The following is a 141,808-nucleotide window of genomic DNA, read 5'->3' on the forward strand; positions in this document are numbered from 1 at the left end:
TGCAAGAAAACAGGCTACATACCTGTCTACCTCAAGGCTGTGGGCTCCACAATACTCAGCAGTTATCCTCAGACATAACTGCTTTCCATGGTGAGCTTCTTTCTGTCTGCTGGGTTAAGCACTATGATTCCAGGCTCTCTCATGGTCATTAACAATACCATGCTATCTTCAAGAATTTAAAACAATGATACAGGTCTGGTTTAATCCTTCCTTTTGCACTTAGATAAGACTGTTGTTTCCCATACCAGGTTTTTGTTTTTTTGGTTTTGTTTTGTTAAATATATTTTTATTGATTTCAAGGAGAAAAAGAGACAGAAACATCAATGATGAGTCACTGATCAGCTGCCTCCTGCACACCCCCTACTGGGGATCAAGCCCCACAACCTGGGCATGTGCCCTGACCAGGAACTGAACCTTGATCTCCTGGATCATAAGTCGATGCTCAACCGCTGACCCACACCAGCTGGGCTCCCATACCAGTTTTACATGTTCTAGTACAGTTTCAAAAACTATAAACACACTGAAATCAAAACATGAAATACTAGGAATAAAAAATAACACAGGGGTCAAAAACCATGGTATGAGGCAGTCAACAGCATAGTTTATATGCACATCACCCCACCTCACCCTTTCCAGAGGCAAGTTTATGAAGCCACAAGGAGTCGCTGCAAGGCCTCTCCAAGATTACACGGTTATCATGATCTAACTGTCAAGTCTGACATAGCAACTCAAACCAAGACCAAGCTGGGTTGTTGTATCCAAAAGAAGTCCCAGTGTCTTCTATGATCCTGGGAGACAGTAGTGCCATCCTGGGACATGACTCCCTCAGCAGCAGAGTGATGTTAGAGATTAATACTGAAAGCTGCGCTTGGTCTGGATATCATCAAGAATCTGCTGCAGTTCCTCATCTTCAAATCGCCCCTCCAAGCTACAAAAAAAAAAAACCAAGAAACGAGTGTCTCAGCAACAGACAATGTTTCCCACACTCATCTTTAACGTATGCCAATATTTGAGCACAGCTGCCCAGCTCTCCATTTATCCCTAAACACAGACACTTTTTTTTACCTTTCAATATTACCTACCATTCCTTTCAAAAACATTATGAAGTATTTCAAACATACAAAGGTATAGAAAATAAGTTAACCTTAATAGTTACCCTTATTTGATTCAGATTTCTTAATAAACATAACAGGAACAAATTGATGACTGTGCATACTCCCCCATCCCAACACCTTCACCTCCCCCCTTCACCAGAAGTAACCATTATCCTAAATTTGGTATTTATCATCCCTATAAATATTTTTCTACTTAATATATGTACATGTAAAGATATCTATAAGTAATATACAGCACTGTTTTTAAACTTTATAAGAAACAACATCAACCAGCCTGTGTGGCTCAGTGGCTGAGTGTTGACCCACACACCAGGAAGGAGGTTGCCGGTTTGATTCCTGGTCTGGGCACATGCCCAGGTTGTGGGCTCAATCCCCAGTGGAGGGGGGGTGCCAGAGGCAACTGATCTGTTTTTCTCTCCCTCTCCCTTCCTCTCTCTGAAATCAATAAAAACATTTTTTAAAAATTTTTAAAAAGAAATGGCATCATACTGTATCTTTCCGCACTTTTTTGGCTCAAAATTCATTCTGCATGTGTTGACATTATTCCACGTTGTTCTAGCTCATTGATTTTTTCACTGCTATATAATAAACACTGTCTGATCATATAATGACTTATTTTTCCAGTCTCTTGTTGATGGTCATGTTTCTGCTATCACTAACAATGCAGCAATGGACACTGAGATACATATCTACTTTCAGACTGTAAGAGTGGCATGTATCCAGGAATAAATTTGGGGGTAATGAGGAATATCCATCTTTAACTTTACTAGATGTAGCCAAAGTAACTGCACTGATTTGCAGCCTACCACCAGAGTATGAGAATTTCAGCTATTCTACATTTATACTAACAGTTGGTGTGCTACAAAATCATCCTCACACTGTTAAGAAAGGCCCTCTCATTCAATGTTTATATCTATCCAGATTTTAAATGCACTCACTTTTTAGACACAGCAATTCTATATGTAGTAATATGTCCAAAACACATAGAATTTACCATCCCCAGCACTAACCTTGGGATCAGAGCCTTGGACTCCTCAGCAGTCTCTGGACAAAGGTTGGCCAAACAGGCCAACTCAAACTTATGAAGCTTCTTCTGAAGCAACAAGCTGATCATAAGGAAGAAAATCAAAACAAAACAAAACATAATTAAAGAAGGATGAATAGGGAAAGGGGATCAATTGCAGCACGGAAGAGGAAAGGAAAGCACTGCAGTCTTTCCACAATGGTCAGGGTGGCTACAAAATCTCACCTTCAAATCACTTCTTCCCCTATTCCCAGAGAACAGGAAGTTACAACAAAATCAGGCAGGCAATGAACCTTAAGAGAGTACATTCAGCCCGGCCAGGCATGGCTCAGCAGTTGAGCATCAACCTAGGATCCAGGAGATTTCAGTTCGATTCCCAGCCAGGGCACAAGCCCGGGATGTGGGCTAGATCCCCAGTTGGGGATGGTGCAGGAGGCAGCAGACCAATGACTCTCTCTCACTGATGTTTCAAATCTCTCTCCCTCTCTCTGAAATCAATAAAGATAAATTTGGGGGGTAAAAAAAACGAGCACACACTCAGGCAGAGAAGCCCTACTATAACAACTTTTAAGAAACTACAGTATTCCTCAAGGACCACACCACCTTTCCCCGGGAATTTATTTTGTTGCCCTCTGCTCTTCCCACCACACTTCCTTGCTTCCTTTGTTATTAATTTTATGTTAAACTCATGATGTTAGATGTCCCCAATCTATTAGGTATTTGACTTGGAGGAAAGTCTTTTAAATTTATCAAAAAAAAAAAAATACAGGCATATCTTACTTTGGACAAATATATAGGTAAACTGCATCTTATTTTAAATGTCAAACTGTATAAAAGAACAGCCAATGCCCTGGCCGGTGACTCTCACTGGCTAGAGTAGAGGGTTGGCCCACATACCAAAGGATCAAGGGTTTGATTCCGGGTCAAGGACAGCTACCTGGGTTGCAGGTTCAATCCCTGGCCCCGGTCGGGTTGAGGCAACCAATCGATGTGTCTCTTTAACATCAATGTTTCTCTCTCTCTCTCCCCCTCCTCTCTAAAAAAAAAAATCAATGAAAAAAATATCCCTGTGTGACAATTAACAACAAAAAAAGAACAGCCAACGCAAATCATATCTACCTCTTAAAATAGAGCTCACTGCCCTGTCTGGTGTGGCATGGTTCACTGGGCATCATACATGTACTAAAAGGTTGCTGGTTCAATTCCTGGTCTGGGCACATGTCCCAGTTGTGGGCTCAGTCCCCAGTGAGGAGTGTTCAGGAGGCAGCTGATCAATGTTTCACTCTCATATCGATGTTTCTCTCTCTCTCTCTAAAAACCAATTAAAAAAACCTTTAAAAATATATAAATAAATAAAAAATAAAAGAGCTCATCAATGGTAAATGTGGTTTCAGAGAAAACTTATTTAGAAAGAAAACACACCATCTTAGTATATCATTCTAAACAATTTTCTGTTTGAGAATATAAACTCACACATTCTGTTTTGTAACTCTTTGTCACTTAAAGCTATTTTCATTTTGTAAAGAAAATACAGTTAACTTAGCCATTTTTCTTTTGTTTTTTTTTTGGTTAATCCGCACCAGATTATATTTTTTTCCACTGCTTTTCAGAGAGAATGGAAGGGAGGGAAAGAAGAAGGGGTAGTGGGAGAGGGGAAAAGATGGATGTGAGACACATCTATTGGTTGCCTCTCTCATGTGACCCCACCGGGGCCGGTGATTGAACCTGCAACCCAGGGATGTGCACTTGATAAGAATCCAAACCCGTGACCCTTAGGTATAAAGGCCAACACTCTAACCACTGAGTCACACCAGCCAGGGAATGCAACTGGCCATTTTTCACTCCATAACACAGTAACTTTTTTTAGGATAACTACCTTGAACAGTAGATTCCACTGAAAAGTTGTGCTATAATTTATACATCAAATTTCCTCTTGTTAAACATTTCAGTTGTTTCCAGTGCTTTTTGAATATCATTAGAAATGCATAGTTCTTTGTGCATTTGATTACTGTGTGTTTTAAAAATAAATTAAAGCCCTAGCTAGTTACAGCCTCGGATAGCAGACTGAAGGATCCTGGGTTTGATTCTAGTCAAGGGCACATACCTCGGTCTCAAGTTTGATCCTCAGCCCTGGATCAGGAAGTGTGCAGGAGGCAACCAACTGATGTGTCTCTCTTACATGGATGTTTCTCTCTTTCTGTCTCTCCTCCTCCTTTCTACTCTCCCTCCCACCCCACCCCCCCCAAAAAAATGAAAAAAATATCCCTCAGTGAGGATTAACAAAAAATAAATTATTTATTTTTTTTTTAATTAAGTAGAATTGTTCAAAGGATATGACTGTCTAGAAGGCTTCTGAGAGACAGTCCCCTACAAGAGCTTTACCAATATAAACTTCCAGCAGCAATAAATGACAATGTCCATTTCCCCTACATGTTACACTACATTATCCATTCTTTTTCATCTTTTTAAGTCTACTTAGCTATTTTACCACCTCTTTGATTTCTTGAAGATGAACATTATTTCATGTGAAATAATCATTTAAAGTTCTGATATAAATCAAGCAATTTTTATAAACTGGGTGTCATCTAAGGATATCAATCCTCCCCTAGTTTGTTGATACTTACATTTTACACATGGCATTTTATTTGATATAGGAAAGTTTAAATATATTTATGCAAATTCATTTACTTAATCAATTAATTATTTAGTGTCTATAATGATACTGACACAGTGATGAATACGACCACATCCCTGCTTTCACAAAAGCTTACATTCAACTAGAATCAATCAAGTTTTCCACATTTAAAATCTTGCTGGAACTTAAAGATGGTGGTGGACTGAGTGGAAGCTACATTGACACTCTCCCGGGAACAACCTGGAATTACAACTAAAATATAGAAAACCATCCTGAATAATCAACTGCAACTAAAGACTGGCTGTAGAACACCCTCATAACCAAGGAGGGAAAGGGGAGACCACATAGAGAGGTGTAGGAAGTGCAGAGAAATGAGAGGGCTGGCTGGGCTCCCACAGGCAGCAGCTGAAGGTCTGAGGGATATCTCAGCTGTGGGGGGTTCCCACTGAGGACTCTGGGGCCTAAACCCCAGGCTGGGCTTCCCAGCCAAGAGCACAGAACTGAGAAAGGTGCCCACATAACATCTGGCTATGAAAAGCAGCAGGGCTTCTGTCTGCCAAGGAGAAACGCCTGGAAATGCAGGCACCCGCTTAAAGAGCCAACACACAGAGCTTTGTGTGTAGCCACTCACCTTGGGCTCCAGCAGAGGGAGGACAGAGTGGACTAGAGCTGTGTGAGGAGAACCTAGGGCTGTGGGCCCTGGACATGGAGCTCAAAGGGAAGCATCTGAATTCCTGTGCCAAGTCATTCCCCTATACTGCAGAGGACATCTTTCTTAGGCAGACATTTTGCTGCTTTCGCCTGAAGGGAAGCAATTGCTCCATCCTGCTGGAAAACCTCTCGCCATACCCAGTGGAGTTTCTACAGCCTGAGGATCATTAAGACTGATAACAACCAGCTGCCACACCCTGTGGAGTTTCTACACCCTGAGGCTCATTAAGAGAATCAGATTTATTAGCCTGCAGGTGGAGGCAGACCTCAGAGTGCTTTAAGTCTTTGCCTGACTTGCTTCTGGACCCGGACATTGGAAAAGCACACTTTGGTGTGCATCTTGGTCCTATCCAACTGCACCCAGCCCCAGCAGAGGAGACCTCAAGCCAAGGATTGTTGATAACTCCAGAAAGGGTACTCAGGGCCAGTCACAAATTGCATCTGACATAGGCCTGTACCAGAGGCTGTCCAAAAAGACTGAGAGTCCTAGCAGGCCTACCTAATGCACAGAAACAAACTCAAAGAGGCAGCCAAAATGGGGAGACCAAAAAACAAGCCCCAAATGAAAGAACAAGAAAAGTCTCCAGAAAAAGTTAAATGAAATAGAGATAAGCAATCTATTAGATATAGAGTTCAGAATTCTGATTGTAAGGATGCTCAACAGCATGAAGAAAGATATGGAGACTATGAAGGAAATTAGGTTATGACATAGCAGAAATAAAGAATACACTGGAAGGAATAAACAGCAGATTAGGGGAAGCTGAGGATCAAATCAGCGAAAGAGAAGACAAGGTAGAAAAAAATTACTCAATCAGAGATCCAAAAAGAAAAAACAATTAAACAGGACAGTTTAAGAGAGCTGTGGGACAACATGAAACAACAATATTCATATCATAGCATCGCCAGAAGGTGAACAAAGTGACCAAGGGATAAAGAACCTGTCTGAAGAAATAATGGCAGAAAACTTCCCTAACCTGGTGAAGGAGAAAGTCACACAAGTTCAGGAGACACAGAGAGTCCCAAGCAAGGAGAATCCAAAGAGGCCCACACTCAGACACATCATAATTAAAATTCCAAGAATTCAAGACAAAGAGAGAATATTAAAGGCAGCTAGAGAAAAGCAATCTGTTACCTACAAAGGAGCTCCCATAGGTTGTGAGCTGACTTCTCATCAGAAACTCTACAGGCCAGAAGGGAATGGCATGAAGTATTCAAGGTAATGCAAGACAAGGATCTGAAACCAAGACTACTCTATCCAGCAAGGCTATCATTCAAAATAGATGGTGAAATAAAGAGCTTTCCAGACAAAAAAAGGCTAAAGGAGTTTATCACCATCAAACCAGCATTGCAGGAAATGTTAAAGGAACTGCTGTAGTTAGTAGAAATATATAGAAAGAGAAACATAGGCATAGAGAATTAAAATGGCAATAGATAAGTATCAATAACAGCCTTAAATGTAAAATAAGTCTCTAAAAGCTCAAGAAGACTGAAATCTTATCAAGCATCTCAGATCACTATGGCATGAAATTAGAAATCAACTACAGTAAAAATACTCAAAAACATTCAAACACATGGAGGCTAAATACCACGTGATTAAATAATGAATGAGTTACCAATAAGGTCAAGAAAGAAATCAAAAACTTCCGGGAGACAAGTGAAAATGAACACACAACAACCCAAAACCTATGGGAAACAGAGAAAGCAGTCCTGAGAGGGAAGTTCATAGCACTACCTCAAAAAGCAAGAAATATTTTTAGTAAACTAACCCTACAACTTAAAGAATTAGAAAGCTCCCCTGTGAAGCCATCCAGACTGGGTTTCTGGGAGTTTTTTTTTAATTACTATTTCAATTTCATCAGTTGTTATTAGCCTTTTAAGGTTGTCTGATTCTTTCTGATTCAGTTTTATATGATCTCACTCAAATGTGGAATCTAATAAACAAAATAGACTGAGGAACAAAATAGATCCAGAGACACAGAAGCATGAAACAGACTGAGGAATCTCAGTGGGAAGGTGGAAGTGGGGAAGTGGGTGGGGAGAGATTAATCAGAGAACTTATATGAATATATGCATAATCCATGGACTCAGACAATAGTGTGGTGAAGGCCTTGGGGGGGGGGCAGGGTGGAGGAGATCAATGGGGGAAGAAAAGAGGGGATATCTGTAATACTTTGAACAATAAAGATAAATTTAAAATAAAGTCTTACTAAACCACAGCCAAGATAATATATACATTCACTCATGTTGTTACATGGTACTTTTATGTCTCAGTTTACATTTAAATTCTTAATTTCTTAGGAATTTATTTTGGTGTAATATACAGTTCAAGTTTTGTTGCAAAATATTTCCCCACTAATTTAGTGCCATTTTTACCATATATTGAACTCATATAAAATATAATAAATTTGTATTTTAATATTTCTGACTTTTCTATTCTGTTTCAATGATCTATTTCATGGCAAAGTGTCACTGTATTATTTTAATTGCTGTCACTTTTTAATGTATTTTGACTTCCCATAAGGAAAATTCCCTTTCATTTTTCTTTTTTAAAAATTTTGACAATTCTTACAAATTTAAGGTTATTTCATTCAGCTCCCCCTCTCAATTCTCTTGAGGATTTAGAATGGCAAATGTATACATTAATTTGGGGAGAACTGACATTTTTACAATATAAAGACTTTTCACTGATGAATGTGTAAGTCCACCTTCATTTATTCAAGTCATCTTTTAGGCCCAACAGTTTGGAGTTTTGTATGGAAGCTCTACATAGTTCCTTTCTCTCTCTTCTCCATGCATACATCCACACTTGTCAGAACAGACTCTACTTCACATAAGGTTTACCACCTTCATTTTCTGCACACTTAACATATGTGAACATCTTTCCATTTCATTTTCTACCACTATGACACCATAGTAGCCCATCAAATGGATTTACCACAATGTATTTAATTACTGCTGAATGTTTAGGTTGCTTTAGCTTTGACTATTATAAAGAGCTCCCTGAAAACTATCTATGATATACATCTTTTTCCGTCTGCTTTTCCTTAGGACAATACTTCCCAACATTTTCACTAGCACAGAGCAAACAAGTACCTGTAGGCAACCTGGGGGCAGAGGCTCCAATGACTTTCTGCAACTGCAAGGCTTTAACTCTCATGAGTTAATTCAAGAATTCATATAGCCCAGCTGGTATGGCTCAGGGGTTGAGCATCAACCTATGATCCAGGAGATTGAGGTTCAATTCCCCATCGGGGCATATGCCTAGGTTGTGGGCTCAACCCCCAGTATGGGGTGTGCAGGAGGAAGCTGATCAATGACGCTCTCATCACTGATGTTTCTATCTCTCTCTCTCCCTCTCTCTGAAACCAACAAAGATATATTTAAAAAAAAAGAATTCATATGTATTTTTTTGTTTTAGTCCATAACATGCTGGTATCTGTTTGCTTTAATGTAAAATGTTTTAAATCACCTACCATCCAGTAAAACTGACATTTCAGGAAGGTGTGCTGCTCTACCTGTGGCTCCAATGCCCACAGCACATCAGTTTCCCAGGGGCACATCCAACCCAATTTGAGAAGCAATGTCTTAGGAAAAAGTGCTGAAAGCTGGCCATCTTGATTTTGAAAGGTAAAATGAAGACCCAGAAAGAATGTATTAACTTACAAAGACCTCTAAGACATTCCAGATTAGTAATAAATAAGCCCACTTCATTAAAAAAACACACAGAAAACAATGCCATTTTGTATTTTTATAGGCATATATATACGAATGCATGAAAAAAGATCTGAAGGGCTAACAACCGGCTAACAATAGTTACTTTGCAAGGTAACTGGGATTCGGGGTATAGGAGAAGATGGCAAAAGAGAAATTTAGCCTTATAAGCAATTTTTAAATTTTGACAATTTTACATACATTAAACCTACAGATTGGGGGGGGTAGTATTCTACCTGCAGATGTCCCATAGTTTCTGGATTAATAAAAACTTTCTTTCAGCACTCACCTACGGACACTGGCAATGGTCTCTCTGTTTTTGAAACGACTGAAACGAGCTGTGTAGTTTAAAGTTTTCATGAAGACCTCAGAAAGTTCCTGTTCATCCTCTGCACTCTCATTCTGTTGCTTTCGATGTTCCAGAAGCATGTGAACTTCTGAATTTAGAAGTGTCTCAGCTGTTTCAAACTCTATTTGTGAGAAGCATAAATGTCAGCTAAAAATATTCCTTCAAAAGTCAGCTTCTAAATGTTGATTTTTGTCTTTGAGACTAACAGCAAGTCTCCGTCCCTGTAGAAATCCAGAGGCTTCATAACCTACAACTTTACCTTCACCCAGACTTGTGTACCACAAGGCACAGTGGAGTTCATAAGATACTAAAAAGCTCATTTGGGCTAGTTTCTGATATCAAAGAACCTGACCTAGACATGCTATTAAATGACACAACGTTTTCCTAAATTAGGCCAGTTATTGGTTTCAAAATGGGACCTAACCAACAATTACTTCCCTCTAACTTGCATAAGCTCATAATCTACTTCATAATATTATACTCTCAATTTTTTTGACTTAAAAAATTTAAGTATAGTTGGTATACAATATTATATTGGTTATATTAGTTTTAGGTATACAATACAGTGATTAGACATCTTTATACCTTACAGTGTGATCACTCATCCTACTAATTCTAGTAATCATCTGTCACTGTGTGAACCTCCCACAATATTATTGACTATATTCCCCTTCCACTTTTCACCCATTCCCTCATCCCCCTCCACTGTGGCAACCAACCCTTTGGTCTCTGTTTCTGGAGTCTGGTTTTGTTGTTTGTTCATTTATTTTTTTTAAGATTCCACATATAAGTGAAACTGTACAGTATTTTTTTCTCTAACTTATATTCACTTAGCATAATACCCTCTAGGTCTATCCATGTTGTCCGAAATGGCAATTATTTTTTGGTATTGCTCACCCAAGGATATTTTTAACACTGATGAGAGTGGAAGGGAGGGAGGGAAATATCGATAAACATTGATTGGTTGCCTCCTGCAGGAGCCCTGACTGGGACTGAGAATCGAGCCTGCAACGCAGGTACATGCACTTGACTGGGAATCTAACCCATGACCCTTGGGTTCACAGGCCAACATTCTATCCATTCAGTCACACTGGCCAGGGCTAGATTTCATTACTTTTATGACTTAGTAATATTCTATTGTATCACTTTTTTTGATCCATTTATCTAATGATGGGCATTTGGGTTGCTCCCATAGCTTGACTATTGTAAATAATGCTGCAGTGAACACAAGGGTATATATATATTTCTGAATGTTTTGCTTTCTTTGGGTAAATACCCAGAAGTGGAATTGCTGGATGTATTTTTAGTTCTTTGAGGGATCTCCACACTGTTTTCCACAGTGGCTGCACCAATCTGCATTCCCAACAGTGTATGAGGATTCCCTTTTCTCCCCATTTCTGCCAACACTTGTTTGTTGATTTACTGAGGACAGCCATTCTGACAGGTGCAGTGATATCTCATTGTGGTTTTGATTTGCATTTCTCTGATGATTTATGATGTTGAGCATCTTTTCATGTTTGTTGGCCATTTGTATGTGTTCTCTGGAGAAATGTCTTTCTGCCTTTTTTTTTCTTCAGTATATTCACTGTCTGCCCATTTTTTATAGGATTATTTTTTGTTACTGAACTGTATGTGTTCCTTAGATATTTTGGTTATTGATCCTTTATCCGATGTCATTTGAAAATATACTCTCATTTTAAGAACTATTATGTTTGGAAAGGACAAGTGTTTGGAAGTACACATTAATAATATAGCCCAAATTCTATTTTTGTACCTGCACTAATCTATTCACCCAGGTCACCTATTATATAATAGAATTTGAGCTTGCAGATAAAAATGCCAATTCCCTCTGCATTTTATAGTCAAAGTAGTCTATCAACTAAACATAGTTTTACTATTTACCGTAACACCCATTTAAAATAATTCTCTTGACCAGTGAGAATACCTATATAAGCAATCTTTAAAAACTAAGTTTAAAAGAGAAAAAGAAACCTTTGGCTCCTTTCCATAATATACGGCAATCTTTTCCTCTATTTCCAGGTTGACATTGTTTTTTTTGAATATATCTTTATTGATTTCAGAGAGAGGAAACGAGAGGGAGAGAGAGAGATAGAAACATCAATGATGACAGAGTCATTGATCGGCTGCAGCCCGCAACCCAGGCATGTGCCCTGACTAGGAATCGAACCCTGATCGCCTGGATCCTAGGTCAATGCTTAACTGCTGAGCCACGCCCAGCCGGGCAGTATGACATTGTTAAAATGCTGCTATCTCCTTAGGAATATCATTATCTCCCTCACATTCCCAAAGGAGCATATGTTCCTAATACTTATTACAAAGTATTACAGCTGGTTTTTAACTGCCTGTCCCTCCCTTATCAGTGAGTTCCCCCAAAGTAGAAATCATCCATGAACATGAGATCATGTTTATAATGCCACACTGATGAAGAGGAAGCAACAGTGAGAAAATTCCAGTTACTTGCAATTCGGCATTTACACGTGATACTGGGGAAATCATGAACACTTCTATCAGATTAATGCCTTCCATTTCTTGGGCCAGGTGACAAGAGCTTCATTCTCCTTTCACAACTGTATTTGTGGGGCCGGGGGGGGGGCGGGGGTGTCAAAGGAAACTTTTTACTTGAAAGGTTCTCATTGCTACAGAATATAATAGGCACCCAAAGCTATTATCTGAGGGCAGCATAGTTTGAAGAAGAGGACCTTAAGAGCTAATTCCAGTCAAACCTTCTTGAGGTTGTACACAAGTGAAGAAACTATTGCCTCAGAACAGCAAGTAGAGAATGCACTAAATATCAGAAAGCATGAGCCCAAATCTCTGAAGTGAGAGTAACAAGTGACATAATTGGGGGAAAAAGGTAGTAGCAGCTAAACAGGGGTCAGTCTCAGCTTCTGAGGCTGCGGCATTAACATAGCCTTAGAAAATGAAAATTAAGATGCTATACAAGTACTAATAATCACCTACCAGTTTGTCACAGCTGGTCATGTGTTTGTTTATGTTTTTATTGATTTGAGAGAGAGGGAGAAACACTGATGAGAGAGAACCATGGATAGGCTGGCTCCTGCACACCCCCTACTGGGGATCGAATCAGCAACCCGGGCATGTGCCCTGACTGGGAATAGAACTAGTAACCTTTTGGTGCATGGGACCATGCTCAATCAACTGCGCCACACCTGCCAGAGCAGCTGTTGATGTTTTTAAGGATTCTGGAAAATCGCCCAAAGTTAGAGGTGCCTACCTTTCCACACTAAACAAATTTACCTGTGAAATGTAATGAATAAACTTAGGAAACCAGCAGACTAGTCACCTGTCACTACTCCTCACAGAGGGCAATGCTCAAGTACTATTTATACATCACCCTCACTCTTTTCAACCAATGAAAGGGTAAGGCAGCCAAGTTATGACTTGGAGGACCTAGGAGACAGGTGCCTGAGACCTACACAGGCATTTCCGGGATTTAAAATCAATAAATGGGGGGGAAGCCCTGCTGGATATTGCTCAGTTGTCGGAGCGCTGGCCTGCATACCGAAAGGTTTCAGGTTTGATTCCCAGTCAAGGGCACGTACCTGGGTTGCAGGTTCGATCCCCAGCCCTGGTTGAAGCATGTCTCTCTCACATCATGCTTCTCCCTGCCAACTTCCACTCTCTCTAAAAATCAATGGAAAAAATATCCCAAGGATTAACACCACCACCACCAATAACAAAATCAATAAAAACATGTCCTTGGGTAAGGATTAAAATAAATAATAATAAATGGGGAACAAAGAGGTGGTTCATACACTTTTTCATAACTATGGAGAGTTAGGACACAAGGCTAACCACAACAACCATTTTTAGGTGAAATCTCTCACACTCACACTCACACTATACATAATTTATCTGGAAAACTAAAGGAAATAGATCAGGGGACCTACAAGTTATTAACCGCCTGTGCAGATATTTTAAGAGCAATAGCCACAATTCACTAATCCCTGTTCCTATAACAAGGAAAAAAATTCCTTGCCAGTAACTCATCTGGAAATTTCCTTGAGGATCCTCCATTGCAACCATTGATGTTTTATGACAAGGGTGGCAATTTCAGATGGTATTCTTACACCATACATTTTCCTCTCTAGTACAAAATGGTCAAGGGGATTTCTTTAGTTGAGGGAGGGAGTGACTGGGATTATATAATCCTTTTTAGAAAAATGGCTTTCTTTCTAATTTCTTCAATAGAATTGTTAATTACATTACATAGATGAAGAATAAATTTTATTTGTGGGCAAATATGCTTGTGAAAAATGCCACTAAAAGTACACAGCTTTCAGTCGTCTCCTTCAGTCTTTCAGTCCTACAATTAATTTCACACATTTGTTTACTTTCCATCCCATAGCAAAGGCTTTCCTTATCTTTTAAGTACTTACTGTTGTTTCTATATATCTACATATATTCTAAAATACGTAACACTTTATATGCCTATATCAGCTGAGAAGTTAAAGATAACAGATTGATAGGATATATGATCTAATTATACCAGATTCAATAAAAATTTTTATGTGTACGAGATGCTACTTGATTTTATTAAAACAAGTATTTTTAGAGTGTAAAAAACAACACTAAATTAAAAGTATCTAGAGAAAACCCAGATACAAAAAAGTGGCTTAATTTAAGTGGCTTAAATTAAGTTTCTTAATTTATCATGAAATTAAGAAACCCACCTCCTTCTTAGTTATTACACTTTTAAAAAGAAACAAATGTTGCCATTATGCAAAAAACTTCTATGGAGCTATCCTATGGAAATATTTGCACTTGAGGCTATGAAATAGAAAACTGGAAGCAACCTATCAACAGATAAACAATATTATAGTATAACCATTAAGTACTACGTAGCCTTTTAAAAGGACAGTTCTATTCAATAAACCATCAAAATTTTTAAAAGCTGTATGCTTTCTATAGCATAATTCCATTTTGCAAAGAAAAAAGTGTATATTTATGAATAAACATAAAATTAATTTGGAAGAATAAGCAGTAAACTGTTTATAGTAGTTTCCTCTGGGAGAAAGGGTGAGGAGTTTCACTTTTTATTGTGAAAAATTATACAAGCCCTGGCTGGTGTGGCTCAGTGGTTAAAATGTCAGTGGGCACCTAGCACTTAAGGGATTTCCGGTCAAGGGCATGTACCTGGGTTGCAGGTTTGATCCCTGGTCCTGGTTATCAGGTGTGGGAGACAACCAATCCATGTCTCTCTCACACGGAAGTTTTTCTCTGGCAGCACCCCCCACTCTCTAAAAAAATCAATGGAAAAATGCCCTTAGGTGAGGATTAACAACAAAAATAAGAGCAATTTTAAATTTTAATTATATAACTATGATTTTAAATTATATAATTTATACAATAGATTATATAAATTTTCACAATATAATTATATAATAAAATTACATGATTTTTAAAACAGAAGGGTATTGTTAAGGTTTCCTCCATGTACTTTGTTTTTCAGTACCTACACGACATGGTATTCTAAAATCTTAAGCTTCCTCATTTTTGGTTTCATCACACTGAAGGGACAAAGTTCTCTGATAGCAAAATTTGCTGTACATGCTGCCACGTGACAAACATTGTCTCCTTGGCCAACCCCTAGCCAGGGTCCTCTGAACACTCTTCCCGACTAGGCCTCAACTTTAAGCCCACAAAGGCTTAAATAAAACACTAACACCATTTCTAACAATTCAGGGCTGCATCCCAAGGGTGGCCCTACCTTCTTCAAAGCGCTTGCCCATGAGAACTAAGAGCTGCCAAAATAATTTACTGTTTGTTCCAGCCAACACAGGACGGGCTGTGGGAGGCTTGGAATTTAACTCCCATAAGCGCCAGGCGACAAACCCAAACGTATTTCAAACGCACCAACGCCCTTCCCAGTTTTTGTAATTTTCATCTCCGGCCGACTGAGCCGCCCCGCACCGTCCCTCCCTCTGCTCCCTCACTCGGCCGGCAAAACGCGCGGTCGCCTCTGCACCAAAGGAAGTTGAGTTCAGCCCCGCTGGACTCTTCTAACAGCGTTACGACCGACGACGGCCTGTCCGGACCCCTCGGCCTAGCGTCGGCTCTGTCCGCCTCTGACCCGTCTCAGGGACCACGAACCACGAGCAGGCAGCCGAGCCGCCCCGCCGGGGGGAGGGCGCCGGGGGGCCCGGGCCGTAGGGGGGACGCCGGGGGGCCCGGGCCGTGGGGGGGGCGCCACGGGGCCCGGGCGCCTCCCTCCGGACGCCGTGCCGAGCGGCCCGCGCCCTCGCGGGGTTGCAGGCCCCGCCTCGCCGCGCCGGGACCCGCTGTGTCTGGACCAAGCGGGGCCAACACCAGGCCTGCGGCGACCACGCGAAACGGCGGGACGGCCGGGCAGCCCCGGGCCCCACCTTTGGGAAAGATGAGCTGCGAGGCGTCCTCCTCCACATCGCCGCCCCGCGGGTCGCTGCCGCCGGCCGCCATCACCGCGCCGCTCACACATCGCCACCGCCACCGCCGGAAGCAAAAGCGCTGGGGCGCCAGCTCGGGGCACGGAAGGGGCGGGGTCACGGAGGGGCGGGGCCACGGAAGGGGCGGGGCCGGGCGGGCCGGAAGGCCCCCCCTCTTCTCCACCCGCGCGGTGCGGGGAGTCCCGGGGCTGGTCCCCGGCCTTTCCGCGCCCTGCCTTCTCCCCTCGCGAAGTGCGGTCCTGCGGACAGGAGAGGCGGGAATGCGCTGACCGACCCAGGGCAGCCCCATGGATGGAAAGCTGGGTAGGTGACTGCAAAAACATACAATGGAATTTGTTTCAATGCCTTAAGCATTTAAAATTTTTTGATTTTCAGTGGATTTTTAAATTTTTATTAATTTAAATCAAACTGGCGTCATGCTGGGAAGCAAGACCTCAAAATTCTCCCTGTAGTGAATTATTCATACTTCTGAGCACGTGGACAATGATATTGAAGGGCCTTTAACATCTCTTGAAACTTTTGGATGACACATAAAAAAGCAAATGAAATTTGCTGTTTTCAACTTCAGAGAAAACAAGGCTGTAAAATAAAGGACATAATTATAGTCACCCTTCAGCTCAGTATTGAGCAATGTTTAGGTATCATGTAAACTCTATTAAACAAAAAATGAATTAACAGACAAGAATATGTACCTTGTATTACTTTGTTTTATAAATATACTTGTTACAAAATTAATTTGCTTTTTCTCTCTTTTTCCAGAAGAAATGTATTGGGTATGTTGACAAAAGAACTTCCAGCCTAAGAAAAAGTCTTATAAGACTTTATTTGAGCCAAGCTGACAATTGTCAGGAAGCAAAATCTCCATAGACTGAGAAAATGCTCCAGAGAATGGCAGTTTTGCAGCTTATTTTACACATTAGAATCAAAGGAGGAGACAAAAGGAGGGTTACATGAAATCCATTGATCGAAGATTAAGGGGGTGGGACTGGATAAAAAATAAAACGGAGAGACGCATACTTCTTTTACATTGGTGGGTAGAGGGTAAGTTAACATTTACAGTCCATAGCGATGGTATGTGGGCCACAAGATAATAATGAGGGGTTCTATGGTCCCCAGCTCTGGTTCTGGCGGTGTGCCTTGAAGGGTCTGGAAAAGAAAATTAATTTGACATTTCAAAGGTATGTTATCTTAGATGCACAAAGACAATAGACAATTTCAAAGGTAAAAATTGACCTTTGTTAAGGCCTAGGACATGACTACGCACCAGGACCTGCTTTTAGTTAGGAATTTTTATCTTCAGGCTATCCTTTCTGGTTACTTTCAGTCTCGGAGTTTATAAGGCCTGCTATGCAGGCCTCCCCCAAATCCGTCGGGTTTATTTAGTATGTGGCCCCTTTTTAGTCCTCAGGTTGTACAGTACTGGCAGAGTTTATTACAGTTTTGAAGTGCTTTCCTACACAATTTATTACAACTGTGAACAGATGTACTGATGAGGAGTCCCAGGACATGCAGCAGCTGGGTGTGGGAAATGGGCCTGAAACTCAGTGTAGGTCTCTTTCTTCCATCTATCCATCAACTGGCCTTTACAGAGCAACTACTACTTACTGTACCTTACTATGTGCTGGTCCAAGGGCTAGCTGGATACCCAACACTTGGTGTCTTCTGCGCACACAGCAGTGGAGAAGACAACAGATGAAGAGAGGAGAATAACAAATAATACATACAGTGATGATCACAGCTTGGTTTGTCCACATTTTCATTCAGGAAACCATTGTAAACATTTATATGCAACACTCTGGGGTTAAAAAGACAGTCATCAATCCGTCCTCACAGAGCGCTCACCAAGAGTAGCTGGTGCAAGATCTGGACTTATTTTCCATAATAAAAGACAGAAAGTGGCAAGCGGTATGAAAGTCAAAGACAGTGCTATAGAAGAATACAGAGCAAGAGGTCACTTCTGGTTAGGGATAGGTCAGTCACAAGAGGATCTGGGAGCCAGGGCTGGCACGGGCAATGCTCCCCAACATGTAATCAGAAACGGGGGAAGGGGGAAGATGAACAAAACCATCAGGTACATAGCAGAATATTCATTCTTTAAGGCAAACTCATATTCCACTTCCTTAAATGTCACAGTAATTCTACAAACATGGAGCAATGTTATAACAACATTCTTCATTAATGTTGCTGTATCATTCAATCGAAAGAATAACTTCCCTCTTCTATATAACCTTCTGGAGTACCTCTCAAAGAATCCCTTGTGGAATGAACCACTCGTCTTCTACTTGGACTCGAGTTCTACCTCTAAAGCAGAATGCTACCGTTTCCCAGTTCTCCACTTACTCAAGGTTAATGTACAGAATCTCCCAATTTCCCTCATAAATTAAAGAAATCTTTGGCATCTGCTGGTGCTACAAAAGCAGCCAAATTAATAGACTCTAGAGATACAAAGGCATTGGGTATATGGGGAGGGAATGGTGGTTGTGTGATTCCGCAAACAGTCCTTTACTTCAGGTATAAAAACCTCCAGAAGGCTGTCCCTGGAGTCCTGGACTTGGATTCTAAGTCCTGTCTGCCTGTGGCAATGTGGTTTAACTCTACCTGAGAAACCCTCTTCCTGAGGTCAAGCTGGGCTTACTTCAGTACCCATGCCTCTCAGAAAGCCTGGCCTGACTTAATGGGCTGTGCACACCAATTATACCCATTAGTAGCTTACAGTTCTGGAGGGTTCACACTGGCCCAGTTCCCACCTACACCTAGCACTGGAGGACAATCTGGATAGTCACAGCCATCTAGTCATTTCAGCTTATGCTGGGGCCTGGGCAAAGCAATTTGAACAGGCTGCCTTAGAGATTCACATTCCTGTCACAAAGCAGGAGATTCAGCTGCCTGGCTCCTAAATGGCAGGGCCAAGATTCAATCTCAAGCCTGTGAAGGTTCCAGTGTCAGCACTCTGGGTTACTTCTTTGGTTGGGGACCAGAATGACCATATTGGGGCTGGGGGTTTGACAGGCAACAGCAACTTGAGTGACTGACAGGGTGAACTTGAGAACTCTGATTTAGTTCCGCAAATCAATAGTGAAGTTTTGAAATTGGAGGCATCACTCGTTTTTCAGTTTGCTGTAGCCTACAGAACCTACATAGAAACAGAGGGAGTAAGCAGCAGAAAGGCAGCGATCCTAGAATCTTTGTCAGAGCTTCATTTTAGAATAAGGAAAAATATTTGTTCCTCAGGATGCTACTACTGGTTCCTTGTACAGCACTGGTTTAGAGTCAAGTCCTTCAGACAGCTCAGTGAATAAATAGTATTTCAAAGCCAAATATTGAAGCCAAGGCCATAGACCTTGTATTAATCTGGAAACAGCTTTACAGCACCTCCCCCACCCCACCAGAATTAGCACTACTGCTCTCTAACCAGGTGACTTAGTTCACATTTCAGACAGTAGGAATAGCTAATAATACAGTCTTTTTTTTAAAATCCTCAACCAAGGATATGTTTATTGATTTGAGAGAGAGGGAGACAAACATTGATGTGAGAAACATCAATCAGTTGCACTTTTGGTGTATGGGATGAAACTTCAACCGAGCCGCCAGTCAGGGCGGCATTTTTGTTGTAGTGTCACCACCACCACCACGCCCCACCCAGAACACAATGATGTGGAATTCGATGCTGTTTGTGTTATAGGTAATGTGGAATCATCTCTAGAGTCATTTCTCTTGAAGAAAAAAATCCTCACACACCTGAGTTGTAACCAAACTGTTTAATCAGTTGCTCAGTTTATTTCCAAAATTATCATATATCCCTGACATCTATTATGTGGCCTTATGCTTATGACTTCTGCCAAGTTTAAGGGCCTCAGAACTGAATATTTTAGCAGAATGTGTTTGTGTTTGAAAAACGTGTCATTTTCCTCCAAACATGTCTCATATTTCTGGGCTATGCAAGAATAAACATTTTCCTTTGGATCAGAATATATCAATGTCTCAGGGCTGTTGTTTGGATTAATGTCACCAAATGGTATCTTAAATTTGAGTATTTTTTGCCCCTCTTCAGTTTTTAACTTTATGGAGAAGGTCAGTTTCATTGGGAAAGCTAATGAGACCTGTGAACCTTCTTTCCAAAGTCTAAACTTGAAAGGGTTCATGAACCGTGGTTCAGGAAACTTTGCTCTAAAAAAATCAGTGGTATTGCTTACAAACACAAAAAAAGATACAAGTGCAATGCTATTGGAGGTCATGAACACCACAAGAATATACAGCCTCACTGGTTGGCTGTCTTTAAAAATAGGACTGTTACTATTTAAAATTTTTAAAAATTAAAAAAAGGCGCCCTGGCAGGTGTGGCTTGGTTGGGCATCGACCCAAGCACCAGGTTGCAGGTTCAATTCAGTTAGGGCACATTCCTGGGTTGCAGGGTTGTAGGGGGCATGTAGGAGGCAGCCAATCGGTGTTATGCTCTCACATCAATGTTTCTCTCTCTCCCCCTTTCCCTTCCTCTCCCTCTAAAAAATTATTTTGTAAAAAAAGAAGAAGAGGCAGGACAAAGAACAATTTTTACCCATTATGATTTATTCTCTACAATGATTTGCACTCAGAAGTTATATAGCCAAGAGGCAACCAAGTGTAATACGAAGAATTGGTCTGAAGTCCTTGCACTTGAAGGCCATACAAAGTCTCTTGCTTCAGGGAAATAGGGATGAAAATTAACAAAAAACAGCCTACAAGCTCCTTAGGCTCCAGAATCTCAACAGAAAATAACAGTTAGTGATTGTAGGTGTAACATGGAAAACAGATCTTGTGCAAATATTAACACCCAGGACTTCTGTATAGATGATTTTCACTATAAACAATAAAATGTCTCAATGACAAAGCTTTCATGTTGAAAGGGTCTCTAATGTGAATTGCTTTAATATTTATTATGAAGCAAAAACATTTAAGAGCCTCACAGTAGAAACAATCCAACACCGACAAACTCTAGTGATCAGACATTCTCTTTTAATGTAAAACAAACACAATTCATAATTACACAGAGAATGTCCTAGCTGTGGGTATTATGAAACAAGCTAACTTTCCAGACCAAAAGGCACTCACAGCTAGGGATTAAACAAACTCTCAACCAAACCAGCCACATTGGGTTGGTTCCTTGAAAACAGTGGTCACCTACTGTTCAGCTTGAGCAGCCCAAGGACAAACAAAACACCAAGCAAAAAACATCCCTTTCTCCTCACACCTGCCACTCACACATGTACCACCACCCTCATCACCGTGTTGGTTAAGCGTGTGGAAAGCAGTTCAGTTCTAGTTCAGAGCTGTCTTCCCCCTATGCAAAGCTGCCACATGGATGATCCAGACCTAGTATTTTTTCCTGAGAGCCACCTGCCACACATCTTTATGAGGTGACCATGACTGAATACTTCCAGACTGCTTCCTGACTAGGCCCCGTTTAAGATGGACACGTATAGTGCCATTCTTGACAGGGCCAAATAATTTTCCTTGGTCGACTCCTGAGTCCCCTTGACAAGCAAGAGGACCTCCAGCATCTCCACTGCTGGCCCTATATGGAGCGTGAGGCAATGTGCAGGGAGTAAGGCTTCTCCAAGACCACTGAGCCCAATGCAGTGTGGTGGGTTTAACCAGCCAGATTCTGGTGCACTGATTCCCCACCCTCCCATTTTGTGGGTTCAAAAATTTCTGTTCATTTTTTTAAATGGCAGGTATCCTACCCCACCCCTAATAAAATAAAATAACACACTATACATTGGGGAAGACAAATAGGGCAACATTTCTACAAGAAAAAATAGGTTTGAAGAGCATGGCACTGTAAAAGCTTGCATGACCAGTTTCACTGAACATGCTCAGGGATAAAATTTTAGCACCAATTTTTTGTTTTTAACCTTTAGAAATGAAACAACTTTTAACATAGAACACTTGAACAGTAATGAAGTGTAGCCCTATATATCAATACTGTTGTACAAATTGAAGGTGGGTGGTTTAATCCCGAACTGACCACCCTGACATCAATCCATGGCACCTAAAAGGAACTGTCATCATATTTGTAACAAGACATTTATTATTCTCAGCAGCAGGAAATCATGAAACAATCCCTTCATCTTCAATAGCTTTTTTTCATTACCTCTGCAAGGGACAAGTGGCAGGAAGCGAGAATGCAGCCCAGCTTGGGCATCCTGATGTCAGCCCATTGCCCCTGCACACTCCATGGCCTCATGAACAGAGGATGATGCCAAGCAAGTGTGCCCACCTTTATTCATCTCTCCCAAGAAATGAGACAGCTATGCCTGAAATAGCATGTGTCATTTCTTAGACTGTGTCCCTGCCCAGCCCCCACCCACAATTCCTGGCAGAAGAAAACTCAAAAGATCTTTTGGCTTGACTACTTGCCCATTCTGGAAAGCCACACCATCTCCACATAAACTTTTAAAAATAAATTAAAAAACATTGTGTCCACCAGGTTGACATCCAATCCACTTCACGAGTTCTCTAAGCATGTTGTTGAAAAACAGTATATTGCCCTTAGGGTCTTTTCTTCCAACTGGCCACCTCTCCCAGTGCAGTGCCTCTGTTACAATGTTTCCAAAGCATCTTCTAAGTCTTTAGCTTCTATAAACTCTGCCACCAAATGAGTGAAGAGTAGGCAAGAGGGAAGAGAAACTTGCCGACAGCTATTTAGAGTCAGCAGCAATGGGAAAGGGAAATATGCCACATGAAACACTGCATGACCTAGAATAAAATGAGCTATTTGGAACTCTGCCCTGTGGGGTGAAGATTCCCAGTATATCAGGCAAGATAACGATTCACCTTCTTTAATTACACAGCTTTGTTCTAAAATCCTGTAAAGGACTAAATCATCAACTGTCTTCTCACTTCTACAGGGAAACTAGAAAGAGGAACTTCTCTGCTTTCAAGTCCCTCAAAGATGTTTGCCTGAAAAGAAAAAACAGCTTGGAGACCCTGGATTCTCTCCTGTGACAATGTGTCTTTCTAAAGCCCAACCCAGATGCTTGTTTGAACATCCGTCTTCTAGATGCAGCTATAGGCACTGCTACCAGTAGGAGTGAGGTAGCCGGGTGTAAGGAAGAGGTCTCTCCTTTCACACTGCATGCAGCAATGATGTCAGGACCTCCCGCAGGCATCCCAGTTCATTCCTCAGCAGGTGACACCACAGAGCTCTCTGTTCAGTACCAGGAGACGCAATGCAAGAAGAGTGCCAGAAAATCCAACTGATAGTAGGGTTAGAATTAAAACCTTCGAGGTTGATTGAGCAATGAGATCTGCCACGCCATCCAAAGGGCTTTCGATCTTGATGTGGGTCTCTGTCCAGGAGCCTCAAAGGACTCACAGTCCCCACGTTCAACCCCCACATGGCGTCCACTTATGAAGCATGGAGGTTGTAATCAACTGTTGGTATGCAATAAATGGGAGTTTAAAAAAAGGAATTTAAAATAACCTAAAAATGTTTCTTGTTGGTCTCCGTTGCCCAGACTGCCAAGGGAATACATCTACTTGATCTGGGGAAGCTATAAGGGAGCATGTGGGGTAAGCCTTCAGGAATCATGAATTCCAGCTTCCACTGTGTAGCCAAAAAACAGACAGCCATGTGCATGCCGAGGGTCTTCTGAACCCACACAGCAATTCTCACTAGTCATGGAGGAGCCCCAATCAAACAGAACCCCATAATGAGGAAAGGCTAAGATAAGGCTTGGGCCCCTCAAGTTCTGTTTCATTCAATATAACCCCGCCCTCCCGCCCCACCCCCGAGTCAGCTGGAGGCAGACTTGGCAACGGAAGCTAGCATCATAAAATGGTGCAGTAATAGAAGTAACTGGACCAGGAAGAGGAGGCATCTGCTCCAATGATGTCATAGCCATTGGTGGCCACAGGGGGGTTGGACTGGTCATGCAGCCTTGTGTCAGGAGTAATGATTGTAGAGGGGCGGGGCATGAAGAGTGCCATTCTGGAAACAGTGCTGTCGAGAAGCAATATATTCTGCATAACTGATTGTCACCTTCTCACTTCGGTACCTGTGTAAGGAAACAGGCAAGGGTATTATGAACCCCAAACACTTCATTCAGTCAATTCACTCAGCAGAGAAAACCAAAAGCTTATTCCACATTTTGAAAGAATAAAATGGAAGACCAAGAGCAACCTTATTTACAGAAAATGAAAGACAGCACAAGAAAACAATGTTGTTATTACAAATGAACAAGATGAAAAAGCACAATCACAATACCCCTGAGAATGTGTTTTCTGCACATCCCACTTTTAAACACTATATATGCTGATAAGGCTGCTCTTAAGCAATCTGCTACTGGGGTCTGAAGGAAGAATTTCAAGTCAAATTACATGGGTGGCAGACTGGAAGATGACTGCAACCAATGCCCAGTGTAAACTGCAAATCTTTCAGGTTAAAATGTGATAAATTGACAGAAATGCAACCTCAATTTGCAAAAAGCAACAAACAAGTTATTTATAACCAAAAGGGCACAGATACCTAATTCTGGGTCAAATTCTCATGAAGCAGGTTAAAGGATCCTGGGGCTATACAGGACAAGTCTCAATTCTTGGATGAATATGCCATATATCACAGGGTCATCAGGACAGAATTCATAGCACTGTGGCTTTGCTCTGGAAAGAGCCATGAGTCAGGATGCGAAGCATGGGGTGTTACAAACCTATGGAGCCTACTACAGACCACAGGAGCTGGGTGTGACAATCCTTACCCAGAGCCATCTCTTTCCCACTGTAATCACTCCTCCACTGCAAGGTGATTATTCCTGAATTTTGACAGGGAAATGGCTGTTCAAATAAATTATAATAATAATAAAATAATAATAATGCTTTGTATTTGAAGCTTTTTGTTTTTTGTTTTTGGAATCCAAAGCATTTCAAAAACACTGGGTTATCTTCCAAATAGACCTGTGAGGTCTATATGATTATTCTGCATTTTACAGATCAGGGGACCAGAGGCCCACAGAAGCCCACAGAAGCTAAACCTCTCTTGTTTTTTATTTCAGTAGGGATGGGAAGAGAACTGACATCTACTGCCTGGCCCTGGTCTAGAAATTCCTCATATATTACCTTACCACAACCTGAAAAAAAGGCCTAAGGCATTATCACTCACTTTTTATAGACAGGAAAGTTTTTTACACTCAAGAGGCAGAATAAGTGACCCAGGTCACATGGCTAAGTGGTGGAGCTGAGCTTCAGACCCCAACTCTATGTACATTCTACCACACTAGGCAGCCTCCCCAAAAAAGCATTCTCCCCAAACAGGCAGAGGTGTTTCCTTTTAACTCTTCATAAAAAGCATTTCTGACTACTCCTTTAACATGCCACCTGACTGCGTCAGCCTCCCCCAGTGGGTCTGGCACAGACACCCACCACTTGCTCAGTGGCCTCGCCCTGCTTCCACCTGCACTCAGCTTAGCTGTAGGGACACTCAGGAGGCTGGGGAATCTTTGCCTTTGCTGCCAGAGCCTCAACCTCACCAAGAGACAGCAGAGACATTTTTTTCTTCCCCTTTCCATCAGAAGTACCCTCCATCCAAGCTCAACTAAATTAAAACGACAAGGAAAATGAGACGGGTTTACCTGGTAAGTTTGATCGTTTTTCTGAATTCACTGGTAATCGGCGCCTTAAAGCCACCTTTCCTGAGCAAGGAGTCTATTGTCTGGATCTGATCCCAGTCTGAGGAGAGGAGACACACACTGAGGTCGTGAACAATGACAGAGTGGGGCATCTCTAACACAGGGAGAGGGGAGAAGTGGCCACACCTGCTGGGGAGGGGCAGAGGAAGCCCTGGGCCCTGAGTTGTCTGACAGTTCAAGGAAAATCCTGGAGACGTGAGATTATGGCCTGATACAGCCATACGGCTACCTCCAAGCCCCTGCTCCTGCACCTTTCCTGTCAGAGGTTATCCCAGTGTAAGTACCTAGGAACAAACAAGGTCCCAACTTAGACTGGCTTGTTGACCTAGTGCTGGTAATCAGGGCTGTTCTGTGGAAAAGAGAATTCGAATTCTGCAGCTTCCACTCCTTTGTGTGGCTGGCCTTCCTTCATTCTGATGATTTCTAGGAGTCCAGTTTTCTATTATAGAGACTTGACAGTAGGAAAGAAGCTACTCCTTTAAAAAGGATGGGAAAGTTGTTCACATATAGCTGTTGTGTTGTTCTTGCATATTTTTAACAGGTAAAACTAAATATATCAAATTAAAAACCAAATAAAACTCCCTAAATTATTGCAGTATGTACCACTTTTTAATTTTTCCAATCATTATTCAAATGCCAAAAGTAATCTGATTATTTACCTAAGTTATCATCACATCTCAGTATTAGAAAATAGTTATGGGGTGCCCCCCTGTAGAGAAATGTGAGATTTATGATTCCAAATAGGTGGATAAAAGGTTTCCATTTTATGTCACATCCTCACTGCTTTTGAAAAAGTTTAAACACAACCCAATAAAAACCAACAAGGCAGCTCGCTTTCCACATAGTTCATTGACATGTTGAGCTGGACATTTCTATTTCAGGTTCCCATCTAACAAATATAGTGTGCGTTAATTTACAGAGTAATTTAAAAACAGAATTCCAAGAAAGAAAGAAAATGAGGCTGCACACCACAGAATGCATAAGCAACATTTAAAGGTATTGTTTTAAAGAGAAAACCTGTCCAACCTATTTCCGACCTCCAATGTCGCAATTTAAGAACTTACTAACTACCAAGTTCTTTTTTCCCCACACCCCCAATACTACAGGAGAAATTATGTTTTGCCTTTTTCCAAGTATAATACTGTTGTTTTTTTGTTTTTTGTTTTAAATATATCTTTATTGATTTCAGAGAGAGGAAAGGAGAGGGGGAGAGAGAGAGATGGAAACATCAATGATGAGTCACTAATCAGCTGCCTCCTGCACGCCCCTGACTGGGGATCAAGCCCGCAACTCGGGAATGTGCCCTGACCGGGAATCGAACCCCGACTGCCTGGATCCTAGGTAGACGCTCAATCGCTGAGCCACGCCCGGCTGGGCTATAATACTGTTTAATAATTCATGACCAAGAGTCCATGAGCTGAGATGGGCAGCTTCCCTTTACATTGAATTCCACAATGTGTCAAGTTGATTGGTAGAATTTTGCTACAATTACCAATCTTGGGAGATAAGAAAAAAAGCTATTCACTAAAAGTCAAACAAGCAAGTAAGTAGAACACTTTACCCCTTTTCTTTTCCCAGCTTCCGTATCTTTTAATGTTTACTGCCCCTTCCATAGGAATTGGACAGATATTAAAAGGGTGCTCATTCTTAGCAGCAGCTGGGCTGAAATACCACACACCACTTTTCTGCCCATTAGTCAGCAACACTATGTACAGTAACTTTCACCGAAATTCCATTTGTCCAACTCACCTTGTTCCTTAGCAACCTCAGGTAAATATGTGGCTGTACGTTTGACACCTTTTTCATTGATGAATTCAATTCGAATCCCATGAACCCCTACCTACAGAAAAAACACACACAACCAAATAAATGGCACTTATTTATTCTAAAGGAACTTCAGCCATACACATATAAACTGACACTGTCTCCTGACCAGCTTGACCCAGGTCTGAGAAAAGGAGAACCTCTTGATTTTCATCACTAATGAATGCTCTCTCAAATACAGAAGCCAAAAAAAATAGCTTGAGGTGTGATTCCACATGTAGTCACCTGAGAGTATAACGTTTATAGAAATAAATTCTTTCAATAGCTCATCTGATAATCTTGAATATTCTACCTTCAATCTATCCCATTAAATGAACATGCCACAGGGTTTTGATCTGGGCTCACGACTCTTCACAAGTGACTCTAAATAACAACTTTCACTCATGGGCTCACCACGAGGGATCTGGAACGCTGTGCTTTACCCTCACTGCTACTTGGCAGGCACAGGAGAAGGATGTGAACCAGAATGGACTGGGAAGAAGGCAGAGCAGCCTTCATAATTCTTTCTGCTTCTACTACTGTAGAACCTTTTCTGTCACCTATGTTGCCCATAACTGCTTCCAAACTCAGGTTTCACATTCTTATACCCTCTCAGTCAAGGAGATACATCACCATGTACTAACCCGAACCCAAATGCAACGAGAGATGCAGAGTTCCAAATGCAGCTGTTCTCACCTCCCAGTCCAGGTAATCACTGGCATCCTCAAAGTTAGTAAGGAGGGAGACAGAGCAGGAAAGTTTAGGCAGCTCCTCTCGGGTCAGGGGGGGGAATCGGCTGTCCTTAAGTGCACTGCAAGGGGACAAAAAACGTAAGTGAGGCTACTCTGGAGGTGGGAGCATGTGACTAAATATTTATGACTTGAGCTATGCAGAGAACTTCTATCATCCATTAATGCTAATGTGCTAAAAAACAACTTGATGCTATTAACTGTTTATACTGGAACTGGTAAGTGACTCACCAGATTAGAGCCTCCACATTTCCTGATTACCAAACAGAGAACACTCATTCTTTATTATTTTGAAGACATAAAGTCAGGCAGTTGTTTTTGATTCTGTAGATAAATTTGATCGTGAATGTTTCCACCGATTTTATGCCTCGTGTAATTACCTGGTTAACGTGTATTCCCTGAGTCCTGAATGAAGATTCATGGCTGAGAAGGTCCCAATGCAGCCACGAAGCCGCTTGTCCCGCCCTGTCTTCCATGTCACAAAGAGTGGACTAAAAAAGCAAAACACAAAACACTCTCCAGCCCCAAATCAATCATGGATAAGAACAAAACCTTGGCTTTATTCCTGTTCATTTGTTATTCCCCAAAAGGATTGTTTTCTGAATTGCCAGCTATCTGAAGGACTCCTCCTTTCTGGGAGTCACGAAGTCCCTTGCGGGAAATGGAGAGGACAGCTCTCTGGGCAGCCTTTCCCATGTGCCTCGCTGACACATGTATGTGCTATGCTCCTCTTCCTCTGTCCAGTACTTTTTTTTCTTCTAATTCTCCATGTATTTCTCCTCTTCATGAAGACACACTAGGCCTGTACACCACCTCCTCATCTGCAAGCACTCCCTGCAACCCCACACTGTTTCCATAATTATTTCTGCTGCTGGTAACCACAAATATCTCCTGCTCATAAATGTTCAGAAAAGAAAAAGTGTTTCCTGGAGAGCTTAGTATTAGCAGAAGTTGCCATTTTCTGTTTCCAGGCAAAAGTCATGCTTCATTAGGATGCATCAGATTGACAGTGACAGGTTTTTAGAGGTCACAGGTCTGTCCCTCTTCCTGAGATTCCTCCATGCTCCTATGCCTTCACCTCCTTGATTCTTGATTAAACTTATAAAAAAATAACTTAAAATTTTAAAGTTACCTACTTCTTTGATCACTGTTACAAAGCAGGTCTCCCACCTACACGTCTTTCCCCTGCACTAAAACACTTGAACAGCAACCAGCCAGAGTTACTGTCTTAAAACCTACTCAAAAACTCCAAGTATTCCACTGTCTGCAGGAGGGAAATATGAGTTCCCAAAAATAATAACCCATACCCTGCAACGCTACTCCTAATCTCCCAAACCTGTGTCCCTCTCCTTTATAGAATACTCCTAATCCCATTCAGACCAAGTCTAAGCATCTCCACCTGCTCGATAGAGCTTTTTTGACCACGATAACCTACCGCAATACTGCCCTGGACAGTTAGGAATTTTTCTCTTCATCTCTTCTCCTCTGACACACACAGGACAGCCTTCCCCTCTACTCTGCACAGTGTGTCACACACTATTTAACTTTGGGCTTGTGGTCTACCTACTCAACGAGTCACCCAAGAACAAGGATCTTTCTTCATGCCCCTCCATTCCCTACCCAGTAGGCTGTGCAATGCCTTAGTACACCAAGGAGTGATCTCAGATCAATGAGTGCTCCAAAAGCATCTCAAAAAAAACAAAACTCAAAAAGCTTTTTCAAGGCAGCTCAGAGCTGCTTCCAATTCTGAGAAAGGAGCAAACGCTGGCATGAGCTTCTTCACTTTACACTTTATACACGTACTGTTTACATCACTGGCACATGAGAGGGCTAGAGACAAACAACAATCTTGAATTAAAAACAATATAGCAGATTCTGACATTCTGGGTGGGGTGCCAGAAGTCCACCATGAGATTACCATGGGATCGCCAATAAAGTGAGGGGACCCTTGTTAAAAGCCTCACAGCTCCCACTAAATAAGCTCCTAGTCTCATTGGACTTCAACACTACCAGGGTCCACAATGATGTGATGGTGTGGCCTCTACTTGAGAGATAAGTGACCTACCCAGAGCCATTTGAAGCAACAGAAGAGCCAAGAACATTACTGATTTCCAGAACATTACTTTAACAAGCCCACACCCCCTCCAAATATAACCCAGTCCCTTCTGTGAACACCCTAGATATTGCTGGATGTTCCTCATCGTCCTACTTCTATCACCCTTTGCCCAAATCATGTTAAAGCTTTTTTAAGTAGTAGAAAGATGTCACCCTGCCTTTCTCACTGTCCCCTGCCCTGGTGGATTTACTCACTAGGGGTCATTGGTGAATCTAGGAAGTCGTGGCTGTGGAAAGCCATAGAGGTGACAGTAGAGGACGTCAAAGCAGTAGCAGCACATCTCTGCAGTCACCACCAGATTCTTGGTGGTATTGGCAGTTCCATTGGGTCGGGGAAGAGGGCTCAGAGCTCCCGATGCGGGATTCATTCGTGTAATGGGAGAGTTTCCAGGTCCCAGAGTTAAGTCCGACACATTCTCCCGACCACTGCTGCCATCCACATGCTGGTGGTTTTGAAGAGGTCCTGAACTAGAGCCGGGGACAATTGTGGACTGATTCCCGTGAGTGTGCGTTCCACTTCCAGATAACTTGGGCTTCTTGACCCCACAACAACCTGCTGCCAACTTGGGCTCGAGTGGAGGAACACAACGTCTTTTTCCCATCCTGATTCAGTGCTCGAGGTCCGGAATGCTACAGAACCCTAACCAAAGAGAATAGGTAAGCATTAACTCAAATGATTAGCTAAAAAGAGAAAAACCAAAAGAAAGAGTCTCCACAGAGACGCAAGAGTCATCAACTCTCTCTCTCACCAGGTCACATGGTCACAAAGGGTCAAAGACCAGCAGGGCTACAAGAAACCCTGAGTTCCAGGGCAGGAACTCCCAATCCTTTTCCTAAAGAAGAACGTTTTATTTTCCATAAAGCTATGATCACCACGGGCGGAGGCAGACAGCAAGGTTCTCTCTTGCTCAGGACTCTCCTGGGCAAAAGGAAGGGTGGGGTGGCAGCCACTGTGAAGCTAGATGATGGAGGACATTTCAAGACTGGCTAGAAGATTGCATTTGACCCACCAGACTCTCCACCAGGTTGCTTTCTCTATCACTTTAGAGGATCCCAGAGGAACTTTCATGGTTTTCCTTGTTGGCCACATCCTTTCAGCATTTTCCTCATCACTAACCTAAATATACATGTAACTTCAGCCCCAGATTTTAGTGAAGGTGGAAAGCAGTTAACTGCCACTCTGGAAAGAACCCACTTCTAACACAAGGCTCCCATCTTTCTGCCCTCACAGATATCATTCTTCAATGACACTCATTTTCTTTGGTTCTCAGAACTCACTCCAATTTTTACACATCTCTCTATCTTTTTAAGACCTCATTCAAGAAACGCTACAACCCAGTATAAAACCTTTATTCATACAAATGACCCAAGCTTCACAGTCCTTTTGTGAGGTAGCCATTCTGCCCTGTCATAGCAAAGCAAACATAGGCAATGCCACTCAGCCTAACACAATGTGGCATCAGATGAATCGGCCAGAAAACCACAGTGTGTCATCTGGTGGGAGGATCTTCTTACTAAATTTTTTTCTTAAAAAGGCTAAGGTAAAAATGTATAGCTATAACATGACTGAGATCCTCTTTCTGTTGTGTCCATAATCAACACAATCAGGAAAAAGAGATCCTAGTTATTTCAATATTGATTATATCAAAGTTTATAAAACATTCTGTTAACTTGAGAAAAGTATACTGTTTTTTCTCAAGTCATTACATTTTAGTTTTAGCCTTCCCCCAAATAATATATGTATTACTTTACCTAAAATTTTTTTCTGACTTGAACACAGGGCACATAACTGTCTTTTTAGGCATTGCTCTACAACATAGTGTTTTGGTTATAAATTCTACAGCCTTTTAAGTCAAATTAGATATTTACCTATTTGCAATGCCATTATTTCTATAAAAACAGCCTATCACTTTAAGTTGAATGAGATACAAAAGTTCACAAATACTACTTGTTTATGTTTGTGATATATGCTGATCCATAATAAAATACACATTTTTGTGTCTAGGCCAATTCTTACTGAGATGAAAGTTGTTGTTGAGGAATAATACCTTGTACACTTCGATGTCTGGCTTGAAACAGGTTTCTTTTTAAGAAAGCCTTATGCACTCGATCCATTAAAACTTCCAAAAACTATACTGCTTCTGAGCATGGACTTCATTGTCTTGTTCAGACAATTAAGAGAGGGAGCAGAATGTCTTGGTTGAATAATACTGACTCCAGAGCCAACTGGCCTGGGTACAAATCCTAATCTCTTCAGGATTACCTCTTTGACTCAAGTTTCCTCACCATGGAATTAACAGTACTTGCCTTGTGGGGTTGTCAGGAGAATGAGTTTAATATGTGTGAAGTGCTTAATACAGTGTCTGGCATGTGGTGTCAAGTTTATTCAGCTGCTCTCACCACCTGGGCTTTGTTTAACTGCTCCAACCAGTATGGAACTCCTGGAAGGCCAGGACTTCACTGTGTAGTGCTTGCACCGAAAAGGTGCTCTCTAAACAGGGTTTCACAGAGCCCCCAAATCACTCAGCAAGGCAGACAATGTGACCATCATTTTACATAGGTGGGACCTCAAGCTTAATAAGCCAGACTACCTGCTCAAAGCTAGACTGCGACTAAGTGGCAGAGTTAGAACTAGGACCACAATCTATCTGTTAGACTCCAATGCCTCAGTTTTCCCATCAAGTCACAAAGTGTGAGGCCTGCCAATACCAGCCATCGGATCCAGTCCCTTTACTAAGGGCATGATGAAAAACAAATTACATCAAGGGTATATTAAAAACTAGCCTAATAGTTTGCAGAATCTTGCCAACAAAAATGGAGCAAGAAAAAATATTCAAAACCAACACCTCAGCCATCACTTGGACAATTACCAATTCTCCTGACACTGTCCTTTGAGTTCACAATGGATGTCACTGGCCTCTGAGCTCTCATTTAACTTTCTACCTTGTATGTAACAGTACAGAGGGGGTTTAGGATATGTGTTGAATGAAGCAGCAGAAGAATCTCTAGAGAGCTGGAGTTTTAACATGCCAACAGGGCCGGGAAGCTATGTCTCCAGAGAGCCCCTAAATTCAAAGAAACAAAGAAAAGCGATGAAACACAAAGGTTAAAAAAAAGAAATCTTTCCTGATTCTCATCACGTCAAAGCACACCTGAAGGAAGAGCTAAATGTTATGAGATTGTAGCAACTCCGGTGCTTCTTAGCAGGTGTGATGAGCTACCCGACGAGTGAAACAACCTAGAACAGCACAATAGAAGAGATTTTCACACCATGCCAGGGCAAAAGACCTGAAGTCTGGGAATATTCTGCCTATACACAATGTACAACCAGTGATCTGCAGTGGGAATGATCACAACAGATTAAATTTAACAATCCCCCCCCCATCTATAATTTGAAATCAATAGAACCAACCTAAATCTTGTGGCTCTTTAAACCCAAGCAAATCTCAGGAGGCCACTAAACAATTCAATTCATCTTCTCAAGTAGTAACCAAAGGCACTGCTATAGACTCTCTGCATCAAAGATATATTAAAGGCACTGCTTTAAAATTTTATCCTATAAAATTAAGTCTATGAAAACTTCTGGTCAAGATGGCAGAGTAGGTAAATGCAGTACTTACATTATCCCACAACCACACAAAAATTACAACTAAACCACAGAACAACCATCATTCAGAACCACCTGAAATCTGGCTGAATGAAATTTTAACAACTAGAGAAATAAAGAAGCCACCCTGAGCCCTACATGGTTTTGCTCAGTGGTTAGAGAGCACATCGGCCCACCGACTGAAGGGTCTTGGATTCGATTTCGGTCAAGGGCACCGTACCCAAGTTGCAGGCACCATCCACAACCCAGGTTTGGGTGCTGCAGCAGGCAACCAATGGATGTGTGTCGCTCACATTGATGTTTCTCTCTCTCCCCTCCTTCCACTCTCTATGAAAAGCAATGGAAAAAATATCCTCGGGTGAGGATTAAAAAAAGAAAGAAAAAAAAAGAAGCCACATTGAGATGGGTAGCGTGCAGTGGTTTAAAACAGGGCTGGATATCTTGGCTCTGGAGGTTTCCCTGAAGAACGAGAGGTCCAAGCCTGACACCAGGACCCCCCAACCCAGGGTTCCAGAGCTGGGAAGAGAAGTTCTCACAACTTCTGGCTGTAAAAATCAGCCAGGATTGTGGCTGAGTGACACAGAGGCTGCTAGAGCCCCAGACAGTTACTCTTAAAAGGCCCATGCAAGACTTACACAGACTCACTCCCACTAAGCTCTAGCATTGGAGCAGCAGCTTGAAAAGTTCGAGGGATATACAGGGAGGAATTAAATTGTCTGGCATCAGGGTAAGAACTGGGGGGAAGTTTTCTCCCAGACAAAAGTGCTGGCAGAGGTCTTTGTACATTTGCTGAGAACTCCCCACCACAGTGCTGACAGATAGTCACCATATTTGAACATCAACCTGGCTTACACTGTTCGCCCAGCCCTGGTGAGTACCTGAGATCCTGCCCCACCCAATTCACAGCCTCATCCAAGCTGTTTGCAGTGGCTTTTCCATATGAATGGCCTGTCCTAGCTCAGTCTTCAGACTCCCCTAAAACCTATCAAACAAGCAACAGCTGGCGTCAGCATGTCCCATACTTTTCAATAAGGGGCCCCAGGCCCAGCACTAGCAGCAGCCTGCCTTGGTTCACAGCTTGGCCTCTCCTGGGAACCTCCAAGCCTAACACAAACAGCAGGCATCTGAAGATTACTCTGTAGCTTGTGCCGGGTGGCACCAAGCAGCCCACAGGCAGTAGCTGACTTTGCAATTCCCAGGAGGCCCCAGAGACAGTGTACCTAGTGGTCAGTTTCAGACAACACCAGATTATCATCCTACCACTCCCATGAGTGACACACTCAAGGGGCAGACTTGGTGAGGACCAAAGCCCCACTGAAGCAAATCCTGCTTCATAGAAGTTTCTCCTGCACAGCAGCAATTCCGTTGTAGTTACAGCCAGTAAGCACAGTCAGTTGGCCTGGGGGTTAATTTCTCCCAGTGACACCAACAGCAATCAAGGCTCAACTACAACAGGGCAGTGCACACAGGCCACACAGGAGAGCACCTAGAAGGCCTAGCTCAGGTGACTGGGGAGGCTGAGCCACTGGGCCCTAGAGGACACCTACTACACAAAGCCACTCTACCAATTCTATGAAACAGAAGCTCCGCCTAATACATAGAAAGAAACACAGGGAAGCAGCCAAAATGTGAAGATAAAGAAACCTGTCACAGCCCGGCCAGGCATGGCTCAGCGGTTGAGCATCGACCTGGGATCCAGGTGGTCGGGGTTCGATTCCCGGTCAGGGCACATGCCCAGGTTGTGGGCTGTATCCCTGGTAGGGGGCGTGCAGGAGGCAGCCGATCAATGACTCTTTCATCACTGATGTTTCTCTCTCTCTCCCTCCCTCTCATTTCCTCTCTCTGAAATCAATAAAGATATATTTAAAAAACAACAACAAAACAAACAAACAAAAAGAAACGTGTCACAAATGAAAGAACAGAAGGAATCTCCAAAAACAGAGCTAAATGAAACGGAAGCAAGCAAACTACAAGATACAGAGTTCAAAACAATGGTTATAAGGATGCTCAGGAACTTAACGAGAATTGAAAGAAACTTAATGAGAACCTCAAGGTACTTAGTGATAATTTCAAGAAACTTAGAACATCAACCACATAAAAAAGGACCAGTCAGAAATGAAGAAATGGATACATTAACTGAAATAAAGAATAATTTACAGGGAATCAACAGTAGATTAGAGGACACCAAGAATCAAATCAGCAATTTGGACTATGAGGAAGCAAAAAACACCCAATCAGAACAGCAAAAGGGAAAAAGAACCCAGAAATATGAAGATAGTGCAAGGAGTCTCTGGGACAACTTCAAGCAGCCCAGTATTTGCATCATGGGGATACTAGAAGAAGAAGAGAGGGAGCAAAAAACCCCCCTGAAAACCTATTTGCAAAAAATGATTACAGAAAACTTCCTCACCTTGTGCAAAAACCAGGCATACAAGTCCAGGAAGCACAGAGAGTCCCAAACAAGAGGAACCCAAAGAGGCCCACACCAAGACACATCATAATGAAAATGCCAAAGGTTAAAGACAAAGAGAGAATCTTAAAAGCAGCAAGAGAAAAGCAGTTAGTAACCCCACAAGGGTAACTAACCCATATGACTGTCAGCTGATTTCTCAACAGAAACTTTGCAGGCCAAAGGGAGTGGCAAGAAATACTCAAAGTGATGAAAAGCAAGGACCTACAACCAAGATTACCCAGCAAAGCTATCATTTAGAATTGAAGGTCAGATAAAGAGCTTTCCAGGCAAGAAAAAGCTAAAGGAGTTCGTCATCACCAAACCAGTACTGTAAGAAATGTTAAAGAAACTTCTTCAAGAGGAGGAGAAAAAAATAAACAAACAATAAATCCAAATTTATCAACAACTGACTCTAAACATCAAAATAAATGAACAAGGAATCTAATGAACAAAATAAACTGATGAATAAAATAGAACTTAAGGCACAGAAACATGGAACAGACTGATGAATCTCAGAGGGAAAGGGAGCGGGAAGAGATCAACCAAAGAACTTATATGCATATATGCACTACCCATGGACACTAACAATAGGGTTGTCAAGTCCTGAGGTGGGATCCGGATTGGGGGGGGGGCAATGGGGGGGAAAAGGAAGGATATCTGTAACACTCAACAATAAAGATTTAAAATAAAATGAAAAAACTTAAAGTTATGGGAAATTCAAAACTTAAAATTAAAAAGCATAATGAACCCAATATCCAGCCTTAATAATTTTAACATATGGTCAATTTTTTTATGTTTTTATAGATTTCAGAGAGAGGAAGGGAGAGGGAGAAGGAGGGAGGAAGACACAAACATCAATGAGAGAGAAACATTGATTGGCTGCCTCCTGCACACCCCCTACTGGAGACTGAGCCCAAAACCTGAAACTCAGGGATGTGCTCTGACAGGCAAATGAACTGGAGACCTGGTGCACTGGTGCATGGAATGACGCGCAACCAACTGGGCCTCACTAGCCAGAGCATATAGCCAATCTTATTTCATCTACATTCTACCTACTCACTCCATCTCCCCTCCTCCACTGAATTATTTTGAAGGCATGTTTTTAAGGGGCCAATATTTTATTTACCTGCCAGTATAAAGCAAATATTAAGTGAACTATAATGAAGAAGTGTCAACCTATGAACCAGGTGGTCATGGTTCAATTCCTGGTCAGGGCACATGCCCAGGTTTCCGCTTGATCCCCAGTAGGGGGCATGCAGGAGCCAGCCAATCAATGACTCTCTCATCATCAATATTTCTATTTTTCTCTCCCTCTCTCTGAAATCAATAAAAACATATTAAAAAATAAAAACAAAAAAGAGTATTAAGTAGCCCTGGTCAGGTGGCTCAGTTGGCTGGAGAGTTGTCTCGTTTCTCCAAAGTTGTGGGTTCGATCTCTAGTCAGGGCATATGTCAGAAAGTAACCAGTGAATGCGTGGATAAGTGGAACAACAAATCCACATTTCTCTAAAAATTTAAAAAAAGAAAAAAGGATGTTAGGTAAAACAGGGTGCTGGTAGCAAATATTTCCTATTTACAACATTAGCCACTACACACTAATTTCATACAAACCTTCTCTTTGTCAGCTGGCACGGCTCAGTGGTTGAGCGTCCACCTATGAACGAGGAGGTCACAGTTTGATTCCTAGTCGGGGTACATGCCAGGATTTCCAACTCCAGCCCCAGTAGGGGGTGTGAAGGAGGCAGCCTATCAATGGCTCTCTCATCACTGATGTTTCTATCTCTTTTTCCCTCTCCCTTCCTCTCTCAGAAATCAAAAATAAATAAGTAAATAAATAACAAAAAAACTTTCTCTTTAGGTTGGAAACTCTTCTAACCCTACTCCAACACAGCAGGCATCTCACCACAACCCAGACTGAGTCCCAGACTCAGCTTCCAGGACCACCCTACAATGAGTGGAGACACTCATTTTTCCAAGAGCTTCGCATCTAAGAGTACAGTGTAAGATACCTCAGAATAACAGAATTTCAACACAATAGACTAACCTGCTGTCTGACCAGTTTAAAAAACAAAAAAAAAACACACCTCTAAAGACATATTCAACATCTCTTCTAAAAGACGATATGGAAATTTCTTACTCTTCCTCAAAATGTCATAAAAACTACAACTTTGATCATAGTAGGAGTTAACTGAATGGCTACTATAAAGTCAGTTCATCTGAAATAACTGGAATTAAGTGTAAAACCCTTGCTTTACAGACACATATGTCACTGAGACCCTCTCAAGCCTTCAGATGGTTACTTTCAAAGCTAAACTCACCTGGCCAAGAGGTCCCAAGTTCAATTCCCTGTCAGGCCACACGCTTGGGTTGCTGGCTCAATTCCCAGTAGGGGATCGAGCAAGAGACAGATAATGGATGTTTCTATATCTCCCTCTCTCTTTCTCTTAAAAATAACTAAACTCAAGGGCCACTCTGACAGCCAGTAGTAGTGATCTCATTTTCCTCTGTTCACTTGAGATCAACAAGAATGAGCTAGGTAAAATGAATTTCTACCAGATGGAGACAAAGTCAAACTTCCACAAAAAGCTGGAGAAAATAAAAGGAATTACTGTTTTACCTCTGCACTTCAGACCTCCTAACCTAGTAAGTGTCTAAGTATGCTCAGTGTTGAAAAGTTACCATAACTTTACTTGACATGCAACACTGAAGTGTCCTGCCCTTCCTTAGGGTACACAACAAAGGCCAGATGGCAACTTTTCCTCCCTTTCTGCAGAGAGACCAAGCAGGGTTTTACACCCACTTCAATTCCAGCCAGTACTGAAATCATCCTCACCTTTAGTCTCAGAGGCTAGGTGGCCTTTGTTTTATCTTTCATAAAACCTAACACGGTGCCCTGCATATAGTATACACACCAGCAACCTTATCTACAAATCTCCTAGTAATTTCATTTAAGTTTGTCTTTTTTATAAAAAGAATGTTTATGGCAAAACCTAATCTTTAGACACTTGATACCATTGTGATGCTAACTGGAGAGTGTATCAGAAACGGAAGCTAAATTCTAAGTATCTATTCTTATCAACAACGTCAACTCTACTCAGCCCAAACCTAGGAATGGTTCAATTCATAGGAAAATGGATAGTCAATGTCGACAATTAATTAAAAAATTAGGCCAAATATCCCCTACATTAACTTTGTTTGATTTATGCTGGTAGCTGTCTTCTTTGCTAAAACACATCAGTAACTGGTCAGTCCTGAAACTGGTCTCAAGTGATATTCAGGTTGCTCAAGGCTTTCCTTGGACAGGCCATACCTACTTTCTAAACTGCACTTGAGAAGAATTTTCTTTCTTTTTGAATTGATGGGGCACTTTAATTTGCCTGGAGGGCAATTTATGATTTCAAGAGTTAATACAAATGATGTCTTAAAAATTGCTGATGTTTACAGACAAGGTATAAAGACCAGTATTCAGGGGAGGACACCCTGACTAAAGTGGCTGGCTGGGTGGAGGACCTTCCTCCTTTGATGGGGGGGGTGTCTCTTCCAAGACTCCTAAGTCATTGTAAACAACAAGGTGACATGCTCCCAGAGCAGTTCCCATCTTGAGAGGACAAAACCTAGGCTTTGGTGTTACAGTCTAGGCTCAAATTCCAACTATGACTTGCCACATACTAAGCTAGGCAAACTCAGGCAGGCTGTCACATCTGTATAGACAGGGTTATTTGTGAGCAGTCAATGAACAACACATGAAGAGCATCTAGTAGTTCTTTGGCTTATAACTACTATTTATTAAAGTATCTGCTATAATCAATACTACCACTACCTTTACTAATAAAAGTAGGGTCCATTCCAAAAACAACATAGCTCTGAGTTCTTACCATTTCTACACAAATAAGTGCCTTCATAATAAAATTCTATTAAGAACCACCTTGTAGTCTAAAAGATTGTAATATTAACATGTAATTATTACTCCAATGACCTTAATGCTTTCGTCTTTGAAGAGTAACGATTTCTAATAAATCATCCACTGTTCTTTTCACTGTGAGTGCTGGAAAGCGTAAAGAAAGAATACTGGGCGGTCTGCGAGTTGTACACAGTTCTATTCTACCTGGTTCCTCTTTTAAGTTTATATTAAAAAAGAAACTAAACTTGCAAAATATGCTATCATTATAGAAGTCTTGATATATATTGAATACTAATAGAACTACTGTGTCAAAGTTAGATTTCAAACAATAATCAGATTAAAGTATCTACAAAAGCCTGGAGGTGGAAAAAAAATCTAGTTTCACCTTTTGAAGACAAGCCTCAAAACAGTTTACTAGGGGGCATGACCTTACAACAAAGAAAGATTTGTAGTAGGAAAGAGGCAAAATGAGGTCTCTGCATTTTTTTCTCTTATTAGTGTACAGATGTCTGTTCAAATCAAGCTTTGTGAGAGAGTTAAATAACAATTCCATCAGATGAGTTGTGAGATAGTACCTGAGATACAATTCTGGCCTACTTATGGAACTATTCCAGTAATAGTCAAATGAAAAATCCACAAACATTCTGGTAATCATTTCAAATACTCATTTCCATATTTTTGAAACCCCATCACACACAAACTACTTGCCGTGTAAAAATTTCCCCTGCAAAATGTAAATCTACCTATATCATCGCTTTAAAAGTTACAGATTTAGAAAATTGCACAGAACTATACATTTTCATGTCAACTTAGCTTAAAGAAAAAACGTGAATATAGGCGTCAAAAGTTGTTTTGTTTTTAGAACCCCTCCTTTTACTATGTGAGGTGCTAGATCTTTCTGGCCTCAGTTCTTTCATTTGTAAAATGAAAATATTTCTTCCCTGCCTCCCTCACAGAGGGTTTGTGAGGCTCCCATAAGATATGAAGCACTCTGAAAAACTCTCTAACAAGTGTTAGCACAGCATTATTTTTTCTAAGTATATTTCTATCAATTTCAGAGAGAGAAGGAGAGGGAGAGAGAGATAGAAACATCAATGATGAGAGTCACTGATCTGCTGTCTCCTGCACACCCCCTACTAGGGATCGAGCCTGAAACCCAGGCGTGACCACCTGGGTCCTGGATTGATGCTCAGCCACTGAGCTATGCTGGCCAGGCTGTATACCATTATTTTTGTTTGTTTGTTTTTAAATATATTTTTACTGAAAGAGGAAGGGAGAGGGAGCTAGAGAGAGAGAAACATCAATGATGAGAATCATTAATCAGCTGCCTTCTGCAAGCCCCCTGCTGGGGACTGAGCCAGCAACCCAGGTATGTGCTGTGACCGGAAATCAAACACAGGTCTCCTGGATCGTAGGTCAAGGCTCAACAGCTGAGCCATGCCAGCTGGGCAGCACACCATTATTAATAAACTCAAAGGAAGCCCTGGCAAGGTAGCTCAGTTGGTTAGAGCACTGACTTGTGCACCAAAAGGCTGCAGGTTCAATTCCTGGTCAGGGCACATACCTAAGTTGCAGGTTTGATCCTTGGTCGGGGCTAGTATGGGAGGCAACCTATTGATGTTTCTCTTTCTCTCCCTCCCTCTCTCTCTAAAATCAATAAACATACCCTCGGGCGAGGATAAAAAAAATTTAATATATAAATTCAAGGGGACACAACAGTAATGAAAACTTTTCCAGAACTTTGTTTACATGTAGAATTTTAATTATTTTAAAGATAATAGGATCACTGTAACAGATTTAGGGCAAAATGTTCCAAAAATCTCTGAACATTATAACTATATGGAAGGAAGAGACCCAATAACTGATCTTGATAAGAACTGTACTGAGTTATGCTCCTTGGTTGTGTAAGAAAATAAAGAGTAATTTGGGGAGGGGCAGAGACAGACTAAAGATAAAGATGGTAAGTGTAACGCTACACATCGGTCTAGGTCACTCTACTGGGATTATGAACAATAAACTTGTCTTTACATATTTAAATTATTTTAAAAGAGAGCAGGTAGAGAGAACTTCATCAACATTAAGACCACCACATGGAAGTAGAAAAATCCAAGTGAAAAAAGTACAACCTACACTCTAAAGTCCTAACACAGGCCTAAAACAAACAAACAAACAAAACAATGAAATTCTATTCTGAATATCCAAGGTAATACTCACTGAAAGCAGAAAGTGTATATTGCCAGGGGAACAGCTATAACAGAGGAGGGGAGCTATTTTGTCTCTGAAATGAATTTTCTTCCTTCCGATTCCATTCCTTCTTCCTGTACCTAAGATGGAAATGCAGGTGCAGTGAATGAACAAAATCAAGGTAGTGTAGATGTAAGAGATGGTTTTTGAAAACTACAACTCAACAGAGCAATTTCTAAAAACACAAATAGCTAAGAGACAGGCTGGCTCTCTTTACTACAAAACATTTCAAAATCTAAATATAAGGTGGCAATGGCAGTCCCACACACTGAATCACCTCATCCTTGGCATCATCACCAAGAAGTGAGGACACTGAGGATCAAAGGTTTTACTGAACCTGAACATGAGATACACATTAAAACTTTCTCCACCACTAATTTAGATCAAAACTTGCTCTCAGGGCAAGATATACCATTTCAAGGCTCTCCACTGGTTTCAGAATACAAACATATTTCCAAATCCTCTGCTGCAAAGATGGTGCTGAAGAATTACTGGACAGCAGGACAGGGTCCTGCGGACATGCCACCTCGTTACCCCAGGTGGAGATGCTAACTGTTGGTAAGAGTCATCCATCCTTACTCTTAGTCTCGCATAAATCTCCCCACCCCCTAATAGTAGGGCACTGAGCTACTCCCAGTGATGTAAACAGGAGACTCCAGGCCCCACCCGCTCCGCCCGAGAAGAGGGCAGTGAAAGAGGATCGGCCCACAGGGACGGGGTAGGGTGGCACAGCGAGGTCAGGTCAGGACGCGGTGGGGAAGGGCAGGGGATGAAGGGCAAGCCCCAAGCCTGGGAAGGAGAGAGGTATAAAGTCCAGAGAGTAGAGGGGGAAAGACAAAGGAAATGGGGGCTATAGGTGGGCAAGGGAAGAGAGACTGAGGGTGGGGTTGGCCAAAAAAAACACCAACAAAACAAAACAGGAAGAGGAGTGCGCGCGAAAGAGTGAAGCAAGAGGACGAGACGGAGAGGGGAAGGAGAGGCCGGGGGCGGGGGAAAGCTGGCCGGGGGAGGGCGAAAGGTAGGAAAGGCGGTGGGAGAGAGTACGGGCAGCGGGGAGGAGTTGGGAAGACCGCCCAGCGACGGGTAGGGCGGCGGGGCCGAAAGGCGGCGGTGGAATCCGGGCGCCGGGGGGGGAGGAGCGCGGGGGGTGGAGGGGAGGGGAGGGGGCGCCGGGCGGGTGGGGCCTCCGGCAGGAGCCGGGGACCACCAAACTTTACCCGGACCCGCAACTGTTTCCCGGAGGCCGTGCCAGAGGAGCGAGAGCCTCGCCTCGCCCAGCAGCCCCGGGCAGGGGCGTTCGCCCGCCCTCCCGGCAAGGCCTCCGACCCCCGCCCGCAGCCGGGCCCGGCGGCCCGCGGGCCTAGCCGCCCGCCCCCGCCCCCACGCCGCCCGGCCCTCGCCGCGACCCCGGGACGGCACCGGCCGCGTCCCTCGGCGAGCAGGCCCGGCGGGCGAGGCGCAGCCCAGCTGCCCACCTTCTCTCCTGGTCCAGGCGCGGCCGGGGCGGACGGGACCTCTCGCGCTCCGTCTTTTCCTGCTTCATGGAGCCATGCGCTTGGGTGGGGGCTCCCGAGAGAAGCCGGCCCGCGAGCGGCCGGACGCGGCGCGGCGGGGCGGGGCAGGAAGAGCCGGGGGTGTTCCCCGCCGCGGGAGGACTGAGCGCTGCCGGGACCGCGCCGGCCGGTATCCCAGCAGCCCCCGGAGCAGTGAGGTAATGGAGGCGGACGGCGGGGCTCTCCCGTGGGCTACGCGCCCGCCGAGCGCGCCGCGGGAACCATAGAGACCCGGGCGCCGAGCCCCTCTCCGCGGCGGTCACGTGGCCGCGGCCGGCGCTCGTCATTGGCCGGAGTTGAGTTTAGCTGGCGGATTCGCAGGGCTCGGGCCGAAGTTCGGGCAGTGGGAGTAGAGCCGGGCCCGCAGCGAGGGCCGGGGGCGGCGGACGGCGCGCGGCCCCCGAGACGCCGAGCTGGGCCGCTGTCGGCGCAGGCGCGGAGCCCGCCTGCCTCGGCCTCGCCGGCGCCGTGCGCGCCGGGAGGTTCGGGGCGGCCGCCCGGACGCCGCCGGCTGCCTGGCCTCGCGGCTCGGCCCTGCCGCCGAGGAGCCGGCCCTCAGCTTTCCAGGCTCTTTTCCCGAGCTCCTGGGCTCCCGTCGCCTCACTCGACGCGGACCGAGCCGTCCAAGCAGCCAGGAAGGGGCAGCTATGAGCAGCTGCCGCCCGCTGGCCAGCCTGGTCCTAGGGAGGGCGAGCTGCGGGCCGCGCGCTTGAGGAGCGCTCCCGGCGCTGGGCTGTTGGGCGCCGAGGGCACCCTGCTCGGCGCCAGCAGGGCAGGGGCCTCAAAGAGGACAGTAAAAACCGTTATTAAGATTAGGAATAAATCGTTTTAATTTCACGCACTTGCTTTTTGATTTGAATCGGTGGCGGCGTTTCCGTTTTTACCCTCAGATGGAGCTGCGCGGACGGTCCTGTTTCAGCCCTGCCCAGATCTCACAGGCTTGCGGCGTGGGCAGGGCACAGCCTCTTCTCTTTTTCTCTTTCTTAATCCTCATTTGAGATGTATGTTTGTTTTTACAGAGAGGAAGGGACAGACACACAGAAACTTGGGTCGGTTGCCTCTGAACCCGCAGCGCAGGCGCCCGAGGTGCGCGGCCCGGCCCGGCGGGCACAGCGTGCGGCGTGTGCGCTGCGGGCTGCGTGCGCCTGAAGGGGTCCTTAACGTGTGTGCGCCCGGGGAGCAAAGAGCAGTCCCTGGCGTGGGAGGCGCCCTCCTGCGCCCGCAGGGCCGCGGCTCGCTCCGCCCGCTGGGCCTGGGCTTCAGAGGGGCCCGGTCGGGGGCTGAGGCAGCAGGTGCGTCTCTCTCTTCCTCTCAGAAATCAATAATATATTTGAAAAAGTAAATAAAATGAATGGAAAACATGCCCTCGGGTGAGGGTTGATAATGAAAAGCGAGCCCCGGCAGTCGCGCAGCGGTTGGAGTCGGCTCGCTGCGGGCTCAGCGTCCAGCCCGCCCGGCGCCCGGGAGGCTCCCGCCCGTCTCACGTGCAAGTTTCTCCCTCGCCGGCTCTGCCTGAAAAGCAATGGGAACAGTATCCTCCAGTGAGGAATAAAAAATAAGCAAAATGTACTCAAGTACATAGAATAAGATCTGCTACTACTGACTTTTAGCATAACTGCGTGCGGGCAACAAAAACGGGGAAGCGCAGTGTCAGGTGCCGCAGAGAGCCTGGCAGAGGGAGGGGCTGCAGCGCTTCGTGCAACAGGTGACTTTTTAAAAAGTGGTTTCTATAGCAGTTTTCATAATTTAGGTTTTTTGTTTTTGTTTTTGTTTTTGTTTTTTTTGCTGGAGGAATGACAGCCAGCTTTATTGCTCTGGGTTGGACCCTCGGTCGAGGAAATTGGGGGTGGCGGCCTTTCCTCAGGCCGCTGCGAGCGCCTGGCGCCCGGGGAGCTGGCCCCGCGGCCCGGGCTCGGGCGGGGGCCCTGAGGCCCTAACGGCCCTCCGGCCCTCACCGCCCTCCGGCCCTCACGGCCCTCACCGCCCTCCGGCCCTCAGGCCCCCGCCGCCCTCACGGCCCTCAGGCCCTCGCCGCCCTCAGGCCCTCGCCGCCCTCAGGCCCCTCACCGCCCTCAGGCCCTCGCCGCCCTCAGGCCCTCACGGCCCTCGCCGCCCTCAGGCCCCTCGCCGCCCTCACCGCCCTCCGGCCCTCACCGCCCTCGCCGCCCTCAGGCCCTCGCCGCCCTCACCGCCCTCCGGCCCTCGCCGCCCTCACGCCCTCGCCGCCCTCAGGCCCCCGCCGCCCTCGCCGCCCTCAGGCCCTCGCCGCCCTCAGGCCCCCGCCGCCCTCAGGCCCCCGCCGCCCTTGCCGCCCTCAGGCCCTCGCCGCCCTCAGGCCCCCGCCGCCCTCGCCGCCCTCAGGCCCCCGCCGCCCTCAGGCCCCCGCCGCCCTCGCCGCCCTCAGGCCCCCGCCGCCCTCAGGCCCCCGCCGCCCTCGCCGCCCTCAGGCCCTCGCCGCCCTCAGGCCCCCGCCGCCCTCAGGCCCCCGCCGCCCTCAGGCCCCCGCCGCCCTCAGGCCCTCGCCGCCCTCAGGCCCCCGCCGCCCTCGCCGCCCTCAGGCCCCCGCCGCCCTCAGGCCCCCGCCGCCCTCGCCGCCCTCAGGCCCTCGCCGCCCTCAGGCCCCCGCCGCCCTCAGGCCCCCGCAGCCCTCAGGCCCCCGCCGCCCTCAGGCCCTCGCCGCCCGCAGGCAGCTTCCCGACCCCGCCTCCGGTCCTCGCGCCTCCTGGGGTCGCAAGGCCCGGCCAGCCCCGCGCCTGCGCTGGTCCGCAGAGGAGGGTTCCCGGGGCCGGAAACGTAGGCGGCAACGGCCAGAGGTCAGTCTGGGGTTAGTGTCCGAATGAGACCAAGTCTTGACTCCGCGGTCAGTAAGCTCCCCAGCAGGGCCCTTCCGGCCGGAAGCGTGAAGCAGGGTCTGGAGCAGCGCCGCCGCCTGGCGCCCGCAGGGTGGCGCCCTGGCCACCGCGCGGTGCACAGACGAGGGCGCTGCGCCCGGCGATCAGGCTGCGGGGGCGGAGGAGGGAGCTCAGTTGGACTCTCAAATTAAAACAGAAACTTCGCTTTGTTCTGTCAAAAAGGCATGTTGCTGAGGAGCAGGATCTAGATGCTGCCGCCGCTGCTGCGCGCCAAAGGCAAAGGTCGGGCGTGTTAGGAGCCACTTTGGGGTCACTCACATCAGCAGGCAATTGATGTGAACAGTGACGTGGTGAACCGGGGGCACCGGGCCGTACGAGCCGTAAGGAGGAGAGAGGTGGCGGCCCGTCCGCGCTCTCACGGGCGCGCGGTACGGGAGCCGGCGGGGTGGGCACGGCGGGGGCACGGCGGGGGGGGGGCGGCGGGGGGAGCGGCGGCGGGGGGAGGGCGGGGGCGGGGGCCGCGGCGCGGGGGGGGCGGGGGGGCGGCGGCGGGGGGGGGGCGGGGGGGCGGCGGCGGGGGGACGGCGGCGGCGGGGGCCGCGGCGCGGGGGGGGCGGGGGGGCCGCGGCGCGGGGGGGGCGGGGGGGCCGCGGCGCTGCCGCCGACCGCTGCTCGCCGAAGATGAAGCGAGGCCTCTGCCTCCCTGGTGCACAGCGTTCCATCGTTTCTTACCTTGAGTGATTAAAAATATATGGTAAGAGACTTTTGTCCCTACCACGAAAAAGAAGTGGCAACTATGAGACATGACAGAAGTGTTAGCTGACGATACAGTAATTAACAATATTGCAGTATATAAATGTATCTAGTCGTGGTCTATACCTTACACAATATTATGTCAATTGTATCTTAATTAAAAAATAGATAGTAATTAGTAAGAAAGTGCACTCTGGAGTCAGACTACATGGTTTCCAATTCCAGCCCTGACGCTGAATACTTGTGAACCTAGGGCAAGTTAATGTCATTTAACTTGGTTTATCATCTGCAAAATGGGGATTGTAGCAGTATCTAACTCAGGGTTGTTACGAGATTTAAATAAGTTGATACATATAGAGCTATTATAGGATTAGCAGTCAAAAGTGCTCAGTAGCTATGAGCCTCATTAGTAGTATTAAGGTGTTGTAATAAGTGTGAAATTAGTCTGTACACCAGACATACACATTCTTTTGGATTTGCACCTTTGATGAGCAATGTATTGATGCAATAAAGGCATTTGCCAATTTGCAGTAATGAAATAGCTTTCACAGGAGATAAGACAGGTGATAAAGATTTCATCTGTCCCACTTTCCGGTTTGTCATGAGCCTGGTTTTGCTAGGAGACAGAGTCTGAATCTGTGCTCCAGCCTCCACAAAGGCAGGCACCAAGAGATTATAAACTCCAGAGACAGTGCCTGTCTCCTATGTATCCTCCACAAGATAAGTTTGGTTGGGCACCTAAACCTAAAAGGGACGATGGCTAATTAAAACAAATCTTCCTAAGGCCAGTGTGGCTCAGTGGTTAGGGCATCAGCCATGCGCCGAAGGGTTAGTGGGTTCAATTCCCCTTCAGAATCACTTACCTCGGTTGCAGTTTCAATCCCTGGCCCCGTTGGGGCATGTGCAACCAGTCAATAGCTCTCTCTCACATCAATGTTTCTTTCGTCTCCCTCCCCCTTCCATCCCTCCCTTCCACTCTCTAAAAACACAATGGAAAAGACTGGTCCGTGTGGATCAGTGGTTGAGAGTCAACCCATGAACCAAGAGGCCCCCAGATCGAATATTGGTCGTGCCCAAGTTGTGGGCTCGATCCCCAGTGGGGGGTGTACAGGAGGCAGCCAATCAATGTTTCTAACTATCCCTCTCCCTCTCTAAAATCAATAAAAACATATATTAATAATTTATAAAAAGCAATGGAAAAAAGATCCTCAGATGAGGATTAACAAAAAAGAAAACAAAGAACAGAAAAAGAAACCTTTTTTCCCCCCTGTTATTTTTAAATTTATTGTTGAAAGTATTACATGTCTTCTTTTTTCCCCATTGGCCCCTTCTACCCTGCACCCAAACCTTTATTTTAATATATAAATGTGTACATGTCCACACCAGTGTGTTTCAGTGGTTGAGCATGGACCCATGAACCAGAGATAGAGGTTCGATTCCCATCAGGGCACATGCCTGGGTTTCAGCCCAATCCCAGTAGGGGGCATGCAGCAGGCAGCCAATTAATGACTCGTCATTGATGTTTCTATCTCCCTCCCTCTCTCTTCCTCTCTGAAATCAATAAAAACATTTTTTAAATAAAATAAATGTGTACATGGAATTGAGTATTTCACAAATATGAAGTAGTTTAAATAAGCTGGTAAGACCCACAGTATTTTGTTTGTGGCAAAGTTAAACCATATTATTCTGATAAAATGTGTTTTTAAACTTTGTATGTCACTTGTGTACACAGTTTAACACTGTTCCATGAAAAGGCTGTAATGTGCAAAGTGGCCCCCAAATGCTGAAGGTGACAGACCAAAGAACGAGGCAGACAAGTCTAGCTTGTTGGTTAATAAGTTTAATAGGAACTTACATGCAGAGATGTGGTCCTGGGTACAGCAGCATGTTCAGATCTTTCACCCCCTAAACCACCTGCTTCTATGCACCTGCCCTCGTTAGAGATGGACCTACGAGCTAGGAAAGGAATGTGTGGGCGATCGGAGGGAACAAAGGGACCAGATACAGGGAGGCTCTGGCGTCAGGGTGCCTCACCTCAGAGGAAAAATTCTGTGATTAGTCCAAGGTCTCTTCAGATTTCAGTGTCCACCCCCAGGGAAGGGGAGGGGTCAAAGTCCAGGTTTATTCACGCAGAAGTTAAGATTGTGGATTAGCTTCAGGCTGAAGTGAGCTTTTCAAGCTGGAGTCAGCTCTGTCCACACAAACATAAGAAACTTTCTAAGCTGCTGCTAGTATTTACAGTGAAATAAATGAAACCAAATGGGAAAGCTCAGGTCACACATCCATTTGCTCTATAAATACTCCTAAAGTCTAGTCTGTACATACACATGTAGACTGTGCAAATCTTAGGTGTACAGCTTGGCAAAGTCTTACACTTGTATACATCCATGTAACAGCTGTCAAATTAAGATGCAGAAATTTTGAGCAGCCCAGAAGGCTCCATTTGTACCTCCACCCAGATACTAATCCCCCTTCGAAAGATAGCCACTATTCTGACTTCTATCACCATAGAATAGCTTTGCTTATTCCTGAAAGTCGTAGAAATGGACTCATACAGTGTGTGTTCTTCGTGTCCAGCAGCTTCTTTTGTTTAGCATCATGTCCCAGAAATTCCTCTCTTGGTTATGTGATGCTATAGCTCATTCTTTACTGCACAGACTACTATGCCATTCAATACATATTGAATAAATACTAAATACATATTGAATGATTTTGCCACAATTTGTTTATCCAACATTATTTTAAGACAATCTTGTTTTCTCCTCTGAGTCTGGAGATTTAAGATTTTTTTACACGAGCTCATATTTTTTTGCAACCTGAGTGTAGTTCATCCTCAAATTGCAGTGTTTAAAATGGTGACTGCATCAGTCAGGAAAAATACATTTCAGAGATAAAAATACATCTTAATTTGTTTACCCTTAGAGTTATGTCAGCTGTCCTTCTTTGCCATAATCTTGCTTGCAGGGAACTTAACCTTCCTGACATTCCACAGAACATCACACTGATCCATTGTATTGGTGACATCTTGCTGAATGGACCCAATGAGCAAGAAGCGGCAAGCGCCTTCGATGCGTTAGATTACAGGGGTGGGGAATATCTTTTTCTGGGACGGGCCATTTGGATATTTATAATATCATTCTTGGGCCATACAAAATTTAAAACTTAAAAGTTAGCTATAAGCCTGGCTTGCGTGCCTCCGCGGTTGAGCACCGACCTATGATTCAGGAGATCGAGGTTTGATTCCCGGTCAGGGCACCTGCCCAGGTTTTAGACTCGATCCCCAGCAGGGGGTGTGCAGGAGGCAGCTGATCAATGACTCTCTCATCATTGATGTTTCTATCTCTCCCTCCCCCTTCCTCTCTCTGAAATCAATAAAAAATATTTTTTTAAAAAGTAGCTGTGAAAAAAGCTCTTAGATTTATTGAATTTCGAGTCCTGCCTGCGGTTGCCTTGGCAGGGCCAGACCAGCCTGCAAACCAGACCTTCCCCAACCCTGCATTAGAACGTCACAAGTGTTTGTGGACACTGAGAAAAAAGATTCATTTGTTGTGAACCCTGAGAAAGAATTTATCTGCTGAGATGAACTCTCGACGGTCCACAGAAGACCCACATTTTATAAATAGCAGTCATTTGCTGACCGGAGCCTCTCATTACATATTGGGAAAATTTTCAAACTGAATTCTCAGCTTCCCGCACTTGTTTATGCCATTTCAGTCAACCACTGCAATATGAACTCTTCTAAAACCCTAGTATCACATTTTACCAACAGACTGAGACCTGCCCCGTCCAATCAGAACTGCACAATTTGGTACCTCATTTACAAAACAGACCTAATTGAGAACCTGGAAGGGAACTTTTGCTATAAAAAAGTGACCTCTGCCCCACTGGTGTGGCTCAGTGGTTGAACTTCGACCCATGAATCTGGAGGTCGTGGTTCGATTCCTGGTCCGGGCACATGCCCGGGTTATGGGTTCAGTCCCCGGGAGTCAGCTGATTGATGGTTCTCTCTCATTACTGATGTTCCTATCTCTCTCTCTCTCTTTCCCTTCCTCTCTCTGAAATCAATAAAAAAAGATTGTTTTTAAAGCGGCCTCCCCTTTGTCTCAGTGGAACACCATTTAGGTTGCTACCTGAATTTATGTCTCCTGGCTAGGGCTCCTTTTGCTCAAATAAATGCTTTTTGTTTTTTATTACAGTCTAAAATTAATTTTGGTTTACAGTAATGGTGGCAGTGGTGGGATCCAGAGTGACCGTCATGCATTTGTGCAAGGTTCCAACAGGAGAAGGCTGTTTTCTTCTTTCTCCTCTGGTGGCTCTGTCTTTTGGGGGTAAGTCCTCCTGGGCCTGAAACCCTGCGCTTGGCAGCCTGTCAGGACCTTTATTTGAGTATATGTTTTATTTTTCCTTGTTCTGTTTGCTGGTTTTCATTTGTCTGAATGGTAGATTCAGATTCGAGGATTTCCATCTCTTTGTTTTTAAGTCAGAGATTTGAGTTCCAGTTTTTTCATCTCTACTTGTTTAATGGGGCATCTCAGGGAAGAGACCCTGAGGGCTTAGCCCATATGGTTTTTGGACCAGGAAAAGGAGCCTTTATCCAGTTTTTGATTAGGTCCCGATGGTGGTGGACCTCGTCTGTAAGGCTTGGACTTGTCCCTGTCACAAAGGTTTGCAAGGAGGCTTAAGGTACACTTGAGGAGACACCATCAGGGTTATGCCATCAAATGGGTAGCCCAGGTTAGAGTTATAATTGGCTGGGTCTTGAAACAAAATAGTGTCTGAGGCTTCTTCCCCTCACCCATCTTCTTTGTCTCCAGACATCCGTCAGCTGCCAGCTTGTGCTCAGGTTCCACCTCTAGGACAGTCTGCGCCCTGTAAATCCAGGCCTTCTGGGGCTGCTCTTTTACTTGGTGAGTTTTCCAGCTTTAATATGAACACCGACTTTCTGTTTCTGTTTGTATTTTTCCGTAAGTCTATCTTTTTTTTTTTTTAATTTTTTTTGTTTTAAATATATCTTTATTGATTTCAGAGAGAGGAAGGGAGACGGAGAGAGAGAGAGAGAGAAATATCAGTGATGAGAGAGCCATTGATCAGCTGCAGCCCGCAACCTGGGCATGTGCCCCGACCGGGAATGGAACCCTGATCGCCTGGATCCTAGGTCGACACTCAACCGCTGAGCCACGCCTGGCCGGGCTTAAAGGGCACCTTCAATGGAGAGGATCTCAGACCTCTCGGAGACAGTAGAATGTCTTTTTTTATTATTATTTTAAAGACAGCTTCAAAGGAATTTCTATAGCATGTGCAAAAGTTTTGGCCATCTGAGCAAAATCTTAATTTAGTCCATCTGCTAGAAACATAATTTGGATCCAGTTTTTCTTTTAGTTTTGTATTGTCCCTGGGACACAAAAGCTAGAATTTTAAAATGAAAACTATGAGGCCTTGGCCGGGTTCCTAGTTGGTTAGGTTGTGGGTTTGATCCTGGGTCAGGGCACACACAAGACACAACCAATGAATGCATAAATAAGTGCAACAACTAATCAATGTTTCTCTCTCTAAAAATAAATAAATAAATAAATAAATAAATAAATAAATGAAAGCTATGCAATCTCTATGTTTGTATGTTTTTGTTTATCTATGTATGTATGTTATAGACACGGCATTTTTCTATTGGATGGTATTGCCAAATTTGATTTGTAATTTCAAAATTAGGTTAAAAAAGATTCTTATTCCGTTGACTTAAGCAAATGAGTATTCATATAAATTGGAGAAATAACAGAAACTAACACAAATTCTTTTTTAGTGCACATGATCTAGGATTAGTCTTTAGTAAATAAAAGATAGCTTAAAGTTGTTGATTTAATTAAAATGGCCATGTTTTTATTATCAAAGCTGAAAAATAATGCAGACATATGACTTTCATTCTATTTAGGTATTTTAAAAATATGCTTTTATTAATTTTAGAGAGAGAAGAAAGGAGAGGGAGAAAGAGACATGGATTCGCTGGCCCCCCGCATGCCCCTCACTGGGGATCAGGCCTGCGTCCGGGGCATGTGCCCCACCAGGGATCAAACCAGCAACCTCTCCTTGCACTGGACAACTCTTAATCAGCTGAACCACATTGGCCAGGGCCATTCTATACCATTTTATTAGTCAAATAAGCTCATATTTTCTCTGTCAAAACATTTATCAGCAAGAAAAATAAATTAAGATAATGGTTAATTTCTGTAAAGTCTTATACAGTCTTAAGAATTAATCTAAATATGATTGTTAAAAACAAGCGGCTTAGCCAGGCTGGCGTGGCTCAGTGGTTGAACATCAGCTATCAACCAGGAGATCACAGTTTGATTCCCGGTCGGGGCACTTGCCCGGGTTGTGGGCTTGGGGCGTGCAGGAGGCAGCCAATCAATGACTCTCTCATAATTGATGCTTTTATCTCTCCCTCTTCCTTCCTCTCTCTGAAATCAATAAAAACATTTTAAAAAAATCAAATGGCTTAACTAGATAAAAATGTTATAACAGTTTCTAGGTAAGCTTTTCAGCAAATAGTTTCCAAACATTTTGGTAACTTGAAATCCTAGAGTTTTGCTTGAGGTGGTGAACACACAATACAATATATGGATGATGTATTATAGAATTGTACACCTGAAACCCATATAATTTTATTAACCAATGTCACTCCAATAAATTCAATAAAAAAGAAATCCTAGAGTTTTGCAAGTTAATTGATGAGTCAAGTTCATTGAATATCTCTACATCGTTACCAAATAAAATAAAGTACTGAAACATTAATTGTTAAATAAGTCAACATTTATCTATTTTTGACTTCTTATTACAGAAAAACTAAAAGATAAATTTGAAACTGTTAATGAAAATGTTTTGGGCTTTGTTGAGGAAGCATGTTTCTAAAAATTATGAAATATATTTGCCAGTAAAAGAACCAATGTGTCTAGAGATTATGCAATAGATTCACAAATTTGTCATTCTAAAGAATGCTGATGTCATGGGGAAGTAAAGTACAGCATAGGAAATATGGTCAATAATGGTGTAATAGGTACGTATGGGGTCAGGTGAGTGCTGGAAATACCAGGGAAAACACTTTGTAAAGTATAAGATTCTCTAACCACTATCTGTAAACCTGAAGTTAATACAAAATATTATTGAATGTAAACTGTAATGTAATAAAGTATAAAGGGAAGGTAAAGATTTTCTGTTTCATTAACATTATGCCTGGCCAGCGTGGCTCAGCAGTTGAACGTCGACCCATGAACCTGGAGATCACGGTTCAGCTCTGGGTCAGGGCACATGCCAGAGTTGTGGGCTCGATCCCCAATAGGGGAGGCGTGCAGGAGGCAGCTGATCAATGACTCTCACTTTTGATGTTTCTCTCTCTCTGTTCCTCTCCCTTCCTCTCTCTGAAATCAATTTAAAAAAAATCTATAGATTGCTTTGGGTAGTACATTTTAAAAAATTATTTACTGTGCTCTGCATCATGTTTTTAATTGCTCAGGTAAACCATAGTTTCTTAATTTCATACCACCTAAATTTTGCTTCTATTTAAATTTCTGTAATTGTTTGTAAAGTCTTTGTTAACAATTAAATGGGTAGCTGAAGTAAGGGAACCTCTTTACAAAAGGGGGAAATGAAACGAATGGCTTGCTTGAGGTTTGGAAAGTGGATTTTAATCCAGTTGCCCGTCTCAAGGCCAAGGTACTGGTGATGATTTGCTTGTATTCTCATTGGGTAGAAACATCCATGTGTTGAAGGGCCACAGCTGCAGCAGTTACTAAAATACCTCAAAAAAGCATTTTCCCTGCTTGAAAAACCCCTCCAGAGCCCCACAGGAGTCTGGAGGCCACTTTATAAGACCAATGCTACACCAGTATGCAAAGTTGGCCCACACTGCAGCATTCGGTTGTGCTTACTATCCCATCCTCTGGCTTTGTAGAACAACCCAAGAGATAGTCAAAGCTCAACTGGCGAAACTTGTTAAATCCTTGAATCTGCCTTGGCCTAAAGCCCTTCCCCTGGTATTGCTTAACCTGAGATCTATTTCCTTCGGTAAACACCAACTGTCCCTTTTAAAATCATTCTCAGAAAGCATGTAAGACTAGATTGGGGAATGTATGAACCTGCCTTAATTGACACCCTGTGACTTATTTTAAATAGCTTATCCTTGCGTTTCCCTTGTACAAGGCGCTGTTTTGGACTCATATGCATTTTCCTTTGTTTCTGACGAGTCAATGAAACCAAATTTGTATGTCCTGGAAGGACAAAGTGCTGCTAGTCTATGAAAGGCACATCATTTTTAATGTGAATCATTCCTTTTATCTTACTAGAAGGATTTTTAAAAAATGTATCTTTATTGTTGAAAGTATTATAGATGTGTGTGTCCCCCCCATTGGTCCCCTCCACCACGCACTCAGCACACCCCCAGGCCCTCCGCATACTATTATCTGTGTCCGTGGTGATGCATTTATGCATATAAGTTCTTAGGTTAATCTCCCCCTACCCTCCCCCCCACCCCTGCCTTCTCTCTAAGATTCTTCATCTGGAGCTTATTTTTTGTCTTCCCATTTTGGCTGCCTGTTTGGGTTTGTTTCTATGTATTAGGTAGATCTAATGTATTAGGTAGGGCTCCCAGTCTTTTGGATGGTCTCTGGTGCAGGCCATTGTCAGAGGCTATCAATGTTCCACAGCTGTGGCTCCCTCTGCTGGGGCTGGGTGTGTTCAGACAGGACCAAGATTATGCACCAAGGCCTGTTTCTCCTAGCCCCTCTTGCTGGGAGGATTTTTAATCCTGATATCAATATTTGATCAGTTATTCAAGTGGAAATAACCTGTATTTTGAATGAGGTGGTTTAGAGCTACATGGTAAGATAAACTGATAGCTAAAAATAATGGTCGTATACAATCTTCATGAAAATTTTATTTTATTTATTATTATTTTAAATATATCTTTATTGATTTCAGAGAGAGGAAAGGAGAGGGAGAGAGAGAGATAGAAACATCAATGATGAGAAAGTCACTGATCGAGCCCGCAACCCGGGCATGTGCCCTGACCGGTAATCAAACCCCGATCGCCTGGATCCTAGGTCAATGCTCAACGACTGAGCCACGCCCGGCTGGGCTTCATGAAAATTTTAGAATGTGTATTGACCTTTTCTCAATACCTTAAACTAAAAAGAAAAGGGTAATTTCTAATATAATAATTTTTTTTTCAGGAAAGAGTAATATTTTGACAGTAGTCAGCCTGCCAGCTTAAGAATGTAGCTTTTCTTATTTCACTCTCAGGGCTAATTGTATTGAATAGAGTTCAGTATTTTGAAGATTACTAGGTTTCTTCCCTTGTGAGTTTTTCGTCTTCTACCTCATGCCAATGTTGAAAACTGAAATTCATTTTAAATTATGTCAGATAGGATAAGCCTAACATTAAAAAAAATCTATTAGTATGGATAACATTTAACATCATTTTAAAAGTTATTGATTTTGTAATTTGTGTTATTGAAGTTAAAGTGTGCCATGTGATGGATCGATGTTATCTCTGAGGCACGAAAGGGAAAATATCTTTTTTTAGATATCACCCATCACATGGTACTCATGCACACAACACTTAGGAGGTGGTATAGAAGATGCGATAAAGAAATGAGACCTGGCCTTATGTATTAAGAAATTTTAATTTGGTAGAAAAGATCAAACTGTTTCTGACAATTAGACAACAGTCTTTCTTCGTTGGCTGTTGGTTTTTAACTTCTCAATCATTGACCCAGGAGTATATTTCAACCAGAGACATGGCTTTCAGTCAGACAGGCTAATTGTGCAATAGCAGCAATATTCTGCAACCTAGAAATTCAATTCATGGATCCTTTAGAGCACCTACCTTAGCCTACCTGGACGCTGTTATAACTCTATCAGATTCATGAGAATGGGCAAAAATGGTAAAATCTCTGAAAACATGATGAGGTATTGAAGAGAGAGGTGAATTTAAAATTTCTCTTCTAATGGGGTAATATTTAATGCCGAGATGAATGCTTAGAAATTCAGGAATATTGGGTTTTTACTCTTCTAAATTTGAGCTGTTTCTGTAATTGATATAATCTGACACACATTAGTAGTTCATAAGGATTTTATTTTAGTAATCATTATACTTTCACAAACAGCTAGTTGTGTGGTAAACTGATTATATCTCTTTGTAAATTTGAGTATGAGTTTATTGCTTCTGTAGATGTCAGTACTTTTTAATTCCAACACTAGTTTATGTATATAGCAAATAAATCCAGCTGTATAATATTTAAATGCCATTAACAGAAATATAAGACTATGTGTTTGTGGGGTCTTTTTGGTCCTGATTTTACTAAGTCCCATTCCTTTTAACTCTTCTCAGATGTAGCTGAATCTCGATCATTCCAAGATGGCAGGTTGATTTTGAGATTAACATGGGAGCAGTCACTTCCTTAGAACTGTGGGCTCATGAACTGGCCTTGGCACAGCTCAATTAGATACAGTGATGTAAAACCTGAGCAGAACAGTAACAGAACAGCCCGCTCAGCTGCTGGAGCCCTCAGAGCTCAAAGACCTTCACACCTCCTGGCCCTAGTCCTCCACACAGAGTTGCCTTAGATTATTTGCTCAAAGCCCAATGCCGTACCTGGTCAAATATCTCTTTCCAGGTAGAATTAAAAACAACCAACCTTCTTACACTCATAAAATCTCTTAAGGGACATTCCACTTTTGCGACGAGTTAGGTTAGGGCTTATTTTTCCGTTGGCTCCCAACTGGGCTCAGGGCTTTTTTAAAGCCTAGATTGCAAAGTGTCCTACTCCCGTGGTTTTAGTGTGTTTAATGTAGCTCATTGTCAAGCTGTTGTTCTGCATAACCAGAGGTCTAAAACTCCCTATAAAGACTCAGGTTGGTGGCTGCACCAAGAACAGAAGTGATACACCAAGTCGCTACCTCCTTGAATTTAGAATGACCTGAACTCTTCCCCTGCTGTCAATAAACTGCTTGAATATGTATCTGGGTCGAGAAGACACAGGCTAGCCCCGGCCAGGGGCTCAGTTGGTTGGAGTGTCGTCCCCTGCACCAAAAAGGTTGTGGGTTCCATTCAGAGTAAGGGCACATGGCTAGGTTGCAGATTCAGTCAAGAGGCAATGTATCTCTCTCACCTCTCTCTCTTTCCCTTCCTCTTGGGAGGGGGGAAAAAGATACAGGCTAACTAGACTGGTAAGTATAACTGTCTTTTGCCAACTGCTCTTGATTTACCCAATGTTTGCAGAATTAATGCCTGAATCTATTTTTCAACTCCTTTTATACTGTTTATTACAGAGATTTACAGGACAACGTTGCTAATGCCTCACTAATTCAATGCCTCATGGCAAAATCTGTCTCATAAACCTTCCAGGTTTAACAGGTACCTGATGAACCTCTTAAAGGTAAGTGGCCCTAGTTGCTCAACTGGCGTTAGCCCAACCTCAGGAATACCACGGAGGGACTAGATAAACCAATAGCGGGAGCCAAACCACTCCAGTGCCAACATGGAACAACACACACCTAAGAAAAACATGATCGATTATCAACACTATTTACCAAGTTTCTACAGAAAGGGGGAAATATGGACCCCAAGAAGATTCACTTGATGTGAACCCTGAGAAGGAATTATCTGCTGGGATGAGCTCTCGGTGGTCCACAGAGGAGCCACATTTTATGAATAATAAGAGCCTAGTGGCCATTTGCTGACAGGGGCTTCTCACTTACTGTAATGGAAAGAACCTCAGATGAGCCATCGGCTTCCCACAAGATGCTCACTGTTTACATCTTTCTACCAGTGGACTGAGACCTGTCCCATCCGATCAGAACTGCACAATCTGGTACCTCATTTACATAAAACAGACCTAATTGAGAACCTGGGAGGGAACTTTCACTATAAAAGGCGGCCTCCCCTTGTCTCAGTGGAACACTATTCAGGCTGCTACCTGAATCTTTGTTTCCTGGGCTACAGCTACTTTTTACTCAAATAAATGTTTTTTGTTCTTTATTACAATCTAAAATTAATTTTGGTTTACATGTTCCAAAAGGTGTGAAAAAACCCTAATCCTGGTACCAAGTACTGTGTTACTTAGGGTCTAGGAAACAGAAACCACACTAGTTATTTCAAACAAAAGGGATTTAATACAAGGAATTGATTATGCAGATGTTGTAAGTCTAAAAGAATGAAGTAAATAACCCCAAAATTAGCAACTCTAGCTAGTAGCTATCACCTCTAGGGTTTTGAAAAACAAAAGGGAAGGCGTAGCATTACCAGAACCCAGGACCTGGAAGGATGGGCCACCATGGGCTGGTGCTGGATTGAGTGACTTGGACATCTCATGCTGGGGCCTCTAAGAGGCTACTGTGCCACTGGTCCTGGGCCCTTTGAGAGGGGCTAATGCTCACAGAGCCAGGGTAGTGGGGAGCTGGAACTTCTTACAGTTACTGAGGAGTGCTATAGGACCTGAAAATGGGAAGAGATGTTCTTCTTATCTCTTCCCACCTCCCAGTCTTCCACTAGCACCTCCCATTGGTAGAACTTGAAAGGAAATAAGGTGGCAAAGGAGTTTGGGAAAGTAGTTTGCAGACTCCCAGACCAGGAATCACAAAGCAGAATTGAGAAGGGTAGGCTTGGCCTGAGCAAGGATAGGTAAATAATGGCATAACCATCACTTCAAAGTTTTACCAAGACAGAAGACTGCCCTCTGGGAATATGCCCCTAGCAATTTTTTTAGGGTCTTGGTTGAAACCTTAAAAGTTTTGGAACTTTTCCCAATAATGCTGAAAACTGTCTTCATCCCAAACCTGTCTAGCACCCTAGAAATTGCTGAGCTCTTGCACTTGTAGCTCCTAAAGCATCTGCAACTGGATATACACCAGGGGGGAAAAAGAATCAGAGGTCAGATATGCTTTCTTTTCTTAGCCCTGACTGAGGTCAGGGGGACACATTCTAAGAGTAAATGCTTTACAAAATTACAAGGACTCTCTTGATGAAAATGATTTTAAGCTTCTCAAAGATGAAAACAAATGAGAGCAATTTAAGACCACCACCTATTCCCCTCACTGCTCTGTTAGGAGGCCTTTCTGCAGAAGAATGACAGTAAACAAACAATTAACATCTAACCACAAAAGGAAAGGCAGGCTAGAGGGGACCCAGAAAGAAGGATCTGGAGAGAAGCTACAAGCACAGGTTCTGATAAGTGCTGAGGAAGATTACCGTCTGCTTGGGGCTAAATTAGGGACAACAGAAAGTAACCATGTTGAATGGAAATCAAGGAACAGACACAGAGCAATAGAAAACATTGAACTATGGAGGGCGACACCAAGGCGGAGTAAAGGAAGCTGTGTTTTCCTGACAGCATCAGGAGCCCTTGCTCACCGACCCCACTGCTGCTCCCTGCCCACCAGAATCCATGAAGTCTTTGCAGCTGCAGCCAGGCAGCTATGCAATGGCTGTGTCGAAATGTCAGCATGCAAGGCACCATGTAGCTACAGCATTGGGCACAACTGTGTCTGACTGAAAAAGTGAATAAATGAGTAAATTTCAAAGGCTTACTATGCCATGAATATTTTCTTACCTCTCAGCACAGGAATTTTAACTTAATGAGAAACTGAGTTCATTTAGAATTTAAGAATTCCGCCTGGCGGGCGCGGCTCAGTGGTTGAGCATTGACCTAGGATCCAGGCGATCGGGGTTCGATTGCTGGTGAGGGCACATGCCCCGGTTGTGGGCTATCCCCAGTGGGGACGATGTTTCTATCTCTCTCTCCCTCTCCTTTCGTCTCTCTGAAATCAATAAAGATATAAAAAATAAATAAATAAATAAATAAATAAATAAATAAATAAATAAATAAATAAATAAATAAAATTTAAGAATTCCTTGAAATTTAAGCTTTCGAGCCTTAGAACCTTCGCACATATCCAGGGTGGGGGCAAAAGTAGGTTTACAGTTGTGAGTACATAAAACAGAGAGTTTATTCTTGTATTATTAATTATTGTGTTATTGTCCATATGAACAGCTGTAAACCCATTTTTGCCCCACTGTGTATTTCTAAACAAACAGAGAGCCCAGACATCCCAATCTAGTGATCATCTTTCTTCTAAACTACACAAAGTTGTAGGAATGAGGGTGCAGGGAGAACAGGCAAGGAGGACCCAGGAGGGGAGGAAACAGCATGTCTGCTCAGAGCAAGGCAGGAGAGGACAGACAGGTGCACATGTGACATACTACTGGGCCCACTGTTACCTGTTTTGGCTGGGAATGAATATTTCTTTTCTAGTCTCTAAGCACAGGGGCATTTTTGACTCAGCACCATGACTGGACAACAGTAGCTCAGCTTCTGCCAGCTGTCAGATATAAGACCTCCTTTGTGTATTTCTGCCTCTTGCATACTCAGAGAGAGGACTTCAACATCCCCCATTAGCTGAGTTTTTTCATGTTCACTTTTTAAATTAGACCACTTGAACCTCAAAGAGCTGAGGGTTTTGAATCTCCATAACAACACTGTCCCTTGTGCGTGTGAGGAAGAGCTGCACCCAGAGTAGGTGTGAGCAATGTTCAGGAGGAGGAAGGAAGAAGCCTGGGCTCCTGGGAGCATTTCTTCTGTACCTAGATCCTGTACTCGCCACCTTGGGTACTGGTCCTCCCAGGAGAGCTATTATTTATTTACTTATCTGTTTCTCCCTCTGGAATGAGAGCTGTTTCTCCCATAGTTCATGCTCAGTAAGTGTATAACAGATATGTTTTAAAAACATGCTAAAGAGGCTTCTGGTCAAGATGGCAGCAAAGGTAAACTTGGGACTCACAGCCTCCACTACCACATCAAAATTACCACTAAAATACAGAACTATCATTCAGAACCATCTGAAACCTAGCTGAACAGAAGTCACAGCTAGGGAATTAAAGAAGAAGCACATGGAGATGGGCAGGAGGGCAGAGACGCAGGGTGGAATCTGGGAAGAATCCTGGAGATGCAGCTGTGGTCCCACACCCAGGTGCCACAATTTAAAACCAGAAGGGAGATCTCAGAGGTGGAGGTTTCCTGAAGGAGTGAGGGGTCCCAGCCCCACATTGGGCCCCCCAGCCCAGGGTTCCAGTGCCAGGAAAAGAAGTCCCCACAACTCTGGGCTATAAAAACTAGCGGGGATTGTGGCTATGGCTGCTGGAGTCCCAGGCAGCTCCTCTTAAAAAGCTAGCACATGGACTCACTCAGACTCACTTCCTTTGAGCTCCAGCACTGGGCAGCAGCTTGAAAGGAACCTGGGACATTCAGGGAGGAACTAACTTCCCTGGAATCAGGGTGAGAGCTGGACAGGTAGCTTTCTCACAGACAGAAGAGCTGGCAGAGACTATTGCTCCTTTGACAAGCCCTCCCCCAACAGATCTGGCAGGCAGGCACCTTTTCTGAATCTCCATCAACCTGGTTCACACCTTTCACCCCTCCCTACTTGCAGTCTTATCCAAGACATTTCCAGTGGCTTTCCCATACAATAGGCATCTCTTGCCTCATGCTTTGAAGGACTTTACTAAAATCTCTCAAACAAGCATCAGCTGGCCCCAGCGTGCCCATACCTCTCAATTCATGGCCCGAGGCTTGGCACTAGCAGCAGCCTGCACTAGTTCATAGTTTGGCTTCTCCTGGCCACCTCCAAGCCCAACACAAATAGCAGCCCCCTATGGACTGCTGTGTAGCTCATGCTGGGTGGCCCTGGGCAGGACACAGGCAGTGGTTGACTTTGCACCTCCTGGGAGGCCTCAAAGACAGCGCACCCGGTGGTCAGCTTCAACCACACCAGATTGAAACCCTACCACATCCATGAGACACACTCTCAAGGAGAAGACCTGGTGAACACCAAAGCCATAGTGAAATAAATCCTGCTCCATAAGGGTCTCTCCTGCACAGCAGTTCTCCAGCTGTATTTGTAGCTGGTCTTTACAGGCAATTGGCCTGGGGGTGAAGTCCTCCCAGTGATGCCAACAGCAACCAAGGCTCAACTACAACAGAACAGTGCACATAGCCCACACAGGGGAGCACCTAGAAGACCCAGTTCAGGTGACTGGGGAGGCTGAGCCACTAGGCCCTATAGGACACCTACTACACAAAGCCACTCTTCCAATTCAAGGAGACATAGCAGCTCTAATACATAGAAACAAACACCAGGAAGCAGCGAAAATGCAGACACAAAGAAACATGTCACAAAGGAAAGAACAGAAGAAATATCCACAAAAAGAACTAAATGAAATGGAGCCAAGCAAGCTAACAGATACAGAGTTCAGAATAATGGTTATAGGATGCTCAAGGATCTTAGTAAGACTATTTAGGAAACTAGTGAGATCATCAATGACATAATAAAGTACCTATCAGAAATCTAGTCTACATGAACTGAAATGAAGAATTTACAGGGAATCAACAATAGAGTAGACAGTGCTCAGAATCAAATCAGCAATTTGGAATATGAGGAAGCAAAAAACACCTAATCAGAAGAGCAAAAGGAAAAAAGATTCAAGAAATATGAAGATAGTGTAAGGAATCTCTGGGACAACTTTAAATGGCCCAAAGTTCACATTATGGGGATACCAGAAGGGGAAGAAAGAGAGCAAGAAATTGAAAACCTATTTGAAAAAATAATGACAGAAAACTTCCCCTACCTGGGGAAAGAAATAGACTTACAAGTCCAGGAAGCACAGAGGGTACTAAAGAAGAGGAACCCAAAAGGCCCACAGCAAGACACATCATAATGAAAATGCCAAAGGTTAAAGACAAAGAGAGAATCTTAAAAGCAGCAAGAGAAAAGCAGTTAATTACCTACAAGGGAGCACCCATACGATTGTCAGCTGATTTCACAACAGAAACTTTGCAGGCCAGAAGGGAGTGGCAAGAAATATTCAAAGTGATGAAAAGCAAGAACCTACAACCAAGATTACTCTACCCAGCAAAGCTGTCATTTAGAATTGAAGGTCAGATAAAGAGCTTCCCAGATAAGAAAAAGCTAAAGGAGTTCACCATCAAACTAATATTACATGAAGTATCTTCTTTAAGAAAAAGAAAAATGTTTATTTATTTATTTATTTATTTATTTATTTATTTATTTAATTTTTACTTTTAAAATATATATTGATTTCAGAAAGAGGAAAGGATAGGGAGGGAGAGATAGAAACATCAATGATGAGACAGTCATTGATCGGGTGCCTCCTGCATGCCCCTGACTGGGGACCGAGCCCACAACCCGGGCATGTGCCCTGACCGGGAATCGAACCCTGATTACCTGGATCCTAGGTCGACACTCAAATGCTGAGCCATGCCCTGCGGGGCGAAAAATGTTTTTAAATTAACAATAAAATGGTAATAAATATTTATCAAGAATTGAAGAAACAAAATAAATGAACAAGCAAAACAGAAACAGACTCATAGATACAGAGAATATTTTGACAGTTGCCAGACCGCAGTGGGGTTGGGACCTGGGTTTTGAAAATGGTGAAGGGATTAAGAAGTACAAATTGGTTGTTAAACAATCATCATGGTGATATAAAGTACAGCATAGGGAGTATAGTCAATAATATTCTAATAACTGTATAGTGTCACTTGGGTATGAGATTTATTGGGATAATGACTTAGTAAGTTATATAATGTCTAATCACTGGGGTGTACACCTGAAACTAATATTGTGTCAACTGTAACTCAGTAAAGGCCTGGGGTGGGGTGGGAGTTGGGTGGAAGGGGGAAAAGGGGTGAAAATGGGGGACATCTATAATACTCTCAACAATAAACATAAACTTAAAAAGAATACTATCAACAGTAAAAAATATAAAAAATGATTTAATAAAAAAAATGCCATTTACAATAGCATCAAAAAGAATAAAATATTTAGCAATGTCAAATTATACAGCTGCAATGGAAAAGTTTGATGGTTCCTCAAAAAACTAAACACAGAATTGTTACATGACTCAGAAATTCCACTCCTAGATATATATGCAAAGGACTAAAATGAGGTAGTTGAACAGGCACTTGTGTGCCAATTTTATTATTTTTTAAAAAAATGTTATTGATTTTTAGAGAGAAAAGCGGGGGGGGATGTGAAACACATCAATGTGAGAGAAACATTGATTGGTTGCTTCCTGTATGCACCCCTACTGGAAACTGACAGGCAGGTCCTAAAATTAGGTATGTGCCCTGACTGGGAATCAAATTCATCACCTGGTGCACAACGAAGTGAAGATGCTCAACCCACTGAGAGCCCTGCCTGGTCTTGTGTTCCAATTTTAATTACAGTATTATTTACAATAGCCAAAATTTAAAAACAATCCAAGTGTTTATCAACTGATAAATGGATAAAATAAAATGTGATATATACATATAAGCAATGTATTCAGATAGAAAAGGGAATAAAGTTCTGATTCATGCTACAATCTGGATGAACCTGGAAAAGCTTATGCAAAGTGAAATAATCCAGACACAAAAGGACAAATATGGGATAAATCCACTTATGTAAATTACCTAAAATAGGCAAATCCATAGAGACAGAAAATACTGTGGAGGGTACTGGGGGCTGGATGAGGAAAAGTGAGGGATTACTGCTCCACAGCTACAAAGGGGCAATGAACACACTTTGGAAACAGATGATGGGGATGTTTACATAACAGTGTAATTAGTGCCACCTAATTGTACACTTAACATGGTTAAAATGGCAGATTTTATGTTACATATTTTTTACTACAATTTAAAAATGCAATATATAAAAAATATTGAATTATACACTTCAAATAGGTGAATTGTATTGGTTGTAAATATTTCAATTAAACTTTCAAAATAAATAAATAATACAGTATTTGAAAAATCAATTGCATCTATACAGTAGTAATGAGCAAACAAAAATAAATTAAGAAAACTATTCCAGCCCGGCTGGCATGGCTCAGCAGTTGAGTATTGACCTAGGATCCAGATCGAGGTTCGGTTCTAGATCAGGGCACGTGCCCGAGTTGCAGGCTCAATCCCCAGCAGGGAGGCATGCAGGGGGCAGCCCATCAATGACTCAGCATTGATGTTTCTCTCTCCCCCCCCTTCCTCTCTCTCTGAAATCAATAAAAATATATTAAAAAAAGAAAACGATTCCATTTACACTAGCATCAAAATAATAAAAGTTAGGGCCCTGGCCGGGTTGCTCAGTTGGTTAGAGCATCATCCCCGATACACCAAGGTTGTAGGTTCCATCACCAGTCAGGGCACATACAGAATCAACCAATGAAGCATAAATAAGCGGAACACCAAATCCATGCTTTTCTCTCTCTTTTTCTCACTCTCACCATTCCCCCACTCTCTAAAGGTCAATAAAAAAAAAAGTTAGGAATGAGTTTAACAAAAAACTTTTATTCTGAATAATACAGAACACTCTTGAAATTAAATTAGTACTAAATTAATAGAAAGACAAGCTATGATCATGACCAGAAACTATAAAAATGAGGTGGCAAAATTTCCCAAATTTATCTATAGACTCAACATACGCTCAAAATTTCCGAGGACTGTTTTGCAGAAATTGACAGGCAGATCCTAAAATTAGCCTGGAAATCTAAGGATCCCAGAACAGCTAGAACAATCTTTTAAAAAAGTAACAAAATGCCTGGCTGACATGGCTCAGCGGTTGCGTATCCACCTAGGATCCAGGAGGGCGTGGTTCAAATCCCAGTCTGGGCACATGCCCAGGTTGTGGGCTCGATCCCCAGTGGGGGGCGTGCAGGAGGCAGCTGATGACTCTCTCTCATCATTGATGTTTCTGTCTCTCCCCCTCTTCCTTCCTCTCTCTGAAATCAATAAAATATATTAAAAAAATAAATACAGTAACAAAATGGAGAACTCATACTTCCCAATTTCACAACTTACTTAAAAGTTTCAGTAGATAAGACAGTGTGTGGTAGTGGCTCAAGCCTAGACATAGATCATTGGAATAGAATGGAAAATCCAGAAATAAGCTTTCACATATACAACTAACACATCTTCAACAAGTTGACGAAATAATTCAATGTTGAAAAAATAGCCTTTTCAATATATGGTCATAGAAAAAAATCTTAACAGAGACCTTACAGTTTAACAAAAATTACCTCACAACGATGACCCATTTTATAAAACACAAAACTATAAAAAGCCTATAATGGAACACAGGAGAAAATCTAGGTGATCTTGGGTTTGGTGATGAGTCATTAGATGTAACTCAAAAGCACAATCCATAAAAGAAAAAAATAGATGTTGTAATTTATTACAATTTGCTGTGGAAAAGGCACTATTAAGTACAGACTGCAAGAAAATATTTGCAAAGCACGTATCTGAAGGACTGATACCCAAAAATACACAAAGAACTCTCTTAAAACTCAATCAGAAAACAAATAGGATAATTAAAATGTGGGCAAGTATCGGAACAGATACATCAAAAGCAGTATAAAAATGGCAAATGAACATATAAAATGCTAACACTATGTATCATTAGGGAACTACAAATGAAATCAGTGAGGGCCACTACACGCCTGTGAGAATGGACAAACTGCAAACCACTGACAACTCGAAATGCTGGTGAGGCTGTGGAGCAACAGGAACTCTCACTTGCTGCTGGAGGGAATGTAAAATCGTGCGGTCACTTTAGAAGACAGTTCCTTTTAAACTTATGATCCAGAATCACACTCCCAGGTTTTTACCCGACTGATCTGAGAATTTATTTCCACACAAGAACCTGCATGCAAATGTTTATAACAGCTTTATTCATAATAGTCCATAACTTGAAGCAATATGTCCTTTAATAGGGACATGAATAAACAAAGGGCTGCATGTTCTCACAGAATACCACTCAGCAGTGAAAAACAACTTGTAATACAACAAATGTTTGAATCTCAAATTATGTTGAGCATAAAAGTCAGACACAAGTAAGTATGGACGGTAAGATTCCATTCACATGAAGTTCAACACCAGCTGAATCTATGACGACACAGGTCAGCGTTTGCCCTTCTGGGGGCCAGCGGTGTACTGACTACAAAGGGGCACTCTTTCTGGAGTTATGGTAACGTCATGTGTCTTTACGCAGATGTTAGCTGTTAGCTGTATTTGTCAAAATGCATAAAACTATGTATTACATAACTGTAATATTATACAATAAAATTGGTTTTTTAAAAAAATGTTAAGATACTGGTTATTTTGGAGGGATATAGGGGTTGTGATTGGGGTGAAGCAGTTGTGGGGATTCTGAGGGGACTCGTGTTGGCTGCGAGAATATGCCTGACAAAAAGGACACCTGTGGTTAATTGGGCTCAAATTCCTAACCAGAGTCTAGCCATTGTTTGCAAAGGTCCCTCACTCGCTGCATTGCAGTGAAAAGCCACGACGGGCTGCCGAGCCTCCTGCTGTGCTCCTGCCCTGAGTCGCCCCTCGTGAGCAAGCTCCTAGGATACACGTTGACCAACAGAAGCTGGTCTTTCCTGCCCATCGGAGCTGCGCAGCTGCGTCCTCACTTGCACCTTCCAGGATCCATGAGCGCAGCTCCCCTCCTGCCCACCAGGACAGTGCCGTTGGGATCAATCAAGCTGCGGGGATTTGGAGGCCTCATTTGCATAGCAGTGGACCCTTCAGGGCGGGAAGGGCTCTCTGTTCCTACAGCCAGCGTCACCTGGGCCTCGACAGCGCACTTCCCTGCTCGAGACGCAGAGCTGCGGCTGTACCACCAGGAGGGTGGAGCTGTCCTGGAGCCCAGCTGGGACACCAGCGGTGTCCCCGTGGTGCCTCCTCGCCCGCCCGCTGCCTCCCCGAGGGGAGCGACAGCCCTGCTGGTAGACGCTGTGCTGCTCCACAGGTCAGCGGTTTTCACCCAACAGGCTCGTCTCAGCACACGCAAAGCGGCGCTCCTCTTAACACTGAATTGGCAGCAGTGACTTTCCATTGACACTAGCAAAGGTCTACTTCTTATCTTGGGCAGTAATTTCAGAGTTTTTCCTTTAAGAATTTATGAAGCTATGTGTTTGTTTGACATGAAGTTTTGTGTATCTGTGCCGTGACAAAGTACCGAAAATACCTTTCAAAGGTGTCCATTTCATCACAGATTGGGTTGGACTATATAACCTCTAAATTTTTAACCCAAAATTGTGTCTACATTACTATGATAAAAATCACTGAAAATGAAAATACTATAAAGCATTTTAAAAAATGATCTTTTTAAATTTCTAGGCTTAAAAAAATATGATTTTCTAAACCAAGCAGATGGATTAACACTTTTCCAGGTTTATGTTTCTTTGATTTTCACTGTAAAGAACAAATGCCAAGCCCAAGTCTTATCTCAAATATATTTCCAATTCTTTATAATCTTTAAGAATATGAATGATAGTTTTCTGGACCAACTGCCAACTTAGTATCTGGACTTCTTAGCACTATCTCCTGGTCATAAATCCCTGGAAAGCACAACATGAAACCACCAATTATAAAGTTGTAGTTGGCTGCCACCATGTAGGCTGAAGATGTGTTACTTTTGAACATCAACAAAAGAGAAATATGCAAATAATACAAAGCAGAATCACAGAGCTGAAGGAAGAAGTAGATGTAAAAAAGAAACAACTCTGAAATCTGGAAGGTGTTTGAGGGGACATCATGCTTGCAGACGACAGCTGCTTAATGATACCCAATCAGGTTGCTGGTGCTCCCATTAGCCACTCTCAAGAAGAAACAGAAGAAAGCGACACCTTAGAATCCAGAGTGGAATCAATTCAGCAGATGTTAGCAGATTGGAAAGTTCAATTACATGCAAAATTTGGGAACATAAAGCTTGGAGCTGATGCAAGTACTTTAAAAAATTGTTTAACAAACCCAACTATTGTTTAAATGGTAATTTCCCTTCTCCAAAGGATATGGAAGGCAAAACTTTTCTTTTGTAAAAAGATTTTCTTTTATTTAATGGAAACTTGCCTATTTTCACATCTGATTTTATATTTTTAAAAGACAAGTCATTATGCAAAATACACAGATGAATAATCAAGTGTAGGGGTTTTAAGTCATCTTATCAGTTAAGAAAAAAAAATTGTATGCAAGCATATGTCCACGCAAACGAGAAATGTGCAAGACAGTTATATCTGTAATAACCAAAACTGCTCACCAGAATGCCTTTTTCCTGGTGAACTGATAAACTTGTAGAACATCCATAAAATGGAATGCTTGTTGATCAGCAATAAAAATAAGCCAATTTTAGTAAGTAATGTCACCTCAATAAATCTAATGGGGGGAGGAAAAAAAAAGCAATGCCTGGCCTGTGTGGCTCAGCAGCTGAGCATTGACCTAGGATCCAGGAGAGCCTGGTTCGATTCCCAGTCAGGGCACGTCTTGGTTTCAAGCTCGATCCCCAGAAGGGGGTGTGCAGGAGGCAGCAGATCAATCTCTCCCTCATCACTGATGTTTTTCTCTCCCCCTCTCCTTTCCTCCTCTCTCTGAAATCAATATATAGATATATTAAAAAGCAATAAACTATTGAAACAAACAACATGAATATAACTCAACATAAATTTCCATTATGCTGGGTAAAAAAGCCCAGACTCCTTGCCTTAAAAAATAATATATTGGATGATACCATTCATACATTCCAGAAAATGCAAACCGGAGTGACAGAAAGCCAATTACCTGAAGATGGGGAGGCAGGTAAGGGCAATAGACAGAAATCAGAGGTACAAGGAAACTAACTTATGGGTGTGGTGTGTATACTATCTTGATTTTGGCACTTTCATGGGTGTATACATGTCAAATCTTATCAAACTGTATATTTCAGAATGTTTATCGTATACCTATTAGTTTTCAATAAAACTGGTTTTAATAATGTTGTGCACGTAGGCAAGATTCATCCCTGTAGGCCTCTCCCAACTTCTGATTGTACTGCCCACAAAAGGCAAAGGAGAACTGAAAACACGATTATTTTAACTTGCACTGACAAGCTTCCTTTGACCAGGGCTACCTAAGTTTTGGTTAAATGAAAGTGATGATACTTTTAGAGAGAATGGGTCTATAATGCAGGATCCCAAGTAACTGAATTCTGTCCATCTAGCCAGCACACCACATGAAATCACCGGGGCAATCTGCACAGAACGGAAGCAAAGGAACAAACACTCCACTAGCAGTCACATTAGACCAGTTCTGGTAAAACAATCAGTAGTGTCTGTTACAGTTGTCTCCACACTCAATGTGACAGCTGTAGTGAAACAGCTTGTCTGCCCCCAGGCCTTCCTTAGCCAAGGCTATGCAGCCTGTCCTAACCAGAGGCAGGCAAACGCCTGCTCTGCCTCTCTCCTCCAGTCCTAAACCAGAGGAGAGCTCACCATTCCAATTCGAGGAAGGTTGTCTCAGGTGAGCCACTCTAAATAGCACCAGAGCACTGGTCCCAAAGACCTGGTCAGAATTGGCATAGAGGGTCTCAAGTCTGTTCAGGTCTGGCCAGGCAAAGAGAAGTGGGCCAGCCCCAAGTTAGCACCTGGAAGTACATGTCTAGCCAGCCAACATCCAGCTAGAAGGGAGACATGGCTACTTGTGCGCAAAGGCAGCAAGCCTGGGATGCGTCCCCTCCAGCAAGTTAAGAGGGAGAAAGAGTGACCTGTGAAGAAAACCCACTCCTGGGAGCTCCACCCCATGACTGCAGCCTTGGTTGTCCTAAACCCTGGCCCATGTGTATCTGCAATGGGGTACAAGAGTCTTGTTTTTAAGCTAAGAGCTGCTGTGACATCTTCCAAATACCAGGGTAAGTGAAACTCTTTATGTGGAACAGCAAAATCTTAACAAAGTAGACTTTCTACAGTGTGTTAGAAACTCCGTGGGTCAGCACTCTGGTGACGTTCAGCACAGCACTGATGAACTATAAAATGATGCAGACTCCGCATGTACAAAACCTCTGAGTCCTTTATTAACATCTGGAGGTGTGTGGAACATACAGTCAACAGCATCACACTGGCTACAGAAGTACAGATAACCAGGGAAGTACTTCAGAACAAGGACCTCAGAGCAACTCATGGTGTTGCCTGCTCTGAGCCTCCACATAAACCCAACTCTGACACACGCAGGACAGACAATATAATAGTTTCACTTTGAAATGGTTCTTAAAAATGACAATAATTGATAGTTCAAACCCTTTAGAGTGTAGACGTGCCAGCTCCCCAGGCGCCAGGGCACTGCTGAAAACGTCCAGACAGAGTAAGAATTGCCTGGGAGAGAGGAGAGGTGTGGCTTTCCGTGTAGATAAGTAACAGATGGTCCAAGTGGATACTTTCAGTCCAGGCTCAGTATGGGTCCCACAGGAATCCATCAGATAAATAGTTTATAAACTGGAAAGCTAAAAAATGCCAGCCATCATTTGTGTCATTGACGCCAACGGTCAACCTGGATGCGCCAGGAGTCACTTAGGACACAGTAAGTTTAAGAGGGATATGCTAAAAGGAAAATGGAAGTCCCTGTGTCAGATCAGCTCTGATCCCTTCATGACACTGGGTGCCATGGGTCCCTCTGCCTTCACATGTGGATTAAGGAACGCTTCCTTTATTTCAACATTCCACTTTGAAAATAACCAAAACCCTCCCCCCTCCACCCCCACCATCACTCTTCATAAATTCTATTTCCAAAGTCCTGATTCTTCTGGATCTAGACCTTTTCCTTTCGCTTCAATTTTGATACCTTCTTGACAGTCCCATTCTTATTCAGAAGCTTCAGGACACGATCTTTATGATCTAAAACCTTAAGCATGGAGTCTCTGGCCTCACTGATCTGATCCATCACAAGTTTACACCTCTGCATATTCCCCTGCAACAAAAGATAGGTCATTGTCAGTCAGTAATCCTGTGGATGCATGCTCAAGTAAACAGGCTCCACGAAAGATATGAGGGGCCGAGGGAGAGGGAAGGAAGACTACACAGTAAACAACTCCGTAGAGTGATGATCAGAAAGGAAAGGGCTCATTCAAACCTGTATTAGTTCATTTATTCGGTGTAGATCATCATCGGTTGCTGCTTTCTTCTTTGGGATAATCCCTTCCTGTAGGTTGGTGAGTCTTTCATAAACATCGTGTTCTAGATTCGTCTGCAACACACAAGGTGGGAGGGGGCATCGTGACCACAGAAATACTTTATCTTTGGGTCAACTTCAGGCAAATAAACCCAGCTTTAATCATATTTCTAAACTAGTATGAGAGCTATTTGGGTGATGAAATCCTTTCTCTCAATGACTAAAGTGACCAATAACAATTTACAATAAACCTGCTGTAATTCAGACTCCATCTTCAAAGGTAACTTAAATACTGCCCTGAATTCAATTCCTCTGGACGACAAGCCTACAGGTTTCACAGAAATGTGCTTCTCTGTTAAGTGCAGAACTAGTCACAACACTACTGTTTCTTATACACTTAAAACAATGTTCTTCAGATCACAGCTACTACAAAGACGGAAAAACTTCATGAGGTTGTTGTTTTCACGGCATGCCTTCCCTTGCTGGTGAAGGGAAGATTCCTGTCCTAGGGTTCTGGAAATGGTTGAAAACGTCACCGACACTGGGCAGATGAGATCAGAGCAGTTTACTAGGCACATACTCTCAGCCCAGGGGAAGCGGACACTGCTCACCACACAGGGCCACCGGGGCACGGGGGCTGTGCTCTGGGACCCAGCGAGGGAGCAGGAGGCAGGCTCTGTGGCATCAAGAGGGAGAGGGACTCCACGGTTCCCACGGGAGGATGTGACTGGCTTATTTGAATAATATTGTGAGCTGGCAGAGAACTGAAGCCCCATCTTCAGTGAGAAGTGGGAACTGTGATAAAGAGCAGAGTGGGGAGGAGAGGCTTACAATGAGGCCGCTTGAGGTTCCCTGTTTCACAGGTCAAGGCAACACATAATAATGACACTTCACTGTAGGTCTCACAGCATAGGTGTTCAATACATTCTGGTTCTGCATACCAGAACTAAGATATATTTAGATCATAATTATATCTATGAAACAGGTACAGTAATTAGAACACATAAAAATTCTACCATGACCCACGTTAATTGGAAATGTTTCAAAATTACTCAAAAGAAAATGCTCTATGAATTCAGACACCTCCAGCATCTGCTCCTCTCCTCAGTAGAACTGCTAGAATTCCACCTACCAGCTGTAGCAACTGGGCAGCACAGAGGTGGACTTTCCAGCCTTGGGCACGACAGGACACTCCTTTCTGATTAGCTATTTCCTGAAGCATAGCTTTCTTCTCCTCTGGAACCATAAAAAAAATAAAAAGTATACTTCAATTTTTAGAAAGCTAAAATCCTTAAGTGTTTAAGCCACTCAAGTGCTACTATTTTATCAATAATTTCTTTACTTAATATCTTTGAATAAATCCTTTGCATTTAAGCCATTAGGAAGAGAGGTCACAAATGAATAAAAGCTCTTTCTGTCCACCCAATAAGAATGCTTTAAAGACATACTCTGCTGATCTAGTGAGTTCAAAAGACAGCAAGTTATTATTCTAATCTCTTGAAATAGGGAAGGTAGTCTTCAGTGGGTGGAAGCCTTGCTCATGCGATGTTTGCAAACACTAGGAGAGTTGGGCTTGAAGTCTTAGAAGCTCCTTAGTGTTACCTAGATGTTGGAGAGATCACAGGAATCCAGTTTGCGTTAACACTTAAATTTGGGTAGAAAAGTCTAGTTATCAGAATTGTGTAGTAAGATATAAATGAAATGTATCATTTGCGCTGGAGAGAGAAAAACTAGGATTGTGGGGTGCTTGTTAAAGGTGAGTTAAGCTATACCTAGGAAGTTTTAATTACTGTGTAACTGGGATTTAAAATATATTTACATATTACATAGATAATTAAATTTATTTTTTAAAAATTTGAAACTTTATTTAAAAATTTAATCTTAAAAAAACACCACACCCCAATCTCTGTATTTGTGAAAACCCAACACTGGGCACAACACCAACACTGAGCTCTAATGTACGTGATAAAATCTGGCGGCAATGCTGCGGTGGGGCAGCTGATAATGCGGAGGCAGGGGGTGATGGGAAATTCCTGTACCTCTGCTCAATTTTGTGTGAACCTGAAACTGCTCTAAAAAGATCATCAATCAAAAAAAAATTCCCACACCCCAATCTCTGTATCAGCATGAATATGATTAAACAATTTTTAAGCTTTTTGAGATAATTGTAGATTCACATGCAGTTGTACGGAATTATAATAGAGAGATGCTATGTAGTGTTTACCCAGTTTTTCCCAGTAGTAGCATCTTGCAAAACTACAAGACAGTATTAAAACCACGACACTGATACAGTACACTGACCCTACTGATACCTCATTTTAGATGTACTTGTGGATTTCATTGTAAGCATTTAAAGAAAGTTTTCAGTTTGAAATAAAGGTTCACAGGAAGTTTCAAAGACAGTATAGAGACAGAAATGATAAGGGACTTTTATCTAGGACACATGAAGAATTCTTACATGACAAACCAATTGAAAAGGGCAAAAACATCCAGACATCTCTCCAAAAGATACGTAAATGGCCAATAAATACATGAAGATGTTCAACATCGTTAGGCATTAGGGAAATGCAAAGCAAAGCCACAGAGGTGCCCTGGCCAGGTGGCTTAGTTGGTTGGAGCGTTGTCCTGTACACCAAAAAGTTCGATTCCTGGTCAGGGCACATACTCAGGGTGTGGGTTTGAGCCCCAGTCAGGGTGCATATGGGACGTAACCGATAGATGTTTCTCACATCAATGTTTCTCTCTCTCTCTCTCTCTCTAACAGAAACATATCCTCAGGTGTGGATTAAACAAGAACAACATAAAAACTCCACTCAGGTGCCATCTCCCACCCACCAGCAGGCTGTAATGAAAGGTCAGTAAGTTACGGTAAGGATGTGGAGAAGCCATAGCCTCATACTGAGATGACGAAAAAGTAAACTGTATTAGGTTTGGAGAACAGTCTAACAGTTACCAGAATGCCAAATACAGAGTTATCAAATGACCTGGAAATTCCATTACTAGGTATACATCCAAGAGAAGTAAAAAGATACCCACACAAAAATTTGTACAAATGTTCATAGCATCATCTTCATAATAATCAAAAAGTGAAAACAGCCCAAATGCCCATCAAATGATGAATGGATAAAATGTGGTAGATCCATAAACTAGAATATTATTTGGTAAGAAAAAGGAATGAAGTCTTGATGTGTTAGGGAATCTAGAGAGACAGAAAGTAGATCAGAGGTTGCCTAGGACTGAGGGGTAGAGAGAAGCAAAGATGGCAGGACTGGGGATGACGGCGAAGGGGTGTGGAGCCTCTCATTGGAGCCATGAAAATGTTTTAAAACTAACTGTAGTGACGGATGCACAACTCTGTGAATATACTAAAAATCACTAAATTGTACATTTTAATATGTGAATTGTATCTAAATAAAGCTACTTAAACCACATGATCAAGACTCAGAGCTCGTGCACCAGCACAAAGATCTCACTCAAGCCGCACCACCATGGTCATACCCCCTGCCCCACCTCTAATTCCTAGCATTATCGGTATAATTTTGTCATTTTGAGAATGTAATATAGATGGGAATCACATGATATGTGTCCCTTTAAAATGGGCTTTTTCCACTAAGCATAAGCATAACGCCCTTGAGGTGTACCCAAGGTGCTGCGTGATCACCAGTTTCTCCCTTTTCATTCCTGCGTAATAGTCACCACCACCAGTTTGTTTAACCATCTGCCCATTGACGGTCATCTGCCTTGTTTCCAGTTTTTGGCTATTACAAAAACAGTTGCTATGAACATCTGTGTACAGATTTTTGTGTGGATTTAGGCTTTCATTCTTCTGGGATAAATGCAACTGTTGGGTCATATGATAAGTGTATATTTCATTTTTATGAAACTGCTAAATTATTTTCCAGAGTAGCTCATCAATGTATGCGTATGCTCTGCTAATCTGCTCACAGTGAGACTGGTGAAAAATTTTAAAATAACCATTTAAACCTCTGGAAAAGGTCCTAGGGGCAAACAGCAAATCAACCAAATGGTGCTAAGAACAGCAAGCCTGCAGTATCTGAGCAGACCGTTCCCCCTCTCCTCTTCCCCAGCCTATGAGGCGAGGTTCCATTCTAGAGCTGCAAGCTGCACGTGCTCCCTCGCACCAGGCAGCGGGCTTTCTCCCCAGGGGAGCAGGGCACCAACACTTCTCGTCCTGCTCCCTGCTCCGTTGCTGAGGTTAAGTCACAGCTGAGTACAACTGAGATGTGGGGCTTGCCCACTTGTGGAATGGAGACAGTACCTTGGGCAAGATGTGCTGAGAGCACTGGGTGCCAGGAGCCCTTCTCCTAGCTTGGGAAGTGGTGGTTTCGTGCTAGGAAAGGAAAGGCAAGCCAAGAGGGTCTCAAGCTGCTCACTCCTCTCCCCTCCACAGAGGACTCACCTCCTAGAAAGCAGGGTGTTACTAAAAGAGAAGGTCCCCAGTGTCCCCATCTCCACAGCCCTAAGCTCAGATATTCTGCCTGAGGGGGGAGAAACAGTTCATAAAACAAGGAGCTTCTAATTTCTTCCCAAAGGAATTGACTCCATTTGTAAAGGGAGCACCTTTATGTTTGAACATAAAGGTGATCCCAAGAACAGGGGGAGGTTGTAGTGAAAGGCAACTGAGAGAAGAGTTGCAGATCTAATGAAGATACAGCCTAGACTGTGGACTAATTTGCAGGACAGAACAAAGAATGATAGTTAGGAGAAGCCCTCCTTAGGGCAGCACAAACAGCCAACACTGATTTTAGACACTTCTGACAAGGAGCTACAATTGCAATGGACTAGTTTGCAGAGGAATTTATGTTGTGTCACAGGACAAATTCCAGTACGTCCTGTGTTCTAGTACAGCAGGGGTGGGGAATGGCCAGCCAAATCATTTGGTTTGGCCCTGCTAAGGCAACTGCACACGGGACTCCAAATTCAATAAATTCAATTAAATGTTTGACCAAATAAAGCAGGCTAATTTTTAAGTTGATAATTTTGTATGGCCTGCGAATGATGTTATATCCAAATGGCCCTTGGCAGAAAAAAGGTTCCCCATCCGTGTAGTAGAGCAAATGGCAAGCAATTAAGTGGGGTTTATCAGCTAGGTGTAATAAGGTAAAGAGCAGGAAAGAGCTCTAGCAGGGCTGCCTCCCCAGGATGACTGGGGCACCCCCAGCGCTGCGCCTCTCAGAGAAGCAATGGCAGAGGCCTGACTCTGTGTGGTGGTGGGTGGAGGCAGTTTGGCTTCATTAAAATGACCTAGCCAGTCACTAAACAAATAAAGGTGCCAATGACAGTAAGTACCTCTGGTGGGGATGCGGTACCCAGGGGTGCTACTTTATATTATCTAAAATGACCACCTTTCCACAACAAATTACGAGTTATGCTAAAGAAATAGGAAACTATGACCCATACAAAGGGGGGGGGGGGGCAGGCAACAGAAAATGCTTGTGAGAAAGATCAACGTCAGACTTCCCAGAAAAAGGTCTCAAAGTAGCGAGTACAACACAGTCACAGAATGGAAAGGAAACCGTGAGTGAAGGAAGGCATGACAACCACGTCACGTAAGAGAGAATGTCAAAGAGAAAGAAATTTAAACAAACAAACAAAGAACCAAGTGTACTTTTCTGGAGCTGAGAAGTACAATAAATGAAAATTTAAAAATCCACTAGAGGGGATCTGAACTGGTACAAAAGAGAATTAGTAAAGTTTAAGACAGGTCCATAGAGGTTATACCAATTGGAGAACAGAGAGAAAAGAGAAGAGTGAAAAGAACAGGGCCTCGGAGAAACAGAGACCACTGACTGCACAGCGCACGTGTGAGGAGGGTACAGAAGGGAGAGAGAGGAGGGAGGTGACTGCTCCAAGGAAAACACGGCCGAAAACTCACTGGGAAAAACAAGCAAAACCCCTACAATCCGGGATGCTCAAGGAACGCCAAAAGCATGGCCAATGCAAAGATACCCATCACAGTAAAAACATTAAAAGTCAAAATTGAAAAAAATCTTCAAAGTAGCAACAGAAAAATGAGGTACCACTCACAAGACAACCCCAATAAAATTATCAGCTGAGTTTGCAGGAGAAACAGAGGCCAGAAGGCGGCATATCCCAAATGTTCAAAGGATGTGTGAGATCTAGATTCTTCTTATCTCACCAGCATTTAGCACTCTCAGCATTTTTATTTCAGCTGTTTTGATAGGTGTGTAGTGACATCTCAATTTAAATTTCTCTAATGGCTAGAGAACACTTTAAAAAAAAAAAGTTTGTTTTCTGTTCCAGCACCCAATCAGGCTACCACACTGCACTTACTTTTATGTCTCCCTAGACTCCTCTTGGCTTGACGGTTTCTCAACCTTTCCTTGCTCCACGTGACCTTAACAGTGCTGATGAGTACTGGCCAACTACTCTGTGGGATGCCCTTCTATTTGAATTTGTCCAATGTTTTTCTTAGGGTTAGACTCTGGTTATGGGTTGAGAGGAGACACAGGGGGAAAGAAGTACCACCGTCTCCACAGCCTATAAAGAGTACATAGCATTAACTTGATTCATCAGTGTTGATATGAACTTTGATCACCTAAGGTGGTATTTGCCAGGTTTCTCCACTGTGAAGTTACCCTTACCCCACCCTCCTTCACACAGTACAGTGTGAAAAAGCCTCTGTGCAGCCCACACTTAGGGACCCTGAACACCTCATGTGCTGGTCATCTGTGTGTTCTCTTTGGGGAAATGCATCTGCAGGTGTCCTTCCTTTATGAAGTATGAGGTTTGCTAATATTTCCTCCCAGTTTAAGACTTGTCTTTTCAGCTTCCTAACAAGGTCTTTCACAGGTAAAAGGTTTTTATGAAGCCCAAATTTTTCATTTTTTTAATACATAGTGTTTTCAGTGTCATGTCTAGGAACTGTTCACCATGCCCTAGGTTCAGAAGACTTTCTACCAGGTATTCTTCTAAAAGTTTTACAGTTTTACATTTCAAATTTAAATCCATTTTGAGTTAATTTTCATATAATGTGTGATGATTAGGTTGAGGTTGTATGTTTTTGTTTTAAACTTACAGATGTCTAGCACCGTTGGTTAAGAAAGACTCTCCTTCCTCCACTGAACTGCTTTTGCACTTTGGTAAAAAGTCAGTTGAGCACATTTGTATGGATTCACTCCTGCGCTTTCTATTCTGTCCTATCAATCATCTGCGTGTCTATCCCCGCAAATACCACTGTGGTGATCGCCGTAGCTAAATCACAAGTTTCTCTCTTATTTTTCAAGATTATTTTAGCTATTCTAGCTCCTATGCCTTTTAATATAAAGTTTAAAGTATGCTTTACTATGTCTAAAAAAGCCTTTTTGTGACTTTGGTGGGAACTGTATTAAACTTACTGATCAATCTAGCGAAAACTGACATCTTTATAGTGTTTTCTAATGTATGTCTCTTCAAAGTTCTCGTAAGTTCATTACAAGTATCTAAAATTACAATTGATTTTTGTGTGTTGATATTGTATCCTGTGACTTTGCTAAACTGATTTACTAGTTGCAGTTTTTTCAAAGAATCCTTTGAGATTTTCTACGTAGACAATAATACCATCTGCAAATACGGATAGTTTTATTTCCCTTTCCACCTGTGTAGCCTTTTCTCTTTTTCTTGCCTTAAAAGTGTGGCTAGAACTTCCAGTTCTATCTAAGTGGTGAGAAAGAGCAGCTTTGTCCTTTTACTAATCTCACAGGTGGAAAACACTCAAATCTTTAATCATTAAGTATGCTGCTAGCTGTTGGCTTTTTTGTAGACTTTTTATCAAGTTGAAGTCCTTTACCTTTTCCTATTTTTAAGTTTTTATAATAAAAGTGTTGAATGCTGTAAAATAACTTTTCTGCATCAATTAATAGGATCATGTCATTTTTCTTTAGCTTTTGTTATGGGATGAATTGTGTTCCCCTTGAAAGATATGTTCAAGTCCTAACCCTGGGTACCTAAAATGTGATGTTACTTGGAAGCAGGGTCCTTGCAGATGACATCAAGTTAAGTAGTAGTTATACTGAATTCAGATGGACCCTAAATCCAATGACTAATGTCTTATGAGGAGGGAGAGTCAAGGTACACAGGGGAGAACACTATGTGGATATGCAGGCAGAAACTGGAGTGATGCATGTACAAACCAAATGTTACCAATGGTTGCTGGCAACCACCAGAAGATAAAAAGAGGCGAGGAGGAATTCTCTTTCACAGCCTGAGAGAGAGTATGATCCTGCTGGTACCTTGATTTTGGACTTCTAGCCTTCGGAACTATGAGATCAGTATCTTTTATTTTAAGCTCTCTAGTTTGTGGTACTTTGTTCATGGATTTTCAAACATGAAACCAGCTTTATAGAGCTGTAGCAAATCCCACTTGATAAAGGTGTAAAATCCTATTTATATATTGCTGGAGCCTGGCCGGGCATGGCTCAGCAGTTAAGTGTCGACCTAGGATTCAGGCGATCGGGGTTCGATTCCCAGTCAGGGCACATGCCCGGGTTGCGGGCTCAGTCCCCAGTTGGGGGCATGCAGGAGGCAGCCGATCAATGACTCTCATCATTGATGTTTCTATCTCTCTCTCTCCTTCTCCTTTTCTCTCTCTGAAACCAATAAAGATATATATATTGCTGGATTCAATTTACTAACAGTTTGTTAAGTATTTTTGCGCCTACATTCATGAGGAATACTGATCTGTAGTTTTCCATACTTATATCCTTTCTGGTTTTTTATTAGGGAAACACTGGCTTCATAAAATGAATCTGAAACTGTTCCATCCTATATTTTGGAAGAGATTGCAAAAAATTCTGTTGATTGTTCATTTAAACTTTTTAAAAAAAATATATATCTTTGTTGACTTCAGAGAGAGGAAGAGAGGGGGAGAGAGAGAAACATCAATGAAGAGAGAGTCATTGATCGGCTGCCTCCTGCAGGCCCCCGACTGGGGATCGAGCCCGCAACCTGGGCATGTGCCCTGACTGGGAATCGAACCCCAATCTCCTGGATCCTAGGTCGATGCTCAACTGCCGAGCCACACCCGGCTGGGTGACTGTTCATTTAAACATTTGGTAGAATTTCCCAGTAAAGGTATCTGAGCCTAGAGGTTACTGTTTGGAAGCTTTTAAATTATAGATTCGACTTATTTAATGGTTAGAGGACTATTAAGATTGTCTATGGTGGAGTTTTGGTAATTTATGGTTTTGAAGGCATCGGTCTATCTTACCTAGGAGACTGACTTTATAAACATAAAGGTGTTCACAGTACTTTCCTATGCTTTTTGTGGCTGTACATTAGGTTGTAATACCCTATTTCACTCCTGATAGTCCTGATTTGCCTTTTTCTCCTTTATCTTTCAGTCTTGCCAGAGATTTAATTTTAATAATCTTTTTTCAAAGAACCAGCTTTTGTTATATTGATTTTATTCATTTTCTTTTTAAAAAAATGTTTTATTGATTTTAGAGAGAGGAGCAGAGAAAGATACATCAGTGTGAGAGAGAAACATCAATCGGCTGTCTCCTGCACGCTCCCTAGTGGGGATCGAGCCCACACCCAGGCCTGTGCCCTGAATAGAGCCGGCAACCTCCTGGTGCATGGGACAATGCTCGACTGAGCCACACTGGCCAGGGCTTGATGTCTTTTCATTTTCACTGATTTCTGCTATCTTTACTATTTTCCTCCCTGTATTTGCTTTGAGTTTATGTTGCTCTTTTTATAGTTTTTGTTGTAGGAACTTTGAGATATTTCCTTGTGTGTAATGTAAGCATTTAGTGCTATAAATTTCCCTGTTGGCACTTCTTTAGTTGCCTCCTACATATTCTGATTATGTTGTACTTTATTTTCATTTTCATTCAGTTTATGGATTTAAAAAGTCTCTCGAGACCTCCTCTTTGACCTACTACTGAGAAGCATGCTGTGTAATTTCCACGGTTTGGAGGTTTTCTTGGTTATCTGTTAGTGATTTCTAATCTGATTCCACTATGGGAAATGAAGATACTCTATATTATTTCCATTCTTTTAAATCTGTTGAGGTTTGCTTTCTGATCCAGGATACTGTCTATCTTTACATGTTCTGTGAGCACTTGAGAGAACATGTATTTTCTGCTGTTGTTCAAGCGTATAAATGTTTATTAGATGTTGTTTGTGGTGTTCAGTTCTTCTATATCCTTGCTGACTTTCTGCCAAGTACTTTTATCAATTGCCGAGAATGGGGTGTTGAGGTTCTCACTATCACTGCACATTTGTCAATTTGTCTTTCAGTTCTACTGTTTTTGCTTCAAGTATTCTGAAGCCCTTGGTTTTTGTTGTCTCTAATTTTTTAAAAAGTATGCAATGTTCTTCTGTTTGTAGTAATTTTCTTTCCACTGAAGTCTACTTTTATTTGATATTAACATAACTACTCTTGCTTTTAAAAATTTTTCCATTGCATGTATTTTTCCATCTGTCAATCTACCAGTGTCAATGTATTTGAAGTTTCTTATAGACAGAACACAGGCGCATCTTTTTTCCCATCCACTCTGCCATTCTGTTTTAACTAGTATGTTCAGACTATTCACATTTAAGGTGATTACTGACATGTAAGGTTAAGTCTGCTATGTTGTTATTGGTTTTGTTTGTTTCCTGTGTTTCTTGATCCTGTTTCTCTTTTCTTTCCTTCCTGTGAACCACCTGACTAATTTTTAGTATTTCATCTTGACTTACTTATAAGAATATGATTTTAAAGCTTAGGCAAAGCAGTTCAACTAAGGTTTAACAGTCAAGACACTAGGCACAAAGGTGATTAATATGTACATACCCAAATAGAAGACTTAGGAACTATTAACATTTTCAGTTGCCAAATTTCCTTTCTTGATACAGTTATGGTGAGTCCCAATAAGCAACAAGAATCTCTTAGTGTGGCTTAAAATGCTACCAAGGAAACCTTTAAATGTTTTATTGCTATGATATGGAATTCTTGTGGCATGAGATGTTTAGTGGTTCATATCCTGCTTCCATCAGCCAACATTCTCTAACTTCAGAAACCTCACCCTCTTTTCAAACCTCAGGGTATAGTCGTGAGGAAGAAAAGCTGGAAAGTGTTGCCACCTCTGTACTTCCAATCAGAGAATGAACTGCCAAGGACCTTCACCCCTGCTCAGAGACTTAGTCAGTACCACCCAGTTCTAACTAATCTTGACGCTACAAGGAAATCCTCAGAGAAGTTTCCAAGGAGAATTTATATGAGGAAATGGGAAATATGACCAACTCTCTGCAAACTTCTTTGTGCAATGACTATATTTGAGATTAATAACACTTAAAGTCTATCAGTACAAATATTTACAAAGTACTATCAGCCATTTTTATTACATGTTGGCTTATCAAAATGTTACTCTTAAGTTCAACAACAACAAAAACATTTACTGAGGGCTTTCCCCAGGCTACTGAGTTACACATACGTTAAGTAAAAGGTGGCCCCTTAGAAAATAAAACTTCCTGGGGCTTATAATGCATGTACAACTGAGCAGCCGAGGAATTACTATGGTTTATGCCAAAGAATCCAGTACAGCTCCTTCCACAGCTACGCTAAGGGTTGAGGAGGTCACCTACCACCACTCGAGCTGGTAGCACATGAAGTTCACTAAAAATAATGTTGTCACTTATTCATTAGACTGAGTTTCCAATAAAGCACACATAACTTTCTCAGACAAAATATCATTTTCCAAATTTTATACCCAAATGTACATTTTGCCTAAGTTAAACACTAAAGTTTCAAGATTTTATAACAAAAACTTTAGCTTTTTCAGAAACTGAAAAATTGTGCTTCTGTCTATTCTACTGTGATTGTAATATAGGCAAGTGAAAGACCAATTTCACGCATTAATACTGGATGTTTCTGGGGGAAGCTAACCTTTGACCCGGACATCACTGTATCGCTGAAAGTGGTGGTAAGCAGCTTTCCAGGGGTTCCGATAGTGACGGAGCAGAGTAATGGGAGGTCTTGGACGCACAGGGACGTACCTCACGCCTTCTTCATCTATTGAAGAGGGAACAAAAAGACGAAGTTAAATAATTTACTGCTTATTTAACACAATCCTCAAGGCACAGTTCTAATAAGTGAGCCATACGTGAAATCTGACTATGTAAACAGCTTCAGGGATCAACTCCCGAGTTAAGTGGGAAAGCGTCACAGGACAATAGTTAGTCCATAGGCCCTTACCAATGAACTCCTTGGGAGGAGACTTGCGCTTCTCAGCCTTCACCAAAAGACTCTTGGCAGTGGACTTCTCATCATCAGTGCTGTTTGTCTCCATCATATCCCCTTCTTCTGTAGAAATCACATGCTGTTGCTTTCGAGGCTTTTTCCTTGGGGAGGCACCAGGTGGTAGGTCGCTTGTAGGCAGGGAGAGGTTGTTAGCCAGCAATGCAAGAGATGGTGACATAGTGCTGGTAGCCAGTGGAGGAACTGCTGTTGTAGGAGAAAGAGGGCACACGTGTGTGAGAACAAAAACATGTGGAAAGCTTCACCTGATTTCTACCAATGAACACGAAGTAGAAACGAGAAACATTGAGTTTTCCTTTGTGCCCAGCACTGTGCTAAGCACTAACCGTGGCAGAGGCTGCCAACTGCTTCCCAATACCTCACACCTTCACTTCCTTGGAGACCCTCACTTAAGAAGGTATGCCCATGACAATTCTAACTACCAATCTGTACTTAGTCCCTTCACCTTTTTCAGTCTCCCAACCCTTCCCTTTGGCAACCATTAGTCTATTCTGTTTTGTTTAGTTTCCACATATATGTGAAATCTGTGGTATCTGTCTTTCTGTGACTGACTTATTTCAGTTAGCATAATAACCTCTAGGTCCATCCATGAGTCCGTATCTTAACTGAGCTCTCAACAGCATGTGACCCAGCTGATTATTCCTTTCTCCCTGAAGTATCTGTCCTGGCTTCCAGGACATCACATACTCCAAATTTTATTCTTTCCACTCTGGCCCCCTCATTTCATCTCCTTTGTTTGCTGTGCCTCTTCTCCCTCCTCAGAAAGTGCAGTGCCCTAGAGCTCAGTCTACAACTGCTTTTTATCTGTAATCATTCCTTAAGTGATCTTATTCAGGCTCCTGGCTTTAAACATGAACTTTATATACAATAACAGCTCCCAATTTATGCCTGCAACTTCATTTTCTATTCCAAAAGGCAGGCTCATAGATCCAACTGCCTACCCGATGTGTCCATTTGGAGGCCTAACAGATGCTTCAAATTTATCATATCAAAAACGAACTCTAATCTCTCCCTATAAAATGTGGTCCTTCTGCAACCTTCCCTATCTCAGCTGATGGCAATTCCATGCTTCCAGTTACTGAGACTAGACACTGATCCTCTCTCACACTCAACATCCAATCCTGAAAGAAACCCTGCTCCACTTTAAAAGCATATCTATAATCCAATCATTTCGTAATACTTCTGTGGCTACGACACAGGTTGAAGCCTTCATCGTTCCCTGCAATTTGTGCAATAACCTCTAAACAGGTTTCCCAAATTCCATCCCTCTTCCCAGTCTTTTCTGTACACAGAAGCCAGAGCAGGCGATAAAAAAACAGAAGTGACTTCAAGTCCCTCCTCTGCTCAAAACCCTCTAACAGCACCCCACCAGCCTCTGCAAAGCCCAGGTCCTCACAACGGCCCCTAGCTCTCAGTCTTGACCGTTTCTCCTGTCCTCTACCATTTATTCTCGCACTTAGCTCCACCTACTTGTCCCTCTGCTATTCTCTGAGACACCAGGCATGCTGCTACCTTAGTGCTCTCTTGGTTTGGAACGCTCTTTTCCTAGGACTTCACCTCTTTAATGTTTCTACTCAAAGATCACTTTCTCAACAGGCCTTCCCTTTAAAAGTCTTTTAAATATCCCAGCTCCAGCCCTAACTTCTTTCTCTTATTTTGTCTCTGCTCTATTTTACTGTTTGTCACACCTGCTAGAGTGTAAGCGCCCAGATGATGGAGTTGTGTTTTTTCCACTCTGGCTCTGTCTGTATTTCATAAACTTCTTATAATGAATGTTACTCTTGTACTTATGAAAAACAATATCCACATTAAATTAAAAAAAACACAAAAAAGTCAACCTCCAGTGATCAGCCTTTTACAAACCGAGAGTTTACAGCTGAGAAGAAAAAGAGGTAATGAATAGTTTTAAGACTTTACTAATCACATATTAAGTTTATTTATCAAGAGTGTATTTTCTTTTTTTAAAAATATATCTTTATTGATTTCAGAGAGAGGAAGGGAGAGAGGAAGAGAGAGACAGAAATATCAATGATGATCGGCTGCCTCCTGCACGCCCCCCACTGGGGATCGAGTTCGAAACCTGGGCATGTGCCCTGACTGGGAATCGAACCACGATCTCCTGGATCCTAGGTTGATGCTCAACCACTGAGCCACGCTTGGCCAGGCAAGAGTGTATTTCAACAACATAAATCTTACTTTTTATTGTGTAGCAAGGTAACAAAAATTGGCAGGGAATAAATTGTAAATAATCAGTACTTAGCTATGATTGTATCCTCTTACATGGCAATATTTTCTTTTTGGGGAAATACTTTCTTAATGAATAAAGAGGCTATATTGAAGGATATGTAAATATCCTTGGGGAAATAGTAATCTTTTTTTTTTTTTAAATCCTCACCTGAGGATATTTTTTCCACTGCTTTCAAGAGAGAGGGGGAGGGGGAGAGATAGAAAGAGAGAGAGAAACATCCATGTGAGAGAGACACATGGATTGGTTGCCTCCTGCATGAAACCTAGACTGAGGCCAGGGATTGAGCCTGCAACTGAGGTATGTGCCCTTGGCTGGAATTGAACCCAGGGCCCTTCAGTCCACAGGCCGAAGCTCTAACCACTGAGCCAAACTGGCTAAAGCAAATAGTAATCTTTTCCATGATTTTGGTTAAGAAATAAAATTATAAAACCAGCAAAGTAACTTTAGTTTTCAAACGGCGTTTCCATTTATTAAACAGTAGTAAAATGCAAATTTAAAATGAGAATGGAGAAGTCAGCATTCCTGGCTGAGATTAACCAAGTTTGGACTCTGAGGAGAGTTAGGAAAAGGGGAAAAAGCAACTGCTCATAGAGTATCCTCTGAATGAACGTACCAGAAACTGGCCTCATGATGTCCACTGGTTCTACTTCTTCTTTAACTTTTATCTCAGGTACAGGGGGGCCCAAAATAGAGGAGGGATTGCCACCTACAGCTGCTGATGGCAGGGGGGCAGCTGCCATGGTAGTAATGGGTGGAGTGATGGGAACTGCTCCAGGAATGGTTGAGAGGGCGACCGCTGGTTGTGATGGGGGACTAGCTGCTGCAATCATGGTTGGAATGGTTGGTGGAGGCTGCTGAGCGGTGGGAGGGACTGCAATGGTGGGCTGATCAGTATTTTGATTGGACACAGTTTCCATGGACACAGTGACTGGTGTGGCCATTGATACGTGGATTTCTGACTTAGGTTTGGCACTGAAACACAAAAGCAAAGGTAATGTAGCAAACAACAGAAAATTTCCTTAACCTGTAACATCTCAGAGAATGGATATTTGTCCAATTCTTTCTGTAAAACACACAGCAAAACTAAAACATTTCTTGATTCTAAAAGTTGAACTTTAAAGTTTTAAATGGAATTAGTTTTAAAAATATCCCCTCCTTGCCCCATCCACTATGTTTTGTAAAGAAATCAAAGTCCAGTCATCAAAAAACCACCAATTTTCATTATGTTGTGCATTTCCCTCCCAGAATTCCTTAATATGTTGTCTTAGGAGGCTTTTTGATTGATTACAATTATATTCATACTTCATACGTAGTTTCTCTTATAAAAGAGGAAACTCATGCACATAGCATAGATACAAAAGAATACAAATTAAAAGTAATTTGCCTCTACACACCCAGCCCTCTACCCAGAGGCACCACTGTTTAAATTTTCCAGTATATTTTACTAGACATACTTCAGGCATCTAAAGGAGCTACAAATACAATGTTTAAAAATGTATGCTACTCTTTCAGTTTAAAAAAAAAAAAAATTTATTTTTAGAGAGGAAGGGAGAGGGAGAGAGAAAGAGAAACATCAATGTGAAAAGGAAACATTGATCAGCTGCCTCCTACATACCCCCCACTGGGGATGGAGCTGGTAACCTGGGCACGTGTGCTGACTGGAAATAGAACCAGCAAGCTTTCAGTGCATGGGACAGCACCCAACCAACTGAGCCACATCAGCCAGGGCCTATTTTTTTCAGTTTTTAAAAAAATGTTTGTTTTTATTGACTTCAGAGAGAGGAAGGGAAAGAAAGACTGAAACATCAATAATGAAAGTCATTGATTGGCTGCCTCCTGGTCACCCCCAACTGGGGTTTGAGCCAGAAACCCAGACATGTGCCCTGACCAGGAATCAAACCATGACCTCCTGGTTTATAGGTCGATGCTCAACCCCTGAGCCACACCAGCCAGGCAGCTTCACTATTTTTTCATTTCCCATTATAACTGACAGAGTTATTTTCACAAATGTTTTTAAAATTCATATAATAATCCTATTTCCCCCACATACCGATTAAGATCACTTCGCACAGTTTCACTGTGCATTTTTTTTTATTTTACATTCCTACATTAGGGTGCAAAGTCATCACCCCAAGTACGCTTGTACATCAAAGTCTTGGTTCCTGCTCTTTCCTCTGGCTGACACAGTCAAAGATCAGGGAGCATACAGCTCCCTCCTTCCTGCTTAAACCTCTGGTGAGAGAAGCCTTTCCATAACATCATCTCTTCCTCCCATCAATTTATATTCACTTTACACTGCTTTTTATTCACATATTTGTTATATTTTTACACTCACTAGAAAGTAATTTAGTCACGCTTATGTAATCCAGGATTCTAAAACAACACTTGACACACACTAGGCATTCATAACTTTTTCTGAATGAAGTTTTATGAAGTAGGTCTAAAAATATTAACATGGTAAGCTACTAGTGATGTAAGTAAGATACAGAACTATCAATCAGCAAGATCTTGTTTTTAAGGATCTGTGAATCTATCTATAAGTGTATGTAGAAAAAGATGTGGAAAGATACTTAACAAAACTGTAACCAATCAACAATATTCTGGGGAATGGGATGGACAAGGTAGGTGAAGAACAGACACTGATTTTCACTTTATACTTTAAATATTTTTATACTGTCTCACTTTTATCCAAAATAATTTCACTTTTGGAGTTAATATGATAAAGAATAAAAGCATATATTAACTATTATCATAATGCCATTTATGACAGCAGCAGAAATAACTGCGTGTTTATTATGACACAGATTCTAAGTACTTTTTAAAGTCCTCACTCAAGGATATTTTTTTTCATTGCTTTTCAGAGAGAGTAGAAGGGAAAGAAACATCGATGTGAAAGACATACATCAATTGGTTGCCTCCTGCATGTCCCTGACCAGGACCAGGGATCGAGCCTGCAACCAAGGCACCCTTCAGTCCGAGGGCCAACGCTCTAACCACTGAGACAAACTGGCTTAAGGCTCTAAGTACTTTCAATGAGTCATTTCACTTAAATAGGTAAGAATCTGAGAGCTAAATGTTAAACATATGCCCATTTCATAAATGAAGCAAATGAGGGCTAGAGAGGTTGCAAAACAGGCCATGTAGCTAGAAACAGCACATAAAAACAAGCAAATTATGTGAAATTCATCACACTCATTAGACTCTTCCCTCCCCAATTATGTGTTGTTGTAGGCGAGAGATAACATTTAAGTGCTCACCCTGCAGGCCTAGGTGACCCGGATGTGCTCCGCATGGAGCTCTCCACTCTAGGACTACCTACTTCAGGAGGCTGAGGAGGAATGAGGGTTTTCCGAACTGCAATTCTGAAAGAGACGAGACAAACCCAAAAAACAGCAGTCCAAGGGTATTAAAGATAAGAGTACACAACACACATTTCCTAGGCATACCTATAGCAAAATAAAAGCATTACACTGGTTAAGTATTTTTAATGACTTTTTACATTTTATCAAAGTAATATAGGCACGATATTTTTTTTAAAAAAAGTCAAGTAGTACTAAAAGACTTCTAAAGGTGCCATCTGGCATTGCTGGGTCCACTCACCCATCTGTGGTAGGTTTCTTCCGAAGTATACTTGGGCGGGGAGATGAGCCCTGGGCTGGAGTGTTGCTGCTGGCACTCTGGCTGTGGGTCTGCACCACGGTTGTTGCTGCTGGAGCAGCACTAAATGGACTGCTAATAGGGTTAGCTACAATTGTGGCTCCATCTGCCAACACCACTGCTGGAAGACCAAGAGGGGTTTGGCCAGAAAAGAACAATGAAAAGAGAGAAACGAAAGAAACATTACTAAAATATCATGTAAGGCAAATGAAAGCAATCAGACTACCAGAGTCAGACCATCCATGTTGTGATGATCCAATTTCAAGAAGAAATTGGAACATAATGTTCATGTGCCTAAAAGCAGAAGGCAGAGTAAGAGAAGTTACTCAGTCTACTGATGCATGATCAATAACCATTTTTCTTTGCTCTATAATTATTAATGAATAAAATACATGAAGTGCATAGTATACTTCAAGAACTCTGTTTTTGTAAAATGCAACCACATTCAATGCTAAAAATGGTACCAACATTCCAGTCTATCTTAATTTTACAGCTTTACACAAACTCTCCTAAAAAATATTAAATGGAATGAGAATATTCCTATTATAAGGTGAATACGCTCGCTCAACGAAGAGTTCTTTTCACAGAATATTCCTCACCATATGCAAACAGCAATAAAGCTGTTTATGTATGTATTTTTAGTATCTCATGTTACAAAGTAAAAATGAAAACAGAGGAATTACCTGAGACAAGCCAGCAAGTAGCAGATCCAGAATTTAAACCCAGTTTATCTCTTTTCTCCACACCAACTTCCATGCAAAAAATTAAAATTACCTGAAGTTTTTCCTTCTGGCGGAGGTTGCTGAGTACCCACTGATGCAGGCTGAAGTCCTTGTGTGCTGATTGGGGTTGTTGAGTGAATTCCCTGGGTGCCGATTGGTGCTGGCTGTATTCCTGGGGTCCCAATGGGGGATGGCTGTATCCCCTGTGTACTGATGGGCGCAGGCTGGATCCCTTGAATATGTCGAGCATGAGATGCATCTACTGTCATCAACTGCATGGGGTTCAGGTGAACTGTAGATGCCACCCCAACACCAGTCTGAGCTGTTATAGCAGAGTTTGGAGCTTGAGCTGAAACTAAAAATGATGCAAAAACTGACTACAATATTAGATTTGATTAGACACAGTCCACGTAAGAAAAACACAAAAATGAAAACGGGATTCTTCCACTGCACGAGATCTAAATCCTCACTTTAAAAGAACCATGACAGTCCTGGCCCATGGGCCTCAGCAGTTAGAGTGCCGTCCTCGGCCCTGCACCGAAGGTCTGGGGTTTGATTCCTGGTCAAGGGCACGCACCTGGGTTGCAGGTTTGCTCCCCAAATGCGCAAGGTCGGGGCAAGTGTGGGAGGCAACCAACTGATGCCTCCCCCACCTGCCACTCTCTCTAAAAATCAATGAAAAATATCCTGGAGTGAGGATTAAGAAAAACAAAACAAAACAAAACAAAAAAACAACAACAAAAATCACTACATAAAACTATATGCTGAGGTTTTCTTCTCCCCTTACTTCATACCAATTTGATACGATCTTTTTGCAGATTACTAGAAATAGCATTAAAACAAGAAAAAAGCAATCTATTAAAATTCCAAATATGAGCCTGGCAACTGTCCTAAATAATTAATCTAAAACTTATGAGATACATCCATAGCTCCCAAGTCAAGAATAGTTATAATTTATAGAACCACTAGCACAGGGGTTTCTGGGAAAGAAAGAAAAAAGTAGTCAGGAGAAGGAGAAGAAGCACGTTTCCTTTCCCATCAGGCGCACACACCATTTGTGTGTGTATTAAAAACAACAAAACGGAAAACAAAAGCACTCTCAGGAAGCAACAAAAAAGAAGACATTTCTCACTATTTCTGGGAAGAAAACAAACACAACTTTTCTTCTCAAGTTATCAAAACAATCCAGAAAACGGCAGCGACACCCTCATGTTTTACAGTAGCTAAGAGCGGAAATGACCTGAGTGCTGACAGGTGAACAAATCAAGAAAATGTAACAGATAGACACAGACACACAGGAATATTATTCAGCCATAAAAAGAAGGAAATCTTGCCATTTCCAAAACAGATCTTGAGGGTATTATGCTAAGTGAGTAATTTAGGCAGAGAAAGACAAATACTGTATGAACTTACCTATATGTGGCATCTAAGGAAAAACAAAAACACTCCCAAGTTCACAGACAGAGAGAACATATTGTTGCCAGAGGCTAGGTGGGGAGGGGGGGAGCGTGGGGGATGTGAAGGGTGGGTAAAATGGATGAAGGGGGTCAAAAGGTACAAACTTCCAGTTATAAAATAAGTAAGTCATAGTGGTGTAATGTACAGCATGGTGACTGAATTGCATATCTGAAAGCTGCTAAGAGAGTAGATCTTAAAAGTTCGCGCCCGGCCGGGTGTGGCTCAGCGGTTGAGTGTTGACCTAGGATCCAGGTGATCGGGGTTCGATTACTGGTCAGGGCACATGCCCGGGTTGCGGGCTCGATCCCCAGTCAGGGGTGTGCAGGAGACAGCCGATCAATGACTCTCTCATCACTGATGTTTCTATCTCTCTCTCTCTCTCCCTCTCCTTTCCTTTCTCTGAAATCAATAAACAAGTATTAAAAAAAAGTTCTTATCACAAGAAATTATCAAGTCATTATATTGTACACCTGAAACTAATGTTGTATGTCAATTATACCTCAATTTAAAAAAATATAACTGAAAAAGTTTTATAAACCATAGGGAAAATTTTTATTATGAATGAGGAAAGTATAATGAATAGTGCGTGTATACAGTTACTGCTATATTGTAATTCTTCCCTTTTGTAAAATAAATAATCCACAGAGCATTTTGAGCTTCTTCCTGAGAAGTGTGCCTTGTTATTTCTGTTCATTAACAGTTCTGGGTCATTTGCCTGTTGCAGATCATGCAGTCCAGTCACCATCCCACACCTTCTCCACGTCATCCTGAAAACACTGCGCCCTTATTCACCCTGTGCTGCAGCCCAAACTGAACCACCTCGTTCCAAGCAGATTATATACTTTTTATATAGATATATATATTTATATATATCTTTATTGATTTCAGAGAGAGGAAGGGAGAGGGAGAGAGAGAGATAGAAACATCAATGATGAGAGAGTCATTGATTGGCTGCAGCCCGCAACCCGGGCATGTGCCCTGACCGGGAATCAAACCCCGATCTCCTGGATCCTAGGTCGACGCTCAACCGCTGAGCCACGCCTGGCTGGGCCAGATTATATACTTTATTCACGGACAGAAATGTGGTCTTCTGTGATCCCACCATGACTGTCCTATCCATTCTGAGAGATGCTTTCTAAATAGTACTTCCTTTAAGAAAATCATTCCTGACTCCCAACCCCACCATGTCATGTAGGAATAACCTCTTAACTCGGAAGCACATGGCTTTGCTCAAACCTCTCTGGGACTTAGTACTTTGTCTATTATAAGATCTATTCATGTCTTAACTTCCTTACCAGACTCAGCTTGTTTAAAGCAAGATCTGTTGAAGGATCAGCTTTAAAAATAAAGCCTGGCATAGGACCTTACATACAGTAGGGTGTCAATAAATATTTGTGGAATTAATAAACGCATGAATGAATAAATGACTGAAATGAAAAATACCTCTGAAATGTGAAATTTCAGGAACAATTTGAGAGGGATCAATCACTTACGAACTATAGATTCTGTACATATATTCATAATTACATATTCATATCTATATTCAACTAATACCTAATGAACCAACAAGATTCCATCTTTATAAGCAACCAGAGACCTTGGACAACTATATCATCAACTACGTACTAGAGTAATCCGGTATTTGGCAAGATCAGAGCCTATTATGTACAAATCTTCCTGCTCTCTTCTTGATTTGAAAAACACCTTTAAAATCATTCAAAATGAGCCACTGAATCCACAACAGTTAAAAACAGGACAATGTACCCGGTTGGAGTGGCTCAGTGTAACCTATGAACCAGGAGGTCGGGGTCTGATTCCTGGTCAGGGCACATGCCCGGGTTGTGGGCTTTATCCCCAGCTGGGTGCCTGCAGGAGGCAGCCGATCAATGACTCTCATCATTGATGTTTCTCTCTCTCTCTCCTTCCCTCCCCTTCTCTGAAATAAAAAACAAAAACCAAACAACACACACACAAAAGAAAATAGGACAATGTAAAGCTATTTACTAAAATTTCCCTTCAGTTGTGTCCACCCACGTACAGATTTACATTGGTCAGAGAGACTATATTCCCTCTCATCTGCAACAACAACAGTGCACATATTGGTACTGGAAGAAATGAAGTGCTGTTGCTTGTACTATTCATTTTTCTGTGTCAGTATCCATCAGGTCTACTGTAGTGGTAAAAGATGATACGTGTAATAATAATGTTGAAAAACACATGATTGGCAGGATACCCAACACTTCTGATAGTGCTAGTATAATAGATTTTTACAATAAATATAATGCTAGCTCAAGAGACACTGCTAGTGGCTGGTCAGGTGGCTAGTACTCAGAGAAATACATATTGGTCACAAGTTACCTTCTGCAGAAAGGAAAAATGACTGCATTGCTAGAGAAGGCCAAGGTAGTAGATGAAGGAACATGATGGTAAGTGCTGCCACTGATAAAAAGACTTAGGAATGTTCAGCAATAAGCATAATTCTTCTGGCAACAATCAAACATTATTTTATCTCTATAAAATTATTAATAAAGAACATGGCTATGAATGTCCTTTAAAAAAGATACTAGGTTGATGTACAGCAAAACATGATACAATATTCAGAACAATTCAGCTATTTTTCCACATTAAAGATAAAAATTAAAATAAAACTTGGAGAAAGTTTTGTTTAAACACCCCCAAAAAAACCAATATACAAAAACCAATGCAGAGTTGAAGGAATCCGTTTTTAAAGTGATTTCAATATAATGTTTCAAAGTTTCAAAGTCTAAAACTACAATGGAAATATAAGTCATAATACAACTTAGAATTTTCTTTTTTTAAATATATCTTTATTGATTTCAGAGAGAGGAAAGGAGAGGGAGAGAGATAGAAACATCAATGATGAGAGAGTCACTGATCAGCTAGCCTGCATCCCAGGCATGTGCCCTGACTGGGTATCAAACCCCGATCGCCTGGATCCCAGGTCGACGCTCAACTGCTGAGCCATGCCCGGCCGGGGCTAACTTAGAATTTTTATGTATCCACATTAATAACATAAAAAGAAGCAGGCCAAACTGATTTTAGTATATGTTTATGATATGTGTTGTTTAACCCAATATATCCAAAGTATTATTATTTAAAAATATAATCACTATATTAAGACATTTTACATTCTTTTCCTATACTATGTCTTCAAAATTCAGGGTCTATTTTGCTTTTAAAGCACATTCTCAATTCAGATATTAAATTTCTATTAGAAATCTTGGATTTGTATTTTGATTCCATAAAATCTACATTTTGAAAAAACAGTTTCATACCAGTAAGTTTTTCCAAACATATTTGAAGTTTCTCTAATTTTAAGTAAAACAAAAAATGCAGCTCTTCATTTGCACATGTGACCCTGGCTGCAGCCCTCATCTGCATAGCAGAAGGGCAACATTCGCAAGCTAGACAATCTGGCTTTCTTATGTCTAGAGTGAGCTGAGGGTCCTACAGGAAAATATCACACAAACGCTAAAGTTTAAGAATTGTTTTCTGGTGTGTTGAAGGCCTGGGGGCAGGGAGGGGTGCAGGACGGATGGGGGGGTAGAGGGGGTCAAGGGGGGGGGAAGGGGGACATCTGCAATACTTTCAAAAATAAAGATAAATCAAAAACAAAAAAGAATTGTATTCTGGATTATCAAAAAAAATTATAAGAAAGAACGGTGAATGTTTAGCACAACTGGACTAACATTAAAAAAACATCAATTATCCCAACAAGAGAAGCCCTGTAAAAGCACAGCTTTATTTGTTTTAACTGCACTACTATTTTAGGGTATAACAAAAATTGTTAACATAAACATAATTATCCTCAGGGATAATTATGCAAATATCATGCAAATATCACTAACAATAACAACACCCTTTTTATAGAACAAAAAGATGGTAAATTAAAATGTTAAAAGCTTCAGATTTTAGCATGATCTGAATTTGAACACAGAAGCTGGAGTAGTTAAACCCATACTAAAAATACTCAGTGATCAATTTCTATCTCACTGTTTGAAAAAATTAAAATGTTAAAAGTCATCTTAACATTGGGGCTCCTACCTGGATACTGTCGGATGGTGGACACAGAGCTGGTGATTGGGGTGTACGTGTGTGCAGTCAGTGGGTATGCAGAAGGTGGGTATGTTGGCAAAAAGTACTGGAACTGAACAGGAACAGACGGTCTGTAGGTGGACCACAAATAATAATGAACGAAAATGGTCTATTTTCTTCTTTACCTTCAAATGATCCCCCCCAAGTCTTCTCACACTCATAACTGCCACACCAACATTTCCCATTGTATCTCAAACAATCAGAATTAGACCAAAGAACACAGAACTACAGAGTAATATTTTAAAATAAATGAATATTATAAATAACTATCAATAAATGTAAAACATATATGGAATGATTATTAACAAAACTGACTAAAAAACCCCCTTAGTAGTGAAAGGTCTTCCCTGCTCAATTCCACTTGAAAGACTCTAAACTCAAGATTGTTTTTACTGGCAAATTTTATCAAACATACACAAAACAGGTAACCTCAAGCTTACACAAACTGATTCAGAGACCAGAAAGAAAAGTGACCTAATTTACATTCTGAGGTTAATATATATAGCCTTGATATCAAAACTGGACAGAGAGAGTATGAGAAAAGATTATAAACAAGTCTCACGCTCTACACTGAAACAAAAATTCCCAAATAAAACTGAATCAATTACTATATAAAATTAAACACATCATGATCAAATAAGGTTTATCACAGAAAGATAAGAATGATTTGATATCAGAATTTCTATTAATGTTTTAGATATTAAAAATTAGAAAGGAAAAATCATTTGAAACTTTGCAGAATATACACAAAAGTATTTAATAGCAATCAATACTTATTCATGATATAAATGTCTAAGAAAACAGGAACAGAAATGAAACTTTGTTCCTCAAACTGAAAACAGTATCTACAAAAATCTATAGTGAAATGTCAGAGAATTCCTATTCAGGTAAGGAACAAGACAGGGTGCTCACTATTTCTGCTATAATCAATATCATATTGGAAGCTCTAGCCAACAACGTTAAGTATACAAAATAGAAATGAAACAAACTCCCTCATCCCTTAAAAAACTGTCCGTATTTGTAGATGAAATAAACATCTATACAGGAAATCCAAAAGAATTTACAAACTTTTAGAGCTAATAGTCATGTTAAGCAAAAAGGATAGACATGGAATATAGTGAAACCTACAAGCATTCCTATACACCATAATCAAACAAGACAATTTAAAAATGATCCAATCCTGTCCGGCAGGTGTGACTCAAGTGTTTGAGAGTTGACCCATGAACCAGGAGATCACGGTTAGATTCCCGGTTGGGTCGCATGCCCGGGTTTCGAGCTCCATCCCCAGTAGGGGGTGTGCAGGAGGAAGCTGATTGATGATTCTCTCTCTTCAATGATGTTTCTCTCTCTCTCCCTTTCCTCTCTTCTCTCTGAAATTAATAAAAACATACATACATATATATATATGTGTGTGTGTGTGTGTGTATATATATATATATATATACACACACACACACACATATACATACAATCCCGAAATGACTTCATGAGCAATGTACCATGTGCTCACTGTGGGAGAAGAGAGATGCAAATATGGAATGGGAGAGGTAATGGGGTTGAATTAGACGTATACGCAGGTACTAAATAGTTTTTTTAAGTGTTATGTACTTCTTACCTCTGCCTGCTAAAAGGGCCTAGAAGAAATGACAATGTGGTAACAATAAACAGAGCTAATGCCTACATCTTGGTTTCTAAATGATGAAAAGGGACCAGGGCTCCTTGGAGAAATGGCAGACTCCTGGGCTAAGACAAAGTTTAGGAGGAGCTTGGGGGATCTTACTGTAGTGGGAAGGGCTAGAATGACCAGGACATGGCAAAACCACAGGAACTAGTCTGAAGGAGCTCCCAAGGACTAACCCAGAGACAATCTGAGCATTAAAATAGATGACACTAGGAGACTGTAGTAATGAGTAAAACCAAACCCATGAGCCTATGCTGATTCTAAAAAAATAGAATACACAAAATAAATGGGAATAGATGAGAATATGTCTTTACATCAAAATGTCAACTGATAAATGTGAAAGAAGTGACAGAAAAAGTTACTATTTTGCAACCATCATATTGCAGCTCGCAACTGATTCAGCCAAGAATCATCGGTAAACGAACTATTGAGTGAAAGTTTATTAGGGGAAAGGATATTTATAGCCTCAAAGTATTTCCATACAGATTGCTTATTACAAAGAAGGAAAATATCCCTTTATAGTAGAAAAATATGGCAAACATCACCTTCACTAATTAATGTTGACCTAACTAATGAGACGACCGAGTATCATGAGGTGGGATGTAACAGGAGTAGGAAGAACACATCACCCAGGTGGTATCACCGCAAACACGCACCGCCTGAGTCTGTGAGCAAGCAATCTGGCAAGCTCAAATTGAGTATTCTACAAAAAATGGTCTTTCTCTATCCTTTAAAAATGTCAACGAATGAAAAAGAATACAAAGCTAAAACACTGTTTCAGGGATAACCGTATTTTCAGAGTTAAGTAAGAGAGTGCCCGTGTTCTTCAGAGGTAAAAATGGAAGTACTCAGTGATAAACGTAATAATGCTACAACCTTTACTACTCTCAAAGTAAAACACAAGAAACACACAAAACAATGGATACTAAGAGAACATCAGGAGAATCGCTGAATATAGAAATTTTCATAAAACTAAGAGAAATACAATGTATTATTTTCAAGAAAATTTGAAAATAAGAATAATTACACATACGCCGTATTTGTGGGACATTTTATATCACTGAAAAATCAAAACAATGAAAGACACAATGAGGCAGTGTAACTGGCATATTTCCTCCTACCTATTGTCACTTCGAGTTTCCATGGCCACAGGGTTTGGAGAGGCCCGATGTCCTGAAATGGGAATCAGGCTACTTCTCTCCGTGGGGTAATCAGGCTGGATCCTAGGAGAAGTGTGTGTAATCTGCTGAGGCACCACCTTAGCTACAAAAAGTAAAACCAATCACATTACTGCTCATACGCTTTCACTGGAAAGCCAAATCATTCTTGCCCTGCAATAATCTTAATGCAAATAATAATAAGTAGTCTGGGTTTTTAGTTTTAATCAAAATAAAAAGTGAAAGATAAGTACATAAGGTTCAACTAAATTATTTCAATCTAATAATCCACTAATATATTCACCCTGTTATTTGTCAAAGCAGGGTTCAACATTAATACTTTAACAAAAATATCAGCAACCAGGCTCCTTTCCCCTGACCTGGCTTCTTTGAGACCTCCTTTTTTTTTAATGTAGTAAACTTTTTATTAAAAAACAAACAAACAAACAAAATATATATAGAGAGAGAGAGGGAGAGAAAGAGAAATGACAAAGACCTTAGATTCTACTCCTTAACTGGGTCAATGACTAATTAGTAACATGCAGCTAATTAGTATTGAGTAGATCATTTTAATTTCCAAGTCTCAGTTTCCTCATCTATGAGGCCTTCTCTAGGTTCACTTAATTTTGAATATCCTATCACTTTATCTAATACTTTATAGCAAAATCAAAATAAACATAGTTTTCAAATTTTATCTGAGGCTCAAAATTTGCTTTTCTGTACAATTTGCAATCAAAGTTTGTTTAGAAGGTATAGCTGAACTGGACACACTTTACAGTTCTTAGAGACCTGTTAACTCTGTTCCTGGGAATTTTCAAAGAAAAGCTGTGACCTCAGAGATAGATAGGGACAAAGATTCCATCTGTTTAAAGACTCAAATTACACCAGTGACAGGCACATAACCACTAGAGACCAGGATGACGCCACCACACTACCCAAATTGCAACACATCGAACACCAAAGGTAAGCAGCACAAACCCACCATGCACCTAGCTACTTCCTGAGGGTGGCAGCTTAAGTTTCTGCACGATGATGGCTGAGATGCCCCATTTGAACACAGATGATGGCATCTATTTGGCTAATGTAGAGAGAAGCTGGCATGGCACATTTTCCATCAGTAGTAAGTAGAGTATTGAGCGGAAAACAACTAAGCCTGGTTTTTGTCACCGTTCCCATAAAAAGCAGGAGAAAATAATACTTCCAATAAGAATGCAGCTGCCGTTCGGCAAGATAACTAACCAGCGGTTGGTAACTAAACACACTCCAAAATCTATCTTTACTTTTTTTCTAATTAAAAAAGCCACATTCTCAATTATTAAAAATAAAACTTAAGAAAAAACACAATGCAGAAGTCATAAGTTGGCCATAATGCTATCTCCAAAGATAATTACGTTTTCTGAATGCTGTGACTGTCTGATTCTACTTTTTTGTAATTCTAAGACCACTGTTATGTGTGGGCCAAAGTATGGAAAAATTAGGATGGTCTTCTATTGGAAATGAGCATTCATTAGAGGCGAAAACCCTATGTTTGTCGTTAGTCTTTTTTCTCCTGACTCAATACGTTCTTATTAGTAATAATGGCTGAATTCAATATCTAATCTCACCTGGAGAAAACCAAGTGTCATCTGGAAAAGATCACTTAGGTGATTTTAACATATCCCCTATACTCAAACCTGAAGATCAATGCTGTAGGGTTAATGTCAAGTTTCCCTTCTCAACCTTTGTACATGGATCCTATTATGATGTAACAAAAAAGTATTTGTGTTACTATAAAAGAGGAAAACAAAACTAGAGCATAAACCTGACTGAACTTAGACGAAGCCAATCATATTAAGATGGCAGATGTTATATCTGTTTGGATACTTCAGTCAAATGATTTTCATATCTAGAATTGTGGTAAATGGTTAAAATTCAAAGATAAGTGAGCTGGGGAGACACAGAATACAATACTACAGTTAGCTTAGGACAGGTAAAAAGTTGGTAGTTTCATCAAAAATAAACAAACATGGTTCTGTTTCCTGGTACTTTTATTTTTTAATTTTTATTTATTAATTTTTAGAGAGAAAGGAAGAAAGCGAGAAGAGAGAAACATAGATTTTGTTGTTCCACTTATTTATGCATCATTGGTTGGGTCCTGCATGTGCTATGACCAGGGACTGAACCCACAACCTTGGTGTGTTGGGACAATGCTCTAACCAACTGAGCTACCCGGCCATTTCCTGGTACTTTTAGTGAGTTGAATTCCACAGTGTGATCTCTTAGGAAGATACAGTGACATTAACAAGAACTAATCTCGAAATAATTTTTCACAGAAAAGGGTCAAGACAAAACCAGAGAGCCCCTACAGGACACATTGGTCTGATTGTCTTCACGGCTGCACATTCCCTAGCTCAATTCTGGACTGAAAAATTAAACAAATGGGCTTGGCTCTGATGTTACAGCACTGAGGAGAAGTGATGACAATTGTAAGTATAGCCAGAAATTGGTGTCATCACAATATGAAAAATCAATGATCTTTTTCAACAAATGTGCACTGCTGCTGAAACCACACACATTAACACACTTTTCACAGATGTGAACTGACTTCAGAGGGATATGAGATGAGGGAAGTTCGGTGGCAGGTTGTTGTGAGCAGTAACAGGAGAAAGACCTGGCAGCAGTGTCCTCTCTGCTAAATGTCTTCTGTAGTAGCTTAGTACCAATTTAAGGGCTGGCATGGCCCAGTCATCTAAAAGAGTAAGAGTTTCCTGGGTCCAACCATTATTCTGGAAGTGTCCTCAAAGTCTGGTAGGAGGCTGTGGTGCTGCAGTCTGCCTTGCATGTGAAGCAGGCAAGCAGGCAAGCTGGGAAGAGATCAGGCCAGGGTGGCAACACAGAACGCGGGAAGCCACACCTCTGGTCTGGTACGTCAGTTTGTCTTCTGACACAAAGCAGTCTTACTTTGGGAGTGGAGATGACATGCTCATGCTTCTGGAACTGAGGAAAAGGTAACACTGGAAACCAAAACCTGTGACTGGAGGATTGGAGAGCTGTCTCATAGGCCATAGTCCGCTTTGGGAGCTGACAGTGAAATAGCAGTCCCAGGGCAGATGCTGGCAACCTGCGGCCTGTGAGCCAATGCTGCCCAATGCCTGCTTCTTTGAGGCCTGGGAGCTACACATAGGTGCGCACTTTTAAATGGCTGGGGGGGAGGGGCATTTTGTGACACAGAAAAATTACATGAATTTCAAATTTCTGTGTCCATCAAGTCTTACTGAAACATAGGCATGCCCACTTGTTTACACACTATCCACTGGTGAGTAGTTGTGGCACAGACCTATGTAGCCTGCAAAACCTAAAACACTTACTACCTGGTCCTATGGAAAGAGTATGACAACCCCAGCTACAAATGATTCAAGTCTGACTGCCAGAAACTTTTCAAATATTTTTTAAATATTCAAAGTATACACATATTTAAAAGGGGGAATAAATGAAGCCTAGGAGAAATTTTAGAATGGTTATGAAGTATCTTGAGGCAGCACTCAGATGAAAACATAGGGTAATCAGCCTGGCTCAGTGGTTGAGCATCGACCTAGGATCCAGGCGATTAGGGTTCGATTCCCGGTCAGGGCACATGCCCGGGTTGCAGGCTCAATCCCCAGCCCAGATCAATGACTCTCTCATCATTGATGTTTCTATCTCTCTTCCTCTCCTTTCCTCTCTCTGAAATCAATAAAGGTATACTTTAAATGAATAAAAAATCAGCAAGGTTTAAAAAAAAAAAAGTAGGGTAATCAACTTGAGGTTTAGCCATCTTGCCACTGTTGTATCGCCCAAAGATTTTTCCTGAACAATCTATCAGTGTACAAGTTCTCTTCATTCCGGATCTTTGCTTATTTGATTTTCCTGCTGCTCTTGTGGCAGTAAAGTTAACTTATTTCTTTAAAAGGTACACATAAAAGCAGTAAAGTTTGATGAATAAGGAAGTTAAAAGCAGAATTAAAATAAAGTTTACTTTGAGCTCTCAAGAAGTATTCCTCTTTTCCCCTACTGTCAATGCTAATTCTGTGTGACAAACATTAAAAGTTAAATTCACTGCTATTAAAAATCAGTACTACCCATCTATAAGAAGAGCTGGTCAGAAGGGGCTGAAAACCCCCTTTTAAGTTTGTCTGAAGGGTGTACAGCACTTACCAACAGGGATGTTCGAGGTGGTCACAGCAGTAGCATGGGACGAATGTGAGGGCATTGTCATGGTAACAATTGTACTCGTGGGAGCCTGTGTGTGTGACACAGATCCTACAAAGGGAGGAAAAACCAGAAAATTCTTCAACAATGTCCTCCCTGGACACATTATAGATTCTCAAAAACCTGAGAAAAGCTCTCGGGAAAAGAGAATTTTTACAGCCTATTCTTTTTCTCTGACTGAAGCTGGGAAAGTATTAACCTACCACTTACGTTTCACGCTTCCCTACAGAAAGAAAGAGCGGGGACGCTGACTTACCGGCTGTGGTTGCAGAAGAAATGGTGTTGGTTGCCAAAATAGGTGCTACTGTCGCTGCAGCCACTGGAGTGCCAGTGCTGAAGATAGTTTTCTGTGGGGAAAACCCAGAACATAGAGTTATAAATAAGAGCACTTGCCACTCAAGCCAGTTCAAAAGCAATCACTGCCTTCAATATTGCCAGGGTCTTAGCAAGTTTTGCGCAATTCTCATTTTAACCCACAGAAGAATCGTAAAGATGGTTCTTCACCTCTGGTTTTACCTGAGCCATGGTATGAAGCTGCTGTTTTGGCGTCCCTAATGCAGGGTGGGATGGCAGTGTGATTCTTGTTGTTACATCCCGTGACTGGGCAGGACGCTGAATACTAATTGCTGCAGATGGTGGATGCTGGATAGACAAAGTTGGCCGACTAGAAAGACAGAAAAGACGTGATGATTTACAACTTGTCTCCAGACACAATTCAGGCATTAACGCCATTCACTACCTTGTACGAGATAACAGTCTTAGAGCTGTTTTTTTCCAGAAGTCTCTGAGGTCTGCTGCTGAACCAGGGAAGTAAATGGCCCATCCAATTTTTCTTTTGAAACTGCTGTGAGCCGCATTTTAAAAGCAACATGCACTATAAACTGAATAAATTAAACCTAGGTCATTCTCAGTATTCTCCATATAATTAATCAATGCTCTATGACAATCTCAAGCAAGCATTATTGTAATAAACATACCGCACTATATGGACAAAGCTGAAGACACACAGCAAAGTTTTCACTGTTATCAGGGAAGATTGCAGACAACCTTGATCAATAGCAGCTTAACCGGTGACCCTTGAGTACTGACTGCTCCGACCCCATGCAATTTGACACCATTTCTTATCAAATGATAAAAAAACTAGTTGTGACTGTCTAATGATTTAAAAGGATATGAACGCAAACCACATGTCACATTAACTGGCAACAAGCTACTGAAACTCAGTGATAGCAAGAACACTTGACAGTATAACAAAGCTGGCATCTCAAGTCATGGGGGGAGAGCTGACTTTAATTAATTATTGTTGGGAAGATTACGTAGCTAGTTGGAAAAAATAAAACAGAATTCATACCTCACACAGTGTACCAGGATAAAGACAAAAATAACCAAAGACTTAACAGAAAATTAAGAAGTACCTGAAAAAAAGATAATTCTTTTATAACCTTGGAGTACAGAATACCTAATTATTAAGAGCTTTCAAAATCTACAAGCTATAAAAGATCAGTAAATTTGACTCTGTAAACAAATAAGCAAACCTCCTACATAGCAAAACATACAAGCAAAGTCAAAAGACCCATAGGTGAAAGTGTAATCATCTGAATATCCTGAGCTCCTAGAAATCAATGAGAAAAATAGGAGCTCAACAACAAAAACAGGCAAAAATAAGAATAATCTGCTAAAAAGCACACACAAATGGTCCCCTAACAAAGAAAAGATACTCTCACTCATACGAAGAAAAATACAATTTAAAATACTCTGAGATATCATCATTCACCTATCAGCTTGGCAAAAATCCAGAAAAGTTTACAGCACTCTCCACTACTCAAGCTGTAGGGAAACAGGCACTTTCAAACATCCTGGAAGGAATGTCAATTGGCATAAACCTCAATGGAGGTAATTAGACAGTAGGTATCAAAATTACAATCACATACACTATCTGATCACTTCTGGGAATTCATCCTATAGATATTCTCTTGCACACATGCATAATGACCTACATACAAGGTTATTCACTAGAATATAACTTATGGTAGTAAAGTGCTGGAAACAACCTCAAATCCATCTACACAATGGGCACTGTTATTGCTACTAAAAGCACAATGAGATTATATACTGAAAAGTTTTCAATATATGTTGTTATATGATAAAAAAAAAAAAAGAGGAACATCAAAGTTATAAACAACATCCTGTGTAAAATGATAAAAGTAAAAATTGCATGTGAATTTAACTATTTAAGAAACACTAGGAGGATACCTAAGAAACTATCTAACAGGTTACCTCACAAAGGGAAAGGCACACAGGAATCTGGTGGATGAGGGGCAGAGGAGAGAGGCGCTCCTTACTGTACACCTTTCTATGCTTTTATATTTTGGAACCATGTGATATAAAGTAGGGAGAAGAAAATGGGTTAAGTTGAGCTGTAAAGGTGACAGCCTGACTAAGACTTCATGTGTCCAAACTAAGCAATGGTTTTCATTGTAAGGATCCCTTCTCAAAAGGCTTCAAAATCAGAGCTAGTGAGCCAGTGGTGAGTAAAGCTTTGAAGGATGGCGTTCTCCCTCAGACAGAGAACTAAATGGTGCATCACCTGAGCTCACAGGCAGCTGAAAGCCTGGCCACAGACGTGACTATGGAAGGTGGTGGAACTCACTGAGAAGAGAGCGTGTTACTGGAGACTGGACTTTCAACAGCTGATGACGCAGGCCATCAAACACAGTGCCATGAAAGCCAGGCACACCCAGCATTGACAATGAAAAACACTGCGAGAGGTACGTGTCTACATAATTAAATAGTGACAAATTTCAGGATAGAAGAACCCAATTATGGAAACAATTTTGAAGATCCTTTAAACAAAGAACAATGCCAACAGAATCACCTGGAATTAATCTCCTTAATTAAAACTTAAACACGTTCATACTTTAAAAGGTCCAGCTCATACAAAGGTCCAGCTCATACCCCCAAAAGAATCTTTAGACAGGGTGAGGCAAAAGTAGGTTTACAATTGTGAGTACACAAAACACAAATGGTTACTTATATTGTTATTCCTAACTATTGTATTATTTCCATACGAACAACTGTAAACCTACTTTTGCCCCACCCTGTATTAAGTATTTAGATATTTTTAAGTGTTTTTGAAAGCATACTGTCTTGGATTTTCATTCACTATAATGAAAAATGCGTTAATATACAGTAGCGGGCAAAAGCAGGTTTACAGTTGTGAGTATGCCAATGATATTTATTGTTGTATTATTTATCTGAATTATTTCCATACAAACAACTGTAAACCTACTTGTGCCCACCCCATATACATAATGCACATCACATGCCAGGTATGTTTTAAGTGCTTTACACACAGTATATAGTTACTCCTCACAATGATCTCTGAAATAAGTATTGTCGCCATTTTTTAGGTGAGAAAATTGAGGCATTTACTCTTTGACCCAGCACGTCCACAATTATACCATCAAGGAACACCATCACAGACATGTAACAGCATATTCCAAAATGTCCGCTCCACCCTAAGGTGGGGCACAACACAGACAAAAGAATGAGAAAGATCCCTCTATGTACTGATCTGGAGTCATCTACAGAATACAGTTAAACCTCGATATACTGAACTAATTTGGGCAAGGGGGTGTCCGTTAAACCCTAAAGTCCGTTATATAATGAAGTAGGTTTTCCAAATGTGTTTGTTAAAAAATTGACAGTGAGTGTACCTGTTTTCACTTATGTAGGCACGTTTGTGTAATTAAAATTATGTATGAAAAGTTTAATTTCACAGAAAAGTTTTCTATGTGTTACTATAATTTTAAATTTATACTGACTAGGTCTAGTAAATGCATGCATTCACCAGTCACTGCGAGTAAAACAATGCACATGGCTGAGGCGTGGCTTAGCGGACGCGGGAACATCACAGCAGGTATTAAAACTGCTGCAGAAAGTCACTCCACAACAGAACCAGTTACCTCGAGATGCGGTGTGATCATGTGCTCATCATTCCCCAACGCTGTTTACAAGCACTGATTATTGGATTTAAACATGTAGACTACAGTTGTAGATATTTAACATTTATTTATGTTGGCAAAATTACTGCAGTGTTTTTCCCAACATATGGCCTATTCACTAAAATTTGTTAAAAATAACAGCGAATTGATAACAAAAAAAATATAACCTATAAATTTAATTATAAGCGAGTCTTGGTTAAAAGCATTTTAAAATTAACAGGGTGTTAATTTTCACATATGACATACGGACCAGAAATTCTGTTAAATCTGAAGCCTGTTAAATCGAGGTCCACAAAATCAAGGGTTTACTGTACTCTTAAGAGAAAAAGGCAAGGTAAGAAACAGTATATATAAATGTAACATACTGTATTTCCTGTAACAAAGGAATGGAAAAAGGAAAATCTATGTGATTTTCTGTGTGTATACTTCTCATGGAAAAGAACCTCTGAGGAGAAATCAGAGATGATAAAAGGCAGCCCACCAAGAGGATGGTGACTTGGAAGGGGACAGGGCTACTTGTGAATCCATCTTTACATTAGCTTTGATTTTTGAACCAAATCCATACTTTCCATATTTCAAACAGTTCAAAAAGCAAATCCTAAAATGAAAAACAAATTTATAAACAAATAATCATAACTATGTATTAAACTATAATAAGCACAGACTGGAAAGACAATAGAAATAATATCAGGTTATCTTAGAAAGCAAAGGGATAGGACCAAGGGAAAATTGGTATCTGTGGGATAGAGAAGAGAGTGGCCTTTTTTCATGTTTATATTTTGGAAACATGTGAATATAAATTAGGAAAAAGAAAATGTTATTTCATATCCCACAGGGAAAAGAATCACTTCAAGTGACTTGTGAACATATTCCCACTCTACTCACTGGGATCTAGTCTGAGGACAAAAAGAATGTGAAGAAACCTTCACCTTTTACTTAGTCGTCTTACTATTAGTAGTAATCTACAGAAAACAAGAGGTTAATTTATGACAAATGGACTTGGGACTCTGAAATGTTACTTTGAAACTATTTTTTTTAACAGTATGGATTTAAAAAACCAAGTATCTATATTGTCTTTAGGAAATAAGGTTTTCAAGATAAGAGGAGAGATACACAAATATAAACCTGTACTGAAAAACACAAGAAAAAACCTGTACTGTTAAGTTTGGAAATATCAGTACCAAGACCTGTCTTTACTATACTGACTACCTCTGTCTACAGAAACAGTCTAAAAGCTAGGGTATCTAAGAAGCAATGTGTACCCCTAGCACTCAGATCTTGGGTTCTAAATGCTATTCCCACTAACGCGAACCAAGAATCCTTGGAAAAATGGCTGATTTCAAGACTAGGGAAGCAAGAGCCTGATTCATTCTGTACTAGGAAGAAAAAAGTACTCAGACTAACCGAAGTTATCAAATGGGCACCTGAGCCAGTTTGAATGGGTTCTCACTAGCCATATTTGGAGCAACTGGGAGAAAAAAGGATTTTGAACAAATCAAATATCCTTGAGTCCATAGCAGAACACCCCCCGCCGCTTCCCAAAAGGGTCCAAAAGATGACGGTCAGCCAGCTAAAAAGTGCTCCCAAGTATGTGGTCCTAATCACTATACCGTTTGTCCCACTGATCAGTTTTGTGTTTTTAATGGCCTCAAAGGTGACTCTAGGGATACAGACTCAATTTAGAAACTGGACATAAACAGAAAATAAGGGTTAATTTACAACATGTGAACTGGGACCACCTCCAGTGTTCAGCCAGGCCCGTCTGACTTTTTTGGAGTAAGGACAAGTACTACAGGCAGAGACTGCCACTATGGCCTTTTCTCTTTTTAGAGAATAGTAACAAGGAAAACAAAAAATAATAATGCAGCCTCCATCTTCGGCAAAACTCCATCCACAGAATAGGTAGCAGAACTGCCAAAGGTAGTAATAACCAAGTGACACAGAAGCCAATGGAGAGAGGATTTCTGCAGCTGTAACTTATAATTCTCCAAAGGAGCATACTCTGGCACAGACCAATCTCGTTGTAACAGTGAGAGCTGGCAGTGAAGCAGGACCCAGATCGGTTCCAAGATTCAACACAACTGCTCCCATGAAATGAAAACACAAAGTAAAGATGTAAGAGTTCACTGGAAGTAATGACAGCAGTAAAAGACAAATGCACAGAGCTCAACAGAGAGAAGAAAAGCATTCAGCTGTTTCAGAAATGAAGGCAAAATTAGAAGTAGAACTTGAGAAACAACGCTAAAAACTCAGTAAGGGGCAGAGAAGATCATGAAAAAGCAGAACAGGGAAAACAGTTTAAAAGAATTATATAAGCAAGTCACGAAGAAAGATCCAAAAAAGACACAACTGGATGCCCCCCAAATAAAATAGAGTAGAATGAACATGTTTTATGCTGCACATCAGAAAGGAACACCAAGTTACAGAACAAAATGTTACATATTGGTCACTACGACACATATCCTAGTAAAGCTGCTGGAATTCAATGATAAAGAATCTTAGGCAATCAGGCAAAAATACCAAGGTCCTTTTACAGGGTTTAAAAAAAATAAATCAGGCTGACCTCAGACTTCTGTACAGCATTATCCAGCCCTAGAAGGCAGAGGAAAAATACCTATAAAGTATTCAAGAAAAGAAAACATAAACCAAAACATTTATCAGCCACACTACTGCTTAAGTATAGGATATCTGGGAAACGATTTTAAGTATGTAAAAACTGAAAAATTAGTCCTATAAGGCCCCCCCGTTTTTTTACTTTTACCTCCTGCATGCCCCCACGGGGATTGAGCCCACACCTGGACATGTGCGCTAACTGGAAGCACCTGCAACCTCTCAGTGCACAGGACAACGCCCAATCAACTGAACCACCCAGCCAGGGCTAAATTGTTTTTAGTTTTCAATTACAGTTGGCATACATTATTAGTTTCAGGTGTACACCCCAGTGATTAGACATTAGATTCATTTGTTGATAGATATGTATTCATTGCCATTTTATTGTTCATGTTTTTGATCTTCTTCTCAATAAGACCCTTTAACATTTCCTGTGACACTGGTTTGGTGGTGATGAATTCTTTTAGCTTTTTCTTGTCTGGGAAGCTCTTCGATTCCAAATGATAGCTTTGCTGGGTAATCTTGGTTGTAGGTCCTTGCTTTTCATCACTCTGAATATTTCTTGCCACTCCCTTCTGGCCTGAAAAATTTAAGATATCAGTTGACAGTCATATGGGTGCTCCCCTGTAGGTAACTAAGTGCTTTTCTCTTGCTGCTTTTAAGATTCTGTCTTTAACCTTCGGCATTTTAATTATGATGTGTCTTGCTGTGGGCCTCTTTGGGTTCCTCTTGTTTGGGACTCTCTGTGCTTCCTGGACTTGTATTTCTGTTTTCTTCACCAAGTTAGGGAAGTTTTCTGTCATTACTTTTTCAAATAGGTTTTTTCTTTTTTATTTATTCTTCTTTTGTTGTGTAGTTTTTATTTCATAATCATAAACTTAATTCTGCAATCCAGCTAAACCTGGAACGGGTAAGGAAAATATGGAACCCAATGAATTGCAGTGAGACCATGAAGATTATGGAACATTCCAAGATGATGAAGGAATGGTCTGGTAGTTAAGATATAACACAAGTCAAATGTATTAGCGTTGTCCGCAGTCAGCAATGGTGATCTTCCTGCTGGTGTTGCCATTCCTGGACCCAAACCGTTCCAAGGCTACTACAAAACCCATGTCGTCTCTCACCTGGCCAAAGGCCATATGCTTGCCATCCAACCACTCAGGTTCGGCAATGCAGATGAAAAACCGGGAGCCATGTGTGTTGGGTCCAGCATTAGTAACGGACAAGATGTCAGGACCTGTCTGCTTCAGGATGAAATTATCATCATCAAATTTCTCCCCATAGGTGGACTTCCTGCCTGTGCCATTGTGGCTGTGAACATGAATCCCTTGCACATGAATCCAGGAATAGTTCTGCGAAAGCAGGGACCTTTATAACCAAATCTATTCTCTCCAGTGCTCAGATCAAGGAAGATTTCTGCTGTCTCTGGAACTTTGTCTAGAAACAGTTCAAAGGAGATGGGGCCTAAGGGCTTGCTGGCAATGGTGATATTGAAGAACATGGTGGGATTCACCATGGATGGGAATGGGTGGCTCCGGTGCATTGTCGTCTGCAAGGCCTCAAATAGGTTTTCAATGTCTTGCTCTCTCTCTTCTCCTCCCAGCACCCCCATGATGCGAATATTAGTATGCTTGAAGTTGTCCGAGAGGCCCCTTACACTATCCTCATTTTATTGGATTCTTTTTTGTTTTTGCTACTCTAATTGGGTGTGTTTTTGTTTCCTTATATAACAAACGGCTGATTTTATTCTTGGCTTCACTTACTCTGTTGATTCCCTGTAAATTACTCTTTATTTCAGTTAGTATATCCTTCATTTCTGACTTTTTTTTTATGCTGCCCAGGTGGGTTGTGTATATACTTCCTGTTGCAGTTGAGCTTTGACTGCTGTTGACATATCAATTGGAGGGATTTACCCCAGGCCGATCCACTGCAAGGACTGGCTGCCACTGCTGACAAACAAGGAGGATCAGCTGTGCAGGACCTGCCCCACAGAGCAGGACTTACTTCGGCAGAGCTCTGGTGCCCACTGAGTCTGCCCCTTCAGCGTGTTGTTGTGGAAGTGGTTGGGTGGTGTTTCAACGTGATCTGAAGCTGTCCACTGGGTGTACTGGCTGTGGGGCCTCCGGGGAGGAGCAGGCCTAGGTTGCAGGTTCCATCCCTGGTCGTGTATAGGAGGCAATTGACCAATGTTTCTCTCTCACATCCATGTTGCTCTCTGAGCTTAGAACTCAGGCTGAGGCACCCCCCGTGGGTGGCTGAAAAACTTTACATGTCCAAGGTGGGCCTGGGATCAACTCTTGTCCCCACAGGTGGGGTGGAACTGAAACCCCAACCCACTACAAATTAGCCCTGGCTGTGCCTGCCCAACTCCACAGGATCCTACAAGCCCCTCTTGAATGCGATAGAGAATTTCATTCTACCAGGTAATGAAAAGCAAACAACAAAAAAGATCAAATACTGGCAGAAAGGATTGAATCTAACAGCCACTTACCACTTAAATTTTTTTGTTTTTTTTAAAACTTTTCTTCTTTTTCTGTCTTGAGTCAATTTAATTATCATTGGTTATCTGGTCTTTGGGAGTTCGGTAGAATTCAGTGAAATAATATGGGCCTGGTGATTTTCTGGGATAGTACTTAGAAATTTTATTCTACTTCTTCTCTGGAAAATGGTCTGTTTAAACTTTCTATCTCCAGAATTCAAAGGAAGTTCAATATTAGAAATTTATCATAGTTATGTAAGTCTGTTCAATTCTCTAATGTATTTCCAATATACTTCTAATGTCTAAGAGCATTGACTGGTACATAGGTACACAATAAATATTTGTTGTATGAATGAATGCTGAAACTGTATCTGACAAAATTTTATGTCCATTCTTATTAAAAACTCTACATACTGGAAAAAATAGATACTCCAATAACAGTTAAAAAAAAACAATCTAGCCCTAGTTTTCATTGTACACACATTTACACCTTTTGAATTTCATCATACCATCTGAATCTATTACCATTTTTTAAAAAATACATATTTTTATTCATTTTCAGAGAGAGGAGAGGGAGAGAGAGAGAGACATATCAATGATGAGAGTCATTGATCGGCTGCCTCCTGCACGCCCCTCACTGGGGATCAAGCCCAAAACCCAGGCATATGCCCTGACTGGGAATTGAATTGCGATCTCCTGGATCATAGGTTGATGTTCAACCACTGAGTCACGCTGGCTGGGCTGGATCTATTAACTTTTTAAAGGTAATGTAAAGTTAAAATGACTACACAGTCTATATTACATTGGGCAGTTGTGTTCCTTTGTATCTCAGGCAACATATTCAATTACCAAGAAAGTAAAATGTCCTCATTTTATTGATGAGGATACGAAGAATCAGGGAAGCTGCAAAACTTGCCTAATGTCACACAGCTAATAAATGATAGAGCTAATGGTTAAAGTCAGTCCTAGGCACTATTGTGCATTTAAACGTTTTTTTCAGCTTGGTTCTAGGCCCTCTTTTCACTCTATTCATTTCCCCTGGATAGAATCAGATACATCACAGATTTCACGTAACAACTACTTCCAAACCCATCATCTCTTCAACCACCTATTAACCACAACCATTTGATAGTCCCAGAGAAACTCAGTAACCTAACACAACCTTCTTTCTAAAACCTGCTTTCTTTCCCTTGTTTTCCTTTCAATGTACTTGGTCTGGCAAGGAGGAAATCAAGATGGCATCTCAGACCCACCCAATCTATTCTCTCCTGCCTCCAACTGGTAATCGAGTCCCATGGAGAGTCTCTAGTTTCTGACAGCTCTATTACTCATACCTACTACACCTCTTTTGTTTAGTGAATCACTTCTTGTTTCTACTGCCAAAGGTTTCCCATGACATCCACATAACCAGTGGTAAGAATCAGGAAAGACCACCGCAACTCTGTGTGTTCCTGGTAAGACTCTTATCCCCCCCTGCCTTCCTCAACCACATTTTTATAGCATCAGCACCACAATATGGCTTGGGGATCATGAAGACAAATATAACCAAGTCTTCATCCCTAATAGTGTCACTCACAAGCCTCATCAGAGATCATCCTTCATCAATAGACTTTATCCCTATATTGCTCTGTATATCTTTTAATTACACCGTCTTCCCATTTCAAACACCCAACCCTTCCACTGTACACTTTGGACTAACAATTCATCTTTAGCAAAATCCCCTGTACAACCTCTTCTCTGAATATACCCTTATCTTCCTTCTCCAATGAACCTTGGTTCTCCCATGAACACTCCTTCCCCCTGCCGCTGTCTCAACTAGGAACCATCTTCTTCACAAACCTCTTCCTCATCTGTTATCTTCCTAGACCATTGACTCCAAAACTCTTCCCTGGACTTCAGGCTCCTACACTAACCTATCTCAGCATCTCCACTTGGGTGCTCAGAAGTCAGTACAACCTTAAAGTACCCAGTACCAAAGGTCTGGACTACTTCTCCAAAACTTATCCCCCCCACTGTTCTCCATCTGAGAAGTTAATGCAACTCCACCCTCCCAGCTGCACAGGCTGAGTGCTGGCATAATCCTGACTTTTCTTTCTTCCATAGTCCCCTACGCAGTTCCTCTGAAATTCTCTCGACTATCTTCAAAATTCTATTTGGAATCTAACCAGGTCTTTCTACCTTAAACAATCATCTCTCCTGGATTCCTGCGATGCCCTTCTAACCAATTTCTCTGTTTCCAACTTTGCTTCTCTACAGCCTACTCTATCCAGCAACCAGGCTGATATGGCTAAAACTTGAGATCATGGCACTACCCTACTCAAACTCCGCTAAGGCTCCCCAATGCACCCCAGCCAAGTCCAAATCCTTAGTGTGGGCTATAAGGTTCCACGTGATCTGGGGACCTTGTAACCTCTTAAAATAATCTCCTGCTGCTCCTTTTATGTGGCAAACATTATCCAGCTTCAGGATCTTTGCACTTCCTGTTCCCACTGTGGAATGCTCTTAGCCCAGTAGCTGTATCGTTTACTTCATTATGTCTTCCAATTTTCTGTTCAAATGTATTCTTATCAATGAAGCCCTCTCTGATCACCATATATGAAAAATTAAATGACCTGTATTGCCTACTCTTTCACCCTACCTAATTTTTCCCAAAAATGCTTTTCTTCATCTAAAAAAGTACATATATATATATATATATATATATATATATATATCTTATTGTATGTCTCCAGACCCTAAAAATAGAAACTCTGAGGCAGGAATTTGTTTTATCCTCGGTATCTAGAATACTATATAATTCATTTAAAAAAGGACTCAGTAAATATTTACTGAGTTAGATGAAGGAATTAAGGAAGGAAAGGAACAAGGGAGAGAAGGAAGAATGGCTTGATCATCGGGCCCCTAAACGTACCTAAGTGCTGAATCAGCAGCATGTGCTGCTGTTGTAGTAATGACTGGAGACTGCGCTCTGGTGGCTGAGACAGTCGCTACCACAGCAGGCGGGATGGCGTTAGAGGTGGTCACTGGGGGACGAGACTACCAAGAGAAGAGAAAAAAGTATTTCATTTAAAACAAAAAGCAAAATATAGTAAGCTAAACATTGAAAGTATAACTGAAACATGAACCTTCAAATAAGTATGTTAATGTCCAAATGATAATAAGTTCTTACCATTCTTATTAAAGAATTCTCTTTTTGAGTATGTTGTTATAAAAATAAGAGGCAGAATTGTAAAAAAGAAATCCAATTTTTGATGGATAAGACACAAGTCCCTTCTTTCCAAATACAACTAGATTCTAAATTCTGCCCTACTGTGTTAATACAAACTAGGACCTAACCCTTCAAACCTAGGATTCCAACCAACCTGTGGCTGCTACTGGTATAGACATTTTACACTACCACACAACCAAGTGCTTTCCACACAGGGCCCCCTCAGCACTGGACAGAGCTGCTAAGCCCCAGATCATCTAAGTTGGCGTACTTAGGCAAACACATGCTAATAGTATTCTTTGCTGGCAGAAGATCCAGGGTGCCCAGATGCTTTCTGGATGTTTTCACATGGATATACTTCCCTTACCATTGCGTGTGTAAAATCTTCAGCTGACGAACGAGTTTGACGGCTTCACCTGCTTGTCCACTGTTAATTCATTCATCTGAGTTCTTCTCAGTGGTTCCTCTTTTTTGACCTTTTTACATGTACTTAATTCTGAAAACTCTACCCATACTTGATCTCTGTGCTTCATCTTCCAACTTCTTACCTGCTGTGCCCAGGGGTGTAGCCTGTCTCACACTAGGGCTGCTGCACTGCCTTCCTTGCTGGCGAGCTCCTTGTCTCAGTTCTCCTCCTCCTCCAATCCTCCCTATCTCCCACATATCCTCCTGGGGGGCCTAATCAGTTTCCAAATGTTTTGTTAGCTAGCGTGGTCCTTTGTTTTAATTAAAAAGTTCTAGGATGGACATGTACTACCCAGCACTTTTCCCTACTGTCTTAAACCAAGAGGTTTTACATATTACCAATCTGGCCCCCAAAAGTATTTGAATTCCCATCTCCTTCATGTAATTCAGGGAGGTTAAGCTTTCATAGATATTTGTTTGACCATACATTACTGTATTCAAAAAACGTAGTGGCTCTCTGCAGTGTACAAAATCAAGTTTACACTCCACATCTTAGAGTTCTCAGTTTAGAGACACCACAATATCACCTAGTAATGCATTATACTTCAGGAGTACTAAGGCCACAAATTTCCTTGGAAAAAAGTTGAAAGGCATGGACCATCTTCCTCAAAAAGTATACATATGTGCATAAAACATTTAGGGGTTCATAAACTCCTATCCAAATTAGAGCCCTTCAGTTCTAATTAGCCTTTACTAAACATTGTACACAACCATCCTTGTCTTCCTTGCCACTGTTCACAGTACTGGCCCCCTCACTTCCTCTACACTTCTCTGAATCCTCCTTACCACTCATCTTAACAAAAAGCCTTGCCCTGGTGTGGCTCGGTTTGAGTGTCTTCTCATGCACCAAAAGGTTGTGGGTTCAATCCCCGGTAACAATCAATGGACGGCTCTCTCTTTCTCCCTCTTTCCCTCCCCCTTCCTCTCCCTAAAATCAATAAAAAACATATCCTCTGGTGAGGATTAAAAAAAAAAAAAAAAAAAGCCTTCCCTTACTACCTCTTCTAAATTCCTACAAAGGATCAGAGGACACTGTATACAACTCAACCTTCCCTACTTCTTGGCAACTAGACTGAAAGTCACTTGAGGTCAAAGAACTCTCACAGTGCCTAGTAGAATGAGTGACTCAGAGAAGGTATTCATACTTACTGGCTGACTCCCCACACCCTAGACGTACCTGGATTGGCTGGTGAATGATGTGCTGGACTGCTGGTTGAGCTGCTGCAGCATTTGGCAACTGGGAAGTCGGCCTCAGGACTGTGGTTACTTTAGAACTAGACATCACAGCAGCAGCAGCTGCACCTGGAAAAACAATTTTTTTTTCATTAGTAGACTCAAAATTTAAATAGTTCTCATTATGTTCCCTGGGAAAATATTCAGAATTTCTAAAACTCAATATCAGTATTCAGTGGAAGTGCTTTACATATATTTCCTATTTCATCACATAGAAAATGAAGAAAATGTGCACTCAAGGGTTGAGATTTAACAAGTTTATTAATCTGTATTGCTTCTTCAAAGACATCTTAAATGAAACTGGCCATTTTTTGTTAATTTAACTGCAAGTCTGCAACAAAGAAGGACACAATGAACAGCTGGTCTGGTGCCACTGCCGATTCAGGCCAAGGCTCCAGCAGTTAACCACCACCAGACAGACAGTGAACGTTCACTTGACCCACCACTGCCTTTGCAACATCAGTGCAAATGTCAACAATGAAAAAGGCAAATGCTGTCTTAGAATATTCATGAAAATAGTTTTGATCTTACGCAGACCCCTTGCCATCTGTGAGCCTCAGCTGAAACTTACTAAGTTATGTTATGACCCAGTAAACCTGGTTCTGTATTTGTTAATCTAATTTTGCAAGCAATGACTTTATACTCTCCACTAGAAGGTAACAATTTTTAACCAAGTAGTTGAGAAAATTCATTAAATTTAATCCTCACCACCTCTTAGAACTTAATTGTAAGAATAAATTTACCTTACTGCTATGTGAGTAAAAAATTTTGATTAACTGTTATCACTAAACTTCAAACATATGCAGCATTAATATCTGCAACTAATTTATTAAAAATGAAGACTGACAATTTTTAAATTACACTAAAAATCTTAATTGCTTTAAGTTTATACACACACACACACACACACATACTTGTAATGCAACTATAAGAAGCACATATTAGACTATGCTAAAAATGTGCACTACACTGATTTTCTACTGTCCTGTAACTTTAATAAGCTGATTATGGCTATGTTTCGTGTAACCATATCTTCTACCAAATGTATAATTGCATTTTGAGAGTTTGAACAAAATGTGCAGTCTTTACCTCGAGGTAAATGAGACGCTCCGATGTGGAGAGGGGGCCCAGGAGCACTGCTGCGGATAATGGACATCTGTACATTTGTGGTCATGATGTGATGCAGGTTACTGGGGTGGCCCTGCAAGAGGCAGGATGCAATGTTACCTTACGTGCTTAGTCTCGGCCACTGGTGCTTAGACTTTGCTTCTAGGAAGTCAGTTGCCTCCAAGTGTAGGTCAGGCTGCTCCTTTCAGATAGTGCATAACCCAAGGGAAAGGATATTTAGCTTTTTTTACACAGCCCACTGCATGATGACCTGTGCCAGCAGCCATATGGTAAGTGACTGAGGACACATCAACCAGCTAGTGGCTAGATCCCTGTGACAGATGACACAAGTGACTTGTCCACTTTTGGACATTCACCTTCAACATTAGTCTTTCACGCTTGTTTTCTGTCTTGGTCAAAAATTTAGTTTTTCCTATTCTCACCATTTCCTTTGCATGCCACTGCAGTCATCCATTCTTTATGATGTTTTTAAGTATCAGTAGCATCCTGCAGCTACACCCCTACCAGTTCTTTAGCTCACCCCTTCAACACCCATTCCTCACATTCTTCCAACCCTAATGCTAGTGGCTTCTCAGGTGTTTGTGTGTGTGTGGGGGGGGGGGGGCGGTTTTAGTACTTTTGGGAGTACGCAGCAGTGTGACAAAAAGAAAACACAGTCCATTCTTTTGGAATATCAAGTTTTTTTCTTGAAAACTTGAAAGGAAAGTTTTGAGATTCATTTTTCTTCATTGGTAATTTAAAAATATTTAAATAAATCAAATACATATTATACAGCAGGATAACATTTTCAAAAAATTGTTTAGGTTAAAACACAAGACTTCAAATTAACTGTTCACGATTGAGAGAACCCGCCAGTAGCCCAAAACATACACATTTGCTGTCTTCAGAAAAAAACCTAGAAAAGCACTACTGCTGTTGAGACTGTTCTCAACCCACCAGAATTCTGAACCTACAAGCAAGAACAACTGGGCTCTGAGCTACATGGACTGTCTTACCTAGATTTGTATCACACTGAGGGTGGCACCTCATACACAGCAGATGATCAATACCTACTGGCTAAATGACCAAGACCACTGTGCATACTGGTTTTAGTGCCTGTAGCTATCCTTCTCTCAAACCTACTGTCTTCCCCTTGCAGGTGTGAATGACCGTTTTACTTAATTTTTTGTTTAGGACACTGCCTAAGGTACTGCTGGCATTCAATAAAGAACGATCAACAGTTTGGCACCTCAGTTTGAAAATCAGCAAATTAAGAGGAAAAAAACCTGTTGTCCACTGATTGTTGCCACAGGAATGGCTGAAGCTTGAGGGATGCTACTCTCCATGGTAACGGTAACCTGCCCTGGAACCTTGGGGGGAAGTGACAAGGTAGAAGGTGGAGCGGGAGCAATGGGACGGCTAGGCATGGTGGGCTTCGGGGGTGGCTGCAAAGAGAAAACCACATGAAACATATCAATAGCTTTTTACTAGTGATACATTTCATTCTAAAGTTAAAAGTACACAAATCAAACCTGGAGATGGCCAAGAAAGATGCCAGAAGCCTTACATGTTTATCTTTCATCATCATAGCTTTTCCAATGAAGTATTAGCATTTCCATTGTACAGATGGGGAAACATGCAAAACAAGTCTAAGTCATTTGCTCAAAGTCACACAAAGAGCAACAACTAGAACTGGGAATAAAGCCCAGATCTGTCTGGCTCACAGCCTACATCCTTCTATACAAGGTTACCTCCCCCAAGTTTGGGCAGAAGTAAACTAAACTCCCATTAACTGAAATATAACTACAAGGTAATACACAAGGCAATATTCTCAGATACCCCCAAATTAGCAAGCTATTAAACAAAACCTTGGCGCTGGCCAGGTGGCTCAGGTGGTTGGAGCATCCTTCCACACATGGAAAGTCCCTGTCAGGGCACATACCGAGGTTGTCGCTTTGATGCCTGGTCGGGGCACATACGGAAGGCAACCAATCGATGTTCTCTCTTACATTGATGTTTCTCTTTCTCCTCTTTCTCTCTCCCTTAAAAAGACCACTAACCATATCCTCAGATGAGAATTAAAACAAAACCAAACCTTGGAGAAGAGTGCCACTCCAAAATAAAAACTGAGTTAGCATGTCTAGAACTTGAATAAAATCAGTGTCAAATGAATACTGGAAAAGATCCTATGATGTCAGCTGCCCAGCGGCATAAGACTAGGCACTGCAGAACAGAACTCTGAGGTACCAAGAAAGCTGAACTGATAGGTCAAAACTATGATCCTAGGAAACGGCCTAAAACTTTGTCAAAATTGTCAGATATAGTATAGCCAGTCTTTAGCTGTGGTTCAATGTGAAACTTTAAACCTCTCCATTACCTTCATGAGTCCCTCCGAAAATGAGAGTGGCACTGCAGGCGTCAGATGTGCTGGTGGGGCTGTCACGGTGACAGGTGTGCCCGATGCAACAGCATGGTGCGTGGACAACATCTGCACCTGTGGATAGGGCCTTACCACGACAGGCTCTTGCTTCTCCTCACGGGACTGGAGGGAGCTGCTGGAACCCATGTGCTCCCTGGCAGTGACTTCAGCATCTCGACTAGATTCATCGCTGACTAGTGAACAGCACATACAAGAGTGGCACTTGCAGTTAGTTTCAGTGTTGGTAAACTGACCATATCCTTGCAAGATTTTAACAAGGAGAATTTGGGCATTAAGTTCCCTTGATGGATATCAAACCCAAAAGTCACACTTGTTTTGGATACTGTGGCTTTCCCATTCCTATAAACAAAGGACTTGACTACCTAAAATGAGCTCAAATTGTTGAAAGTGCAATACAAGATATAAGACAATTTCATTTGAAATATTTATTTAAAAAGTTATAAAAACTAACATTAAAAAGATAATTTAAGCCCTGGCCAGTGTGGCTCGTTTGGCTGGAACATCATCACCCTGCACACTGAGGGAATGAGGGTTCGATTCCCAGTCAGACCACATACCTAGGTTGTGGGTTCAATCCCTGGTCGGGGTGAGTACCGGAAGCAACCGATCGATGCTTCTTTCACATCGATGTTTCTCTCTCCCCCCTCTCTAAAATTAATGAAAACATATCCCTGGGTGAGAATTAAAAAAAAAGAAGAGTCTGAATTAAAAAAACAATGGCTTTCATTAAACAAACCAAAAAAAGATAATTTAAGCATAGCTCTTACGTCCAAGAACAAAATTTTCAAAACAAATTTCTCAGTCCAAATCCCTATAGAGTCCACAAGCTAATCTCTATCGTTATTACAATGCACATACTGCCCGAGAATCAACATGTCCATTTGCAGGGATGTATCCCATAGATACATAGCGTATGTACAAAATGACTTATGTACAAGGTTATTGGTTTCAGCACTTTTATACTAGTAAAAAAATTGAAAGAAACCTACATGTCCTTCAATCGGAGACTGCTATATAAATTATGGTATACCCACAATAGACTACCATTGCAACTATAAAAACAAAACGGAGTCTTTTAGGTACTCTTATGGAAAAATCTATAACATAAAAAGCAAGACAGTGAAAAAGTCAATAAAATATATGTACATATATGGACTTGAATTTGTATATGGATAACATCTCCAAAAGCATCTTGGTTGCCTTAAGGGAAAGAAAGTGGAGGACTAGGTGACAGGGATGGGAAAGAGACTTTTCACTGGGAGCTATTTAAAAGTTAAGTTAAAAAAAATCAAGGAACTAATGCAATGAAAGAAGAGTATGTGAAAATACTAACTCATTCTTGTCTATCATTTTCCAAACATTTTCCAAAAATAATACTAGTATTATTTTCCTGAACACAAAAGTTATATTTATGGAGTAAATTTTTAATTATTTGGAAAGCTATAAAGAAAGTAAAGCTGTTCCCAAAGGCACCTTCAGATGCTTCTTACCTCTTTAATTTTGGGTGGGTTTTTATTTATTTAAGTTATTGATATAAAACCTTCATAAAGATAAGTGCACAAATGTTAATTGTACAGCTCAATGAAGTTTCACAAACTGGATACACCTGGGTAACCAGCATCCAGATCAAGAAACAAAACATTCCTGGTTTCTCAGAAACCCTCTGTTCAGCCCAATTCCAGTCCTTATCCCTCCCAGGTATATCCACCAACTTCTAATACTAGAGATTATTATTATCTATTTTTGAACTTTATGTAAGTAGACTCAGAACCAATGTTACCCCACTGCTGTGTCCTGCTCCTTTCACTTATAGGTATGAGACTCATCATCATGTTACTGCACATAGCCATAGGTCTTTCAACCTCAGTATAATACAACATTGCATAAATAAACCAAAATTATCCATTTTACTGTTCCATAGGCATTTAACTAGTTTTCAGTTTTTGCTGCTGTGAATAATAGTGTTAGTAATATTCTTGCATGTCTTTTGCTGAAAATATGACCCATTTCTATTAGATATGTACCTAGGAATGAAACTGCTGAGTGTTAAGAAAAAATATTCTGCATAATTTTATTATTTTTTATGTTTATTGATTTTAGGGAGAGTGGGAGAAACATCCATGTGAGAGAGAAATCAATCGGTTGCCTCTTCATACCCCAGAGATGGAACATGCAACCTAGGTGTGTGTCCTGACAAGGAATCAAACCTGCCACCTTCTGGTGTACTGGATGACACTCCAACCAACACAGTCAGCCAGTCAGGGCTCCGCATCATATAAAATGCTGAATGGAATTCTACTGCCTACACGTACTGTAGCTTTTTTAATCATTATGTCAACAATGGGCTTTTGTGCTATTTCCAAATTTTTGCTTTTAACACCATCTCTGGGATGAGCATCCATATGTACTTTGAGTCCTTGTTCAATTATCTTAGGAAAATTTTTCCAAGAGTACAAGAGCTAGGTGAAAAGATTAATGTATATTTAATATTTTGTTGTATGTTGACTTTTCTCCCAGATCATTCAGGTTTTTATAAATTTTGATTTTAAAAAACCACTTTAATGAGGTATAATTTACATATAATAAAATGGCTACTCTAATAAAGGTAGAGAATTCAATGATTTTATTTTTTACAAACATTCTCACCAACAACCTAGGAGTAGAATGGTTGGGGTCCAATGCTAAGTAAATGCTTAATTTTCTATGGAACAGTCAAAGTACTTTTCAAAGTAGTTGTATGATATTTTGTTCCAATCAGAAGTGTGCTCCTCACTCCTACCAATTCTTGATACACAGACATTTTAGTGGGTATCTCATTGTGGTTTTAATATCATTTCCATGATTAGTAAGGTTGAATTTTTATGTGATTATAAGCCATTCATATATATTTTTTGTGAAGTGTATTTTCATATCTTTTTTCCACTTTTAAATCAGCTTTACAAAGTTACAATTTACACATAAAATGCACTTATTCCTTGTATAAAGTTAGATAACTTTTAAATATGATTACACAGTACTGTAACCATACCACAATCATGATAAAGAACATTTTCCATCACTTTAACAAGTTCATTCATGCCCCTTTACTCCCACATTTACTTTACAAACCACTGATCTGCATTCTATCACTACAGCTTTGTCTTTTCTGGAATTTCATATAAATAGAATCATACAATATGTGGTCCCTTGTGTCTGGCTTTTCTCTTTGTATGTTTTTGAGGCTCATCCATGTTGCTGTGTATACCAGTAAGTTTGCTTTTTATTGCTTAGTACTCCATTGCATGGGTAAAGCAAACTTTGCTTATCTAGTCACCAGCTGGTGAAGTTTGGGGTTCCAGTTTGGGGCTATTATGAATAGCACTTCTATGAACACTGAAGGGTGTTTGTTATGTACGACATACATTTTCATTTGTCTTGGGTAAATACCTATGAGTGGGATTGCTGGGTTGTACAGTAAATTTGTGTTTGGCTAGATTATTTTGTGTTTCTACCAACAATGTATGAGCTCTACTTGTTCCATAGGCTCATCAAAACTTGGTATTGTTGGTCTTTTAATATTAGTCATACTGGTGGAAGTGTAGTAGTTTTCTCGCTGTGGTTTTAATTTGCACTGCCCTGAGGGTTAATTCTGTTGAGTATCTATTATGTGCTTATTTGGCATTTAAAATAGGGTCTTTGGTGAAGTGTCTATTCAAATATTTTTCCCATTAAAAAAAAATTTAAGCTGTTTGTCTTTTTACTATTGAGTTGTAAGAATTCTTTATGTATTAAAGACATGTCCTTTGCAGATACACTTATTGCAAACTGTTTTCTTAATCCGTAGCTTGCCCTTTTATTTTGATAATGGTGTCTTGACAAGCAGTGACTTTTAATGTATCAATTGCTTCTTTTAGTGTTTTTTGTGACCTAGGCAATTTTTGCTTACCCTAAGGTGGCAAAATAGTTTCTCCAACGTTTTATCTTAGAAATTTTAAGTTTTATATTAGGTCCATGACGACACATTTTAACTTTTGTGTACGGTAAAGGTAAAGGTCAAGGTTCATTTTTCCCCCATATGGATATTTTGGTGTTCTGGCACTATTTTGTTGAAAAGACAATCATTTTCCTATTGAGTTATCTATGTACTTTTGTTAAAAATCAATTGACTTTTAAGTGTGGGTCTACTTCCACTTTGTTCCAATGATATGTTTCTACCTTTATGCCAAAACCACACTGTCTTGATTAGTGTAGCTTTATAACAAGTCTTGAAGTAAGGTAGCAGGGTCCTCCAAATTTCTTTTTTTTTTTTTGGGTCAAAACTGCTTTGGCTATTTTAGGACCTTTGGTTTTCACAAAAATTTTACATTCAGGCTATCAACTGGTACAAAAGAGCCTGATGGGATTTTTTGTTAGAATTTCTTTGAATCTACAGATCCCTTTGGTAGAACTGACACCTTAAAAATACTGAGTTTCCCACCCTGGTCGGTGTGGCTCAGTTGGTTGGGCATCGTCCCATGCACTGAAAAGTTTCTGGTTCGATTCCCAGTCAGGACACATGCCTGGGTTGTGGGCTCAATCCCCTGTAGGAGTGGAGGTGCAGGAAGCAGTGTCACATTGATGTTTCTCTCTCTCTCCTCCCCTAAAAAAATAAACAAACTATTGAAAAAATAATGTGTTTTCTAACATATGAACACAACAGACCTTTCCACTTATCTAGGTCTTTAATTTCTCTCAGCAGTGTAATCTCAGGTCTTACACATATTTCATTAATATGTCCCTAAGTTTTCTGTGGGCTTTTTGTTTGACACCACTGTAACTGACACTTTGAAAATTTCATTGTTCTTTGCTAATAAATAAAGAATTGATTTTTGTATATTAAACATTTACACTGCAACCATTACTAATTTCATTTATTAGTTCTGACAGCTTTTTGCCAACATTCTTTAGGATTTTCTGCATACATGAGCATGTTGTTTGTGAATATAGTTTTACTTCTGTCTTCTCATTGTCAATTTTTAATCTTCCCCATTGTCTGAACAGATTTTTTCCCCCTAATTAAAATTTTAAGGGAAATGGACCATTTCCTAACTTTCCCCCAAATCTATTTGTCCAGGAAGACTTTAATTTTTGACAATTCCATTAAGATATAATGTACTGACCACCTCCCATTAAGCTCTTTTTGGAACCATTTATCATTTCCTTCCAGACATCTCGAGTTCTTGATTTCAGTTTATTTTTACTAGAAAAGAATCTTGAAGCAATAGAGAACTGTTGTAAACTATACTTTTGAACTTTGAACATGTATTTGAAATCCTGATATGCTCAGGATCCCAAACTACTTCTTCTATTAAGAGCAGAGGGAAGTATTGCTTACAGAAAGCTTTCCTTTTTTTGGTAAGCAACTGAGGAAAAAACACACTGTTCAGAAGTGAAATTATAGACAATTTTGGTCTAAGTCGATTTCCTTCTCAACAAAATTTGAGGGCAATTATTGCTGACAGCTTTTATAATGAGCAATATAATTCCTTACAAAGAACAGAGGTACAAAAATATTCCTCTTAGCTATGCTCTTTTAAGTTATTCTGTTGTGAACTTACACCAAAGACAAAATAGTGTCAAAAATACTTAAGGAGTAAAGGCACTTTTAAGTGGCTCTGTAAGAACTTGTTGACCACTACTTTGAGCCCTATACTGTAGAGTAAAAGTGCATGAGACAGACATGGCCTTGGCTTTCATTCTAGGTCCTAAATCAACTGTTCAGGATGATGGGAGTCAGCGAAGGCTTCCTGGAGAAAGTGACATCTGATTAGAAACCTCAAGAACAACAGGAATTAGCCAGATAAGTAAGTGTGGAAAGGAAGAAGACAGACTGTGGCAAAAGGAACAGAATGTATAAATTCTCAAGGTAAGTCAAGAACTTTTTATCATGAGTTCAGAAAATATGAGTAGATACTATTATGTAGGAGGCATAGAGTAGCTTAAAGTTACTTTGAGACTAAACAGAACTAAAATAATTTGTAACAAAAACTAAATTGGCAGAAGGAAAGCAAAGCAATGGAAAATGAGGCTGAAAACAGTAGACAAAAGGCCACAGCTCATAGGCAAGAGACAGAGCAATTAAAGACGATGCCTGAGCCTGGTCGGTGCGGCTCAGTTGGCTGAGCATCATCCCGTGCACCAAGAGGTCACTGGTTCCATTCCAGGTCAGGGCACATGCCAGGGTTGTGGGCTTGATCCCTGGTAGTGGGTGTGCAGGAGGCAGTCAACTGATGTTTCTCTCTCATTGGTGTTTCTCTCTCTCTGCCCCTCTACCTTCCTCTCTCTTAAAGAAAAAACGTATTAAACATATTAAAACGTATTAAAAAAAAAAAAGATGATGCCTGAGTTCCTGATTTGAGCAATAAGTAGACAGTGGTACCATGTACCATGACAATGAACATAGCAATCAGGTAACAAAGAAAAGGGACAGAAAAAGGAGTACTTTATTTCAATTTGCAGTGCCAGCTTTTTCCTTGCCATCTAAAGAGAACAAGACTATTTGGAGTTCTTCAGCTTTAGCACTGTTACCTCAATTGAATTCTTTCCTGGGGGGGGGGTGGGTAAGGACACGTCCTGCATATTGTAGAACACTTAGCAGCATTCCTGGCCTCTAAAGCAAGACCTATGCCTTATATAACCTTTGGGCTCTTCTTACCATATTTCTGGGCCTTAACTAAATGAAACACATTAACACATCTAAAATATAGTTCTTGCAGGCATGCTTTACTGTAACTTTCATGTATGTTCTAGTACATGTGAATGACGTGATTAAAACAGGAAGAAAACCATGTTTAAATTTAAATTAGAATTGTATTATGTCTTTAAACTTGATAACCTAGTATCCATTAAAATCCCAGAAGGAATTTCTGTATTAGAAAACTGGCCATATTCTTAAAGCAGGGAGCAGTATAGAAGAATATAATACATCTCACCTGTAGCTGCTGGGTTTATCAATCCTGCAGAACCACTATTTGCAATCTGCGAAGGAGCCTGGCTTAGCCCAGTGGAAGGAGTTCCTAACCGAGGAAACTGCTGAGAACTCATTTCCACCTGCAGATGCATACAGTCATATGGTTATTACTGGATTCTGAGATTAGAATCTATAATGAAAAATTAAAGCATCTTTAGTACCTATATCTTCCCTCAGAAGAAAACGCAGCATCATTTATCTAAAACAGTTACTTATGATCAAAATACAGTACAGAAATGATCTAAAGTCTGTAATTATGGGTGTACATAGTTCGATTAAGAGCAAAATCGTTTATATGGTGTTCGGGGTAATGACCCTCCGTAAATACTTGTGGGATGCCAAACGAAAAGGTCCACGCTGAATCCTGTACGTATGTACCTGTGTAACCCTCACGCCAAGGCGAACAGCGCTGTCGTCAGAATGTCTGAGGAGGAATCGCAGGGGAGATGCCCTGTCCTAAGAACCAGAATCCTTATACTAAGACCTGCTCCAAAAGGAATTCTCAAAAGCTTTTTTCACAGGCCTCCATTTACGGATTTCTTTTTACCCCTCTTTCACGGACCCCCCCCCCCCCCCGCCAGAGGGACGGAGACCTCCACCGCCTTCTCTGCAATCTACCCCCTTTCCCTCAGAAGCCAAGCTCTGCGGGCATCCCCGCCGGGCCCCGCCCCGCCGCCCCCCGCGGAGGGCCGACGGCTGTTTTCCGACACCTCGGGTCCCTGAGGTACGTCTGGAGCGGGGAACGGGCGCTCCGGGAGCCCCAGGAGGAGCTGCGGGTCTCTACCTGCAGCCGCCGCCCGCCCCCCCGCCCGCACCTCGCCGGGCGGCGGCTGCCGCGCAGGGCCCATGCCGGCGGCGGCGCCGGGTCCCGGAGTCGCGGACGGGACTCGGCGGGGGGCGCCGGGAGCACGACGCTGCCCGGCCCCCGCGCTCGCCCGACGCGGGCCGTCCTCGGCTCCAGCCCTTTCCCCGAACCTGCCCCAACTCCCCTGCCCGCCCATTGGCGCCACGGCGGGCGTCACTCGAGGGCCGCAGCCTCCGCCGCGACCTGCGCGTCCCGACCCCGTCCCACCCTCCGGCCGACTGCCAGCCAGTCAGGCGCGAGCCCCGCCGCGACAGTCCCGCCCCTCGAGGCGGAGCCAATGGCCGTGGAAGACCGGCGCTGGGCGCGGGGGGCGGAGAGCCGGGAGGCCGCGCCTCCGCCGGGTCCAAAAGCGGCGGGCGCAGGGCCCGGATGTGGAGAGTCACTTTAAACTGCTCCGGGAGCCAAACTCCCAGGCTGCCCGCCCGCCCGCCCCGCTGCTCCGCTACCCGCCAAGGCCCGGCCCGCCCGAGTCAACCCAGCACCTCTCCCCTTCTTGCTGCAGGACCCGGCCCCGCCCGCCGGCCCAACCGCCGTGCCCAGCTCGCCCCATCGCCGAGGTCTGAGCCGCCGGAGACGCAGCACCGCTGCCCTTCCCGAGGGACGCGCAGCGGGACGGACGTTGCAGCCCGGCTGGGCCGCCCCGCCCCCTCGTCTCCTCCCCCCTCTCTCCTCCACTCCTGGGCGCCGTCCCGCCATTACCTGGGCGCTGCACCGAGCGGCCGCCGCGCCGCCTCGAGCTCGTTCCCGTGCGCTCGCAGCCCGCGGGGCCGACGTCCTCGGCTCCGGACCCGCCGCCGCCGCCGGGGCGCGAGCACTCCGTCCCCCACCACTCAGCCCAGCGCCGCTGCTTCCGCCGCCGTAACGAGCCCCTCATCTATTGGCTGGGGAAGGCCCCGCCCTCCTCCGGGGGGCCAGTCAGCGGCAGGGAGAGCGGGAGAGCGGGCGGGTGTGCCCCTCGGGGCCGCGGAGGCCTTGGGGAAACGTAGTTCCCGGCGCTCGGAGGCGGGCTCGGGCGGGGCTTCCGGGCGGCCCGGCGGCGGCTGCACCCCTCGTCCGGGTCCCGGGTCGGCTCTGCCTTTTCCTCTGCGTAGTAGGAGCGGGTCCCGCCCCTTTGCTTCTGCCGACGGCAGTAGCTTTCGTTTTCCCCGGGGGCAGTGCGGCGCGCGAGCAGGTCCGGGAGGCCGCTGCGGCGGGCGAAGGGTCCACAGTAGGGCCGAGGGGCTTCCCGGAGAGGCTCGCTCCCCGCGCGCCTTGAGGTCGCCCCGGACGGCGGAGCCCGAGCGCCGCGGGAGGTCGGCGCGGACCTGGGGACAGTGCCGGGTGCCTCCCAGAGCCGAGCAGCCGGGTTAAGGCAGGCCGGCTCCGAGAGCGGCTTCTGGCGCGGACGGGGCTCTGGACCTGCTCGCTTTCCAGGTTACGGAGAAGCGAAGGGGTGCATTGTTTTGTTGGCGGCGGGTGGGGGTGAAGGGCTGGAGATCACACACTTGTAGAGGTCTTAGCCAAAGCCGCTGAAGCAAATCTGGATCCGATGGTATACATTACGTCCCCTCCTGCCTTCCCAGGTGGTAATTTCGGCCTAGAGTTTTGTGACTGGTTAAGAAATAAATGCGGCTCAAATCCCTTCTTCCTGTCATGCGCAGCTGTGTAAAGTAACTGCTCGCTAGGATGAGTCTCATACCCCTCCTCCTTCCTTCCTCAAGCCTTTTCCTGTTCTCACTTTCTTCCCCGTCAGATTTCTTATGAAAGAACTGCTGTGATACGCTTCAGCCTCCTCTCTCCACTAGGCAGTCTCCACATTTCATGGGTTCTGTTCCTGCCACCCTTCTCAAAATGCTCCCCCAAATTAGCACATGACCTACTCATCTTGTCCAGTTTAGGATAAATCCTCCTTACAACGGTCTTCCCTTGGCCTCTATAACCACCCTCTCTCCTGGTCCTACTCTTATCCCTATCAGTCTCCACTATACCTTTTTCACAAATACTGTAGAGCATTCTCCAAGGCTCCAACCCTCTTTTAACGTTGTACTATCTTCCTAACTGGTTGAATGCACGCTCAGTTTCAAATATTGTTCTTGAAATCAACTCAAACTTGTATCTACACGGTAGCATGAGTTGTACACCCACAGTTTCAACTGCTGTACCCATCAACATGTCTTACAAGCCCAGGAAATTTATATCAAATACCTTTTTTGACTTGCCTCATCTCTATTCCTCCAGATTTTTGGGCTTGGTTAATGGCATTACCATCTTCTCTGCCTTTCCTTTTCTCTTGTTTCTATTCGCTCATCTTCCAGAGTCACTATATGTACCTCTCTACCACCTTTCCAGTACCTTCCATAGCCTTGGCTCAGGCTTGAATTATTTTTCTCTGGATTACACTAGTGCTGCCTCCACTCAACTCTCTTCTTACCCCATTCTGCCCTCCAGAGTTTTTTCTTAAGCATTAATCTGAGTCCTTTCCATCTATGATATTCTAATAACTTTAGACTATATTCCAAACCTCTAATCCCAGTACTCAAGGGCCATAATAACTTAGTCCTTCTGACCTCTCCAAACATTGGATCTCTCAACAATAGTTCACCAATTCTCCACACAGTCTGGCTCCAGAGTTTTGTCCAAGCCTTCTATAATGCCATCTATAGGTCTCAACCTTCAGCAATCAGCTGGTCCAGTGCGGCCAATTCCACAGTGCCTACCTGGGAAGTGTCAACCCATGGTCATTAGGGCCAATTCAGTGCCAACAGGAATCCCCATTTGGGGTGCAGTGAAGTTTCATTTCATGTGAGACAGCTCAGTTGTGACACAGCAGGACTGTAAGGCAGCCCTGGGCCAGGACTCTCTCCACGCAGATAGCTCTGCCCGGCGCTGGTCTGCGAGGGAGTCAAAGCCTTCAGGAAAGGAAAGGCGGGCTTTCCGGGGCACAGGGGTGCTAACTTATGTAAACGGAAGTTGCGGCCCTCCTCCCTGATTGGTTCAGCTTTATGCAAATTTGGGCTCAAAATCGTCAGAATTTCATTGGCCCAAAAGGCGCTGTCCTGATTGGTCAGAAATGAGCTGCTCTGATTGGTTGGTGAAGCTGTTGATGGGGGAGGGGCAGGCTATAGGTGTGCAGCTCCCATTGGATGGGGAAAGCCTCAGTCCTATTGGTTGACATAGACTCCAGGAAGTCCTTTATAAGGGCTGGCCCTGCGGGCAGTGCGCTCAGGGCGGAAGCGGTCCTTCAGGGCGGGCTGCTTCCTGAGCTGGGTGGGGGTGCTGTGTAGGAATGGGCGCGAGGCTTTTTTTATTTAATTTGAGCCTAGTCAGTCACCAGGGGACCGTCTTAGTAGGTATCTTCTTTCTTAGGATCCACAAACCAAAGTTATATTGTCTCAGAAAGCTTCCTTGACTTCCTTCCCTTTCCACACCCTGCGGGATGCTTCGTGGAACTTGAGCGCCTCTGTTTTAGCGTTTTTCTGTCCGCTTTGTAGAAGGTGGAGAAACTGCTCAGCTTTACACCTCCTATCAACATTCAGCAGATGTTTACTGACTGCAGCGACAAGCACGCAGTAGTGCCTGGGCACGCCGGGCTCCCTGGCGACGGGGCAGGCGCGGGCCCGCGCCCGCCGCTCGGACCCGCGCCGCCCTGGGCCCGCGCCCCCGCTCGGACCCGCGCCGCCCTGGCCCGCGCCCCCGCTCGGACCCGCGCCGCCCTGGGCCCGCGCCCCCCGCTCGGACCCGCGCCGCCCTGGGCCCGCGCCCCCCGCTCGGACCCGTGCCGCCCTGGTCAGCATAAAATAATCTGAACAAAGCCTCAGATCTGTTGACCACAGAGATATGTTTTAGTCAAATTAAATATATGTTTCAGCTCCAGACCCAGAAAAGCAGAGTGGCCCCACTGACCACACCCTTGTGAAACCCCACAGAGCAATGCCGTGGCTGACATCTGGACCAGATGCAATGATCAACTACCCCCTATCCTAGCACCAACCAATCAATAGAGACCATCAGCCTGGCCATGACCCTAACTGCCTTAGTCACCATGATTAATGATTTCCCCTATATAACCCATCCCCTGGAAGCTATCTGGGATCCAGGTTTTAGAGTAATAGCTCATCTATGACCCCAGGTTTGGTGCCATTTCCCTAAAAATTAACCTTTACTTTGCTGCAAACTCCTGTTCACATTTGATTGGGCTTTGAATAGTGCAGGTGAACAAAACCCTTTAGTTTGGTAACAGCCAGAGAGGACAGTGGCACACATCCTATGGAGCCGGCAGGAAGGGTGGGCGACTCCAACAACAGCCTGAGTGACAGGTGCTCCACAAAGGCTAAGCATGCAGGGAGTGTTACATAAATACAATAAAACTTCCCTGCAGAAGAGTTGAGGCAGAGTCAAAGAACTAATAATTTGTTACCATCATTATGACAATATTTTTACTCCCACGTCCGTGTGGCCATGGATATCTCAGTTAAGAGCAGTTGTTCAAATGTTTTTAATACAAGAACCATCATTGAACATTGTCACGAGCAACTGGTGTTTGGTTAATCGCTAGTACTTTTTAGAAATGCCTTATCTCCACACCCCAGGCGAAACGACGGCGATCTCGTGGCAAGGTCCCCTGACCACAGGGGTGGGTGCGGGCCCCCACTGGGAGAGGGAATCCTCTCCTGTGAACTGGAAACGTATGGAGACATGCAGAGACACTGTGCGTGGAGCCCAGTCACCTAGGGCTGTCCCTTTAAGTTCTGGTGCACAGGACGCTGGTAATCCCTGGGCTCCTGCCCTTCTGAAATCTGCCCCTTCAGCTCTGCCTTTGGTTCTGTGTGCTCTCTATATCTGAATTAGCTTTCTATTGCTGTAATAATTACCACCAACTAACCCCCTCCCCCACACACACAATTATTATCTTACTGTTCTTCAGGCATCCATCTGGTGTGAATCTTACTGGATATCAAGTTGGCTGCTTTCTTTTCTGGAGAATCTAACGGAGAACCCATTTCCTTGCTTATTTGGGTTATTGGCAGAATTCAGTTTCTTGTGATTGTAGGACTGAAATCTTTGTTTTCCCCAGTTCTCAGCTGAGGGCTGTTTCCAGCTTCTAGAGGCCACCCACATTTCTTGGTCGTGGCCCCTTTTCCCCCCTTTAAAGCCACCAATGCAGGTTAAGTCCCTCTCATATTTCAAATCTCCTCTGCTTCTACCACATCTCTCAGACCAACCCAGGAAAAGTTCTGTGCTTTTAAGGACTCCTGTGATTAGACTTGGCCCACTTGGATAATCCAGGATAATCTCCCCAAGGTCCATACCCTTAATTACACCTACAAATTCTCTTTTTCCATGTAAGGTTCTGGGGATTAGGCTGAGGACTTCTGTGCTAGGCTGTTATTCTACTTACCACACAACACATCTGATTAATGCCTGGGGGCTAGTGAATCTGATTTCTATCCCAACTTTGCTTCTAGTCAACTGTCTGACTCTGGGTCAGACACTTCCTATCTTTGATCTAACACATCACACCAGGAGCCATGTCCTGGTAAACCATGTTGGTCTGACTTAGGTTGACTCAGGGCATACGGAACAGTTCAGTTTCCTGGAGGCGTTAGGGTAGATTGAGCTGGAGGGAAAGCAAGGATGCTCCTGAGAAGAGCCAGGGGGCCTTGTGGAGAAGCCAGAGAGGCAGAGCAAGGGCACTGGCGCTGGGAAGTCTCCATGAGGGCAGGAAGAGGCTGGGCCACCAGAGCTTACCACGCTGAGTGCCAGCACACCAGGAGTGAAGAGTCAGCCAGCATCCAGGCACAGCTAGGTTGGAAGGCCAAGATCTTATACCCACAGCCTTGCCCCGGGGCCCCGCAAACTGCTGGGGCCTTTTGAGATGGTCAGCCTGGCCCCCTTTGACAGGCCCTCTGCACAGTTGGGATGTGATCCCATTTCTGGACACATGCTCCCCTCCCTCCCCTCTTCACATGGAGGCCGAGAGCTCGCTCAAGTCCAGTGGGCACTCGGCCAGGTGCAGACTTGCTCCAGACCTGCCTCCCTTCATCAAGACTTTGTCTGGCAAATCTCCTGGAGTTCCCCACTGCCCATAGCATTGGTCAGAAAATTCTTGAGCTGAAGTCCAGCCCCTCCAGGAAGAAGGGGATCCAAAAATAGACTTAGGGACACTGTAACCTCTTCCTGCTCTGGAATAGGGAAAAATGCAGGTGGCCTGCCAGATCTGTCCAGGCCATTTTCCCCTGCCCTGATTCACATCTCTTGAAGTCACCTGACTTTCTCTCACAATTGGTTGAGTGGTCTAGATCAATGGCCTCTGTTCCTGGGCTTCGTTTTCCAGAGGGTGGCCTTGAGAAAAAAACCTACCTGGGCTGGGAATAGGAGCTACTCACCCTCAAGGCTGCCGTGGAGGCCTGACTCCTGGGGTTAAGCATTCTTGTGAACAGTCTTTAGGTGGCTCTGGAGCTGGCAGTGCTCCTTTTCAGTATTTGAGTGTATCTTGCTATTTGCTTTTTACCATGGTATTTTTTAACTAATTTTTTTTTTTTTTTTTTAGAGTGAGAGTAAGGGCGAGGGAGAGAGAGAGAGATTGAAACATCAATGATGAGAAAGTCATTGATCTGCTGCCTCCTGCAGGACCCCTACTGGGGATTGAGCCCACAACCTGGACACATACCCTGACCAGAAATTGAACCTTGATCTCATGGATCATAGGTTGATTCTCAACCACTGAACCATGCCCGGCCGGGCTGCCATTGGTGTTTTAATAGGGATTGCATTGAATCTATAGATTGCTTTGGGTAGTATAGATATTTTAATGATGTTAATTCTTCCAATTCATGAACATGGTATATTCTTCCACTTATTTCTATTTTTCTCTATCTCTTTTTGCAACGTCCTGTAGTTTTCCGGGTACAGGTCTTTTACCTCCCTGTTTATTTATTCCTAGGTATCTTAATATTTTTGTTGCAATGGTAAATGGGATTTTTATTTTATTTTATTTTTTTAGTTTCTCTTCCTGAGAGTTCATTATTGGTGTATAAAAATGCATTGATTTCTGGAAATTAGTTTATTTTGCCCAAGTTGTCCAGTTTGTTGGCATAGAGTTGTTCACAGTATTTTCTTACAATCCTTTATATTTCTGTGATGTCAGTTGTTACTTTGCCTCTTTTATTTCTGATTTTATTTACTTGGGTCCTCATTCTTTGTTTCCGATAAGTCAGGCCAAACATTCATCAATTTTGCTTATCTTTTCAATGAACCAGCTCTTGGTTTTATTAATCTTTTGTTTTTGTATTTTTTTTTAGTCTCTATGTAATTTATTTCTACTTTGATCTTTATTATTTTCTTCCTTCTAATTACTCTGGAATTTTATTGTTGTTATCTTTCTAATTCTTATAGTTGTAAGGTTAGATTGTTTATTTGAGCTTTTTTTTCTTTCTTGAGGTAGACCCTGTAGTGCTATGAACTTCTCTCTCAAAACTGCTTTTACCACATTGGGATGTGTTGTGTTCATTTTTGTTTGTTTCCAGGAAGTATTTTATTTCTCCCTTGATCTCATTTGTAATCCATTCATTGTTTAATAACATGCTATTTAGCCTCCATGTGTTTGAATGTTTTTGAGATTTTTTTTATTGTAGTTGATTTCTAGTTTCATGCCATTCTGATCTGAAAGGATGCTTAATATGATTTAAACTTCTTGAATTTGTTAACACTTATTTTGTGTCCAAACATGTGATCTATCTTTGAGAATGTTCCATATGTACTTGAGAAGAATATATATTTTACTGCTTTGGGATAAAATGTTCTGTAAATATCAATTAAACCCATCTAATCCATTGTGTTGTTTAAGGTTGCTATTTCCTTGTTGACTTTTTGTCTGGAAGATCTATCCTGTGAAGTTAGTGGGGTGTTAAAGTCCCCTAATATGACTGTGTTGCTGTCAATCTTTCTCTTAAAGACCTCCAAGAGTTTTTAAAGTATATTTAGCTGTCCTTATGTTGGGTGTGTATGTTTATAAGGGTTATATTTTCTTGTTGGATTAATCACTTTAGTATTATGTAGTGATCTTCTTTGTCTCTTGTTATGGCCATTGTTTTGAAGTTTATTTTGTCAGATATGAGTATTGCTATCCCAGTTTTTTTGTTTGTTTGTTTGTTTTGTTTCCATTTGCATGGGATATTTTTTCCATCCCTTCACTTTCAACCTGTATGAATCTTTTGTTCTGAGGTGGGTCTCTTGTAGACAGCATATACATGGGTCATGTTTTCTTATCCATTCAGCTACCCTATGTCTTTTAATTGGAGCATTTATCCATTTATGTTTAAAGTTATTATTGATAGGTACTTATTTATTGCAATTTTTTCTTCATACCTCTGTTCCTCTCAATTTCTTGTACTTTTTTTTTTTTTTTGCTAATCCTCAACTGAGGATATTTTTTTCCATTGAATTTTTTTTTTTTTTTTTTTTTTAAAGAGAGTGGAAAGGATGGGGAGGGACATACAGAGAAACATTGATGTGAGAGAGACACATTGATGGGTTGCTCCCACACATGCCCTGACCTGGGCTGGGGATCAAGCCTGCAACTAAGGTATACGTCCTTGGCAAGAATCAACCCCGGGACCCTTCAGTCATGGGCCAACGCTCAAACCACTGAGCAAAACCAGTTAGGGCTTTCTTCTACTTCTTAAAGCAGTCCCTTTAACATTTCTTGCAATGCTTGTTTTGTGGTATTGGTCTAGGAATATTTTATTTCACCTTCAATTTTATTTTATTTAAAAATATATATGTTTTATTCATTTTTAGATAGAGAAGAAGGGAGAAGGAGAGCGAGATAGAAACATTGATGAGAGAGAAACATTGTTTAGCTGCCTCCTGCATGCTTCCCACTGGGGGTTGAGTCCACAACCTGGTCATATGCCCTGGCCAGGATTGAACCAGTGACCTCTTGGTGCATGGGATGATCCACTGAGCCATACCAGCTGGACTTGCCTTAAACTTTAAATGATAGCCTTGCTTGATAGAGTAGTTTTGGATTCAGGTCCTTCTTTTTCACTACTTTGAGTACTTCATGCCAATCCCCTCTGGCCTGAAGTGTTTCTGAGGAGAAATCAGCTGGTAGTCTTACTGGAACTCCCTTGTATGTAACTTTCTGCATCTCTCTTGCTGACTTTAAGATTCTTTGTTTTTGTGTTTAATGTTTGTCATTTTAATTATGACTTGTCTTTGCGTGAGTCTTTTTGGGTTCATCTTGATTAGGACTATCCGTGGTTCCTGAACTTGTGTGACTTTTTTTTCATCAGGTTGGGAAAGTTTTCTATCATTATTTTGTTAAACAGGTTATCTATTCCTTTCTCACTTTCTTCTCTTTCTGGGACCCCAATGATGCAGATGTTATTACATTTCATGTTGTCCCAAATTTTCCCTTAAACTATGTTTTTAAAAGTTATTTTCTCTTTTTGCTGCTTTAATTGAATGTTTTTAATTACCTTGTCTTCCAAATCACTGATTCAGTCATCCTCTTTATACAACCCACTTTTAATTTCTTCTAGTTTATTATTGATGTCAGATATGGTATTCATTTCTGACTAGTTCTTGTTCATGGTTTCTGTTTTCCTTCTCATGCTGTCATAGTTCCCACTAAATTTTTGATAATTCTCACTAAATTCCTTGAGCATCCTTATTACCATTGCTTTGATTTTTTTCATCTTTGATTTGGGGATTGTTTCTTTGGCTCCTCATTTTGTTGTCCCTTTGTGTTTGTTTCTATGTATTAGATACAACTGCTATGCCTCTCAGTCTTTGTGGGGGACCTTATGTAGTAAGATGTCCTGTGGGACCCAATGGTGCAGTCTCTTTGATCTCCTGAGCTAGATGCTCTAGGTATGTTCCTTGGGTGGATTATTTGGGCTCTGCTGTTGTAAGTGGGTCTTGATTTTTGTTATCCCATTCATGGGTGGAATATCCTTTCAGGCTGTCTAACTGTGAGGCTCAATCCCGACCATGCTGTGTCAGCTGTTGTGCAGATGCTGAAAGAATAAAAACAAAAAACAACAAAAGAAACAAGAAACAAAACATAAGCATACAAAAGACCCCTACAACAACAATACACACAGCCACCAAAGAAAAGAGAAATATTAAGAGAAAAGACTATAATATTAAAATAAAATAAAAAATACATGAAGGAAAAAGGGGGATGGAAAAGGGGATAAAAGGAAAGAAAGGAGAGAAAAAATAATAATAAAGAGCAGGGGAAGGAAAATGGTACAAAAAAAGAGGAGGAAAAAAATTATGCAAGGGAAAAAGAAGAGAAATAAGAAAAAAAATAGAAGAAGAAAAAGAAGAAGAAAAATAAGAGTTGTGAAAAAAAGAGAGGCAAAAATAATAAAGTAATGAGAAAGAAAAAGTAAATAAAATAACACCAGAAAAAAATGAAGTAGAGTTGGTCTCGGTAGAGCTTAGTGCCTCCTGGGCTCCCTTTGGATCCTGCTCTTCTGCTGACTGAGACTGAGTGTTTTGTCTGCTATTTCTGGGCCTCCCAGGAGGTACTTTGCTGCCAGCCACTGTCAGAAGCTGTCCACGTTTGGCTCTCAGAAAAGCTGTTCAATGCTTCAAGTGACCCACAGTTTGTGGCTACCTCCATAGGGCTTGGCTGCATGCAGGAGTTGCCAAGTTGTGCTCTAGTGCTGGCTTGTTAGCAGCATGGGGCCCTGAATGGTTCAGCAAATGTATCAAGGCACCTTAGATTCTGCTTTTGCCCTCCTTTGCCTGTCAGCTGTCACTGTAAAGGTTGTTTCTGAATGGGCTTTGGCAGAATCGGAAGTATGAGACCTCTGGGTCTCCTGAGGGGGAGGTACCATTTAGATTTCAGGGAAGATGGCGGGTGTGTTCCCCCACTGCAGACACTCATCTGAGTCTGTCCTGGAACATTTTCCTGACTTTAGCAAGGTGTAGCCTTTTGTATGCAGTCTGGTGAGGTCTACTGGAAGCCAGGAATATCTATCAGCTCTCCCATGAGGGGGATGCACCATTCAGGCTCCTGGGACACTGGGGGAAATGGCTTCACCCCAAAGCAAGTCAATGATGCCCCCTGAGACTAGTCTCTGTTGCTGTCTCCTCAGCAGGGGTTAAGATGTAGAGTGGAGTGAACTGTATTCCAGAGGACAGGTTATTTGCCTTTCCCCAGGTTGCACT

General features: G+C 42.1%; 3 protein-coding genes and 1 pseudogene across 12 annotated transcripts; all 4 read right to left on the reverse strand.

Annotated features, from left to right (window-relative positions):
- Positions 1 to 211: 211 nt before the first annotated feature.
- On the reverse strand, positions 212 to 16,048 carry POLR2D (RNA polymerase II subunit D). The gene is made up of 4 exons (XM_087819943.1): positions 15,953 to 16,048; positions 9,486 to 9,666; positions 2,126 to 2,221; positions 212 to 928 (listed from the first exon to the last, which is right to left on the reverse strand). Exons 1-4 carry the CDS (start codon positions 16,023 to 16,025, stop codon positions 850 to 852), a joined length of 429 nt encoding a protein of 142 aa, XP_087676069.1. The 5' UTR covers positions 16,026 to 16,048; the 3' UTR covers positions 212 to 849.
- Positions 16,049 to 20,560: 4,512 nt separating this feature from the next.
- AMMECR1L (AMMECR1 like) lies at positions 20,561 to 44,041 on the reverse strand. Of its 2 annotated transcripts, none has more exons than XM_087819944.1 (8): positions 44,021 to 44,041; positions 42,516 to 42,625; positions 30,537 to 30,981; positions 28,607 to 28,717; positions 28,174 to 28,288; positions 27,424 to 27,514; positions 25,618 to 25,714; positions 20,561 to 24,048 (listed from the first exon to the last, which is right to left on the reverse strand). In XM_087819944.1, exons 3-8 carry the CDS (start codon positions 30,941 to 30,943, stop codon positions 23,937 to 23,939), a joined length of 933 nt encoding a protein of 310 aa, XP_087676070.1. In that variant the 5' UTR covers positions 30,944 to 30,981; positions 42,516 to 42,625; positions 44,021 to 44,041; the 3' UTR covers positions 20,561 to 23,936. The 2 variants fall into 2 exon arrangements, with proteins under 2 accessions (XP_087676070.1, XP_016057186.1); XM_016201700.2 differs by lacking the exon at positions 44,021 to 44,041 and adding an exon at positions 42,958 to 43,067.
- A 29,263-nt stretch (positions 44,042 to 73,304) lies between these two features.
- SAP130 (Sin3A associated protein 130) lies at positions 73,305 to 131,423 on the reverse strand. 9 transcript variants are annotated; one of them, XM_087819946.1, is made up of 21 exons: positions 131,342 to 131,423; positions 129,740 to 129,857; positions 122,727 to 122,962; positions 121,636 to 121,794; positions 120,332 to 120,443; positions 119,187 to 119,311; positions 117,248 to 117,372; positions 105,760 to 105,907; positions 105,500 to 105,590; positions 105,190 to 105,294; positions 100,981 to 101,122; positions 98,128 to 98,249; positions 92,657 to 92,959; positions 91,826 to 92,003; positions 91,483 to 91,587; positions 88,839 to 89,197; positions 85,915 to 86,163; positions 85,606 to 85,731; positions 74,848 to 74,951; positions 73,677 to 73,790; positions 73,305 to 73,514 (listed from the first exon to the last, which is right to left on the reverse strand). In XM_087819946.1, the coding sequence occupies exons 2-21, from the start codon at positions 129,849 to 129,851 to the stop codon at positions 73,356 to 73,358; spliced, it is 3,174 nt and encodes a 1,057-aa protein (XP_087676072.1). In that variant the 5' UTR covers positions 129,852 to 129,857; positions 131,342 to 131,423; the 3' UTR covers positions 73,305 to 73,355. The 9 variants fall into 9 exon arrangements, with proteins under 9 accessions (XP_087676072.1, XP_016057180.2, XP_016057179.2 ...); XM_016201694.2 differs by lacking the exon at positions 131,342 to 131,423 and adding an exon at positions 130,156 to 130,334; XM_016201693.2 differs by lacking the exon at positions 131,342 to 131,423 and having other exon boundaries at positions 91,826 to 92,000; positions 129,740 to 130,141.
- On the reverse strand, positions 112,596 to 113,537 carry LOC107528575 (peptidyl-prolyl cis-trans isomerase A pseudogene; annotated as a pseudogene).
- Positions 131,424 to 141,808: the final 10,385 nt, after the last annotated feature.

The sequence above is a fragment of the Miniopterus natalensis genome, chromosome 8 (assembly GCF_054644295.1).
Source record: "Miniopterus natalensis isolate mMinNat1 chromosome 8, mMinNat1.hap1, whole genome shotgun sequence".
Taxonomy (NCBI): domain Eukaryota; kingdom Metazoa; phylum Chordata; class Mammalia; order Chiroptera; family Miniopteridae; genus Miniopterus; species Miniopterus natalensis.

Excerpts from the sequence above, each read along its gene's own strand:
- POLR2D (XM_087819943.1), bottom strand. The coding sequence starts at position 16,025 with ATGGCGGCCGGCGGCAGCGACCCGCGGGGCGGCGATGTGGAGGAGGAC. Across the intron at positions 2,222-9,485 it reads ACCATTGCCAGTGTCCGTAG|CTTGTTGCTTCAGAAGAAGC; the intron begins GTGAGTGCTGAA and ends CCTTATGATCAG. Across the intron at positions 929-2,125 it reads TCCAAGGCTCTGATCCCAAG|CTTGGAGGGGCGATTTGAAG; the intron begins GTTAGTGCTGGG and ends TTTTTTTTGTAG.
- AMMECR1L (XM_087819944.1), bottom strand. The coding sequence starts at position 30,943 with ATGGGAAAAAGACGTTGTGTTCCTCCACTCGAGCCCAAGTTGGCAGCA. Across the intron at positions 28,289-28,606 it reads AGGGAATACACGTTAACCAG|TGCACTTAAGGACAGCCGAT; the intron begins GTAATTACACGA and ends GTCCCCTTGCAG. Across the intron at positions 24,049-25,617 it reads AAAACGATCAAACTTACCAG|GTACCGAAGTGAGAAGGTGA; the intron begins GTAAACCCGTCT and ends TTCCTTACACAG.
- SAP130 (XM_016201690.2), bottom strand. The coding sequence starts at position 129,869 with ATGCATCTGCAGGTGGAAATGAGTTCTCAGCAGTTTCCTCGGTTAGGA. Across the intron at positions 122,963-129,739 it reads GATAAACCCAGCAGCTACAG|TCAGCGATGAATCTAGTCGA; the intron begins GTGAGATGTATT and ends GCTGTTCACTAG. Across the intron at positions 101,123-105,189 it reads CACCTCGAACATCCCTGTTG|CTAAGGTGGTGCCTCAGCAG; the intron begins GTAAGTGCTGTA and ends TACTTTTTGTAG.